At 31.7% G+C, this 138,144-nt stretch overlaps 8 protein-coding genes, 4 non-coding genes and 1 pseudogene across 21 annotated transcripts; 8 read left to right on the top strand and 5 right to left on the bottom strand.

Annotated features, from left to right (window-relative positions):
* The first annotated feature begins 42,304 nt into the window (after positions 1–42,304).
* On the top strand, positions 42,305–49,888 carry LOC8260241 (NADPH-dependent diflavin oxidoreductase 1). Of its 8 annotated transcripts, none has more exons than XR_001536090.2 (14): positions 42,305–42,515; positions 42,938–43,080; positions 43,622–43,699; positions 43,807–43,911; positions 44,955–45,046; positions 45,173–45,357; positions 45,597–45,694; positions 46,050–46,124; positions 46,205–46,315; positions 46,572–46,694; positions 47,744–47,863; positions 48,545–48,767; positions 48,843–49,433; positions 49,630–49,888. XR_001536090.2 is itself a non-coding variant. In XM_048369776.1 (13 exons), the coding sequence occupies exons 2-13, from the start codon at positions 42,940–42,942 to the stop codon at positions 49,373–49,375; spliced, it is 1,884 nt and encodes a 627-aa protein (XP_048225733.1). In that variant the 5' UTR covers positions 42,305–42,515; positions 42,938–42,939; the 3' UTR covers positions 49,376–49,888. The 8 variants fall into 8 exon arrangements, 6 of the variants coding, with proteins under 6 accessions (XP_048225733.1, XP_048225735.1, XP_048225737.1 ...); XR_001536089.2 differs by having other exon boundaries at positions 49,560–49,888; XM_048369776.1 differs by having other exon boundaries at positions 48,843–49,888.
* Positions 49,889–56,572: 6,684 nt separating this feature from the next.
* Positions 56,573–61,357, top strand: LOC125371372 (annotated as a pseudogene).
* Positions 61,358–66,148: 4,791 nt separating this feature from the next.
* On the top strand, positions 66,149–67,383 carry LOC8260240 (30S ribosomal protein 3, chloroplastic). The gene is made up of 2 exons (XM_002530937.3): positions 66,149–66,493; positions 66,725–67,383. Exons 1-2 carry the CDS (start codon positions 66,239–66,241, stop codon positions 67,004–67,006), a joined length of 537 nt encoding a protein of 178 aa, XP_002530983.3. The 5' UTR covers positions 66,149–66,238; the 3' UTR covers positions 67,007–67,383.
* A 1,471-nt stretch (positions 67,384–68,854) lies between these two features.
* Positions 68,855–72,341, bottom strand: LOC8260239 (scarecrow-like protein 9). Of its 2 annotated transcripts, none has more exons than XM_015726489.3 (3): positions 71,940–72,341; positions 69,292–71,609; positions 68,855–69,205 (listed from the first exon to the last, which is right to left on the bottom strand). In XM_015726489.3, exon 2 carries the CDS (start codon positions 71,595–71,597, stop codon positions 69,375–69,377), a length of 2,223 nt encoding a protein of 740 aa, XP_015581975.2. In that variant the 5' UTR covers positions 71,598–71,609; positions 71,940–72,341; the 3' UTR covers positions 68,855–69,205; positions 69,292–69,374. The 2 variants fall into 2 exon arrangements, with proteins under 2 accessions (XP_015581975.2, XP_015581974.2); XM_015726488.3 differs by having other exon boundaries at positions 69,292–71,618; positions 71,940–72,339.
* Positions 72,342–84,197: 11,856 nt separating this feature from the next.
* On the bottom strand, positions 84,198–87,556 carry LOC8260248 (transcription factor AS1). The gene is made up of 3 exons (XM_048370092.1): positions 87,340–87,556; positions 87,032–87,081; positions 84,198–85,533 (listed from the first exon to the last, which is right to left on the bottom strand). Exon 3 carries the CDS (start codon positions 85,481–85,483, stop codon positions 84,404–84,406), a length of 1,080 nt encoding a protein of 359 aa, XP_048226049.1. The 5' UTR covers positions 85,484–85,533; positions 87,032–87,081; positions 87,340–87,556; the 3' UTR covers positions 84,198–84,403.
* A 17,962-nt stretch (positions 87,557–105,518) lies between these two features.
* On the top strand, positions 105,519–109,100 carry LOC8261835 (receptor-like cytoplasmic kinase 176). Its single transcript, XM_048380123.1, has 6 exons — positions 105,519–106,014; positions 106,521–106,846; positions 107,257–107,392; positions 107,522–107,664; positions 107,774–107,897; positions 108,399–109,100. The coding sequence occupies exons 1-6, from the start codon at positions 105,963–105,965 to the stop codon at positions 108,794–108,796; spliced, it is 1,179 nt and encodes a 392-aa protein (XP_048236080.1). The 5' UTR covers positions 105,519–105,962; the 3' UTR covers positions 108,797–109,100.
* A 406-nt stretch (positions 109,101–109,506) lies between these two features.
* Positions 109,507–110,848, bottom strand: LOC8261836 (trafficking protein particle complex subunit 4). The gene is made up of 3 exons (XM_002534261.4): positions 110,606–110,848; positions 110,349–110,517; positions 109,507–110,065 (listed from the first exon to the last, which is right to left on the bottom strand). The coding sequence occupies exons 1-3, from the start codon at positions 110,663–110,665 to the stop codon at positions 109,869–109,871; spliced, it is 426 nt and encodes a 141-aa protein (XP_002534307.1). The 5' UTR covers positions 110,666–110,848; the 3' UTR covers positions 109,507–109,868.
* Positions 110,849–110,871: 23 nt separating this feature from the next.
* Positions 110,872–113,618, top strand: LOC8261831 (ABC transporter I family member 20). Of its 2 annotated transcripts, none has more exons than XM_048380124.1 (7): positions 110,872–111,177; positions 111,268–111,401; positions 111,661–111,780; positions 112,402–112,497; positions 112,678–112,830; positions 112,909–112,986; positions 113,123–113,618. In XM_048380124.1, the coding sequence occupies exons 1-7, from the start codon at positions 111,009–111,011 to the stop codon at positions 113,357–113,359; spliced, it is 987 nt and encodes a 328-aa protein (XP_048236081.1). In that variant the 5' UTR covers positions 110,872–111,008; the 3' UTR covers positions 113,360–113,618. The 2 variants fall into 2 exon arrangements, with proteins under 2 accessions (XP_048236081.1, XP_048236082.1); XM_048380125.1 differs by having other exon boundaries at positions 113,116–113,174.
* A 1,551-nt stretch (positions 113,619–115,169) lies between these two features.
* On the bottom strand, positions 115,170–119,121 carry LOC8261830. Its single transcript, XR_007217660.1, has 3 exons — positions 118,714–119,121; positions 116,854–118,531; positions 115,170–116,722 (listed from the first exon to the last, which is right to left on the bottom strand). It is a non-coding gene; the product is annotated as an uncharacterized LOC8261830 (transcript).
* A 441-nt stretch (positions 119,122–119,562) lies between these two features.
* Positions 119,563–119,634, top strand: TRNAK-UUU. The gene has a single exon. It is a non-coding gene; the product is annotated as a tRNA-Lys (tRNA).
* An 83-nt stretch (positions 119,635–119,717) lies between these two features.
* On the top strand, positions 119,718–119,789 carry TRNAK-UUU. The gene has a single exon. It is a non-coding gene; the product is annotated as a tRNA-Lys (tRNA).
* A 213-nt stretch (positions 119,790–120,002) lies between these two features.
* On the top strand, positions 120,003–120,074 carry TRNAK-UUU. Its single transcript has one exon. It is a non-coding gene; the product is annotated as a tRNA-Lys (tRNA).
* Positions 120,075–127,091: 7,017 nt separating this feature from the next.
* Positions 127,092–129,762, bottom strand: LOC8270136 (expansin-A6). The gene is made up of 3 exons (XM_048369952.1): positions 129,395–129,762; positions 128,572–128,890; positions 127,092–127,814 (listed from the first exon to the last, which is right to left on the bottom strand). Exons 1-3 carry the CDS (start codon positions 129,537–129,539, stop codon positions 127,505–127,507), a joined length of 774 nt encoding a protein of 257 aa, XP_048225909.1. The 5' UTR covers positions 129,540–129,762; the 3' UTR covers positions 127,092–127,504.
* Positions 129,763–138,144: the final 8,382 nt, after the last annotated feature.

Raw genomic sequence — 138,144 nt, 5'->3', positions numbered from 1 at the left:
CAGATTAAGTAGGCAGGCTGATCATACGTTACAATTTCAGCTGCTTGCAACATAAGGTTGCCAATGTCTTAGTTGATGAAGGCTTTAGCAAGCAATTAGGTAAAGAATTCCAATGGACTTTGAGACTCGCAAAAATAGTACTACTTTTAGGAATTTATTTCAGCAATCCTTCGTGATTCAACAAGCAGTAGTAGAAATTATTTTATTAATGCAGTAGAAAAGAAAAAGAAAAGTAGAAAACTGTATGTTATAATAAATAAATAGGGTAGCGGTTTAAGAATAGATAACTAAAAAAGTTAAGTTAAAATCTGAAAATTTTAAGATAAGAAAAAATTAAATAATTAATCAAATATGAAAAAATTGAAAAGCTAAGTCAAAATATGATCGTTTTAAAGTTAAAAAAAATAATTAATTAATCAAATATTAAAAAATTAAATTGGATTAGATCCAAGCCCGAAATAATATTAAAAAATTAAAAAGCTAAGTTAAAATATGAACGTTTTAAGCTTAAAAAAATTAAATAATTAATCAAATATTAAAAAATTGAGTTGGATTAAATCCAAGCCCATTTCGTGCGCAAGAAAAAGTTTACAGTTTTACAATTGAATTGAATTTTTAGCTCAATTCTTGTGGGTGCGAACACAGCACCCGACAAAACTTTTTACGAGTCAAAAAAAGAAAGTTTCTTTATAAACTAAAATAAATATCTTTCAGTTCAGAGATGTGGGATAAAAAGTCTTTTGAAATACAAGATATATATCCAATAATTCTTCACATATTTTAAAAATATTTAAAAAAAAAAATAATTTTCCTAGGTTAAACATGAGTGTGGAATGTTTCAAATCTAGTGTCTTTTGGACTATGAATCATACCTAAAAAGACAAGATATAACTTATAGAGTTATTGGTCAAGTAATTAACTTCTATGAACCAAAGACTTTTGTCGTAGCTTAATATCTTATCAATCACATTACACCCCCCATAATTTATATTGTTCTATGCAATCTTGCACTAAATAGGCCATGCATGTGCTTGGTAATTCATGAGAGCTTTAAAGATTTTACCATAATCTCATAGGAGCGGCCTCACTCCACGCTCATATATGTGATTTCATCAAGTATATTTTGCAATCAATATACAACCCATATGAAATACATTAAGAGTTTTTAGCTCATCCTCTCACTTATTGCAATTTAGCACTATTCACACCATAGAAAATGAAATTATTTTGCTAGCAGGATTAACAAGTGACTTGTTTTTATCCATATGAACTTTATTCATGAGATTTCCAATCGCAAAGGTTGGGTTTCTAGCACTGTTAATATCTCATGTTGGTTTAAGTACCCTTCAATATTTCATCAATCAAATTCACTTCTAACTTCACATAATCAATAGAAATAATTCTATCTTTCAGCAACTATTTAATCATATCATGTCTTAGGTGAATGTGTTTGTTCTTATTGTTAAAGGCTCTATTCTTTGCTAGAGCAATTGCTGCTTGGCAATCACAATGCTTAGACACAGAAGTTGTTGGTTTTAATCCCAATAGAATACTTGCTAAGAGGTTTCTTAACCATTCAGCCTCATTGCCAGTTAATTCTAAAGCAACAAACTCTGACTCCACAATAGATTTAGTAATAATAGTCTGTTTAGCTGACTTTCAGATAACCGCACCCTCACTTAGAATGAATACATAACTATTAGTGGATTTTATCTTATCTGAATCTGAGATCCAGTTAACATTATTATACCCTTCTAATATAGAAGAAAATCCACTATAAAGAATACCATAGTTCATAGTATCTCTCAAATACTTCATTAGTCTGACTAATGTAGCCTAGTGATCACGATTGAGATTGTGTATGTATTTGCTCAATCTACACACAACATAAGCAATGTCACGTCGAGAGAAATTCATTAAATGCAACAAACTGCATACTCAGATTGGGCAACATGGTCAACTATATTTTTCTTTAATTGAGTATTAGCATCATAAGGAGTACTCATTGGTGTGATATTAATATGTCCAAACTTTTTAAGAAGTTTCTCAACATAATGTTCTTGAGATAACATTATACTATCAATCTTCTTGATGATTTTAACATCAAAAGCAACACTTATTTCATCCATGTCTTTCGTATCAAATTTAGAAGTAAGAAAATCTTTAGTATTATGTATTATATCAAGGCTAGCATAATACCCGAAAGTTTTTTAATTATAATAATATTAATAATAATTAATAATAAATTTTTATTTAAATTAATATTACTTTATTTTTAATTAATTAAATTGGGATGATTTAAAATAGAATTTCAATGCTATATAAAAATAAGAGAGTTATTTTTCTATATCTAATTAGTTTGATTTTCAAGAAATTTATTTAAGTAAATTTTTTGGGTAATAAGTTATGTTTTTGGTCATTTAATTTTCTTCTCATATGAGTATATAAATTAAATTCTATATTTGAAAGTTATGAAAGAATTAGTAAATAATATTTTTATAAAAGAAATTATTGGAGAATAGCAAATTTTAATTAGCTAATGGTATTAGAAAATAGCTATTAATTGATTAGTTAAGTTAATTAAGGGTTAGGATTGAATTAACAATTAATTATGGAGTAAGGATTAAAAATATAATTGCTTTAAATTTGGGTATTAAATGAAAATTTATATGGTTGGTATTTTTATAATTAAATGTGTCGGTAAGGGTATTTTGGTAATTTTACTTTTAAAAGTAAGAGTAAATAAGTAATTCTATATTTTCAATAATCTTATTTTTGGCCTAAATTAAATAGTTAGGGGGCTTAATTGAGAAGCCAAAGTAAAGTCGGAAAATTAATCGAAAATTTTATAGGACGAGATTGTTAGTAATTAAAAAGTTAAGGGACTAAATGCTAAAGAAGAAAAGTTCAAGGATTAAATGCTGATAAGAAAAGAAAGTGAAAAGAAAGAAAAGAAAAGGAGAAAGAAGAGAATCGAGGAGAGAGAGAGAGAAGGCGGAAAGAGAAGGTGCAAGATCCGTGGGTGCCGTCGGGAGCTAGCCGATGAAGCGAAGGCGGGAGCGATGGCGGCAATGCAGATGCAGGGAAGAGAAAGGGGCAGCAGCTGCCACCGCCATTCTGGGCGTTTCCAGCATCCAATGGCGGCGAGGTTGGTCTCTTTTTGACTGGTGAGTTGAGAGCTTCCTTTTGGGAGTTGCGACGTCAGTTTTGGTGGCCGAAGTAAGGAGTTCCGGCAAGGTGAAGGCAGCCAGAATTTTAGGCTTTTCTGAGGAGTTCCGACGAGGGATGGCCGATCGGAGGGCATATCTGGACTCTCCTTAGCTCAAGCTTTCCAATGGCACCGGTTTCGTGGCGATCGGACTCCGTTTGAAAATCGACGACCGAGATCGTCCGTAAATTTTTCCAAATGATCGGGGTCGAATTAGAAGATCAAAAACTGAAATCATCATCAATGAGTTGTTTCGAGTCTATAGGCGTGTCCGGATCATCGATTGGACTCCGGCGGTTGGAGGCGAGTTGACCGAGTGATCAAGCATCTCGGTAATTTTCTAGGCCTATGGTTATTTATTAAATATTTTATTTTTTCTGATCAAACTGTTTCCATGGTTAGATAAATCCGTCAGTTCGGCTCGCTCAACACGAGGTATCGGAGCAGAGCTAGGAGGTCGTCAGAACTGTGAGTTAAAGTCATATATCTGCTTCACATATGTGTCATGCTAAAGTTCTATACTGCAATTTTGATTAAATGAATTAAGATTTTAGATATTTATTTAATTATTGTTTATATATGTATCTTTTCTACATTATGACTATTGTGAATGCATGTTGACTCGGGATGAGATGACAGTAGAACATATCACCTGATGGGTTACATCAGGACCGCGTGCGCACCGGTATGAATATGAAAGAGATAGTAAAAGGTAAATATAAAAAGAGAAATTTAAGACTTGTCTTGGTTGAATTTAATTCTCTGAGCTGAGTACAGTGAGTTGTCGGAGTAAAGGTCCATGGTCGAGCATTGCTCTCTAGGCGCTAGCTTTGTTAGAAATTTAAGTGACCAGACTGGACTTAAAGATCCTGGTCGAGCTTCGTTCTCTGGCACCATTTTTGTTGGAATAAGAGAGTCGAAAGGCTAAGACTATTTAGTAATGGGGATTAAGGTTCTACTAAGATACTCCGTCCTGTAGTATATAAAATTTATTTTACAGTAGCATGACATGACACGTATTTTTGCATGATTTAATATTTTATTTTAAATTAAATAAATATTTTATTGAAGTATTTGTATTTATTTTTGGGTATATGATTTTAACTCACTCTCGAGATTGACAATCTCAATTTTATTATTTTTCAGGTGTTGTTAGCTTTTCTGCAGTTCTTTTCTCTAGCATCATGATTCCTTCATCTTCGGGTTTAAAGTAACTGATTTTATTGGTATGTTTGATCTTTTAAAAATTCTAGAATTTCCGCAATAGAAATTTCAGATTTATAAATTTTATAACTTTATGTAAATTCAGGTCTTGTTTAATTATGCTGGAAAATAGAATTTAATATAGTATATGATGATTTAAGGTTAATTGTAGAAAAGTGTCAATAGACAGAGTCCGGATTATATTTTGTATGAGTCAGTGAATAGTCAGGCTTACTACGGGATTTGGTGGTTTTACGCCTACCCATTTTCTAGTGCCAGACACGGGCCCACAAATTGGGTCGTGACAACTAGTAACAAATATAAGCAGATTCACTATCAATAAGTTTGTATAAACACATTTATCTACTTCAATAGAAGAGAAACAATCGCATAAAAAAACTTGATCAAATTTCTCATGCCACTGCTTAGGAGCCTGTTTTAAACCATATAAAGATTTTAGCAATTTGTAAACTTTATTTTCTTATCCATAAATAACACGACCTTTATGTTGTACTATATAATTTTTTTTCTTCTAAATCACCATTTAAAATACCAGTTTTATCATCCATTGGATGAATAAAAAACTTATGGATTGAAGCCAAAACAATCAAGACCCGAATAGAAAAAATTCTAGTCATATGGGGGCAAATGTCAAAATAATTAATATTTTATTTTTGAGTAAAACCTTTTGCAACCATTCTTTTCTTATATATCTCAATAGATCTATCAGGATTTTATTTTCTTTTAAAAATTCATTTGGAGCCAATAAATTTACCACCAAATGGTAAATCAACCAAAATCCAAAGTGAAATAGAATTAGTTCCAGTTTTAATGGCTTCTTTCTAAAATAGAAAGTCAGAAGAAGAAATAGGATCAGAAAATGTCAAAGGTTCATTTTTAAGAAAATAAGTGTAAAAGTCATTTTCAAAAGAAGTTTATTTTCTTTGTCTCTTACTCCTTCTTAACTCTGCAGAAGAGTTTTTAAAAATATTTTCAGTAGGTGTATGCTAAACAATATTAGAATTTAAAGGAAAGATATGTTCAAAGAACTCAACATTTGTTTGTCTCAACAATAGTGTTAACATCAAGCACATTATTTTTCAAAATGAAAAATCTATATGCGCCACTATGATCAATATAACTAATAAACATGCAATTTGATATTTTAAAATCAACTTTTTTCTTAGGATCATGCAACATAACCTTGCAAGTAGATCTGCTCGGGCTTGACTTTATTTTGAACAAGTCCGAGCCCGCCCCAGCCCGAGAATTTTTTAATATCTCTCAGCCCAAGCCCGAGCCCGAATTTTTAAAAGCGACCAATTGTTAAACCACAATACGGATCGAGGCTCGGGAGGTCGGGCTTGAGTTTAGTTTTATTTAAATATATTATTAATAACAATAAAATTATAGACAAAAATAATAGGTAGTTAAGTGGTATGTAGTACTTAATTATAAGTTGAAGGTCACAAGTTCAAATGCTAGGTATGACATTTTTTTTCCTAATTAAACTAAACATCGGGCCGGGCCGGGCCAGGCTTGGGTTTTTATGGAAATCCCAAGCCCGGCCTGAAAAGTTCGGGCTTTTTATGAATTCGGGCTGAGCCGGGCTTATACACAAAAATTGTTATCCAAGCCCGGCCTGAAGAGTGCGGGCCTGGGCGGGTACCCAGGCCCATGAACAGGTCTACTTGCAAGACACCTCACACTTTTAGATATTTAAGGTTACTCAATGAACTAATTGTTGCTATGATCTGTTTCTTCTATGATCCAAAAGGGCTAACTCGGCTATCGAGGTCCAAAAGAGTAGAAAGACCCCCATGGCGAGGTGCCTCTTTGTGGTCTTAGCTTGAGGATACTCATCTGCCTTGAGTTTACAGCATGAGGATTATAGAATGAACAGCTCTCGGCTCCTCTTGGTATCAGAGCCTTGGTTGACAGAGAAGAGAAACCCTAAACACCATGACTACAGAAATTACTACCCACACTTCTACCCTACAACTTTCTCCTTCATGTAAGAAAACCATATCTAACAAGATAGACCATCTTGTAGAGATCTCCCATATACCAGAAAATGTTCAAATAGAAAACACCCTAGTACCTATTATGAACCCTTACAATATTTTCAAGAAACAAAACTTTGTCAGAAAAACCTTTAACCAGCTTATCCAAAAACAACCCCTTACAGTAAAAGAATATGTCCAATCTTCTTCCCTTTCTCAGTGTTCTCTTACAGCTACCACACAGGAGCAGTACGTTACTCTAGAAATCCAAACCTCTTTCATAGAACAGTGGAGAAAATAGGACTATACACACCTCCATCTTGGAGCAGTTAGACTAGTCCTATCCTATCATGGAAGGATGGGTCTCGTATGTTACTCGGACACAAGATACCTTAAGTATGAGCATACAGTGATCGGAACGATCGTCACAACACTCAACACAGGAAGTGTTGTCTTGACCTTCTTCCCTAATTTCAATCTATCCCTCAATGATCCTTATCTTTCCACTACACTAAAAGTTCAAATCCAGATAACAGGAGCGAATCAAGTCGATAACGCTCTTTCTGCAACCCTACACTATCAGATATCTATAGGCTACAGGATCATGCATTGAATCTGTAGATCCTAGGCTTTCAAGCCTCCTCTGATGCATTGTTCATTATGGCCGACTCTGGCCAGATTCCTACTATTGTCCAGGCTCCCAGGCAACTAGAAAAAGAAGATCTACAAAAGCTGATCCCAACAGAATGGGTCACTAACTATGAGAAGCTTCAGGCATCCCAAACTAAGCCTGTTCAAGCTACAGACCCTCTTTTTATCCAACAAAGAGACGGGACTGTTAAAACGATCTTCACAAAGACTGGAGAAACTTCTTCAGCTCCATCCATCTTTCAAGCATCCATGATACAACCAATATCAAGGCCAAGGGAAAAGATCCCTATTCATTCATTCCAGTCCTCTGGACACCAGATCTACACCGCCCAGGTCAAAGGACACTTCGTCTGGGATGTTGCCCCAGAGATGTGCCGCCCGGGATGCACTTTTGATGATGACTTAGACTATGCTGAACCTTGCTTTCGGCATCCAAAGAAGGATCCTCGAAAAATGTCACCGGACACTCCATGTTCAGAAATAAGATCGAAGCTGGATGACTGGGATCCAGATGATTCCCAGAAGCAACAGAAGAGCAAAACACGACTCCCAATGTATGATGAGGCGATCGAACTCCTTGCAAAAGAAGGAAAAACAGTCTTTGATATCTCTTTCGATGAGTTGAAGGTACTGTTGGCCCAACTCTGAGTCAAATTTGGGAAAGCCCCTTCTGCAACCTGCAGAAAAGAGATCCAGCCAGATCTACCAGTGGTACAACCATCGATTCAAGGGTGCTTAATGTTCCAGCCAGAGGATTTCCCTCCTTTAGGGAAAACGGAGAACAAGAGATCAGAAATTCTTCCTTCAAGGATTTCTCCCTCTGGATCTATAAAGCCCCTAACACCGCCAGAAGAGGTGCTAAACTGGCAAACCTCCAACTCTATTATCCAGAATTCCTATCTAAAGAAGATAGATGGAAAACTGGACCAGGCTCTACACCTGGCTCATAAACTGGATCGCAAGTTGGCTACTTTCTCTCAAGAAGTACTCCAGCTCCATTCATCGCTCACTGCAAAATATCAAGCTCTAGACAGAGAGCTTCGGATTCCTCAGCCAATTACTCCAGCCTTCATGCAAAAAGAGAAGGAGATCACACGGCTGAAAAAATAAATAGATCAGATTGAGCATGATCTTCGGAGAGACCAGTCTACCATAATTCCCTCCTTCACATCAGCAGCCTCTACATCATCTGCTATTGCTCCCTCATACTATTCTTCATTCCCCTTTTTTTCACAGCCAGAACAACAACAAGAAACCCTTTATCAGCCCTTTGGCACCTTCTCTCACCTTTATCCAAAAAACTCAGAAACCCAGCAAAAGAAAACCTCTCCTCCTCTAGCCTCTAAAGACAAACTTCCAGAACAATCCCTTATCAGTCATATGATTCTGAATCCTCCTCAAACACCTCAGAATTGGCAGACATCACTGAAATCCTAATGAATACTTCTGCTACTAATCCTAGTCCAGAAGTAGTGGAACCTGAGGATGAAGAGGCACAGTCATTCTTTGCTCCCACTGGAGCTCCAAACTCAAGGTCAAAACCGACTGCTGGCACGGGACCTTGGTTCACTTTTGATGACCTGCCTCCATCAAAATGGAAGGACAAGCTTTCCGAATTCTTGGCATGGATTGATCTCCAGATGACTCTTGAAGGGGCCACACTTAAAAAGGTCCTTGCCGAATTCGTCACAAGGTTCATGAGAAGCTTAAGAGATTGGTTTCAGTCTCAGCCTGAGTATACCAGGCTTCAATTTGTCGCACTGCCAACTCCATCAGCAGCAGTTACAATCCTCCATAACCAGTTTCTTGGGAGTTATGACCTTGTCATAAGACAGTAGAAATAAGAGTTCTTTGATAAAAAATGTTGTTCATTAAAAATGAAGGATCTGGAAAAGCACTATTCGGCTATGTCCAAACTCTACTACGTCATTGGAGGACATGATGGTGACGATACTCTAAAGTATACCTTCATCACCTCTCTGCCGGATGAAATACAACCTAAGGTCAACAATATGATCATGCAACAAAGAGACTACCACCTCTATTACACTTGGCGAATCGCGCTCACACTCTCTTCCATTAAGAGACTGTGTGATCAACAAGAGTTATTCAAAAGGTTATCTCAAAGGGACTTAATAGTCCAAAAGACTTGCAACAAGAACCACCTCAAGATTAAGTGCAAAGCCGCCAACTGCGTCTGTTCAAATCATAAGAAGAACTCTGGACATCATTTCCAGAAATACACGCGCAGCAACAAGGAGTTCAAAAAAAAGAACCCAAAGAGATTCAAATACTTCCGTAAGAAACGGAATCAAGGGTACAAGTCTGACAAATATTTTATCTGCAAAAGAAAGGGACACTATGCAAAAAATTATCCTAAGAATCCAGAAAAGTCAGCAAAGATGATTCAACAAGTCAGCATGTCTTTATCTCTTCCAGACTCTTTTGAAGCAGAAATAGAATCTCTCCTTTCAGAGCAAGAGGATCTTACCCCAGAAAGCTTATTTGGGTTAGAAATGGAGTTCTCAGACTCCACAGAGTCCTCACAAGAATCTTCTTCAGACTCAGACGATAGTAAGATACCAATCTTGATGATTGGTCTGTACGAAGAAAGTCAGGAGAATATTCTGAAAGATGTAATGCAATACCCTCTCTCTCCAACCCTACTGTCTTCTTTCTTTGCTTCTTCTCCGTCTCCTAAAACTTTTCAATTTACTACAAAACCCCCTCCAGTTTCATATGTTCCCATACAGATTCTACCTTCAAAATACTCAAAGCCTGTACCAGTAATAGCTTTCTTTGACACTGGAGCACAAAGAAGCATGATGAACCCAATGGTTCTCCCATCAGAGTATTGGAAGCCCCATGATCAGTTCTTTAGAGCAACTAAAGGTCAAACCTTCAAAACCACTCTGATCACAAGACAGAAGATCGGAATACAGTTTTTTCCTGATTGCGTTGTATGGACGCACATCATTGGTTCGGATCTTCCAAATAAGGATATCCTGATAGGGTTTGATGTTTATCATCAAGCTCAAAAGCTCCAAATTCTTCCAACTGGCATAAAGTTCAAGAGACAGTTTCGGCCATACACTGAAACTTCAAATCTGTTTTCTGTGACAAATATAATTCCACAATTCCTACCATACACAGAAAAATTCCTTCAATTCTGTCCAGAATCTCATTCACATTTTCAACACCCTCTTCCTCTGTGGAAAAATCTACAATTCTATATCAGCCTCCCCTTCAAACTTAATGAAGACATTAACCCTACTAAAGCCACACACATGGGAATGTCACCCACAGACCTAGCTCTGCCCGTCGAATGCTTGACATCACAAGAAGGCCTAATTGAACCCACTACTTCACAATGGGCTTGCCAAGCCTTTTATGTGGAAAAAAGGTCTGAAAGGATTCGGGGAAAAAAGAGGCTTGTCATAGACTACAAGCCCTTAAACCATTTCCTTCAAGACAACAAATTTCCTCTTCCTTGGATCTCAAATCTCAAAGTCCATATCCAAAAGGCCCAGTACTATTCCAAATTTGACCTAAAGGCGGGCTTTTGGCAACTCGGTATCCAAATTTACGGGAGAGATACAAGACTGCATTTTGTATCCCTAATGCCCAATACCGGATCGTTATGCCTTTGGGCTCAAGACGCCCCATCTCATTCCAAGACCATGATTAAGATTTTTGGGCCTATCCTTTACTCTTCTTTGATCTACATCGGCGACATCCTACTATTCTCGGAAAGAGAGGACCACCATCAAGCAGTTTCCTTGCCATCATCCAGAAATATGGCATTATGTTGTCAGAAAAGAAGAGCACTATTGGCCAACAAGAAATTGAATTTCTCGGTATGCATTTCAAGAATGGCCAGTACACATATGGTCCCCACCTGACGAAGGAACTTGATAATTTTTCAGAAGAAAATTTATCAGTGAAACAAATTCAACAGTTCCTTGGAATCCTAAACTATGTTCGAGAGGCCATTCCACACCTGTCTAGTTACACGTGCCACCTCTCAAAGATGCTCAAGAAGGACCCTCCTCCGTGGGGAGCAGAACAAACAACAGCTGTCAAAAAGTTAAAAGAGCTGGCCCACAATCCACCACCTCTCACAATCCTGTCCACAGAAGAACTTATTCTTCAAACTGATGCGTCTGATTATGCATGGGGGGCCATCCTCCTAGAAAAGCTCCACGACAAAGAACAATTATGTGGTTATGCATCGGGTCAGTTTTCCTCTTCAGAAAAACATTATCACACGACCTACAAGGAAATTTTGGCGGTCAAATACGGCATAAAAAAGTTTGAATTCTTCTTGATTAGACAGCACTTCATGGTTCGGATGGACAACTCCTCCTTCCCAAAGATTCTTGAATCTAACTAGAAGACCTTGCCTAAGCCCCAACTACTGCGATTAAAGTCATGGTTCAGCAGATATGATTTTAAGGTTGAGCATATAAAAGGGATAAGAAACCTAATCCCGAATTTCTTATCCAGACTTTCCAAACCTCAGAATCAGCCTATAGTCCTTCTCACCTCTACCATAAATCTTCCCATAATTTTTATGGCTTCTTCATCTTCTAGAACCAACCTGCAACCTCCTTCACCACCAGATCTTTCCAACAATCTCACAACCAAACAAGTCACTGGCTTTGCTCGAAACATGATGTTTCAATATCTGGCAACTTTCCAACAAACCCTCTCACTACCAATACAACCCAACTTCTTCTTCCCAGACTACCCTTGGTGTCTGATTTATCACTTATCCACTGCACATCCAAAGCTTGAAAGTGAGTTATGGTTCCTATGGTGCCTTTCTACAGTCTGCCATCATGCTATTGAAATGCCTATCATAAATCTCTTGCATTTCTTCAACAATGAAGCAAATTCGGGGTCATATCCATGGAGATACCTTACCTGGTTCAATACTCCATATCAATGGATAGGAGATCTCCTTAAACTTATTCATGAGCACCGGTTATTCTCAGACAATAATTCCAGAGCTTCGGAATACCATGCCATTTTCATATTGCACAGGCCTTATCTCCGACTGTTAGAAGACACATATGCAACTCAAAATATCTGTCACTATTGGAGAACACTTGATAGTCCTTTACATCTTGCTCCTCCAGCAATCACAGAAGAACTAAAGCGGGCCCTGCAATACAGGAATGAATTAAGGACAGCTAATGTCTCTGCACCATTAGTCTGCACCTTCAATGGACATTTGTCAACTGGACAATCCATTGAACATTTCTCATTTCCTAATCTTCCGACCCCACTGGATGATCCTAGCCTAACCAGTGCACAAAAAGAAGCTCTCATGCAAGATTCCCAGCCAATGGATGATGATCAATATGACGATATTTTCTAAATACGTCGTATACATGTCCTGGACAAACAATATGACAGTTTTCGGTGCATTATCTCCACAGAATAATTGAAGCTGTCGACCATTATTACCTTTTCCCCTTTGTATTATTAGTCTTTGGACAGTATAGTGCATTATTAAGTCGAGTGCATTATTAGGATCTTATCCTAATAATGCACTCCACTCACGACTCATAATTCACTCCACTAATATATTAATATAATAAATAAATAATTAAAATAACATACTAAAATAATAATAATAATAAATAATAAATAAATATTACATGAGAAAAATAGCTTGCACGATTTTTTTACAATCATTAAAATAAAAATATAAGCATGTCAAAATAATATCACAAAATTGTTACATAAATTGATAAGAAAAAAAAGCAACACTCAATAATTTTATTAAAATTACCGAGACTAATATCTTTTTATAATACCGAATATCATAATATATATAAAAGTACGGAAGGAGAAAAGATAATCATATTTATTAAAATAGTCTTATTAATTGTTTAATTAATTAAATTAATTAGATCATCTAATTAATTAATTTTATAATAAAAATATAAATAATTTAATAAGTACAATTCTAACTCTATTTGTTATAAAATGGAAGTATTTTTTAAATAATATTAAATAAAAAATTTAGTAACAATTAGAATATAAATATATAATCATATGGAAGTGCATATAAATTTATCAAATGTTATATAATATTAAGCATATTTTATAGGGATGTCAAAATTGGTCATGACACGCGAATACGATTCGCCAAATATAAAATATATATATATATATATATATATATATATAAGTTATGGTTGAGCCTTAGCAGGTTTAGATCGGTAAATGGGTTGACCCGTTTATGGCACAGCTTGAAACCAATCTTACAACAGTATCAACCCGATCCAATCCATTTACAACCCATAAATTTTAAAAGATAATAAACAAAATAACCATATATAAAAGTAAAAATAAATAAAAATAAAAGGCTAAAAAGTAAAAACAAATAAAAATAAAAGGGCTAAAAAGTAAAGTATAACAAATAAGACCTAATTAGTATAACAATCCTAATAAAATTTTCTGCTTTGCTTTTGTGCCATCCCTCTCACAAAAGAAAATTAAACCCTAACAAAATAATTCTTTTGTCCTCTTCTCTTGCTGCACCGCCTCCCTTCTCCCCGCTCATTATTATGAAGATTTATCCAAGTATGCCTTTCTTGAATTATTCTGGATGTCTAATTGTCGAAGTCCATTTTGTAATTGCCCACCTTCTCTTTTGTCCCAGTTTTGATATTTTTATGTATTTATATACTGGAACTATCCCAATTATGAAAAAAAATAATAAAAAAAACTGCCTCACATGGATTCTATTTATTCATATCATTTTCAAGAGTTTGGCTATGTTATGCTGTCAATTTGAAGCTCGGATTATTAGCAACTTGCTAGTTTCTGATTCAAATTATTATAGATTTATTCCATTAAATATTTGTTATTTCTTCATTATTTTTACTTTGCTTCCTTTCAAATATAGTTGCAAACAATGTGGTTTCCAAATTATTTGCTTATTATTTTACTTAATTTTTTAATTTCAATTAAATAAACTATGAGGTTTCATTGTTATGAGTTACATTTTTTTGTTTATGTACAATGGCCATCTTAATTTACTTTTTTTTTTTTTTGTTGCTTTTCATCATTAAGAAACTATGCAAATTGCAAATGTTGATGCCCCCAACTAAAACTTTGCAAGTGATTAATGATTATATATACCAACTACATGTAGCAAAATTTAATGACATTTTGAATCAATGCCATCTGACTTTTGTTGACTAAATAATTTTTCTGCCATAAGGTTAATAGGCTATGGCATTTAATTTTGGCCAAATTTCTGCAATATGCGTTTGCCTTTTACATTTGTATTTGAGGGAAAGAGAATTTTTATCATAATCAATTCATACTAGTATTTAATCAGAAAAATCACATTTATGAATGTTCTTTAAAAACTAAAAATTGTGGGTGAAGGCATTATATGTTTGTCCTTTATCTCAAGTGCTCTGCTATTTTAAAAATATCATTGTTGGCTGGTAAAACTAATGGGTTTATAGGTACTTATGTAAAAGATGATGCATACTAATTATAAATAAGTTTTCTATTATATATGTATTGCACTTACAGGTTTGCTATCATAAAGCTATTTTTTTCAAAGGCAGACCTAAGCTTTTATTTTCATATTTATTTTTGCTTTAATAAAAATAAAAATTAAGAGATGGAAACAAAGAAAGAATGCATTCTGGTTGCCATTAAAATTATACATCTCTATGTTTGATGAGTGAGCTGCAGATTTAAATTGATCATGTGCAGATTTTTTTTTTCTTTTCTTTACGTACATGTTAACTTTGTTCAGCTTCGCAAATGGATAGTACTGAAAATTACTCTATTGAGATTGATAGAGAAATCATTGACATAGAAGAAGAAAATGGGGTTAAGGAGTTAGAAGATATGGCTGCTGGAATGGAAGGAAAAAAGGTAAAAAAATTTAGAAAGTTGTCTTCAATTGTATGAAAGCATTTTGAGGTGGTGGAGGGAAAGAACAAAAAAAGAAGTGCAGGATGCAAGGCTTGTGGAAAAATATATATAGCGGACAAGTATGTGATAGGTAACATGAAACATCATATACTAGAAGGTCCTAGAAGAGATACTAGAGATATAAGTCGGGCTTTAATTTCTCAAGGTGATGGGTTTATTATGAATTATGTGGAATTTAATGCTGATGAGTTTAGAGAACTAATTGCTATTGTTGTTCTTACGTATGATTTGTCATTTTAATTTGTTGAGTGAGTGGACATCAGAAATTTGCTATATTATTTAAAGCTTGATTTGCATCTTATATCAAGGAATACTTATAGGGCAGATTGCATGAAGATATTTAATAGGGAAAAAGTTAGGATAAAATCAATCTTGGAGTCTACATTGGGAAGGATATGTTTAACTTCTAAAAAAGAGTTAATTGGAATTTTATGTTGATGAGCCAAAAATGGATTGAAAGATTAAATTAGATGTGTCATCGCTATAAAGAAAATCAATATAGGTATCCTCAAATTGCAACCATGGCTCGTGATTCTAGCCATTCATGTGACCATGGTAGTTTCTGAAAGTGCATTTATCAATAACGGAAGGGTTCTTTATCAGTATAGAAAAGCATTTAATCCTAATATTGTGGAAGCTTTAGTGTACAGCAGAGATTGATTATTTGGAGATCAAGGTATATTAATTTAAATTTAAGTTATGAAATCATTTTATAAGCTCTTTTTTTATTTTTGTTATTAGATGCAAAATTAGAGTTACAAGAACTTACAAAAGATATCATGGATGTTAGCGTAGAGTCATTAGATTTTGGAAAATATGTTGTTGTTTCATTTAATTCTGAAATTTAAAGTATTGTAAAATTTAACTGTTTTTACATTATGATTTAGTACTATATATAATGGATTTTAAAGATGCCCCTTGTAGTAGCTCAAAATTTTATTTATGATTTGATATTATATATACTGTCTCTATTGATTTGAAAGAATATAAATTTTTTTCATGTTAAATACATTAAATTTTATATCGTTCGTGTAACAGATTAAGCGGGTTGTGTCAAGTTTATAATCTATAGATGATCCATTTAAATAAAAGTGTTATGTGTGTTGTGTTCGTGTCACCCGCTAAAAATTCGTATTTTGTTAGGGTTGAAATAAATTGACACGATTACTAAATGAGTGGTATTCGTTTTGACCCTAATTGAGTCACCTGAATAGGTCAACCCGATATTCCCATCAACACATTTTGACATTCATAATATTTTATAATATAATATAAATATTATAATAGGTGAACCCGATATTCCCACCAACACATTTTGACATTCATAATATTTTATAATATAATATAAATATTATAATTGTAGTAATCTACATCGGATAGTAGACTATAAACACACAATTTATATTGTTATATAAAAATTAGTATAGTTAACAAACTCATTATGACAATAACTTTTATTTCAGGCTAGTTAATATAATATATAGGACTACATTTGTAAAAGATTCTTTTCCGATGCTACTCATTATGACACCTTTTATTTTACTTTTAATAATTCTTTTATTAATTTAATATAGACATTTATATGATTTTTAGTCTATTAAACTAAAAATACAATTCATTATCAACTAATATTAATAATCCAATACTAATCCTAAATTTAATTTAAATATAATTTAATACTATATAATTTATTTAATATTAATTTTTCAATTGAAATACATATTAAAAATTTATTATTGTGGTTGAAATAATCATTTTAAGGATTATTTCTATTTTTCTTTTATCATTTTTTATTTTTTATTTTACAATTTACATCAGTGATATTATTTTTTAAATTAAATAATATTTTTTTATTATATGAATAAGAATGACTTTAATTATTAACAATCAATATATCATTTATTATATGAGTAATGATTTAATATTTGTTGTATTTTTTACTACACAATAAATATTATGAGTTCAATTATTAAAATTTACATACAACGCACGTGGATAAAAAAACTTAATAAATGTTGTACCAATAATATATTATATATGTAATTAAATACTAAAGTACTTGCTAAATTGGTATGATTTAATTTATTAAAGTATTCACTTTTCGATAAAAAAATACTTTTATGTAAAACTAAAAAATAAAATTAACAATAATGAGACAAACACAATAAAAGGAATTTTGTCCTTAAAGAAATAATTTACGGACAATAAAATTCAAATACTTTTGATTTAACTTTTGATCCGATACGAAATTAATATTAAATTTGAAAATCCTATAGTTATAATTCTTTATAAACTAATAAAATATTTTAAAAGATAAACATTAGATTTCACACATATTAAGTGTAACACCCCCATTACATGCTAACCAATAGACATTAGCCAGAAAACATACAAGCGTCGTAGACTATATACTACATGTAGATAGGTCAATATGCAGATTGTTAAGAATCAAGACACAATGTTATTAACATATAAACATATGATTATACTTAAACATCATTTAACAAGTATTCAAAACATCTTCTTATGCCTTACAAGGCACACTTCTATATACATCACATAACTGCATACAAAATGCATCAGGAGGAGACTCCACAAAACTGGCCCAACTGACAGAATCGCTAAAAGCTAGACTTGGATACAACCAACGGATGCACTACTATTTACAAACCTGAAAAGAAAAATTTTGGAGAGGGGTGAGCCTCCAGAAATAAATAATCAACATAATCTATATCACATACACTTAATACAATTTCCACCCAATCACATAACTTACCATGATTCATAGTTTATGTATAAATTCATACCATTCTACTCAATTCAGTACAACCATCATAGAAGAAATATAATTCAACAATTATGGTTAGTTCTCACGGCTTGTGGATCCCTTTTAATGTGCTGCTCCGCCTCATCCTCACCTATCGCACACGTAAGCTGCTCCGCCTCATCCTCACATAATACACTTTTATAGCCTCTCTAGGCTTTAGCCTCCTAAGAAATGATGATTTTCAAAACCTTGAAGTTTCTGAAAATGTTCCTGAAAACTTTATCAATGTTTTAAAGGAAATTACTTCAAGAAAATATTTGATTCAAATAAAGCTTGTTTTTCCTGGTGATTTCCAGATAGAAACCATCGTGTTGTTTGATACAGGAGCAGACCTCAATTGTATCAACTGCGAACTGGTTCCTAAAAGGTTTCATCAAGAAACCAAAGAAAGGCTAACTTCAGCCAATTCTTCAAAGATTAAGATTGCTGGTAAAACTGAAGCCGCAATCCTTAATAATAACATTGCTTTAAAGAATGTTTTTATTCTTACAAAGGATCTTCAGCAAACTGTTATCTTAGGGACTCCGTTTATCAATTTGATAACTCCCTTTAAAGTGACAACTGCTGGAATCATTTTCAAAGCTAAAGATTCAAAGATTGTTTTTCCTTTTCTAGAAAAACCAAAAAAGAGAAATTTGAATCTTATCAAAGCACATTCCATTTACAATTTTGAAATCAATGCTTTGATCAAAGGTAAATAAACCCATCTTTCTCATCTTCAACAAGATGTGGGTTTGAAAAGAATTCTAGATCAACTGCAAAATGATTTTATTCAAAGAAAAATTTCTGATTTTCAAATGAAGATTGAGAATGAACTCTGTTCTGATCTTCCAAATGCTTTTTGGAATCGAAAGCAACATATGGTAGATTTGCCATATGAAAACGATTTTTCAGATAAGCAAATCCCTACTAAAGCCAGACCCATTCAGATGAATGAGTCTTTAGAAAGCCATTGCAGATTAGAGATTAAAGATCTTGAGTCTAAAGGTTTAATTTCAAAGTCTAGATCACCTTGGTCTTGTGCAGCTTTCTATGTCAATAAGAATAGCGAGATAGAAAGAGGAACTCCTAGGCTAGTGATCAACTACAAACCCTTGAACAAAGCTCTTAAGTGGATTAGGTATCCTATTCCAAATAAGAAAGATCTTTTACAAAAACTGCATTCTGCATTCATCTTTTCAAAGTTTGACATGAAATCAGGATTTTGGCAAATCCAGATTGATCCAAGAGATCGTTACAAAACGGCATTTACAAATTCCATTCGGTCAATATGAGTGGAATGTCATGCCTTTTGGATTAAAAAATGCCCCTTCTGAATTTCAGAAAATCATGAATGACATTTTTAATCCATTTTCAAAGTTCTGCATTGTCTACATAGATGATGTTTTAATCTTTTCAAATTCCATTGAACAGCATTTTAAACACCTAGAAACGTTTTTCTATGTTGTTAAGAAAAATAGTTTAGTGGTTTCAAAGTCTAAGATATCTCTTTTTCAAACGAGAATTAGATTTCTTGGTCATTACATCTCTCGGGGTACAATTACTCCAATTGAGAGATCCCTTGCATTCACTTCAAAGTTTCCAGATAAAATTTTGGAAAAAACCCAGCTTCAAAGATTTCTTGGTAGTTTAAATTATGTTATGGATTTTTATCCTAATTTAAACTGTCTTGCAAAGCCCCTGCATGATAGGCTAAGGAAAAACCCTCCTCCTTGGTCTGATCAGCATACAAAGATAGTCCAAAGCATTAAAAAACAAGTTTTAGAAATTCCTTGCCTGCATCTAGCTGATCCTTCTGCATTTAAGATTGTAGAAACAGATGCATCAGAGTTAGGATACGGTGGGATTCTAAAGCAAGTTCAAAATTCCAAGGAATGTATTGTCCAGTTTACTTCTGCTCACTGGAACGATACCCAAAAGAATTACTCTACTATCAAAAAGGAAATCCTTTCGATAGTTCTCTGTATTTCTAAATTTCAAAGCGATCTTTTAAATCAAAAATTTCTTTTAAGGATTGATTGCAAATCTGCAAAAGAAGTTTTACAAAAAGATGTCCAAAATATAGCTTCAAAACAGATTTTCGCCCGTTGGCAAGCTATCTTATCTGTTTTTTATTTTGAGATTGAATTTATTCGAGGAGAATCAAATTCTATTCCTGACTTTCTAACCAGAGAGTTCTTACAAAAATATGAGTGATACAAAATGCCAAGAAAGTCAAAATCCAAAGAAGAAAAGTCCACGGCCACTTCAAAGCCGGCCCAAATCCAAAGCCCAGTGAAGGAAGTTCTCCCTTCAACTTCAAAGCCCATCAGGACTTGGACTGAGATAATCCAAGAAGAAATTAATCAACCGGATCCAGTTCAACAATAAATGGATCCCTTCAAAGCCGATCAAGCCAAACAAATTCAGGAATGGCTTGCCCAGCAAGACCCTGAATTCATTCAAAGAGTAGAAGAATATAAAAGACAAATGGTTCAATCCCTGTCTGAACCATCTACAAAGCAAATTATTCCAAAGCTAGAAGCAACTCCAAAGTCGTCATCTTCCTCCACAAAGGGTAAAGGTATATTATCTATCCCTTTTCAAAATACCGAGATAGAGATTTTCCCTCCAAATCTATCTCAAAACTCAAATAGTTTTTCAAAGCCAAACTCTCACGAGATTGTTTTGACGCAATCAAAACATTTTAAATCAAATGAGTATTTGGAAAAACCTATTTTTCAAAATGTTTTAACCATTGAGGAAGGATTCTGCACAGAAAGCCCCTCAAAATTGGTTTCAAAGATTTTCCCTCCAGTTGGTTTTTAAACCTGGAATATTTCAAAGCCTCGGGCTTATTACCGCCAATCCTCGAGGTTACCGGTTCAGCCAAATTCAAGCATTTCAAAAAGACAAACCCCATAAAGACCCTGCATATTCAACATGCACAATCCAAATAATCCTTCACCCGTCTGATTGGGGTATGGATTTACACTCTCTTCGTTCCTTCCCTACTTCTCTAAAAAGAACCTACCCTTCAAATCTTAACACCTCTTTCCCTATTGGGATTACCAGCAAGCCTGGTTCAATACCTTTCTTATCCAAAACGAAGGAAGAAGCCACTCCTGGCTATTCTACTTCGACACCAATATCCAAACCTCCAAAATCCCTTACTGGTTTAAACAGTGGTGGAATTACTACGGTAATGCCCCTGAGACTCTTATTCCCGAAGTCTTACCCCTGTTCAACCTATTCAAAACAAATTACAAACCAAATTCCATGGAAAAGCGTTTTCCCCCGCTTCTCCTTTTCTGTTCAAATTTCTTTTTACCCTGGGTATGTGTATGGTACTTTCACTTCAATCTGCTTCCAGATGGTGAGATTACACTTATCCGTCGATTCAAAGTAAAATGGTGGGATAAATTCAACCACCAAGATAAACTGTCCCTAAAAGCCGTTCAAAACTTCTTGACCAAACATAGCTTCTTGCCTCCTCCTAAAGAACAAACAACGCTCGCATGTAAGTCTTTTCTCCTTCCAAAACTTGCAAGCCAAGAAGATTTCCTACAACTTATAAAACAGTTTGTCCGAGATGCTTCTAAAGGCAAATCCAAAGCCTCATCATCATCCTCTTCCAGCGCATTCGATTTGGATGATCCAGCGGGAGACGATTGTTATGGGATACTCAAAATCTCATAAATATTATCTCCTTCTTTAAAAGCCCATGGGTTAAAAACCAGAAATGGTAGCCCAAGGTTATTTGTGTTGGGCCAAAAAGCCCACACTAAAGCCCAGAAAAAGAAAAGAAAAAGAAAAGTAAAAAGAAAAAGAAAAGAAAAAAGAAAAAGAAAAGAAAAGAAAAGAAAAAGACAAAAGACAAAAGAAAAAAGAAAAGTCAAAAGATTCCTTCAAAGCATGGCCGACAACTTTCTCAAAAGACGGTTGGCATTATCAAAAGACTCCAAAGCATGTGAAGCATCTCCACAAGACTCCAAAGACAAGTGGAATCATTTCTTCTCCACTAAGCAAAGCATCCAAAGCCCGTGACAAGTATCCAAAGCTCCAAGACCTCTATATATAGAGGAGTCCTCCTTCTTCATCCCTCAGAATTTAGAATTCAGTAGAAGATAGAAGAGAGAAAGAAAGAAAGCTCTTCCTGAGTCTAATTCTCACAGAAGAAATTAGAGTGAAAAGAGTGAGAGAGAGAGAGAGAAATCTTGTAACTCCTCTTGTAAGTCTATATTCTTCTTGTTTCAAAGTTTTACAAAGTTGTATGTTTGTTTAAAGCTTTCAAAGTTGTTTATATGTTTATGTTCAAAGCTTGTTATTATCAATAAAGCATTCAAAGTTTATCTTCTTTATTTATCTTCTTCTTCTTTCCCCATCATCAAGCGTATGCTCTGTGCTTGCCTCGTAAGAGGATCCTGCACATCAGAAACTTGCTGATTGTTTCTGTTCAAATTTATTTTCAGATCTATAAGTTTATAGGCTGGAAAACAGATTCTGCAAGAGCATTTAAAGCTCCTACAGGCTGCTTAAAGCGTGAATCTGGTTACAACGCCACGAACTTAGATCTAAATCTTCACTGCTTAATATTTCCTTATATTTCCTAGATCTCGTTTCTAATTTGGTTTCAGAGCCTATTGGGTTCCGGGATTAGAAGCATATCTACATTACAAAGATTTTACATTCATTTTAGACTGCATCAGGTTTCCTATAGGCAAGTTCGCTCATTTTACGAGAGTAAGTCCCCGGGCGAAAGTCGAGAGTCGTGGTCCGTGCTTGTCTAGAAAGTTATTTTGGTTTAGGTTAAAATGAATTTAGAACCTTTCTTCTGTAGATCTTCTTCTTTCTCAAATTCTTCTGCCTTTGAATCATCAAGGTACAAAGGTCTAGTAAATAGTGAAGAAATCACTATTGAAGATTTTTCAAAGCATATTGACGATTGGGAAATACCCAAAGTCCAAAAGAAACAAATTTATGAATTTTCAAAGTTCCCTCTCTTCAAGACTGATTTTACAATCAAGATCAAGAAAGAGATATCCAAATTTCAAAACCTTTTGAAGAGATTTATCTCTTAAATCCAAAGACCCTCCAAAAGCATATGGAAAAGGATTATAAGTATATCCACATAGGTCTAGTCTAGGTAGGTATTAAGCCCCTTACCAGAGAAGGTCTAGATACTTCCATATTAGCCCTTAGGGATGCTAGGTTTACAAATTTCTATGATTCCTTGTTAGGTACCGCTGAGTCGAGCCTCAATAAAGGACCTATTTCTTTCAATTGTTTTCCAAATATCACGATTTCTTTAAACGATAAAAATGTTTTAAAGAGCATCGTTCTTCAAATCAAAACTCACAATTACAAAATGCTTGAAGGATCTATTCCGATAGCATTAATTTTCAAAATTCATTACAAAGCTATGATTTCTGCCTTTGGTTCCAAACACAAGCTACACTCACCAAAAGGAGAAACCCTGTTCCTTCAAACAGATCTATCCAAATCAAATACAACCATTCCAAAGACCATTCAATGGAAAGACATTACACTTCCAGAAGAATGGATCCTTGAAGGTGCAACCCAACCTACTTCTCCAAAGCAAACAGAACCAAACACAAACCTTAAACACATAGCCCAATATCCGGGATGGAAAGGTAAAGATCACATTCAATGTGAAAGTCAACTTCCTCTAGATTTTCTGATGATGGTTATTCAACCTCGACCATAAATATTGGAAGGGTATCCAAAATTCCTTCTGTTATCTATGCTCCTTACAAAGAACCAATTCCATCTCAAACTCAACCCAGATTTTCAACATCTGATATTCCAAAAACACTCCAGAATGTTGATTACCAAAGCAACATCCCTAGACCAGTCTACACTGATCCAAAGAATGATGACGAAGATATAGAGATAACCTCTACCCCATCTTCACCATCACCATCAGCCATTACCCAAAACCTTGAAGCAGAGATCAACATGATTTCAAAAGAGTTTGAAATTGATAAAAAACTCTTGCATGAAGATTTCTATTCAAAGAAAAACCATCTTAAGAAACTTTGGTTTTTTAAGAATTTTTTAAAAGAAAAAGATAGTATTCAAGAAAAATACTATCAGTTTTGTATTCAAAACAAAGCCCAAATCAAATTTTTTGATTAGTTTCAAATTTACTGCAAAGAAAATGGTATCCTTTATCCCTTTAAGGATAAGTCCATTAGTCCTGTCACAGTAAGGAACAAAGCCCCTGAATGGAAGGTAGGAGAAAACCTAACTCGAGCATCCTCCCCTTAGGAAGATAACCATTCCTTATGGAGAGAGTGAGATAGAGGCTACACCTTACAAATTGGTAGGCGAAGACCTAGATAGGAATGTCAAGAACATTGTTCAGCAGAACAATTTCTCAAACACCTGTCTAAACACTATAGGAAAGCAACTGGTTAGAATAGAAAACCAGATTCAAAAGCCCCATGTAGTGGTGACATCTCCAATCCCCAGTACTGATCAACCAAAAGAGTCGAACCAATCAGAGAAGCTTAAAAACCTAGTTTTTAAGCCTTATCAGCTTACAAAGCCAAGCCAAGACCATTTCCAAAAGCAAACTGAGTTTGCCAAAGCGATGAGAAATAAGTAGATTAACAACCTCCGAGTCGTCCAAAAATCTAGTGCCAGATACTCCTCAAAGCAGTAGGAATATCAGTGCAATAGGACAAGCCCAAAGCGATGAATCAGATGATTCAGGGCTTGAAAGCCCCATTCCAAAACCCTTCAACATCAACAGATTGGGAATCCAAGCCCCTAGATTAACCTGGAATACTCCTAGGAGTACTGCTCCAGATCTAGGAATTGAGAATAGGAACAACATCCTAACCCGGTCTAGATTCAATGCCTCCTCCGTCTATGAATGGAATATAGATGGAATGTCCGAGTACAACATCCTTGGTCTCTTGCAATGATGACCATGGCAGCCAATACCTACAAAACCCAAAGTGGTACCTCCGACAGAGCCATTCGAGCTCGATTGGATTTTCCGGCCGCTAAAAGGATGGTGGGATTATCATCTCACTCAAGCGCAAAGAACTCCAAATCCTAGAGCTATCCAAACAACAGTGAAGGAACTCCAATCCTAGATGAAATAGGAAATCCAATTGAGGATGCGGTTTCAACCCTAATCCTCACTATTTCCCTACATTTCATAGGAGACCCTTCTCTCAAAGACAAAAATGCCGAGCTCCTTAGCAACCTCACTTAGCAATTTCCAAAGTTACAAAGACACTTTCCTAACCAGAGTCATGCTTAGGGAAGATTCTAGCCAACCTTTCCGGAAAGAAAAGTTCTTAGCTTTACCTAAGATTTTAGGTGAAAGAGTTAGGAATACCATAAGAGAAGCCCATAGCGGTCAAATCCCTTATGATTTCTACACTTATGGTGAGTTAGTTAGTCTAACCCGGAAAGAAGGTTTAAAGATTTGTCATGACCTTAAGCTTCAAAGACAAAATTTCAAATGGGAGATGAAAAAGACTAGGCAGGAACTAGGTAGTTTCAGAACCAGTTTGAGTACAACCCAATAGAGCCCGTGTCTAGTTGCAAAGGGAAATGCAAAGTTGATTCTTATTCAAAGTCTTTCAAAAAGAAACGATTTTCCAAATATAGAAAGCCTTCTAAAAGCAAGGAGAATTTCTATAAAAAGCCATCTTCTTCCAAATTTCATCGCGTTGAAACCAGATTCACACTTTAAGCAGCCTGTAGGAGCTTTAAATGCTCTTGCAGAATCTGTTTTCCAGCCTATAAACTTATAGATCTGAAAATAAATTTGAACAGAAACAATCAGCAAGTTTCTGATGTGCAGGATCCTCTTACGAGGCAAGCACAGAGCATACGCTTGATGATGGGGAAAGAAGAAGAAGATAAATAAAGAAGATAAACTTTGAATGCTTTATTGATAATAACAAGCTTTGAACATAAACATATAAACAACTTTGAAAGCTTTAAACAAACATACAACTTTGTAAAACTTTGAAACAAGAAGAATATAGACTTATAAGAGGAGTTACAAGATTTCTCTCTCTCTCACTCACTCTTTTCACTCTAATTTCTTCTGTGATTATCTCAGTCCAAGTCCTGATGGGCTTTGAAGTTGAAGGGAGAACTTCCTTCACTGGGCTTTGGATTTGGGGCTTTGAAGTGGCTTCGTGGACTTTTCTTCTTTGGATTTTGACTTTCTTGGCATTTTGTATCACTCCTGTTTTTGTAAGAACTCTCTGGTTAGAAAGTCAGGAATAGAATTTGATTCTCCTCGAATAAATTCAATCTCAAAATCAAAAACAGATAAGATAGCTTGCCAACGGGCGAAAATCTGTTTTGAAGCTATATTTTGGACATCTTTTTGTAAAACTTCTTTTGCAGATTTGCAATCAATCCTTAAAAGAAATTTTTGATTTAAAAGATCGCTTTGAAATTTAGAAATACAGAGAACTATCGAAAGGATTTCCTTTTTGATAGTAGAGTAATTCTTTTGGGTATCGTTCCAGTGAGTAGAAGTAAACTGGACAATACATTCCTTGGAATTTTGAACTTGCTTTAGAATCCCACCGTATCCTAACTCTGATGCATCTGTTTCTACAATCTTAAATGCAGAAGGATCTAGATGCAAGGAATTTCTAAAACTTATTTTTTAATGCTTTGGACTATCTTTGTATACTTGATCGGACCGAAGGAGGAGGGTTTTTCCTTAGCCTATCATGCAGGGCTTTGCAAGACAGTTTAAATTAGGATAAAAATCCATAACATAATTTAAACTACCAAGAAATCTTCGTCGGGTTTTTCCAAAATTTTATCCGGAAACTTTGGAAGTGAATGCAAGGGATCTCTCAATTGGAGTAATTGTACCCCGAGAGATGTAATGACCAAGAAATCTAATTCTCGTTTGAAAAAGAGATATCTTAGACTTTGAAACCACTAAACCATTTTTCTTAACAACATAGAAAAACGTTTCTAGGTGTTTAAAATGCTGTTCAATGGAATTTGAAAAGATTAAAACATCATCTATGTAGACAATGCGAACTTTGAAAATGGATTAAAAATGTCATTCATGATTTTCCGAAATTCGGAAGGGCATTTTTAATCCAAAAGGCATGACATTCCACTCATATTGACCGAATGGAATTTGTAAATGCCGTTTTGTAACGATCTCTTGGATCAATCTGGATTTGCCAAAATCCTGATTTCATGTCAAACTTTGAAAAGATGAATGCAGAATGCAGTTTTTGTAAAAGATCTTTCTTATTTGGAATAGGATACCTAATCCACTTAAGAGCTTTGTTTAAGGGTTTGTAGTTGATCACTAGCCTAGGAGTTCCTCTTTCTATCTCGCTATTCTTATTGACATAGAAAGCTGCACAAGACCAAGGTGATCTAGACTTTGAAATTAAACCTTTAGACTCAAGATCTTTAATCTCTAATCTGCAATGGCTTTCTAAAGACTCATTCATCTGAATGGGTCTGGCTTTAGTAGGGATTTGCTTATCTGAAAAATCGTTTTCATATGGCAAATCTACCATATGTTGCTTTCGATTCCAAAAAGCATTTGGAAGATCAGAACAGAGTTCATTCTCAATCTTCATTTGAAAATCAGAAATTTTCCTTTAAATAAAATCATTTTGCAGTTGATCTAGAATTCTCTTCAAACCCACATCTTGTTGAAGATGAGAAAGATGGGTTTGTTTACCTTTGATCAAAGCATTGATTTCAAAATTGTAAATGGAATGTGCTTTGATAAGATTCAAATTTCTCTTTTTTGGTTTTTCTAGAAAAGGAAAAACAATCTTTGAATCTTTAGCTTTGAAAATGATTCCAGCAGTTGTCACTTTAAAGGGAGTTATCAAATTGATCAACGGAGTCCCTAAGATAACAGTTTGCTGAAGATCCTTTGTAAGAATAAAAACATTCTTTAAAGCAATGTTATTATTAAGGATCATGTCAGTTTTACCAAGAATCTTAATCTTTGAAGAATTGGCTGAAGTTAGCCTTTCTTTGGTTTCTTGATGAAACCTTTTAGGAACCAGTTCGCAGTTGATACAATTGAGGTCTGCTCCTGTATCAAACAACGAGATGGTTTCTATCTGGAAATCACCAGGAAAAACAAGCTTTATTTGAATCAAGCTTTAGATCTAAGTTCGTGGAGAAGAAATGATGATGAGGGGAATCCACCATTCACATGCACATATGCACTTAACATCACAATTCAATCATTTTACTTATATCATATTCAAGCAATAACAATTGTTCCACTCAACACCAATCATTTCCAGCTCATTCATTCAAACACAACACAATATTAAGCAAACACAACCATTCGTAGAACATTTGATTAAATATATGGATATAGCAAATATTAACTATTTACTTACTCAAAATACACTTATTCCTTCAGCATATAAGAACCTCCTTTCTCCACAACTTCCTTTCCACGCCTTTGAGTACCTATTAACACATTCATCAATTCACATTTCATGCATATTCCAAATATTCATGTAAATGCTAGTTCTAATGCATTACAGGATCATCCCTTTTGTAATTCATAGGTCTAACTCTTCCTCTAAGACTCTCAATTACTATTTTAATATCATATAAACATTTTACATCTAGTTATATACCAATTTAACTCAAATTAACATCAAATAAATTGCATAAAACTAATATCCAACATCTCTGTTTTCTAGACAGAATTTAGTACCAAAGTATATTTATTGCTGGGCAAAATTGGCTCAATACAAAAATCTCGTATTAAATAGACATATAGGCTTATGCGTCTAGTTTCATCTCCAAGAAGAATTACTCAATTCCGACTTCTATAGATTTAATTATTCTCAAATTACTGAGCAAGGGTCATACAGCTAGTTGTACCCAAGCAGCAATCTGTTTGCACAATTTAAGTAACCAAAACGGTAAAAATAGCAAAATCACAAACTACAAAGTTATAGAGAACTCTTCAAAATTTCCATAGACACCAATTAAGCTTAATTTGGACTTATATAACCCATGTTATGCCCAAAATACAGAACATCAAGGTTGCTGGAATTTTGACAGTTTTCTATCTTGACATACTTAAACTTAATCAAGCTTAATCTCTATGCAATCATTCAATACTCTACTAATTTATGATAATCAGACTTTTAATTAATCAATAAAAGTATCAATTGAAGTTTTTCCAATTTGTAATCAAGAACCCTAATGACAAATTAATAATACTCAAGTAACAACTCACCAATTTCAGCTTTTGGGTTGCTAATATGCTTAAATCCTTTAGCTTTAGCTTGGCTCCTTCAATAGTTGGTAAAATCCTATCTTAATCTTAAGTTTTTGTAGGTATTCCACTCCTCTCTCTTATTCTAAATTTTGAGTTTTTGGCCATGTACGAATTTTAGAGAAATGAAGAGGTAAAATGAGTTTGCTCATAGTTCCAATTTCCAAGATTCATCTCTCAATGCCACCACTTACTTAACTAGTTTTATCATCCTAAATTAATTCTTACTACCCATATATAGGTACTAACTTTTAATTGTATCTTTTAAGTCCAATCTATTTACCCAACCTTCAGCTATTGGTTCAATTAAGTCTTAAGGCTTAATACACATAACCCAAATACTTAATCAACTTATCTAAATTAATAATCTAATATCATGCTTCTTATTCTCTACTTATAATTAATATATATCTGTTCCCATAAAATAAAAATATTATTAATATACCATTATATGCCCAATAATTAAATGTAAATGCACATAACATGTATGATGAGAAAATGCAGGCGTTACAACTCTCCCTTCCTTAAGAAATTTCGTCCCCGAAATTTTAACAACTCACCAACATTACAATAGAATAGATGCGGATACTTATGTCTCATATGCTCTTCCACTTCCCAAGTTGCTTCTCTTGGTGAATGATGACTCCAGTTAATTTTGACCATAGGAATATCTTTATTTCTCAATTTCTTAACCCTTCGATCAAGAATTTCTATCGGTTCTTCCACATATGTCAACTTTTCTGTGATTTCTATCTCTGGCTCTAGAATGATATGACTAGGATATGATCTATATCGCTTCAACATAGAAACGTGAAAAACATTATGAATAGAAGATAACTCTGTAGGTAATGCTAACCTATAAGCCAATGGTCCAACTCTTTCAATAATTTCATAAGGTCCTACATACCTCGGACTCAATTTCCCTTGTTTACCAAACCTTAATATTCCTTTCCACGGTGATACCCGCAAGAAAACTTTATCACCCACAATATATTCCATTTCCCTTCGATGCAAATCAGCATAACTCTTTTGTCTGTCCTGTGCTACTTTTAAATTCTTTTTAACTATCTCTATTTTATCCACTATTTCTTGTACCAATTCTGGACCTTCAAGCTGTCTTAAACCTTCAACATCCCAGCATACTGGACTTCTACATTTCCTCCCATACAAAGCTTCATATGGAGCTATACCGATACTAGAATGAAAACTGTTGTTATACGCAAATTTCATCTGTGGTATGTAATCATCCTAGTTACCCTTGAACTCAAGTGTGCAAGCCCTCATCATATCTTCTAATGTCTGAATAGTTCTTTCTGATTGCCCATCTGTTTGAGGATGAAAAGCTGTACTAAAATGAAGCTTAGTACCATATGCTTTCTGCAAACTCCCCCAGAAACGAGAAGTAAATCTGGGATCCCTATCTGATACAATAGATATAGGCACACCATGCAATCTAACAATCTCAAAAATATACAATTCAGCAAGTTTATCAAGTGAATCTGTTTGCTTCACAGGTAAGAAATGAGCACATTTAGTAAGTCGATCAACAATTACCCAAATAGCATCATGCTTGTTAAATGTACGCAGCAATCCCATAACAAAATCCATAGTAATCTTATCCCACTTCCACACAGGTATAGATAAAGAATGAAATTTACCTGCAGGTGCCTGGTGCTCTCCTTTCACTTGCTGACATGTCAAACACTTACTCACAAATTCTGCCACATCCTTCTTTATTGTCGGCCACCAATAATAAGGCTTCAAATTTTTGTACATTTTGGTACTTCCAGGATGCATTGCATAAGGTGCATAGTGCGTTTCATGCATGATTTCCTTTCTCAGATCCCCTACATCAGGTACACATACACGATTTCTATTTAATAACACACCATCATCTTTCAACACAAATTGTGTATTCTTTCCTTCTTGTACTCTACCCTTCATCCTTTGCAAATAAGAATCTTCACACTGTGCATCTTTAATTTTATCTCCAATCAAAGGCTTTACTTGTAATGTGGCTAATAGATTATCGTTATAAACATAAAACTTCACATCCATAGCTCTAAGTGCAACTAAATATTCCACATTGTAACAAATCATACTTGAAAAATTTTCCACTGACTTCCTACTTAAAGCATCACCAACAACATTTGCTTTTCCAGGATGATAATCAATAGTGCAATCATAATCCTTCAGAAGCTCAATCCATCTTCGTTGTCTCAGATTCAACTCTTTTTGCGTAAGGATATATTTCAAACTCTTATGATCAGTAAATATCTGAAATGTCTCCCCATATAAATAATGTTGCCATATCTTCAATGCATGTACAATAGCTGCTAATTCAAGATCATGCATAGGATAATTCAGCTCATGAGGTCGCAATTGTCTTAAAGCAAAAGCTATAACCTTCCCATGCTGCATTAAGACACATCCAAGTCCTTGCCTAGAAGCATCAGACCACTAAATGTAACACCCCCAGCAGGCATAGATACATATATATCATAACCTAATGCCTCTATATTAGCATGAACATGCGATGCAAAATCATGTGATATGAATGAACATGTGGATCCAAGATCAATAAGAACATGTGCATCAGAATCATGAATAGAAAGTATACCAGTAACAATTTCAGGTGCTGCAAATGCTTCATTTCTAGTAGTAGCAAATACTCTAGCTTGTGCTTGTAGTTGACCAATCTTTTCTGATGGTGTTGCTGAAATAGGTAAACCTCCTCTGCCACCTCTTCCTCTACCTCTGCCTGAACCAACTGGAATATTTTCACCAACACTACTCTAACCCATTGTATAAGATTCTCCAGCATTATTTCTTCTCATAGGAAAATCTCTAGAATAATGTCCTGGCCTACTACAAGTGAAACATACTACTGGTCTAGGTCCCCAACATGCACCAGTATGTCTCATGTTGCACGTAGGACAAACAGGAGCAAACCCTCTACTGGCCGAAACTTATCCTCTCTCAAGTCTAGATGAATTGTATCCACCTCTGCTATAAGGTACTGTGGAGGATCTACTAGACTAACCACCAAACCCTCGTCCACGATAACTACTCCTCTGTGAATTAGAGCCTCTGAACGAAGAAATACTAGTTTGTCTTGGAGGATTACTATAAGTACCAATGATCTTCTTCTTTTTAGCTTCCATAGTATTCCTTTCAAATGATGTTTCTTCAGCTCTCAAAGCAGCTTCAATTGAGGCATTGTAATTCTGAGGTTTCACTGTCATTTTCTCACGAATGTCAAGCCTCAAAAACCCATCTCAAATTTCTTCCTTTTCAGTTCTTCAGTGGTTATTTCTTCTGGTACATACTTAGATAATCTCACAAATTGAACTTCATATTCTGCAACTGACATATCATTCTGCTTCAACTGAAGAAATTCAAGCTTCTTTCTGTCTCTATAAATTTCTGGAGTATACTTCTGAGCAAATTCTCTCAAGAAATCATTCCAAGTCAAAGTCATTGGTCGATCTCTGCTTCTTAAAACTGTTTCCCACCAATCAAGTGCATCTTTTTCTATTAAAGACACTGCATATAGAAGCCTTTGTTCTGATGTGCAATTAAATCTGTCCAACACTCTTTCCGTATTTCGTAACCATTCCTCAGCCTTAGCAGGATCAGTAGTACCCTGAAAAATATTAGCACCTTGTTTCCTAACCCTTTCATAATTTTTGTCTATCACAGCCTCTTGTTGTTGAGTCTGACGCGCCGGTGCTTGTTATCGAGCTACCCGTTGCATTAGAAAATCTATAAACTGTTCCATAACATTTTGTACATTCGATTGTGCAGCATTTTCAGAATGTAGCTCATGCTCATCATGTTGATCATGTTCAAATGCATTTTCATGACCATGCACAGACTCTAATGACTTATCTGGGCTAGTTGCGTGTTCTCCTTGTCTCTCCATCTATATATATGAAATGCAAATACTCAGTCAAGTTCAAAGAACATATGTCATATGCTTAATGATGTGCAACATGAATCTACTCCCAATGAATCTAATCCCTGCTTTGATACCACTAAATGTAACACCCCCATTACATGCTAACCAATAGACATTAGCCAGAAAATATACAAGCGTCGTAGACTATATACTACATGTAGATAGGTCAATATGGAGATTGTTAAGAATCAAGACACAAAGTTATTAACATATAAACATATGATTATACTTAAATATCATTTAACAAGTATTCAAAACATCTTCTTATGCCTTACAAGGCACACTTTTATATACATCGTGTCACGACCCCACCCGTGGGCCCGTGACCGGCACTAGGAAATGGGTAGGCTTAAGGCCACCGAAACCCATAGTAAGCCTGACACTCACTGATTTAAACAAATCTCATCTCAAATTAATATTATTAAAACCACAAATTATCTTAATAGTTACACTTTACAAAATTACTTCGGTCTACCAGAAAAACTAGGTGAGACCTGAAACTCAGAAAATTTACAACTGATACATCTACTATTACTACTGCGGAGAATCTAAAATTTACCAATTTACATACCAAATCAAATACATCACCCGATGATGAAGGAGTTTGCCATCAATAAGAGTCGCGGAGAACCTAATCACGAATCAAAATAAATGGAGATCCCTTTGAGAGTGAGTTAAAATCAAATAATCTAGGGACTATTGCTTCTTCTCGGAAAATATAGATTATTCAAATCAGTATATCAAACCATACTATAATCATACCCTACTATTTCCTTCACATAAAATATTAATGATTCGAATCAAAATATCAACCATGCACGTAAATACAATCCATATTATAATCATACCACAATAAATTAATAAATGAATAAATAAAAATATATTTTTACTTTTACGGGACGAGTGGCTCAAGAGAACCCTAAACCCCAAAATCTAGTAGCCATTCGGCTCTCTTAATCCAATAAGATCGGGCGCCCCGAGAGCAATGCTCGACCAGGGACCTTACCTCCACCGTCACTTAAGTATCCAAATAAGAAATCTAGTAGCCATTCGGCTCTCTTAATCCAATAAGACCGGGCGCCCGAGAGCAATGCTCGACCAGGACCTTACCTCGGTCGATCACTTGAATTCCAAATAAGCCACGAGAGAAATGCTTGACCAGGGGACCTTACCTCCTAATTTACTCAAATCAGCCCAGAGAGCCATGCTCACTGTGGCAAACCCATAAATATCTTATTACATGTCCATGATCATTACCGGCAAGAGCGGTCCCGATGTAAACCATCAAAGGCATGTTCTACAAGCCACATTTCCCAAATCGCAATCACCACATTTAATAAATATTATTGTCTGTTAAAGTCATTCAACTATATCAAAATAACGATTAACAATTTTAAAGTAAGACATCATGCAACTCATGTGGAAAACTGATAATATTTGATATTATTATAACATTACTAATAATAATATTTATATTACCTTCAATAATCCAGTGAAGTTATTTATGTTGCGATACTAATAACCATATTATGCATAAACTTTCAAAATAACATATTAAATTCAAACTTAGCAATAGTGCAACGATTAAGTGACTTTAACTCACAGGTTTGGCGACCTCCTAGCTCTGCTCCGGTGCCTCGGTAGGAGCGAGCCGAACAAACGGACAATCTAGTCACGGAAAATAATTTATCAAAATGATGAAACAATCGATCATTAATCCTAGGTCTAGACTCCTAGGACTGACTGTCTAAGAATCTCGACTCGGGAGAATTCTACCGAAAATCCGGCAGAACCTCCCTTACAACACGAACATTACCCCCCGTAAAAATGGGTCCAGGACCTGCCAGAAGAACACTCCAAATACTTAACGATTTAAACAACGGGAGTCGGGTCCCCAAACTTCACTATCTCCCGACTCCGCCACACAGCACAAAACACAAGGCAGTAACCGGACAATTATTTTTGACTCACAAATAACATCAAATACTCAATATAATCCAATAGACACAATTAAACCAAGAAATTCCAAAATTAACGGGCCAAAGAAAATTACCGAGACGCTCGATCGCCGGGTCCGATCGACGATCCGAACACACCATCGGACTCAACGACGCTACCGATGACGATCCCCGCTTTCGATTTTTCGATCCGACACCGATCATCCGGGAGATTTGCGAATGATCTCGACCGTCGATTCGCAAACGAAGCCCGATCGCCACGTAAACCGGTGCCATCGCGAAGTTTGAGCCGAGAAAAGTCAATACGTCCTCCGATCGTCCATCCTCCGGCCGGATTTCACGGAAAAACCCAAAACGCCGGCCACCATTTTCTCTCCACCGGATCTTAGTCTCCGGCCACCACAAAGGAGCATGCCGAGCCGCCGCCCAAAACAAAGCCGAAGCCGAGAGGAGTCGATCGGCACAAGATCGGCCACCGACGCCGGAACGCCTGACGGCGGCAAGGAAGCTTCGCCATCTTCCTCCTCAGAGCCGCCTGCTGCCCGTCACTGGCGGCCGCCACGACGCCTGCAGCCGACCACCCCGGACAGATGGCCCCGACGCCAGCCTCCTTCCTCCGCTGCCTCTCTCTCCCCGACATCTCTTCCTCCCTTCTTCTTCCCCGACTTCCATTCCTTTCAATATCGACATTAGGCCCCCAAACTTTTCCTTATTGCAATTTGGTCCCTCAACTTCCTTAATTACTTACAATTTCATCCCGCAGAATTCCAATTTGACCCCCAAACTTCTTTTTAGCCTTTCAATTAAGCCCCTAACTATTTAATTTGGGCCAAAACCGAATTATTAAAAATACACAATTACAAAAATACCCCTGACCGACATATTTATTTATAAAAATACCAAGCTCACAAATTTCCATTAAAACCCCATAAAAATAACATTATACTTTCAATCCTTATTCCCAAAATAAATTTCTAATTTAGTCCTAACACACAATTAAATTAAATAATCAAATTCCAACTTAAAATTTAATACTACTAATCAATTATAATACCAATTTTTCCAAAATTTTTTTATTAAAACATCCTTTATAATTTCTTCCAAAATTTTTCAATATATAATTTTACTTATATAAATATGCATTTGAAAAAAAATTTGAATAACCAAAATATAATCATTTCTCAAATAATTTACTTAATTACTCCTTAAAAATCAAACTAATTGGATATGGAAAATAACTCATTTATTTATCTAACATGAACATTCAAAATTTGTATTTAAATCATTCCAATTAAACCGAATAAAAATAAAGCTAAAATTAACTTAAATAAAAACTCACTATTAAATATAAAAAAAAATTCCGGGTGTTACACATCACATAACTGCATAGAAAATGCATCAGGAGGAGACTCCACAAAACTGGCCCAACCTGACAGAACTGCTAAAAGCTAGACTTCGGATACAACCAACGGATGCACTACTATTTACAAACCTGAAAAGAAAAATTTTAGAGAGGGGTGAGCCTCCAGCTCAGTAAATAAATAATCAGCATAATCTATATCATATACACTTAATACAATTTCCACCCAATCACATAATTTACCATGATTCATAGTTTAGGTATAAATTCATATCATTCTACTCAATTCAGTACAACCATCATAGAAGAAATACAATTGAACAATTATGGTTAGTTCTTACGGCTTGTGGATCCCCTTTAATGTGCTGCTCCGCCTCATCCTCATCTATCGCACACGTAAGCTGCTCCGCCTCATCCTCACATAATACACTTTTATAGCCTCTCTAGGCTTTAGTCTCCCAAGGCTTTATATATATATATATATTTTTTCACAGGGGAATCCACCATTCACATGCACATATGCACTTAACATCACAATTCAATCATTTCACTTATATCATATTCAAGCAATAACAATTGTTCCACTCAACACCAATCATTTTCATCTCATTCATTCAAACACAACACAATATAATATTAAGCAAACACAACCATTCGTAGAACATTTGATTAAATATATGGATAAAGCAAATATTAACTATTTACTTACTCAAAATACACTTATTCCTTTAGCATATAAGAACCTCCTTTCTCCACAACTTCCTTTCCAGGCCTTTGAGTACCTATTAACACATTCATCAATTCACATTTCATGCATATTCCAAATATTCATGTAAATGCTAGTTCTAATGCATTACAAGATCATTCACTTTGTAATTCATGGGTCTAACTCTTCCTCTAAGACTCTCAATTACTATTTTAATATCATATAAACATTTTCCATCTAGTTATATACCAATTTAACTCAAATTAACATCAAATAAATTGCATAAAACTAATCTCGAACATCTCTATTGTTTAGACAGAATTTAGTACCAAAGTATATTTATTGCTGGGCAAAATTGGCTCAATAAAAAAATCTCGTATTAAATAGACATATACGCTTATGCGTCTAGTTTCATCTCCAAGAAGAATTACTCAATTCTGACTTCTATAGATTTAATTATTCTCAAATTACTGAGCAAGGGTCATACAGCTAGTTGTACCCGAGCAGCAATTTGTTTGCTCAATTTAAGCAACCAAAACGGCAAAAATAGTAAAATCACAAAACTACAAAGTTATAGAGGACTCTTCAAAATTTCTATAGATACCAATTAAGCTAATTTGGACTTATATAACCTATGTTATGCCCAAAATACAGAACATAAAGGTTGCTGGAATTTTGACAGTTTTCTATCTTGACATACTTAAACTTAATCAAGCTTAATCTCTATGCAATCATTCAATACTCTACTAATTCATGATAATCAGACCTTTAATTAATCAATGAAAGCATCAATTGAAGTTTTTCCAATTTGTAATCAAGAACCCTAATGACAAATTAATAATACTCAAGTAACAACTCACCAATTTCAGTTTTTGGGTTGCTAATATGCTTAAATCCTTTAGCTTTAGCTTGGCTCCTTCAATAGTTGATAAAATCCTATCTTAATCTTAAGTTTTTGTAGGTATTCCACTCCTCTTTCTTGTTCCAAACTTTGAGTTTTTGGCCTTGTACGAATTTTAGAGAAATGAAGAGGTAAAATGAGCTTGCTCATGATTCCAATTTCCAAGATTCATCTCTCAATGCCACCACCTACTTAACTAGTTTTATCATCCTAAATTAATTCTTACTAGCCATATATAGGTACTAACTTTTAATTGTATCTTTTAAGTCCAATCTATTTACCCAACCTTCAGCTATTGGTTCAATTAAGTCTTAAGGCTTAATACACATAACCCAAATACTTAATCAACTTATCTAAATTAATAATCTAATATCATGCTTCTTATTCTCTACTTATAATTAATATATATCTGTTCCCATAAAATAAAAATGTTATTAATATACCATCATATGCCAATGATTAAATGTAAATGCACATAACATGTATGATGAGAAAATGCAGGCGTTACATTAAGCAGTAAGTATCATTTCAATTCTAAAAATTATGACAAATTTATTTATTATTAGTTTCAAAAAGAATATTTTTATAATAATAAATAGATTTTTCTATTTATAGAAGTAATATAAAATTTAAATAAGTGGATTATATCTTGAATAAATTCACTATTTAATATTAAAAGTGCTTATAATTCTGAATTCAATAATTTTTATTTTAATTAAATCTAATGATTTAGTTAGTGGTTTACAGATATAATATATGGACAAACTATTCAGAAAGAAAGTGAAATTTAGATGAATATTGTAGTCTAAAGACTACACTAAACTTTTTATACTTTTAAATTTTAATGATAATTATAGTTTATTTTATCACCAATAAAAAATAAGAAATTTTTAGTTACTAAATTATTATTATTATTATTATTATTATTATTATTATTATTATTATATACATATATATATGAAATTACAAGGATGAACAAATAAATTTAGTAAAAAATCCTTGCATTTTATTTTATTATGATTGATTAAGTCATAATTTATTAATTAAATCAATTGATAATTAATATTTATAATTATTTATTATTTAATAATTTATATTAGTTAAACTATTTATCGGATAAAAGAACTTTTAAATTGAAATTTTAATTCATTAAAAATCTTATTAAATTAACTAAAAAGGAGAATAATAAAAACTAAAATTTGATAAAATATAGTAATTTTTCTCTAAGAAACTACATAAAAAAAACTCTATCTAATATATTTTTTATGCCAATTTTAATTTATATTAAAACAAAATTTATAATTAATAAATAGTTATAGGTATTATAGATATCTATAATATTAATTCCTATTTTTAATTATCTTATTTTTTTAATAAGTAATAACGATTCTAAATATTAAATTTACGTGCAACACATAGAAAAACCACTAGTATAATTAAATATTAAAATATTTACTAATTAATTATGAATTAATTTATTAAAGTATGTTACTTTTAGATGAAAATATTTTATACAAAATTAAAAAGAAAATTAACAGACAAGACACAATAAAAGAGAATTTTATTTTTTAAAGGAATATTTTACGGACAATAAAATTCAAGTACTTTTAATTTAGCTTTCGCTAGGATACAAAATTAATATTAAATTAGATAATCCTATAATAATAATAATATCATATAAAGTAATAAAATAAATCTTAAGAAATAAACATTAGACGACACATATATTAAGCAGTAAATTATTGGTTGAGTACATACATTGCCTGTTGAACTTTTTAAAAATAGTCACTTTACCACTTGAACTTTTATTTGGTCCATATAGTCATCTAGACTACTTCTTTTGAACTATAGAAATCTTATTTTGCTGTTATTAGAAATGCGTGTAAGATAAACGCGGTGACATAGAATTGACTTGTACATGTGTTAAAAAATATCACCAAATACATACATGGCCTTTTGAACTTTCTAAGAATAGTCATTTGGCCACTTGAACTTTTGTCTCGTCCATATAACCACATAAATTAGTTATTTTAGAATCCTAATCCCTATGCCTCTTTGTTCCATCAGCTTTGGTTAACATATATTCAAATGTGGGCGATTATGTAGTGCAAAGGTCATGTTTAATAAAATTCCTTAAAGAAATATTGTAATTTGGAGAGTATATATATTCAAATTGACAACAAAATTTTATAATTATTATAAAAGAAGTAGAAATTTATTGAAGATGAAAAGTAAAGTTTAAATTTGGAGATCTAGGATTCTAAAAAGTATTGTTTTACTTTCCTAGCTTATTTTTCAGTATTTCTTTTAATATATGTATGAGTCAACTCTATGTCAGAGTGCTTGTCTTATAAACGTTCCTAAAAATAACAAAATAAGATTAATGTAGTTCAAGTAGCTATAAGAATCAAATAAAAATTCAAATGGCCAAATGACTGTTCTTAGAAAATTTAAGGGGCCACATATGCATCGGCTCTGAATATTTATATTATACTAACTTACTTCCACTTGCCTTTATTTATATAGATACATGCGCATATATAAGCCAACAAAATATGATTTATGTGATTCAAAAGAATTAATTTAGATAGTTATAAGGACCAAATAAAAATTCAAGTGGCCAAATGACTATTTTAAAAAAATTGAAAGGACCATTTATGCATTCATTTAAATATTTTTTGAACTCTAAGAACTATGACAAACTTATTTATTATTAACTTTAATAAAGAGAAAATATTTTTATTAATAATAAATAGATTCTTATATTTACATAAATATTATGAAAATTAAATAAATAAATTATAGTTTGAAGATAATTTTACCTTTTAAGATTGAAAGTACTTATAATTCTTAATTTGATAAGTTGTTATTTTAATAAAAATTATAATTATAATTCATTTATTTAATAATGTCGTCAGCAATGCATAATATCTAAAATAATAAATTATTAACTCATTATTAAATTTTAGTAATAATTTCAAAATAATTTATTTGATTTAGATATAAAAGCTCTGTAAATTTTTTATAATATTTTGCAGATATATTTATATTTTAAAAATTCTTGAAAAGTAAATTATGAAATTTTCATTTAATTATATTTATCATAAACAATGACAATGGCTTAAATATATTTTAGATATCTTAACCTAAATATGATATTAAAATCAAAAAATTTAATTTTATAATCTTTAAAATAAGAAAAATAAGAAAATTCATAACAAAAATGCTTGCTAAATATAATCATAATATATTACATAGTTATTTAATTATATGAATATGCTTTTACAATAGACGAGAATCTTGATATATTTTTACAATATATTAAATTTATTTATTAAAGGCTATACAAATAATCAATATAAATATCATAAGCCAATAAATAAATTTATTTAAATATGAATTTATTATAATAAATGATTTTTGCTATTATTTTAATATCAAAAATATTTGTCACGATAAATTTATTAAAATATAATATTTTATTTTTTAAATTACCATGAGTCAAAAAATTAATGTTTACGTAATAGAAATGAGTAAAAAAAATTAATATATATAAAAACACGAATAAAGGAGAAAATTTTTGAACTGGCTACCCTTGCTAATCTTTTCTTAACCCTTGCTAATCTTTTCTTAATTCTATACTATTCTAATCGTAATAGAATTAATTAGTAATTAATCTTCTAATTCTAAAAAAAATTAATTAGTTATTAATCTCCTAGTCCTAATATAATTAATCTAATTCAGTTTTAATCCTATAATAACTTCATATAAATTCTTAATTTTATAAAAGAATTGATGAATTTCAATATATTACACTATATATATACCTATGATAAAGTCTAAATAATTTAATATAAATTTTTATAAAAATTGAAGATAGAAAGTCATAAAAAATAAAACTTTCTATTTTATTTTTTGACCTTAAATACATTTATAATCCTATAAGAAATTATTAATAAATTATAATATTATAATATATATATATATATATATATATATATATATATAATATTTATATATATTCTGAAATTCAAACAATTCAATATAATTTTTATATAAATTGAATATAGAAAATGATACTTTCACTTTTATTTTAGAGACACATTAACTCATACATTTTTATTATTATAATATTTTATCACTATAATTAATTATTACTTAATATTATTATAATTAATTTATTAAATAATTTTTATAATAATAATTTGCTTGGGCATGAATTCTAGATACTTATAGCGGCTTTCTTGTAATATTTATACAATAGTATGGTCGTTTTAGTCAGATCAAGAATCTTCTCTCTAGTACGTGTTGACTCACGGTCATCGACCGAGAACCGGTTTGCTGGGCAGTCATCATCTTCGTCACTGGGTTCAAACGGGTTTGCTCGTTGTGTTCATCGTCTTCCTATACTCTCAAGACTTCACTCACGGTCATCTCAAGAAGTTCTCCATAGACTGAGAAGTTCTCGAGTCTGAAGAATTGGTAATACCTCTGTAAACCCGTCTGTAGGTTTATTTTAATGGTTCAATTCAACCCGGTATGGTTTTGGTTATTGGGTTCTATGCATTGATTTGTCAGTTTCTTTTTTGTTGGAAGATAAAAATAAAATTCTGATTTCGAAATTGTTCTTCTATGAGTTAATCTTATATATTGTGATTGTGCTGATATGTGAGTTTGAAGGGGAGAGAGAGAAAGGAGATGTTAGGTGTCACCTTAATTTTTCAATCGAAATTTTATTTCAAATTGGTGAATAAGTGGATTCATACAGGGAATTTCTGTTTGTTATTTGTCAAATTTTTTTTCCCCTTCATTTTTTGTTTGTTATGTCCTGTGTAAATTTCTCTTTCCTCTAATTTTTAATCTTATATATGGAATTAATGTTTTTATCATCTGGTGTTTAATAGTAATGGAGGAAAAACCTAAAATGCTGGTGATACTATACGCAACTGAAACTGGTAACGCAATGGACGCAGCAGAGCGTATTAGCCGTGAAGCTGATCGCAGAGGCTGCCTTGTCACGCTTTGTTCTATGGACCAGTTTGATGCTGTAAGTTCTTTTTCTAAATTAGTTTTGCAGTTTCTTTGATTTTTTTTTTAAATATAAGTAGAAATGTGATATTTCCGTTAATTTTAACAGATGATGTAAGTTAAGTGAAATGTAAATCTTCTCTTTTATTTAAAAAGAAAATTATTTATTTTCTTATTGTATTTGGAAAGTCTAAAAATTCAAGAATTTGGTTCAACTGAATTCTATTTAAAAGTACAAGGCATTTTGAAATAAATAAATTCTTGCACATGAATTATTCCAAACAAGACCTAGACAAACAATCAAATTTTACGTTTGTTTTTGTTAGTTGAATGCTCTAATTTTACTAGATATAGTTTTTTTTTTTTTAATTTTCATTTATTTTAAATTTCTCTTGTTGCACTAAAAAGGAAAAATTGGAGGAAAGTGAAAGCAATTGCCTGTTGTAATTAGTTTTGTTTATAACAATACAGTCATCAATTATGATTAGCATTAAACTAAACTTTTTCATTGCTCCTTGAAATCAATGCTTACTAGTGTGTTAATTTTTGTAATGTCTCAGAGTTCTTTACCTCATGAAGGTACTATAATTTTTGTTGTTTCTACTACAGGCCAGGGAGATACACCAAACTCTATGAAGGTATCGATCATATAGTTTTTATTTATCTGTTTGTCTTAAGAAGAGGGTAAAAGGTCTCATTTTTAGTCTGTATCAATTATTTCTGCATTTCCCTTCTATATATGTAGGGCTTTTGGAGGTTTCTTCTGCAGAAAAATCTTACTAAGCAATGGCTGGAAGGAGTTCATTATGCTGTTTTTGGATTGGGTGATTCAGGTTACCAGAAATATAATGTAATGTAATCTCTTGGTTTCTTTTGTTGTAGGGGAACAATGGTATTTCTATTACTTCTGTTGAATAGTGTCATTTACTTCTTTACTGCTACTATTTTATTGGTCGTGCATGCGAATTGGAGAGTTTAGCTTTGAACTTAGTTGTTTCTTATGAATGTTTTACATATACTCTTGGGCACTTTCGGGATTCTTGCATGTTTTTAGCTTCTTTTGAGTATGCAACAGATAGTAATATTTGAATAATGTAGGTCTAAGTATATGAAACATGAGTAATGAAAAAGTATTCATCTTGGACTTTTCCTAGCTGTGTCATGCTAATGGAACATTCACAATAAACAATATTGATCTTCTAGAATGCTTTATTGACATAACTCTTAAAATTTGAAACAATCATATTTTGAATGCATCTTGTGGTCAACGATGGGCTATTTTATTGGAAGATTAAGATAACATATCAGGGAACATATTCCAAATAGCATTTGGATTATGAATCTTTTTTTGAAGGTTCTTCTGTTGCAAACTAGTTGATTAATCTTTTCATAATGATGTATTGTTCATGTGTGAAAAATGCTGCCCAATTTCTAAGGTGACATTAATTTTACCATTATCTTTATGTGCATTTCTTTTACATGCAACTTTTGCTCTTTTATTTTAACTGTGTATCATTTAATTTCATTGTTTCTAAAACTCATGGAAATATGTGAAACCAATTAGGAATTGCACTATAAAGTTTTTGTGTGAATGCATTTCCTTTGAAACTTCCCCAGTCTAAAAGATAAGAAGTTTGGTTCACTTCTATGTTCGTATGATCTTTTACCATCTAGCTCTGTTTGATTTTTATATTTTTCCAATTCAGAGCATTGTTGATAACCCATTATTTAAATTTTTGAAGTGCGTTTGCTAAAAATATTGTATTTTGTGGAATCATTTGACTGTAGCATGATATGATATTTTATCCAATAGCGCATATTCAAACCATGTAATTTTCATGTCCATTTTTGTAAATTTAAATGGGATTTGTTTTCATGCTGAGATGGCTGCAGTTTGTGGCTAAGAGGCTTGACAGAAGACTTTCAGATCTTGGGGCAACAGTTATTGTTGAAAGAGGTTTAGGAGATGACCAGCACCCTTCAGGGTACAATCACAATGAAATTCAATAATCTTTCCTTTATATAAAAAGAATTGGTTTTAGCTGAAAAAAAGTATGGCACTGAGTCTGATGCAAAATTTTGTACCCCAAAACATTGTTTTCTATTTCCAGGTATGAAGGTGCATTGGATCCTTGGATGTCATCCTTGTGGCATGCGTTGTATCTTATTAATCCTAAATTTCTCCCAAATGGCCCAGATTATGTGACCCCAGAATCAATGTTGATTGATCAACCGAAAGTCGCAATAAGATATCACAGAACTGACAATATTGACTTACAATTATCTACTGATGCAGGTAAATCACAACTGTTTAGAGTGCACTTTCTTATTGGGCTTTCCTGAAGTTTACATAGTTATTTTAATATCTTGACTTCCTCAATAGGTTTTATTATCATTGCATTTTGTTGTCCAATACATTCTTTTGCGAGAAAGAGAAGTGTATCCAAAATCACATGCTTTTTCTCTTCTTTAGTTCTGTGACAAGATTCTTGGTGATTATAAAATTCATCTTCAATTTGGTTGTGTCTGTCTCAGATTCAGAAAATATTCTTATGCAAATTGAGAGAGCTCGCTCTATGTCACCTGGAAAATCTGCCCATGACAAGAATAAGCCTGCCTGCTTTCTTAAAATGGTAATCATACATGCTTGTGTATCCCAGAGGGTGTCACATCTAAATAGCCATGATTCCAACTTTTATTGAATTTACAGTCCAGTAAAGTATAATAATTTCTCTTGAGTGCATTTATATGATTTTTATGTAAGTGCTGTTTTATTCTTTCAACTGGATTTGGAAACTGTATGTAGGTGCTTTTTCAGGGCTTCGTTGTAATATTCTCTTTCTAACTATCAAATTGTACTTGCTCAACTGTATCCTATTTTCTTTAGCTAGGTGCTTCCTCAAGAATTTTTTTTTTCTTTTCTATTTATAACTGGAAAATTATACTTACTTTCCTCTATCCTTGTTTCATTTGAATTTGTCCACGTAGGTCAAGAATCAATCATTGACTAAAGTAGGTTGTGGAAAAGATGTGCGCCATTTTGAATTTGAATCTGTTTCAACTGTAAGTCATTCTCGTTACATTCTAGTTATGTTGATCTAAATTTGCGTTTCTCTTCTTAGCATGTTCCACTTTCTATGTAGGCAATCGAATATGAAGTTGGTGATGTCCTTGACGTTCTCCCTGGTCAAAATCCTGCTGCAGTGGATGCTTTTATTCAGCATTGTAATTTGGACCCTGGATCACTCATCACTGTATGTCTTCCTGTATTGATTAATTGTGGATTGATCCTACCTTGCCATGCACATATTCTAGTGCCGGCAACTGGGTAGAGGTTTCCTTCTTTTTATTGCTTAAGGATTTTCACTGATTGTTGCAGCATATTTCATTATTGATTAGAGCATTATTTTGTCACATCTTCCTTTAGTGCATGTAATCTAAATCTGCATGATAAACTGCTTTGCGTTTAATCTTTGTCCTTCCAGTTATGAGCAATGTGTCTTGTTTCAGGTGCATCCTAGAGTGACAGAGTGTTCTCAAAGCAATACCCCGACTGTCCCTATCAAGCTTAAAAATTTTGTGGAATTGACAATGGATATTGCATCAGCTTCTCCTAGACGCTATTTCTTTGAGGCAAGGATCCTGTATGTCTTATATTCTTCTATCAAACTCTTTTAAGAGCAAAGTACCAAGGGCACCTTATTTAATGTTCTCGTTCTCTCATTTTCTCTGTTTCTCTGTCGCTGCATTATATTGATTCTGCTTAACAAGTTTGGAGTTGAGTTGTTGCAAAGACATATTTTGAATACGGTAAAAAGTATGAAAGAGAAACAGTGTTAGTAAATCCATAACTGAGCCACTTATCATTGATTATACCTTATTTGGCATATCAGCTGTACATGAAAAGTTTAAATCGTTGTTTGCTTGATAGGCAATAATTTCCCTAATTGATCTGCCTGGTTGTACTTCAGAACCATAAAGTTTCTGGTCACCTATTAGATTTCTAGCACTTTTTCATGATCATGAGAAAATACATTCTTTGCCAGCAAGATTGACCTTTTATATGTCTAAGAATGAGATGCTTGTCATTGATGTTCGATCTTTGGATATGTTCTAAAATTGTTCTAGCTTAACTAGCAATTCAAGCTCTGCCAAGAAAGAGTTTATTCTAATTTATTCAAATAACTCAGGTCTTTATTTTTCTTGATGGAGGATTTTGGGGAGCCAAATTTTTTAGCTTGCTCAGTTTTGGAATTGCTTTATACTTATAGGTCTATGCCATCTTGTGCTAGGCATTGTACTCACTGCTGTCAACTAGCACCTACAATTTTATTCCAGCATACTATTAGGCCTTTGGCCTGGCTGTCATGCCTCCTTCAAGGATCCCACCAGCAAATGGAGATTTAATCTCCATTCGTTGTGTCCCTCCTCCAGGGGAGTGATGTTTTCCCTCTCCTCTTACATAACTCCTAACGTGCACTAACAATATCTCTGGCAATAAAAAATAAATTAAAAAAAAAATTCATGCAAGCATTGGTCTCACAGAAATTAGACTCATGATTAATATATTAAGTCTTGCATCATATCCTGCTAGCTGGGTTTTGATGCTGGTACTTATGCTGTATGCTTGCTTGCTGGACTTTGTCTTCCGAATTGATAAAATCATTTTTTGATTTTTTCAGGTTATGAGCTTTTATGCAACAGCTCAACATGAAAAAGAGAGACTTCAATATTTTTCTTCACCTGATGGAAGAGATGATCTATACCAATACAATCAGAAGGAACGTAGAACTGTTCTGGAGGTGAGTTCTAGTAAACATATAATTGCTGCATTTTATCACTTTGTTCATTGTGCATCACTTGATAAGCATATTTCTTTTGAGGTTCAATTCCTTACAAATGTCAACAGTCAACGCACATTTTGTTTATTTTACTGTAATGAAGCCTGTAGTAGTGCAGACATAGAATTGTTTTGGGGGAGGCAGAAATGCAAAAGGGCATTGATGAAATGAGTAAGGTTCAATTTTGTTGTTATATTTTGAAAATCTTAATTTAATTGCTGTCAGAGGAGGGTGTAGGCATTTGTCCTTTTGCATAGTTAAAACATGATTGTTCTATGTTACATTACAAGGTTATTTATCATGACTCCTTTTGCTAAGTACTCTTATGAAAGGATTACCAACTTGTACCAATTGATATGCAAGTACATGTTGGTTTGTTTCTTGTGATCAATTATAGCTTCCAGCAGAATCTTGCAGTAGTAGCCTAGTAGGAGACTTGGCCTTACGCATTGATCTATTTAGTCCCTTCGAAACTACTTGTCCTCCTTGGGATGATGTAGAAGAAACTTTGTTTTTTATCTACTTTGAATTTTGTTGTTAGGGTCATTGGACAATGGCAAAATTATTAAATCTGTTGAATCTTCTACTTGTCAATGGAAATGTACTTATTATTCTCAATTGATTTGTGTTATTGAAATACAGGTATTAGAGGATTTCCCTTCTGTGCAAATGCCTTTTGAGTGGCTGGTACAGTTGGTTCCTCCATTGAAAACAAGGGCTTTTTCCATTTCTTCTTCCCCTTCAGCTCATCCCAATCAAGTGCACTTGACAGTGAATGTAGTGTCTTGGACAACACCTTTTAAGAGGAAGCGGACTGGTCTCTGCTCCATGTGGCTTGCCAAACTTGATCCACAACAAAGTACTGGTTGGCAATAGTGCAATTGAACTTCAGTTCCTTATTTTAAAAAGAGTAAATGTATTTATCACCTGAAGTTTGCAGGTATCTATATTCCAGCGTGGTTTCAAAAAGGTTCCCTTCCTCCACCACCTCCATCACTTCCCCTTATTCTTGTTGGACCTGGGACAGGATGTGCTCCTTTTCGTGGATTTCTAGAGGAAAGGACCATACAAGACATGTCTGGTGGAGCTGCTGCTCCCATTATGTTCTTCTTTGGTTGCCGAAATGAGGAGAATGACTTCCTTTATAGGGATTTGTGGTTGTCTCATGCACGAGATGGTGGCCTGCTTTCAGAAGAAAGGGGTGGAGGTTTTTATGTTGCCTTTTCAAGAGACCAACCACAAAAGGTTTATGTGCAACACAAAATTCGCAAGCATAGCCAGAGGATTTGGGATTTGGTGTTACGGGGGGCTTCTATCTATGTTGCAGGATCTTCAACCAAAATGCCTTCAGATGTAATGTCAGCCTTTGAGGACATTATATCCAAAGAGGCTGGGGTTTCAAGGGAAACTGCTCTGACACTTCTAAGGAGGCTGGAAAAGGATGGTAGATACCATGTGGAAGCATGGTCTTGACCGTTGCTTAGTTCTTTAGATAGCAGATCAATTCCATACGGGGGAAAGCATAATGAAGGTAATGTAACTTTAAATTGGTTCAAGCAATTGATACAACATTTAATTTAGTCTGATTACAGTGGAACATTTGTACCAATGGTGGGAGTATAGTAGGGTAGGAAACTGAAATATCTGAACTTTATAGTGCCTTCAAACCTGCATGTTTCAACTTCCAGCAACAGACAGACTCAGTCGTGTCCCTTGTGCTTTGATAGAAATGCCATATGGGCTGCACTGCGAGATCGAATTATTGATTATTTTCTTGGAGAACGTCGTGTTCATGGAATTGAAATTGCAGCAATCTCAAATGAATATTCCAGTCAGCATATTATCAGAATTGTAACCAATGACAAAATTCTTCAGTTATATACACTTGGTGAGATTCAAAATTTGCAGAAATTGGATATGGATATGGATATTGTAATATTTGGAATTTTTTTTTAATAAATGATAATATTAATAATAATTAATAAATGAATTTTTATTTAAATTAATTTAATTTTATTTTTATTTGGTTTAAATTAGAATGATTTAAATGAAAATTTTAATGTTAGATAAATAAAGGAGTTATTTTTATATTTAATTAATTTGATTTTTAAGAAATTAATTAAGTAAATTTTTTTAGAAATAAATTATATTTTTGGTTATTTAATTTTTTTTTCAAATGAATATTTATAAATTAAATTTTATACTTAAGAGTTATGGAAGAATCAGTAAAGAATATTTTATAAAAGAATTGTTGAAAAAAAGAGCATTTTAAATTAGCTAATGGTGTTAAATTTTAATTGAAATTTTTTAGCAAATGATTAATTAAATTAATTGTACTAGGAGTATCTAATTTATTTTGGAATAAGAATAAAAGTATAATTTTATTAATATGGAATTTTAATGAAAATTTATATGTTTGGTATTTTTGTAATTAAATATGTCTGTAAGGGTCTTTTGATAATTTTACAGTTAAAAGCAAGGGTAAATAAGTAATTTTTTTTTCAATAATTCTAATTTGGCTCAAATTAAATAGTTGGGGTTTAATTGAAAAGCTAAAGAAAAGTTGGAGGGTCAATCAGAAATCTTGTAGGATGAAATTGTTATTAATTAAAGAAGTTGAGGGACTAAATGGTAAGGAAAAAAAGTCTAGGGACTAATTGCCGATAAGGAAAGAAAGAAAAGAAAGAAAGGAAGAGGAGGGCATCAGGGTCGCGGAAGAGAGAAAGAGAGGAGGAAGGAGAGGGCGTCTACAGGTCGATCACGGGGCGACAAGCTTTGGCGAAAAGAGCGCCAGCCAAGCCTCAAGCCATGCTGCCGATACCAATGGCGGCAAGGTCGATCTTGTTTTGACCGATGAGTTGAGGGCTTCCTTTTGGGAGTGGCGGCATCGACTTTGGTGGCCAAAGGAGGGAGCCCCGTTTTCTGGCTTTCCGGTGAGCTCCGGCGAGGAGTGGATGATCGGAGGGTATATCCGGAATCTCCTCAGCTCAAGCTTTCCAATGGCATCAGTTTTGTGGCGATCGGACTCCATTTGAAAATTGACGGCCGAGATCGTCCGTAAATCTCTCTGGATGATCGGGGGTCGGATCGGGGATCGTCATCAGTGCGTCGTTTCGAGTCGGTTGGTGCGTTCGGATCGTCGATAAGACTCCGACGGCTGGAGGCGCGTCGACTGAGCGATCAAGCGTATCAATAATCCATCAGTTCTGCTTGCTCCACCTGAGGCATCGGAGTAGAACTAGGAGGTCGTCAAAGCTGTGAGTTAAAGTCATGTCTGTTTACATGTGTTATACTGAGATTTTACGAGATAATTCTGATTACATGAATTAATATTTTAATTAGTTATTTTAATCATTATTTATATAAGTTTCATTTTCTGCATTATGATTTTATTGTTTCTTGTTGACTCGGGATGAGACGGCTGTAGAACATGCTATTTGATGAGTGCACCGGTAATGAATCCGAGACTGATAGCAAAGAGGTAAAATAGTAAATTTAAAAAGGTAAATTTAGGACTTGCCATGGTCGAGCATTGCTCTCTGGAGTTAGTAGAGTGTGTTTGCCGGAGTAAAAATCTCTGGTCGAGCATTGCTCTTTGGGCGTCGGCTTATTTGGAAACCTAAGTAACCAACTAGATTTAAGGACCCTAGTCGAGCTTCGCTCTCTGGGCACCAGTCTTATTGGAGTAAGAGAGCCGAAAGGCTAAGAGAGTTAGTGATAATTAAGTGACTGAATTGAATTTAAGAATCCTGGTCGAGCTTCGCTCTCTGGGCGCCAGTTCTGTTAGAATGAGAGAGTCGAGATGTTAGTGTTGAGATTATAATTTTACTGAAGTACTCCGTCCCGTAGTATGTGAAAGTTATTTTTATTTAAGCATGGCATGACATGTCACGACCCCACTCGAGGGCCCGTGACCGGCACTAGGGAATGGGTAGGCGTAAGGCCACTGAATCCCGTAGTAAGCCTGACACTCACTAACTCAAACCAACCTCAACTCAAATTTTACGATTATTAATACCACAATTTACAGTAACATTAAATTTTACACAATTAAATCGGTCTGCCAGAAGAACTAGGCGAGACCCGAAACTCAGAAAATTTACAACTGATACATATACTATTACTACTGCAGAGAATCTAAGATTTTTACAGTTTGACATACCAAATCAAACACCACCCGATGATGAAGAAGTCGGGTTACTGAGTAAGAGTCGCGGGAAGACTAAACGATCACGAATCGAAAAATAGAAATGGGACCGGTACCTCAAGAGTGAGCTAAAATCATATATCTAAAACAGTTCCAAACATCTCAATATCACATTCATTTAATTTTAAAATAAATAATAAATCACACAAACCATACGTGTCATGTTAAAACATATGTATCATGCCATGCTTGAACACAAATTATTCCACACGCAACGGGACAGAGTACTTCAGTAAAACCCTAATCCCAAATCAACATCTCGATCAATTTCAAAACTTACGTCTCGACTAAGCTCACCTCTAATATTTCAACTCTCTTATTCCAATAGGACTGGCGCCCAGAGAGCAAAACTCGATCAGGGACCTTACCTCCAGCCTAGTCACTTATATCTCAACTCTCTCATTCCAACAGGACTGGTGCCCAGAGAGCAAAGCTCGATCAGGGACCTTACCTCCAGCCTAGTCACTTGAATTCTAAATAAGCCGACGCCTAGAGAGCGTTGCTCGATCAGGGACCTTAACTCCGGCAATCATCTGAACTCAGCCCAGAGAGCAATGCTCGATCAGGGCAAACAAATCCATAATAGCCTTATTACCTATCTCTAATCATTACCGGTGCGCACACGGTCCTGATGTAACCCATCAGGTGGCCTGTTCTACTAAAGCCTCATCCCGAGTCATCATGCAATATTAAAATTGATGATAAAGGGAGAACATATTTAAATAGTAATTAAAAAGCATCATGCATATAATAGTAATTAAATGAATAATTGGAATTGCAAATGAACAGTAGCAAATCAAATTTTATGTATGACACGTACATAAGTGATATATGACTTTAACTCACTGGTTTGACGACCTCCTAACTCTGCTCTGGTGCCTCGGTTGGAGCGAGCCGGACAAACAGACTATCTAGTCACGAAAAACAATTTATCAAAACGCGGAAACAATCGATCATTAATCCTAGGTCTAGACTCCTAGGACTAACTGTCTAAGAATCCTGATTCGGAAGAATGCTACCGAAAATCCGGCAGAACCTCCCCTACAACATGGATATTTACCCCCCGTAAAAACGGGTCTAAGACCTGCCAGAAAAACACTTCAAATACTTAACAATTCAAACAACGGGAGTCGGGTCCCCAAACTTCACTATTTTCCTGACTCCGCTACACAGCACAAAACACGAGGCAGGCAACTGACAAATAATTATTTTTCACTCACAAATATCATCAAATACTCAATATAAACCATTAGACACACAATTAAACCAAGAATTCTAAAATTACGGCCGGAGAAAATTACGAGATTGATCTCGGGCTCTGGACACCACTCGGAGTCCGATCGTCGATCCGAACTCACCATCGGACTCGAAACAACGCGCTGACGACGATCCCCGCTTTCAATTTTTCGATCTGACACCCGATCATCCGGAGAGATTTGCGAATGATCTCGGCCGTCGATTCACAAACAAAGCCCGATCGCCACGAAACCGGTGCCAATGCGAAGCATGAGCTGAGAAGAGTCCTTTGATAAGCTCTGATCAGCCTAGCCTCTTCGGAGATGGCCAAAAGCTTAAAACCAAGCTCGCCGACGAAACTTCCTTCACGCAACTTTCTTTTCCGGCAATCCCACAACGCGATTAAGGCCGGAAAAGAAGGCTTGCACCTCACTAGTCATTTTGAGACCGGAATCGCTCGAAATGGTCGCCAGAAACTCCTTCTACAACGGTGAGAAGCTGCGATCGCCCCTCGCTGATTAAATGCCACGCCGCCCCATCGCCACCGCTACCATCGTAGCCACGGCCGTGCACTGCACCCGCCGAGCCCCGAATGGGGCGCCTCCCCCTCGCCATGGAAGCCGACGTCCCCAAGCTTCCTCCCTGATTCCTTTCTCTTCCTCTTCTTTTCCTTCTCGATTTTTCTTTCCTTCCAATATCAACATTAGGCCCCTGAACTTTTTCTTATTATATTTTGGTCCCTCAACTTTCTTAATTACTTAAAATTTCATCCAGCAAAATTCTAATTCAACTCCTAAACTTTCATTTAGCCTTTCAATTAAGCCCCTAACTATTCAATTTGGGCCAAATTAGAATTATTAAAAATATATAATTACAAAGATACCCCTGATCCACATATTTATTTACAAAAATACCAAACTCACAAATTTTCATTAAAACCCCATAAAAATAAAATTATACTTTTAATCCTTATCCAAAAATAATTTTCCAATTAAGTCCTACACATAATTAAATTAAATAACCAATTTGCTAGATATTTTCCAACTTAAAATTAAATACCACTGGTTAATTAAAATACCAATTTCTCCAAAATTCTTTTATAAAAACATCCTTTACAATTTCTTCCAAAATTTTCCAATATATAATTTTACTTATATAAATATTCATTTGGAGAAAATTTGAATAACCAAAATAATCATTTCTCAAATAATTTACTTAATTAATTCTTAAAATTTCAAACTAATTAGGTATAGAAAAATAACTCATTCAATTGACTAATATTAAAATTTCCATTAAATCATTTCAAATTAAACCAAATAAAAATGAAGCTAAAATTAACTTAAATAAAAACTCATTATTAAATATATAAAAATTCCGGGTATTACATGACACGTTTATTTTTACATGACTTATTATTTATTTCAAATTAAATAAATGTGTTATGTAAGTGTTGTAAATTCTTTTCGATATATAATTTTAACTCACTTTCGAGACTAACAGTCCCAATTTTACTGTTTTTCAAATCTGTGATTGTTAGTCTTCCCGCGACTCTTATCTAGCAACCCGACTCCTTCATCATCGGGTGATATAATTGATTTGGTATGTTTGACTTGTAAAATCTTAGATTCTCCGCAGTAGAAATAATAGATTTATCAGTTGTAATTTCATGTAGTTTCGGATCTTGCCTAATTCTACTGATTGCCTAATTCTACTGACAGACCGAATTAAATATGTAGAATTTAATGGTTAAGATAAATTGTGATATCAGTAATATTAGATGAGATTTAATTAAGTTACTGAGTGTCAATACTTACTACGGGATTCGGTGGTCTTACGTGATGTGAATCCAAGTTCAAAGCTTAAAGAGATCCAAGATCCATTAATAGTACAAGAAGGCCCAACCACAAGGTCCAAATCTAAGAAGCTTCAACAAGCCATATTGGGTTTAATTAGGGACATTTGGAAAGCCCAAGAACTTCAACCCGATAAGGCATCCATGGAGGCCCAAGGAATAATATTTAACTTGTTTTTGTGTTAATAACAATTAGGGTTACATGTAGCAACCATACAAGTTAATGTGGTAATTAATACCAAGTAATGGCTATCAATGTGGGTAGTGGTTATTAAGAGCCACCATATACAAGTTAATGGGGTAATTAATACCAAGTAATGGCTATTAGTGTGGATAGTAATTACTAAGGCCATTTAAGAGTAAAAGTAATCCTATGTGTGTGAGTCTATTTTAGTAGTGTGTGCATGGACTTGTACTCTATATAAACAAGTCATTTTCTTTCTTTTGGAGCATGATTGAATTTGATATATGAAATTTTGTTTGAGTTTTATTGTGAGGAATTTTGTCTTTAATTTCTTGCTTGAACTTTGTGACTTATCAAGCTTTATTCTAGCTTGTGGTGTCAAAATCTAAATCTTTGTTTTCTTGTTATTTATCAAACTTTCTTGTTTGTGGCATAAGAGGAAATTCAAAGTCTATCTTAGTATCTTTATCCTTGTTGGTAAAGGGGTTAAGTAGCATCCATCTTCTTACTTCAATCTTTGAACGATCCGAATTTGTGGATTAAATTGGTAATTTCTAGTTTTCTTCTAATTCAACTTATCATAGTATTTTTTGCTATTGGGGAGTTAATTGATGAAACCTACAATTCCCATCATAAGTGGTATCAGAGCATTGGCTCGAGATTGAGGTTTGCGTATCCAATACTATCTTTTAATTCTTAATATCTTGTGTTCATCTTATATTTTGCACCTTTTACCATCTATTGTTCTTGTTATTATTATTTTTTTTATCTTTATTCTTCTTATCTCAAGATTTTGTTTGCATATATCAAAAAAAAATCGTCCTAAAAGAAAAAAATTGTTATCTTTGATATTCTTGTGTTAGATCTCAGATTACATAAAAAAAAAATTTGACTCTTCATATTCCATTGAGATCTATCTTTATAATTCTATATCTTTGTGTTCTTTGATGATCTATCTTTGTTTTTCATTTCTATTAGCCTATTTGCTACAATTTGTTCATTTCTTTAAGCCTACCTTATTATTTTCTTGTTAGCCTACCTTATTTTTTTTTATTATTGATTACTACATTCTTGAAATTTTATTTGATTGAGAAACTTAGTTCATCTAAGAAATCAAAAGCCAAATTTGAGAGGTAAAAGGCAAGAGTGTGAGATCATTAGAAAAAAAAAAAGCCAAAATTGAGTGTAAACACGAGTGGTATACATCAATTTTGAGTGAAACACGTGAGGGAGTGTTGTGAGATTGTTTCTTTCTATTTTTTCTTTTGTTAAAATTTTAGGTTTTACAATCATGTCAAAAGACACAAGTTCTTCTTCTACAAATGATCATGTGATTCAAGTTATGCAACAACAATTCGAAAGAATGTTTAATATGATGGTGGGAGTCAATGAAAAATTGGAGAGGCATGATGGCATCCTTAACCAATTATAAGGAGAGCCTAGACGAATGAGACATCCACCAATTGACCAAGAGGAATATGAAGGAGAGGATGTTTTGGATGATGATCAAGTCACCTTGGTGGGACAACAAATCAATCCTAGGAGACAAGCTAGGAGAGGACATCCAAATGATGATGTTGATCGCAACCTTGGAAGCATCAAAATGAAGATTCCTTCATTCCAAGGAAGAAATGATCCAGATGTGTACCTTGAATGGGAGCGGAAAGTGGAACTCATCTTCGAATGTCATAATTATTCGGAGGAGAAAAAGGTAAAACTTGCTGCTGTTGAGTTTAGTGATTATGCAATTATTTGGTGGGATCAATATTGCAAGAAAAGACGTAGAAATAGAGAGGCCCGTGGAGTCTTGGAGAGAAATGAAGCAAATCATGAGAAAGAGGTTTGTTCTAAGCCACTACTATAGAGAGCTTCATCAAAGGTTACAAACTCTAAATCAAGGATTCATGAGTGTGGAAGAGTATCACAAAGAAATGGAGAAGGCTATGATTAGAGCAAATGTGGTAGGAGATTGTGAAGCTATCATGGCAAGGTTCTTGAGAGGGCTAAACAAAAACATTGTTGATGTTGTTGATTTGCAACATTATGTGGAGATTGAAGATATGGTGAATTTGGCCATGAAAGTGGAAAGGCAATTGAAAAGAAAGAGGTATGATTCTAAACCAAATATGGGTTCTTCTTCTTCTTGGAAAAATTCTTAGGGGAAAAAGGATGATAAACCTTTTACTAAGTCAAAAGTGGAAGAAACTAAACCTAAAATTGACTTGGGTAATAAGGGAAAGGGTGAGAATCAACCAACCCAAACTAGGGGAATCAAATATTCTAAGTGTTTGGGTCATGGGCACATTGCTAGGGAATGTCCAAATAAGAAAGCTATAATTCTAAGGAATGGTGATATTGAGTCGGAGAGTGAAGGGGATAGTGATGATGATATGCCTTCTTTAGAAGATTGTAGTGATGTTGAATGTGCTAAGGGAGATAATCTTGTTGTTCAAAGAACATTGAGTTTGCAAAATAAACATGATGTCCATAGGGAGCAAAGGGAAATTTTTTTTCATACTCATTGTTTGATTTCTAACAAGTTGTGCAACATGATTGTGGATAGTGGAAGTTGTACCAATGTAGCAAGCACTCTGCTAGTGGAGAAATTGAAGTTGCCTACTACCAAGCACCCAAGACCATACAAGTTGCAATGGCTTAATGAAAGTGGAGTTGTAAAGGTAAATAAGCAAGTTTTAATTTCTTTTCAAATTGGTAGATATAAGGATGAGGTGTTGTGTGATGTGTTGCCAATGTTGGCCGGACATATGTTGTTGGGGAGACCTTGGCAATATGATAGAAGGGCTAGTCATGATGGATTCAAGAATATGTATACTTTGACTATGGATGGAAAAAGGTTTAACCTTGGACCATTAACTCCAAAATAGATTTTTGAAGACCAAATGCGCATCAAGCAACAATATGAAGAAATGGGTTCTTCATTGCGAAATTCTTTGGGAAGGGAAACCTTTGAGAGTAAAGAAAAAGGTGAGATGAGTGAACCTAAAAATTCCAATTCTCTTGACCAAAATGGGAAACACATGGTGAGAGAAAACAAAGAAGGTTCAAATGAAAGAAAAATGAGTGTTTATGCAAAAATGAGTGATGTGAAGGAAGCTATGCTTTTGAGACAACACATGCTTGTACTTATGTACAAGGAGATTTTGCATATTTCTAACGAAATAACCAATTGTTTGCCTAGTGTTGTTGTTGATCTTTTGCAGGTTTATGAAGATTTATTTCCGGAAGAAATTTCAAATGGTTTGCCACCTAAAAGAGGCATTGAGCACCAAATTGATTTCATACCTGGAGCAAGCATTCCAAATAGACCAGCATATAGATTTAATCCGGAAGAGACCAAGGAAATCGAAAAGCAAGTGAGTGAGCTTATGGAGAAGGGTTATGTTCATGAAAGCATGAGTCCATGTGCCGTACCCGTCTTGTTAGTGCCTAAGAAAGATGGAACTTAGAGAATGTGTGTTGATTGTCGTGCCATCAACAAAATCACGGTGAAGTATAGACATCCCATTCCTAGGCTAGATGACATGTTGGATGAATTGCATGGTTCATATTTGTTTTCAAAAATTGATTTGAAATCTGGTTATCATCAAATTAGAATGAGAGAAGGTGATGAATGGAAAACAGGTTTTAAAACTAAACATGGTTTATATGAGTGGTTAGTAATGCCTTTTGGTTTAACTAATGCACCAAGCACTTTCATGAGATTGATGAATCATGTTTTAAGAGCATTCATAGGCAAATTTGTTGTTGTCTATTTTGATGATATCTTGGTTTATAGCAAAAATTTAGATGAGCATGTACAACATTTGACTTGTGTTTTTGATGTGCTTAGAGAAGAGAAGTTGTATGCTAATCTAAAGAAATGTTGTTTTTGCACTAATGAAATTACTTTTCTTGGATATATTGTCAATGACAAGGGTATTCATGTTGATCAAGAAAAGGTAAAAGTAATTAGAGAATGGCCAACACCTACAAGTGTAAGTGATGTAAGAAGCTTTCATGGTTTAGCTAGCTTTTATAGAAGGTTCATTAAGAATTTTTCTACCATAGCTGCACCTTTAACTGAATGCATAAAAAAGAATGTTGGTTTTAAGTGGGGAATTGAACAAGATGAGGCTTTTAACTTGCTAAAAGACAAATTAAGTTCTGCACCCTTGTTATCTTTGCCAAATTTTACTAAACCTTTTGAGATTGAGTGTGATGCAAGTGGCATAGGTATTGGAGGAGTTTTGATGCAAGAAGGCAAGCCCATAGCATTCTTTAGCGAAAAGCTAAGTGGAGCAAGTCTAAACTACCCTACATATGACAAGGAGTTCTATGCACTAGTGAGGGTTCTAAAGACATGGCAGCATTACCTTGGCTACAAAGAATTCATAATTTACACTGACCATGAGTCCTTGAAGTATCTCAAAGGACAAGGAAAGCTCAACAAGAGACATGCAAAATGGGTGGAATTCATTGAATCCTTTCCGTACATCATTAAGTACAAGCAAGGGAAAGAAAATGTGGTGGCCGATGCATTATCAAGAAGGTATGCCTTGATCTCTAAACTTGATGCAAAATTATTAGGATTTGAATACATAAAAGATCTTTATTCTAATGATCCTGATTTTGCTAATGTTTATGGGGTATGTGAGAAAGGGGGTTTTGATAAGTTCTATAAGTTTGATGGTTTTCTTTTTCGGGAAAACAAATTGTGTGTGCCACAAAGTTCTTTGAGAGAGTTACTTGTGAGAGAGGCACATGGTGGAGGTTTAATGGCACATTTTGGGATTAAAAAAACTTTAGATATATTGGGTGACCATCTTTTAGCCACACATGAAAATGGATGTTGAGAGAATTTGTGAGAAATGCATTACTTGCAAACAAGCCAAATCCAAAGCAATGCCTCATGGTTTGTATACACCTCTTCCCATACCAAATGAACCTTGGGTAGATATTTCTATGGACTTTGTTTTAGGATTACCTAGGTCCAAGGGAGGGAGAGATTTTATTTTTGTTGTTATGGACAGGTTTGGCAAAATGGCACATTTCATTCCATGTCACAAGGCGGATGATGCAACCCATATTGTCAATCTATTCTTCAAGGAGATTGTAAGGCTACATGGAGTGCCAAAGACCATTGTGAGTGATAGGGATGTTAAATTCCTAAGCCACTTTTGGAAGACTCTTTGTGGAAAGATGGGGACAAAGCTTTTGTATTCTACAACTTGTCATCCGCAAACGGATTGATAAACAGAGGTGGTCAATAGGACACTTGCAACACTTTTGAGGGCTATCATCCAAAGAAATCTGAAGAATTGGGAAGAATGTTTGCCACATGTGGAATTTTCTTACAATAGGAGTGTGCATGGTTCAACAAATTGCTCACCCTTTGAAGTTGTGTATGGATTCAATCCATTGACTCCATTAGATTTGCTACCATTGCCGTTGGACAAAGCTAATTTAGAGGGGAAACAAAAAGCTGAATTCATCAAGACTTTGCATGAAAAGGTGCGTGCAAACATTGAGAAGAAGACACTCTAATATGAAAAGCAACACAACAAGGGGAGGAAGCAAGTCATTTTTGAGCCTGGAGATTGGGTGTGGGTGCACTTGAGGAAGGAAAGATTTCCTAACCAAAGGAAATCAAAGCTTATGCCAAGAGGAGATGGTCCTTTTAGAGTGCTTCAACGCATCAACAACAATGCCTACAAGCTAGAACTTCCAAGTGAGTATGGCAATGTTAGTGCTACTTTCAATGTTAGTGACTTGTCTTTGTTTGATGTAGGTGATGAAGATGATGGAGCTGATTTGTGGACAAATCCTTTTGAAGAAAGGGGGAATGATGTGAATCCAAGTTCAAAGTTTAAAGAGATCCAAGATCCATTAATAGTACAAGAAGGCCCAACCACAAGGTCCAAATCCAAGAAGTTTCAACAAGCCATATTGGGTTTAATTAAGGACATTTGGAAAGCCCAAAAACTTCAACCCAATAAGGCATCCATGGAGGCTCAAGGAATAATATTTAACTTGTTTTTGTGTTAATAACAATTAGGGTTACATGTAGCAACCATACAAGTTAATGTTGTAATTAATACCAAGTAATGGCTATCAATGTGGGTAGTGGTTATTAAGAGCCACCATATACAAGTTAATGGGGTAATTAATACCAAGTAATGGCTATTAGTGTGGATAGTGGTTACTAAGGTCATTTAAAAGTAAAAGTAATCCTATGTGTGTGAGTCTATTTTAGTAGTGTGTGCATGGATTTGTACTCTATATAAACAAATCATTTTCTTTCTTTTGGAGCATGATTGAATTTGATATATGAAATTTTGTTTGAGTTTTATTGTGAGGAATTTTGTCTTTAATTTCTTGCTTGAACTTTGTGACTTATCAAGCTTTATTCTAGCTTGTGGTGTCAAAATCTAAATCTTTATTTTCTTGTTATTTATCAAACTTTCTTGTTTGTGGCATAAGAGGAAATTCAAAGTCTATCTTAGTATCTTTATCCTTGTTGGTAAAGGGGTTAAGTAGCATCCATCTTCTTACTTCAATCTTTGAACGATCCGAATTTGTTGATTAAATTGGTAATTTCTAGTTTTCTTCTAATTCAACTTATCATAGTATTTTTTGCTATTGGTGAGTTAATTGATGAAACCTACAATTCCCATCATAAGTTTACCTATTCCTTAGTGCCGGTCACGAGCTCACCAGTCGAGTCGTGACAAATATAAATTTTCATTTTTTTATCACTTTGGAATTCTCTGGATGCAACCACATCTTGGTAGAAAATATTGAACGACGGGAGAACTTCTATATTGATTCCTTCCTCGTTGCCGCATCATGTGAACATGAAATGTTTGATTGATTTCTTGAAAACAATTTGGAAACTATGTATGCTTTTACATTTTTCATCCTATGGTATGACTATATTTCTACCCAAACATCCATCTTTTGGCCTCTGCACTTTTATTGTCTTTCGTTTTTTTTTTTTTTAATATTTTTATTTGTACACATTTGAATTATTCTATTTTTAACTTTTTCAATATTGTCTTTATATTTTCATTTAGAGTAGCATCCTCTTATATTCATGTTGAAATCTATCTTATTTTATAATTTTCATTAAATTCAATCAAATGGTTGAGATCTTATCATTAAAAAACTAATTTAAATTTTATATTGTGGGTGATTATTTATTGAATAATAAAGCTAAAAAAAGGCAAAAAATGCCAGTTCTTTACTAATATGACCTATTAAATTTAAATTTAATAGTTAAGATTTTACTAATATAACCTATTGTATTATCTAAAATATGAAAAGATTTTAATTCTTTATTTTTGTTAATATTAGGTCCTTTCTCTTGTGAAAGAATAAATACTATGAGAAAATATCTTACTTAATTCCTATATTTTTTTTTAAATTTACAGTTAAATTTTATATTTTATATTTTACTACTTACGTCTTTAATTATTTTGAACCTCTTTACTAAAATGAACTGAAAAAAATAAATTTAAAAATTGAGTTAATATTTTAAAAGGTTGACTCATTATCAACTTTATTTAAAATATATAGAAATATTAAATTTATAAATCACCAATTAAATTATTAATTATAAAAAATATACATACAAATATTAAATTAAATATATTTATTTATCCTTTCTTGTCAAATTAAGATATCATTTATTCTTAATAGATTATAATTAATATATATATATATATATATATTATAATAAAATATAAAAGCACAATGACTAAAACACCTTTAGAATCAATCAGTAATTATTAATTTTATTCTAATTCTATATATAATTAATTTAATCTTTTAATCTTAATATAATTAATTATTGATCTAGTTTAATTCTAATCCTATCATAATTTATATACATTTCTAGTTCTATAAGAATTGATGAATTATTAATATTATACTATGTATATACATACCTATAATGAAGTTTAACTAAGTCAATATAGATTTTCCTAAAAATTAAAGACCATAAGTTAAAAAAAAGATATAATACTTTTAATTTTATTTAATTGATATATTAATTCATTGTTTATTATTATTATAATACTTCATTAATAGAATTATTACAAGTGAATAACTCCATATGGTCAATATATTTTTATATATTAAACTAATTATCCATCAAAATGTATATATATATATATATATGAGATTGAGTTTTATTATTATATTTATTATAAATTTAAGGCGTATATAAGATAAATGAAAATGTTATATGATATTATTTATATCTTTTTATGTTTATTTACTATTTAATATTTTTGTTATTATTTTCTTTTTTATCATAAAAATTTAAAATCCTTTTCTTCTTATATTTAATAAATATTCTATTATATACTAATTTATTAAATATTGTTATATTATTTTTATAATAATAACGTGTACGTTTAATGCGTGTGATGAACAATACTCTTATATATATATAATAAATATATTTATTTTTAATAAATATTTTAGTTGATCATTATATTTATGTATTTTATTAATAGATTTATGATTTAAATAATTCTATAAATATTATTAATTAAAATAATTATTAAATTAAATTACAATATTTTCTTATTTGCTATTAATCAAATAATAATTAATAGATTTCAAGGAGTTAATATTGCTAATAAAATTAAAACGACTTATTGTCATAAAAGTACATGGGCAAATGTTTATAAAACGTTTAATAAAGAAAAGTCAAAAGATCATTTATAAAATGCGTAATATAATATCAATAAAAATAAAAATGCAATAGAAAATTGTCAAAAATAATAAAAGTGAAGGGTTAAAGATGCAATTATCCTATTTCTATTAACTTATTTATTAGGTAACAATGCATCTTTAAGCCTTTGAACTGTATAATTTTTATTAAGCTCCTTAAGTTTTATTTTGTTTTATTTATAAAAAGAAACTAAAATATAAGGACTCTTTTTTAATTTCTTAGATTAAATAATAATTGTTTTTATATTTCTTATAGTAAATATACATAAATATCAATAATTTATTTTATACTATGATATGAATCAAGGCTGCCATGAGATTCCATTGCAAAGGCATGCACCAAAAGGTCCAAAATGGAAATGCAACTCATGCATGAAAACAAGAGTCCAACCTTATTGATGCAATAAATACAAGAATTACAAATGATTCTTTAAGCTTTCAAGGAGATCTGATGACAAGATCCAAGTCCAAAAGGATGCAAGAAGCTTTGTTGGATTTAATTAAAGACATTTGGAGTGTTCGAACACAACAAGGCTCAACCCAAGATTTAGGATTGCAAAAAGGATCCAAAATCATCAATTTAGTGCAATAAGTTTGGGCTGAATTCATAGGTCCAATAAGATTCATTTGAAGCCTTTTTATTTTCATTTTTATCAGGTTTTTCTTAAGTTATGGTGTGATTAGTTGTCTTTTAGAGTTACAAAATGGATGCACATAATTAGTCATAATTTGGAGTTACAAAAAGGATGCATATAATTAGTTGTTATTTGGGAGTTACAAAATGAGTGACATCAATGTAAAAACAGCCATTTTTAATAAGTTTTAAGGGGAATTAAAGGGAGAAACGTGGGGAAGCTCAAAAAACATCCATTTAGGTTTCTTTGTCTTGTCTTGGCTATAAATATCAAAGCCAAATGCATTTGTAAATATAGAATTTTGAATGATAATCTTTGTTTGCTCTTTGTGAGTGTTTTTGCTTAAGTTCTTGCATAAACTTTGAACTTATCAAACTATTTTTAGTTTGTGGTGTTCTCTAACCAAAATCTTGTGTTTGATTCATAACTTATCAAATCATACTTGGTTTGTAGCGTTTGGAGTTGAATTCAAGTGCTAATTTCATTGTTGGAACTAGTTTTTTTCCTAACTTCACTTGAGGAGATCCTTGGGTTTTGGAATCATTTTGATTGGAGGGTGTTTTCTTGCATTCCATATGTATCGTAACTCATTAGTTATTGGGGTGTATGGTTGCTAAAATGATGATTTCCTATCATACTATAAAAGTATAAGTACTTTTTTAAAATATGGAATTTCATAATAATATATAAACAATTTAAAATTAAAAGTGGAGACCTATTTGGTCAATTTAGTTTATATTATTTTAGACTCCTAAAAATTTAACATCAAACGGTATCAAATAGAAAATAATTGTATTGAACCGGTTGATTTCATTTGGTCTTTCAATTTCAATTCGATTTTGCTAATTAACTTAATCAATAATTTATTTTATAAATGTAAAACAACAAAAATCCCATACTTATTTTAGAATAAAGTTTAATTTCGCTACAGAGTTTTATGAGCAGTTTCAATTTGACTCTTTTCTTTAAATTTTTTGAATAAATTAATATATCTTTATATATTTAGTTCAAATAAATTTTATTTTAAATAAAAACAGAAAAATGATAGTCATTTTCTCTTAATAAATAAAAATAATTTTAAGAAATTGATAATTTTTAAAGATTATGTTTACTTTTAATAAAATTATTTTATCATTTAATTTAATTTTAAAATTAATATTTTTAATTTTTTTACTGTATCTATTCTCTTTTTTAAAGAGGAGTTCGCTCTTTTATTTTGTCAAAAAACTCATCTAAAATAATCTAGATGAGCTCCATATGTAAAATTTAAAGTAAAATATTCATAAATTTGAAAATAACTGAATTGAGCTGAAAAACAGACACTTTTTTTTTTCTTTTGAAATTTCCTTGTACGTATATTAAAAAAAGGGTAATATCAGCCAATATCAGCCTTCGGTTTCTAAAATCTCCTTCCTCTTCCCCTCTTCATCTCTCTCTCTCTCTCTCTCTCTCTCGGGAACACAAACATACTCAAAAATAGAAAATGTCAGCATCAATGGCAATACAACCCAAAATCAAATCTTCTCTGAAACCTGTAAATCTCACTTCACAAACCCTTTTTCTAAAACCTCTTAAAATTAGTACCCCTTTCATTTCTTTCCAACCCAAATCCTCCTATTTGAGCATACACTCTCCCGCTACTACTCTCAAAACAATTCAAGACTTACCAAAACTAAAACTTTCAGCTTCAGCTGCTGACTCTATTCTCTCTCAAGAAGTGTCACCCACTCATAAAGAGGTTTCTATCTTCGTATCTCTATGAAAGTCTGAATTTTCTTTGTCAAAGTTTGTTTCTTTTCTTCTTATTCTTTTTAAGAATTTGATTTTAGCAAGTGGGTACCCGTTTTTACTTACTGTTTATTGATTAATTAACACAGTTGAGTCTCTTGGGTTTACTTAAATTGTCTATGTTTAGAAGTTCATCTTTTTAGTCAAAGAATCTAACTTTCTTTTTTTGGGGGTTCTTTAGAAGCTTGGAGTGGTGGTGAAGCCAATGGAGAAACCGAGAATAGTGTTGAAGCTGACTTGGATGGAAAAAGCAATTGGAGTTGGATTAGACCAAGTGATACCAGGTTTTGGCACAATCCCTCTGAGTCCTTACTACTTTTGGCCTAAGGAAGATGCCTGGCAACACCTTAAGGTGTTGCTTGAAAGCAAACCATGGATATCCCAGAAGCAAATGCATATTCTTCTCAATCAGGCTACTGATATCATTAACCTCTGGCAAGATAGTGGTTGCAATTCTTTGTAAGTTACATATAGGAAAGGAGTTTTGGGAAGTTAGCGTATATTGAAAAGGTTAGGACATAGGTCTGCTTTGTGATTTTGGAGTTGTTTTGACCGCTTGCAACCTCTTTTTATTGAGATTAAATGAAAAATCTGATTTATCCATTTGATGATTGCGTCTTGTGTTGTGTAGTTCGAGTTCATTTTTGAAGAACTCTTCTTGATGATTGATATGTTTATCCTGGTGCTGAAACTTTAGCTTACAAAGTTTTAGGGGTATAACCTATTTGAGTGGCACTTACCAAAAAAAAGAAGAAAAAAAGCCTATTTTGAGTGGGATATGATAGGTGTTTACACTTCTTTTCCTATCAATAATATACAATGTAGTCTGTCGTTGCATCATTTCTAATATGTTTTGTTTGGAAAATGAAGTATTTGAATACCATAAACAGACGAAATTGGGACTAGTGGTCTCATCGGAATTCAGTAATCACTATTAACTGTTGAGAATAGCAGTTGTATGACTGAAACATGCCATCTGTGGTAAGACAAAGGTACCCTTGTTAGCCGGATAGCCAATGCTCCACTATAATGCGTCTAGGTTATTAGGACGATATGAAAAGAAAAAAAAAAGAAAGAAAGATGGCTCCATGCCTTATCTGATTTCCACAGTCACAGGAGTAAATGATGTTCTAAATCAAATTTTGGGATCCGAGAACTTCGCAACCTGCTTCGATCTTCTGCTCTGAATTTGATAGATAATAGGCCTTTTAGGTTGGTAGCAGCCAGGCTAAAGTCTTTTTCAGGGAAGGCCTTCTGGAGTCTGAAATCTAGCTCTGGCCCTTGGCCAAGTTGATCTCTGTAAATTGTCAAGATACTCAAAATAGCAAGCCATTGTTCTTTCTAGTGAAGGATTAGCCAACTGTATGTATACTGCTCCAATTCCTTGCTTATTGAAACGGAGGAAAGGGAAAAATAGAAAGGTGCAACTCTAATCTGTGATTAAGATCTATGATCTTATGAGCTGGTAAGATGCAAGTTTTACTTTGCAATCCTTGTGCAAACTTGGTACATATTGCAAATTGCTTCATGATCTAGATATTATTTATCCATTTATATACTAAGTAAATGCCTGCTGAACGATAACATTTGTTGCTTAAGTTTTAAAGCTTTTTAACCTGACATCTCTAAACATAATTTGTATCTCTTATGAAGTAGCTAAATTTTGCAAATTTTAATGGACAATATTTGGATTCTATCAAAGTAACAGTCCTATCACTCGTCTTTTAACTGTAGGAAGTACACTAGCAACAGGCAATTACGAAAATATTATTAAATGTTTTGTCTACGGAGATAAAGTTAAATGCCTTTTCAAAGTGAAATTCTATGACAAAAACTAATTGATAACAATAGAAATTGAACCCATAATATGCCATAAAAACAAAAGAAAGGGCACACTATAGCTATACATTACAGTCTAAGAGAAACAATTTCAGTCACCAATCCCATCCAAAGGTAAGGTCCGCATCAGTGCTTTCCATTATTAATATATCACAATAATGAGGTTTCAGTTCAGGAACCATTATGACCAAGAGAATAGTGTGTTCGCGCCAAAAGCAGCACATATTTCAAGTAGGCTCGGCTCTCTACTACAGATGCAACATAACCCATTGCTCGAAATCTTGTTTTATCTCTTTTCTAAGTTCAATGCAGAGATATCTTATTCTAACAACATAGATACATATTATACAACATATGAGTTTTGCTATAACTAGAAAGCACAAGCAAGCACTCATCAAGAAGATAGTTAATAGGAGTTCCAGTTTAATAGCGTTTAGGCCTGACTGAGCAAGAAATGGAGTAACAATTAACAAGTCAGAGAAGAAGTAAAATTAACTATAAATTCTGTTAAACTGTTTTTTCTTCTCCACTTTAAATTGTCAAGATGATTATGTACAACACTTAACCTTGCCTCGCTACCTATAACATTCTGCAAGCTTCATCAAAATTTCTCAAATCTTCGACTGCCTATATTTCTCAGTTCAAAAAATAAAGAAAATGCCAGACTTCTCATCAGACAGAATAATGGAATTCCAAATGGCTACTGCTAATACCTCAGTGATTTCAAGAAGTGAATTGGTTAACCTTCCTTTTGCTCTAGCAATTGTACTCTTTGCAGTCCTTCATATATCAGTTGACCATCGTCATCATCTACTAAATTTGCCTGTCCGGTAGAATATATAACACATTAGTAGGATGTACAACAATTATAGAGGGAAACAGAAATATAAAATTTTGTAACACCAATACCTCAGATTCTAAATTGTCTAGGTCAAACCACCTTAGGGGATAGAGGAAAACCATAAGTGCCGATAAGCATTCTTTCAAGCTTCCTACATAGGTTTCCAGGCAGAGAGTGCATAAATTATTCTCCCCTTCCACCCTTGCAACAGCCATCGGCCATCCTCATTGATTAGGAAATTTTTATGGTAAAGCTTCCTTACTTTTTCAATTGCTTGCTTCACAATCTCTCGATCAAAAGACAGCTGTACAAATCCAGCCCTTAAGGCACGGACCTGCCACTGCTTGTATGTTTCTGGCCTCTCCACTCTTTCCCAGCCTTCACAGGCTACAACATTCAATGCCTCCCTGCCGATGATTTCTTTCTCAATCAGCATCCTTTCCATATCCTCACGGGGCACAATGGAGTCTAGCATATCAAATAATGAAGAGAAGTGAAATAGAGCCTCTCGGAACCGTGTAATAAAGAACGGGGCACTATAGGCCCCATTAATTATTCCAAGGATAAAAATATTAGGATTAATCTTCTTTACTAATCTAAGAACAATATCTTTTGGACTATCTACTACTACTGTTTCATCTAGTAAGTTCTTAGCCCGATAAAAGCAGGTAACAACAATGATTTCTTCCCTGTCAATCTTAAGTTCCTCAAATTTTATGGTTTCCCATTTCTTTGCTATGGCATTGTACTCAAATGGAACATTGAACTTCTTAGCATAAGTTGCTAAGCGACGCCCAGTTTCCTCAACCCGTTCGGCTGGACGAAAGCCAGGTTGCGGAAAATCTATTCCAGTAATCCGAACCTTTGGCGGTTTCGGTCTCCATGAAAGACGCTGAATAAGGGTAGGCCATTGGAAACCATAAAGGATACCAAAATCTATAATATGAATACTTGCTGAATTTGCTGAAAGCTCCATTATTGTCTTGTTAGAGAGAAAATTAGTGAGCTTCCTGAAAGGGCATGCAGCAAGATAAAGATGGTAAGCTTTTAAGACATTGGCAGCAGATGTTCTCTTGCTAACCAGGCCTTTGTAAATCTGGCTACCAGTACCTGCCAAGCGTGCATCAAGACCATTAGCAAAGCAATGAGCCAATCTCTGATTCCCATCACCAAAAGGAGAGGAATGCTGCCTAATCTGCTTTAGCATTTCATATGCACTCCTACGGTCATCAGCTGCCACAGCTTGTGCACAACTGATCAGAAGGGTTCTCAAATCCACCACTTCTTTTTTCCCATTATGTTTCTTACCTCTACCTTTTCCACCTTTGCATCCCTTTGATTGCCCATTGTGCTCGCTTTTTATTGCCGCATTCTTCAGTGACTCACAAAGATCTGAGAAATCTTTTTTACCCTCCCCAGCACTATAAAGCAACATCTTATCAACCGCATGTTCTTCCATGTCAGATTCAACATAAATAGCCGGTTGCTTGCTACTCCTTGCATCTTCTATATCTCCATTCTCCCTGTATGGATTCTTCCTTCCCCTTCGCCCTCCAGGTGAGTACTCTCCTTCATCATTTCTCTCCTCCTTGATTGTAAACCTACTACTGCTCGACTTTGGTTCCTTAAATAAAAACCTGTTGACCTCAATGTTACGAAACAAGTCATCACCATTGGGGAGAAACTTACTAGCCTCCTCAACCCCCTTGATAAACTGGGAGATGGATTGGCTCTCATTATTCCAATGAGGGACTGGGAAAGTACTGTTTGGAGAGTGCACGAGTCCATCTGTACTTTTGATTTCACTATTGGAAGAGCCATAAGATGATGGGGATATATTAATACCAATGACTTGTGGTGGAAAGGAATTGTAATGACACAGATTTTGAATAGACGAGTTATCATCTAAATAGGTACTCGTACTACTATTACTGGAGAAACTATCATACGGGTTCTCAACCTTTTGACAGATAGAAACCCGTTTGGGTTCCGGTGAAGGAGGGTATTTCTTGCCTAGAACTTCATAGAAAGATTTCTCAGCAGCTTGAAGATCTAAGGAGTCTTGAAGCATACAAGTCTTATCCTCTATATCTTCTTCCATAAGCATTTGACTTATATATCTCAACACTGTATCTGAAAAATCACAATCTTCTGGGGAATCTTCTTCGTGATTCCCATTTGAATTTGGGTTTACACTACTTGATTTTGAATTGGTAGGATGATAAGGAAACTCGATAAAGTTACGATTTTTAGAGGAATTTTCAAACCTGTGTACAGGTACAACGAGACTCTGATTTGAAAGAACAGAAACAGGTTGATTTCCCAATTGTGTTCCATTCGTTGTACTTGCAAAACCCCTTAAGCTGGGATCCATAATCACCTACTTCTGAAACAACTACAATTAAGACAGTGAAAAGAACAAAATCCATAAATGCAAAGTTACCAGTAAATTGAACTTCTCAAATTAACAACTAGCATCTCTTGATTTCTAAAATGACAAAGCAAATTCACCAACAAATACATTCCGTTCATTAAAAAAACAAAAGAAAGGAACAGTAGATTCACTGGTTAATTCTAATCTACATTTAAAAAGAAATGTAGAAAGCTTGACAAAACAGCCAGCGAATCAAATTTGAAGAAAACCCCAGTGATCACTAACAGCATTAAAGGTCAACAAGAATTAGTCATAGCTAAAAAAGGAAAGATAAAAACATACCTTCAGAAACCGCAGCTTAGACAGAAGCCATATGTAGATAGATAAAGAAGTGCAGAGAGAGTGCAGGACGAAGTGAAGAAGACTGGAGACTGATTAGTTAGAATAGAAAGAAGAAGAAGAAGAGAAAAAGTGAAAGAGAGAGAAATCATGAGAGCCCGTGGATCGGTCAGTTCGCAAGATGTCAACATCATCGGGAATCGACGGTGAAGCGAAGGGTTGGTCTGTTTTTGTTTTTTTATTAATAAAGAGGTCGTGGAATTTTCTTTTTAGGCAAGGCGTGTAAGAAGTCGACACATGTCCGCCTAAAAAAGGAGTCATTGTCCGATGTGGCATTTCCGCTTAATTTACATACGAGGAGAACCAAACCAACTAACTGTCTCACTCAGATGGAATCTCTTTTTCTCAACTTTTTTTATTTTGCGTTGAAATGCTAAATTTACCCTTTGAGCAGCAGAGCAAATAGATTTCAGATGTGGCCGTTTGGGGTGTCCATCCGCCCAACTGAAATAGAAAACTATCCAAACTGAACTGAATATTTTCAATTTGATTCAGTTGGGTAAATCAGTATGTAGATTAACTTTTTACTTTATATCATAATATTGATGTTACTTTGTTAGAAGATTTTGTTTTCAACATCATTTAGCAACCAGCTGATATTTACAGGCATAAAAATTAAATCAGACCAAATTATTCTAACTTTTCTAAAATTAAAATTAAAAACCCAACTGAATTTGTGGTTTTTTTTTCCTGGTTAAAAGCGAACAGTGGACGCCCGAAGTGGCAGCCCACATTCCACATGGGGTCTCTGTTTGGCATCTTTCTAAAAGCATAAAGAGACGCTAAAGCTCAATATTTCTTATTTCTTTATTTTTCAAAGTTTTCTCTGCCGTCGAGTCTCTGAGATTCTCTCGCGTGTGAGCTACCATCCATGTCTGTAGGCCGGTCCAAAATCACATCAAAAATATTGGTTAATAATTACACTTTAAGCGGATAATAGATAGTTACTATTAGTGAATTAATATTTATTAGTTCTTAATTAGTATCTAATTGATTATTATATTTGATAAGATTATTGATAGTTGTTCATGTGATTAATGATTTAAGATAGACATCAAACATTGTTGATCGAGAAATAAAAAATGTTAGACTAAAAAAATTGAAAATAAGAGGCTTTTTTGTTTTACGGTTGATATATTATTGTTTGTTATTTTTGAAAAATAAAAGATATGCTATTTTATTGTTTCTTTTGAACCAACTATTTTATTGTTGATGGGCTCGACATTTAAGAATTCAATGTCTCAAATATTGCAGTCAATTACTTTTTAATATATAATAATATCGATCATTTTATAATTATTATACTTAATGAATTAAAAATTATTAAATATTAATAAATCAATAAATATTAAATTCAATTATTTAAAAGGAACCAAGTAAGTTCCTTAAAAATCTATTAATTAGTAAAGTTATTAATTTATTATATATCAAATTCAAGAGGCTATTATAGTAATTATTTTTGTAGTTATATAATAGAAAAATATTTCTCTATTAATTTTGTAATTATTTTAATTTTACAAATTGATAATACAAAAGATAATCCAATCATTCATCAAGTCAATAATCTAGTAGTGATAACACATTTCTTTTTTTTCATATGACTCAAGGTATTTTTTATATATATATATAAATAGATTATTTCTTTTTTAGAAAATAAGATATTTATTTTTCTTATTTAGATTTTTTAAATTTCCTTTCTTACATTGTTTTTTATTTAAACTTTCCATTTTTTTCTATTGTTCTTTTCCTAGCAAATATTAACTATCTTTTTTCTCTTAATTCCTATTCTCCTATTTCCAAAGAAAGAAAAAATAATGCCTTTAATTTTCATATTTTAGTTATTTACTTTTCTATTCTTATTATTTATCTTATTTTATTTACAAGCAACTATCATATTCTTATATTCCATCTTTTCATTATTTTTGTGTTTGTTGTGGATTCTTTTATCAACCGGTAAATTTATCTTTATTATGTTTTACTTATTATGTGTTATATTAGTTAAATTGAAACTAGTTGTCTTTCTCTTTTTATAAAAGATGAAATTTTCTTTATAGATGTTTTCTCTTTATTAGATGCATCTCTCCATTTGTAAAGTCATTTTTATATAATTTTTTGTATATTTTTTAAAAGTTTATTATCATATATTCTAACATGACAATCTTTTTATTCTTCAATGTCATTTCTTTTGATTTGGTGTGTTTCTTTTAATTTTTATCCCTCTTTTTAATCTTATTGATTTAATTAAATCTTCATCGGTTCATCCATATTAATTCTATCATTCACTTTTAATCATGCAAGTTTTAAGTTTTTATATTTTATTTAGAAAAGAAATAATATTGAAACGGAGATTACAAGTTATTGAAATTTTTGATAATCCATAGAATACTAATTTCTGTAGCTAATAATTTATCATATATAATTATCTAATATTTTAACATTTTATTATAATTTATTAGTTATTTTTCTATTTTTAAGATAATTTTCTTTATTTAGATATATTATTCTAATAGATTATTTCTTTTTCTCTTAGATTCTCTCTTTCTTCTTTTAAAATGAGGTATTTAAGAGATTTATTTATTTCATTTAAACTTTTTATCTTCCTTTTTCATACTGCAATTTGTCAATCAGAGGTTGAAGAGAAACATCTATTTAGTTTTTAGGAATAGTTGGCCCAGGAATAATTACAGATAAGAACATGTACGCCCCTTTCATACATATCCATGGAGAAAAATTATTCGGAGTAACTATAACTGGCTAAGAAGAATATTGTTGTCATGACTGCCCGAAAGGTTAAAAACCATCAGTACAGAGTCCAAATCTCACATTGCGACTCTTAGAGGCGAAGGAAGGATGTGTGCGACTGAAATGCTTCCATGCTTTAGAATCATATGTATGACACATTGTACCATCCTCTTGTTGATGCTTATTGTGCCATCACATATTTGCGGTTGTTGCTTTTGAAGCATACAGGTATTGCAGCCTTAGACTCAGAGAGAAGTAATACATAACCTTGTTCGACACATTTTTATCGTGCCTCCTCGATTCCTTTTTCTTCTTAAATCGAAGCTCGTTGCAGAACTTACTTATCAAGTCACTATCACTACCCTAGTATATCATACATCTATTCTTGCAACAATCAATCTTTTCAACCAGAAGACCAAGGCCTTGAACTAATTTCTTTGTTCTATAAAAGTTCTCAACCATCTTATTATCCTCTGGTAACACCTCTTGCAAAAACTAGGTGAAATCATCAAAATATCTCTCTAAGAAGTGGTGCTCTGACGTTATATGCAATAATCGTGCCATCGCTGACATCTAGGAATGTTTTTCACACCCATCCCATAATTTTCCATTGACTGCATTAAGCATATTAAAGAATTTCTGAGCATTCAGATTAGGTGCTTCCTCAATATTCTCTCTATAATTAAACTTAGGCCCATCTACATCAATAATCATTTGCTAGTATGCATTCGCAAGTTTTGTATCCACCTCTACACCTGCAAGGGGTTCAGAATGCTCGAAGTCCGTACTCCTATACGATTCTCCATGTCAATCCCAAACATAGTAATCCGAAATAAATCCCTTTCTGAACAGATGCACTCTAACCTCTTCCAATTTTTAGTACTTTCAATTGTGACATTTCTTACAAGGACATCTAATCTCAGTAACATCCCTCATACTTGACTGGTTATAAGCATAAGAAATAAAGGATTGAACTCTAGCCACAAAATCTCGGTTAATCATGCCATCGATATTGAGCTTAGTATCCATTCAAATTTCAAAGCCTTTTGAAGAGATTTATCTCTTAAATCCAAAGACCCTCCAAAAGCATATGGAAAAGGATTATAAGTATATTCATATAGGCCTTGTCCAGGTAGGAATAAAGCTCCTTACCAGAGAAGATTTAGATACTTCCATATTAGCAGTCCTTAGGGATGCTAGGTTTACAAATTTCTATGATTCCTTGTTAGGTACTGTTGAGTCGAGTCTCAATAAAGGACCTATTTCTTTCAATTGTTTTCCAAATATCACGATTTCTTTAAACGACAAAAATGTTTTAAAGAGCATCGTTCTTCAAATAAAGACACATAATTACAAAATGCTTGAAGGATCTATTCCGATAGCATTAATTTTCGAAATTCATTACAAAGCTATGATTTCTGCATTTGGTTCCAAACACAAACTTCACTCACCAAAAGGAGAAACACTGTTCCTACAAACAGATCTATCCAAATCCAACGCAACAATTCCAAAAACCATTCAATGGAAAGACATTACACTTCCAGAAGAATGGATCCTTGAAGGTGCAACCCAACCTACATCTCCAAAGCAAACAGAACCAAACATAAACCTTAAACACATAGCCCAATACCCAGATGGGAAGGTAAAGATAGGTGTAACCATTGAGTTCTATGGTGGCGAACTAAATGGAGTCAGTTATAGTGATCCTCTCACATTCAACAGAAAATCAACCTCCTCTAGATTTTCTGATAATGGTTCTTCAACCTCGACCATAGATATTGGAAGGGTATCCAAAATACCTTCTATTATCTATGCTCCTTACAAAGAACCAATTCCATCTCAAACTCAACCCAGATTTTCAACATCTGATGTTCCAAATACACTTCAGAATGTTGATTACCAAAACAATATCCCTAGACCAGTTTACACTGATCCAAAGAAAGATGACGAAGATATAGAGATAACCTCTACCCCATCTTCACCATCACCATCAGCCATAACCCAAAACCTTGAAGCAGAGATCAACATGATTTCAAAAGAGTTTGAAATTGACAAAAAACTCTTGCATGAAGATTTCTATTAACAGAAAAACCATCTTAAAAAATTTTGGTTTTTTAAGAACTTTTTTAAAAAAAAAAGGATAGTATACAAGAAAGATACTATCAATTATGCATTCAAAACAAAGCCCAAATCAAATTTTTTGATTGGTTTCAAATTTACTGCAAAGAAAATGGTATCCTTTATCCCTTTAAAGATAAGACCATTAGTCCTGTCACAGTAAGGAACAAAGCCCACAGTGGAAGGTAGGGAAAACCTAAGCATCGTTGGAACATCCTCCCCTTAGGAAGGTAACCATTCCTTATGGAGAGAGTGAGATAGAGGCTACACCTTACAAATTGGTAGGCGAAGACCTAGATAGGAATGTCAAGAATATTGTTCAGCAGAACAATTTCTCAAATACCTGTCTAAACACTATAGGAAAGCAACTGGTTAGGATAGAAAATCAGATTCAAAAGCCTCCTGTAGTTGTAACCTCTCCAATCCCCAATACTGGTCAACCAAAAGAGTCGAATCGGTCGGGAAAAGCTTAAAACCCAGTTTTTAAGTCATATCGGCTACAAAGCCAAGCCAAGACCATTTCCAAAAGCAAACTGAGTTTGCCAAAGCAGTCAGAGAGCAGCTTAGTCTATTAGTAACCTCTGAGTCATCCAAAAACCTAGTACTAGATACTCCTCAAAGTAGTAGGAATATCAGTGCTATAGGACAAGCCCAAAGCGATGAGTCTAACGATTCGGAGCTTGAAAGCCCTATTCAAAAACCCTTCAATATCAACAGTTGGGAATCCAATCCCCTAGATTGACACTGGAATACTCCTAGAGTCTTGCCCGAGATCTAGGAATTGAGAATAGGAACAACATCCTAACCCGGTCTAGATTCAATGCCTCCTCCGTCTACATGAATGGAATATAGATGGAATGTCCGAGTACAATATCCTTGGTCTCTTGCAATAGGATGACCATGGCGGCCAATGCCTATAAAACCCAAAGTGGTACCTCCGATAGAGCCATTCTTTGAGCTCCCGTGGATTTTCGGCCGGCTTAAAGGATGGTGGGATTATCATCTCACTCAAGCACGAACTCAAATCCTAGGTGCTATCCAAACCACAGTGAAGGAACTCCCATTTTAGATGAAATAGGAAATCCGATTGAGGATGCAGTATCAACTCTAATCCTCACTATTTCCCTTCATTTCATAGGAGACCCTTCTCTGCTCAAAGACAAAAATGCCGAGCTCCTTAGCAACCTTACCTGTAAGAAGCTTAGCAACTTCCAAAGTTACAAAGACACTTTCCTAACCAAAGTCATGCTTAGGGAAGATTCTAGCCAACCTTTCTGGAAAGAAAAATTCTTAGCCGGTTTACCTAAGATTTTAGGTGAAAGAGTTAGGAATACCATAAGAGAAGCCCATAACGGTCAGATCCCTTATGATTTTTATACTTATGGTGAGTTAGCTAGTCTAATCTAGAAAGAAGGTTTAAAAATTTGTCATGACCTTAAACTTCAAAGACAGCTCAAATGGGAGATGAAAAAACACAGACATTACCCCCATAAAAATGGGTCTAGGATCTGCCAGAAAAACACTTCAAATATTCAACAATTCAAACAACGAGAGTCAGGTCCCCAAACTTCACTATTTGCCCGACTCCGCCACACAATACAAAACACGAGGCAGGCAAACTGACAGATAATTATTTTTGACTCACAAATATTAAATACAGGCAAACTGACAGATAATTATTTTTGACTCACAAATATTAAATACTCAACACAAAACAATAAGCACAATTTTAAATCAAAGGATTTCCAAGATCAACGGGCCAGAGAAAATTACCGAGACGCTGGATCGCTCGGTCGACTCACAACGACGAGGACGATCCAAACACACCATCGGACTCACAACGAAGCGCTGATGATGATCCCCGCTTCTGATTTTCCGATCTGACACCCGATCATTCGGAGATATTTGCGGACGATCTCGGCCGTCGATTTGCAAACGGAGCCCGATCGCCACGAAACCGGTGCCATTGCGAAGCTTGAGCTGAGGAGAGTCGGGATACGTCCTCCGATCGTCCATCCTCCACCGGAGCTCGCCGGAAAATCCGGAAAACACGGTTGCCACCACTTCGCCGGAACTCCCTCCTCCGGCCACAAAAACAGACGCCGCCACCGCCAAAAGAAAGCCTTTAAGTCACCGGTCATTTTGAGACCAAAACGCCGCGAAGGACGTCGGAAGCTGCCGCCTTCTTCCCGCTTCCGCCCACGCCGCTTCCATGGCCACCGACGCCTTTGGCCGGGCCGCCGGACGATGCAACACTGGCTCCTCCTTCATCACGCGAGCCCCTCTCTCTCTCCGCTTCTTTCCGATTTTCTTTCCCTTCAATATCGACATTAGGCCTCCGAACTTTTCATTATTACAATTTGGTCCCTTAACTTTCTTAATTACTTACAATTTCATTCTGTAGAATTCCAATTTAACCCCCAAACTTCTTTTTAGCCTTTCAATTTAGCCCCTAACTATTCACTTTGGGCCAAATTAGAATTATTGAAAATATATAATTACAAAAATACCCCTGACCGATATATTTATTTACAAAAATACCAAACTCACAAATTTCCATTAAAACCCCATAAAAATAAAATTATACTTTCAATCCTTATTCCAAAATAAATTTTCAATTTAGTCCTAACACAAAATTAATTTAAATAATAAATTTCCAACTTAAAATTTAATACCACTAATCAATTAAAATACCAATTTTTCCAAAATTCTTTTATAAAAACATCCCTTACAATTTCTACCATAATTTTCCAATATATAATTTTATTTATATATATTAAATATACATTGAAAAAAAAATTAGATTAACTAAAAATATAATTTACCCTTACTTGATTAATATCTTAAAATTTCAAACTAATTGGGTATAGAAAAATAACTCATTCAATTGACTAATATTAAAATTTCTATTAAATCATTTCAAATTAAACCAAATAAAAATTAAATTAAATTAATTTAAATAAAAACTCATTTATTAAATATATAAAAATTCCGGGTATTACAAATATCACAAAAAATATAAACAAATAAATAAATCAAAATAATTTAATTTCTATTTTCAAATATACCCAAAGCAAAAGAATATCACTAGAAAAATAAATAAAATTTATTAACGTCAATTGTACCCAAGCAACAAAATATCACAAAAAATAAAATAAATTAATTAATTAAAAAGATAAATATACATAAAGTAAAATAATATACCCAAAGCAAAAAGGGAAAGAAAAAGCTCACCAGCGGGAATTTATGAAAATGGTGCATATTAATTTTAGCAAAGAATTTTCTGTTTTTGCAAAGACTTTTAGCAAAAAAAATGCAGATCTAAAAACTAAGTGGAAAATGAAAAAAAAAAAAAAAAAAAAAAAAAAAAAAAAAGGAAAAGAGCACCTGTGGCGAGCGGCGGCGTTGAGGAGGACATATCCACAAGAGCACCTGGTGGCGAGAGGCGGCAGCTAGGCAAAAAAGAGTACCTGGTGGCAAGAGGCGGCAGTGGGAGAGATCATCGGGTTGGAGTGCAGTATCCACAACTTTCAATTTGGGACTAAATGTCCACACCTAGGGACATATTCTCCCTAGTGCTAAAACCAAAAATGATACAATTTTATATGCTAAAGAAAATTAATTTTTTTACTAACAATTACTGACGGTTTTTCAGATTTCGTCGCTAAATGTGCAGTATAATTACTGCACAATTACCGGCGATATGAAAACTGTCGCTTATTTAGCGAAGAAATCTGAAACCGTCGGTAATTGTTAGTAAATTATCTGAAGAAGAGTTACCGACGCCCTTATTTTTGTCAGTATTATTGTTATTTTGGTACCAACGCATGGCGCCTTATTAGCGATGATTTTGGAGTCGTCCATAATGTTCCATTACTAAACCGTAATAATTCTATTGGTACGTTTAAAAAAATTTACAAAAAAAAAAGTCGGTGAGCCATCAGTAAATTATTCATTGTATCAACGATTTAATTTTTATCGGTAGATTTAGTCGGTAAATTATTATTTTTTTATAATGAGATATATGTACCACAATATAATGATATTAAATATACACGAAATAGATATTACAACTACAAGAATCAAACATTATAATGACATTTTAGAAAAAAGTAACAAACATCATATAACGATATTAAATATACATTAAACGCATGCATAATGAATATTAAAAATAAAATTGATGAATATTATAATAATATTATATGAACATTAAACATGCATGTAATATATATTATAACTACAAGTGCTAAATATTATAATGCATTACATTAACATTAAATGTACACATATATAAACGTTATAATTACAAATGATGAAGATAAAATCATAATAAAATATATTAACTAATAATGAATAAAACAATATATATATATATAAGCTTTAAAAAAATATAATAATTAGTTATTACACTATATTATATATATATTAAATATGTATTCTATTATTTATATAATTTATGTTAGAAATTAAAAAAAATTAGAAAAATTTAGCTCTAAAATATTATTATAAAACTAATTTGTAAATAAAAAAAATATATAGTCTATTAATAAAATATTTAATTAAATTCTGCAGAGAATGCGAGTATTAAAGGAGTTATCATATAATAGACATTTAAAAGTTTTTACTATATTTATTAAAACTTTATCCCACTAATAATGCTAACAGTGCTGAAAACAATGAATGGACTGCATATGTGGAAGAAATATTAGTGCCACGTGATCTGATGTCATTGGTTAAAGCATTTCTCTCCATCAACGATGTTAGGTATCATGCACCACATGCTCTCAAGTTTTAATTAATTTTTCATTGGAAGTCCTCCAATTGGCCTTCCACTATACATCCCTACTTTATTCGTCACTCTACCCATGATCAACCACAACACTAAAATGCAAGATATTCCACTTCTTGCATCCTTAAAGTAATAAACCCCAAATGCATAATTATTTATTTCTTAAACTTTAGCTATTTAGGCGGTTTATCATAGTAGCTTTCAATATAATTTAATGAATATTTAAATTTTTATTTTTTAAAATATTTTAACACTTTTAATACGTACTTTTATTTAACACATTTTTATATATAATAAAATTCTTTTATAGTCATACTTTTCGGACTAAATGAAATTTATAACTATGAGGAAGTTATAATTTAATGGAAGTTTGAATACTAAATTTTTTTTTTAGACTTAATAATTAATCTTATTGGTAAAATGATATAAACCAGAAATAAAATACGTAAATATCTTGTTATATTATACAAATAAGATTGATGAAGTAAAATAATACTAAGTAACACAATATATATTTTTTATAGTTATATATATATAAATATTACTATATATAGGAATATTTTCTTAAGGTAAAACTTAAAATTTATAACTTATTATAATATAGAATTTATTTATATTTATAACGAGCCTAAATTAGGACGGTAATTTTTTTATTAATATATAGAGGTAATTCCTATATAAAATATTACTCTAGAGAAATTTCACTGTATATTGCATAAAAGTGTTTAAATATAAAAAAAGTACAAGATTTAATCATGTGGTTTAATCTCTTAACAATAAAGGGCCTTGTCTTTTCTAATGACACTTTAGTATCATGAGATTAAATCGTTAATAATTTGTATTTAAATTTACTAACACCGTTAATTTAATAATTATAGCTCATCTATTCAGTGTGAATTGCTTATGATTTGACAACCATTCCATTCGTTACCAACTTATCTTTCATCCAAAACTATTCATATGTTAATTTTTATAAAATTTAGAGAGAAAAATAGAAACGAAAGAAAATAGTCTCACAATTCAATTTTTCTTTAATTCAAGTTAATTCCATCAAGTTTTAAATGATCTAACAAGACTAAAAAATTCTTTATTTTGCCATTCATCAGCAAGAAGAATCTTACATTAATCAGACTTTGTTTGAAATTGAATAGCCTAAATTATTAACTGTTAATGAATTTGGACACAAATTACTAATGGTATAATTGTCAGAGTTTAAAATATCACAAGATAAATTATAAGATCTTTTATGTCAAAAGATCAAAACACAATGTCAAAATTTGTATTTTCTTTGTTGAGTATTATCCAAAAATAAAATGTAGGTATATCTTAAATTAAATTAAAAGTAAGATGTTTAGATATTAAAAAATAAAATTAAAATATTTATAAAATTTAATCGAAAAATAAAATATTAAATTGAAAAAATAATATAAGTTGAGTGGGACAAATATACATTTACCAAAAAATATTGAAAAGACTAATTATACTAGATAGAAGTACTTGGCATTTGCATATACATAATAAACCCATAACTTTCATCATTACATCTCTGAATATGTGAGCTTGTCATAGTTTTTTAATTTCGCATGATCCTTTGCCAAGTTTCCAGTTCTTAACTCCCTAATTTTTATCAACTTTCCTGTCATAACATTTGACTTCACTGAAAAAGATGCAGTAAATCATTAAAATGGAGGATGAAGGGCAGAACAGGCTTTTACTAGAAAATGTAAACCATCCAAGAACTTTGCTTGAGTTACAAGAAGTCAACACCTGCTGTAACATTTCATTTCCAATGACATAATATGCGAAATTCCTTTTAATTATCTTCCTGCATCTTAAAGCTCATTGCCACGGCTCCTCCTAAGTCAGGGAAATGAACTTTAACTATTAACTTTTTAACTTGTTTTATGTTATATTACACTGCAAAATAAGCACTTAACAACTGGACCATTAATCAAATGGTAGCAATCTTCTACTTAAGGACATGATTCCATTGTATAAACTAAAGAGTATTTCATCAATTTTTAAAATGACCAATATAAATAATATTGCATGATTTTGTTTTCCATTTCTCTCAAATACTTAAATTTCTCACCTCTCTATCAATTTTACTTCAATCAATTGAAGTATAGCTTGAAATTATAGTTCTAACCTATTCTTTAGAAAATATGAGTAGCATCATAACAATTCCCCTAGTCTTTACCGGCTTCCAAATAAAGAGGCCTCAATACATTCATAAAATATCTAGTTGTGACAAGTCCTGTGCAAAAATGCACCACTTGCAGGCCATGGATGCTATCCATGCGTCACAACTAAACTATATTCTAAATCTAAACTAGTTGTGATCGCAATTCCAGCAATAAATAACGTCTAAAACAATTTCTTCCCACTAAGAGCTAGTCCAGCTTGTGATCTACGAAGTAAAGTCATTGTGTCCTTAATGGGTTTCATATCGTCTACCGACGAAGTTCAAGCAGTTACATGTACCTACAAACCATCAACCTCACAATCTCTTATCTTTCAATCAGAGGCAAAAAAGTTTCAAGCAATAGTTGGACAGAAAATTATGACATTTTTCTAAAAGAGAATGCACAAGATAGAATGTCAAGCTAATCATACCTTACAGTCACCTAGTCCAAGCAATAAGCAGACATTAAATATGTAAACATCCATAAACATAATTTTCCTAGATGCTGCACCCTTTATGAAACCGGCATGCCAGCCACAAACCTAATGCATCCAGAGAGAACAAATCTTCTTATCGGCCATTAGGCTCTGCAAGCCTAGGCCTGCGCATCATCTGTTCAAGAAACTTGGAAAGACGCAAATGCTTTGCTGCCCATTGCTCAGTCAATTTCTGCTCCTTGACTTCAGCATCTCTCCTCAATTCAGCTAATTGTTCCCTGTATTCTGCTTCTATCATATCAAGAGAAGCCTTCTGTTCTTCCCTAAGAGTCTTGATCTTCGACTCTATTTCTTCCATTTTCTCCCTCCTTCGGCATGACTTCTCCGACTCCAGCTGCAGTTCTACTCTTCTTAGCCTCCAGGCAGCTTCCTTCTTATGCGCAGACCAAGCCCGATATCCTTCTTCCAACTCTCTGCAACAATCCACCAACTCAGATACTACCAAGTTCTCACCACAAGCAGGGAGTGATCCATGAGGTGGTAAACTGCTTAAAACAAGAGGAGTGTTGTCGGATCCTCTCTCAGGCTGCAACCAAGGGATTGGAGGTGGTGCTGCTACTGTCGAAGATGAGAGGCTTAGGGTTACAGATGGAGAGGATGGCCTGACAGCGGACATGCTGCTGGAAGTAGAAAGCCACGGGGGAAGCAAAGTTGGTGCTGGTGCCGGTGTAGGTGGATCTGTATGAAGAAAGCCCCCATTGGAAGTGGCCATGACGAATGCTGGAGTAGGGCGCTCTTTCACTAGCTTCTCTGCAAAAGTCTCTAGAATTCTGTCGTACTTGCCCTCCTCAATTGGTTCTACTGTCTTGTTCTTTTCCTTCTGCTCTCTCTGCTGCTTATCTTTGAACACTTCCCACCACTTACCAAGTCTCTTTGCAGTGCGGCCTGGAACTTCAGCAGCAATTTTCTTCCATTTATTACCGTGTTTGGCCTGAAGTCGAATAACAAGACGCTGCTCTTCTTCAGTAAGGGATCCTTTCTTAATACCGGGTTTGAGGTAGTTCTTCCACCTTTCTAAGCAGGATTTGGCATCCCTGTTTAGAGGTGTGTTCATGCGCTGCGACACAAGGTTCCACTCCCTCGGACCATATTGTTTAACATATGCACGTAACAAAGCGTCCTCTTCAGCTCTCCAACGCTGCCTCTCCTTCATTTCCAGGTGCAAGTGCCACTGTCCATTGCCTTAAACTCTTCATAATGTATCTGAAATTGTTCATGTCACAACTTCAGTCAGCTTTAACTGAGAAATAATTAAATTATTCACTCTAATAATTTAAAAATCCCACAAATAACGAATGGGAGCAGGATTAGCAAAAGATGGACATACAAAGAGCGGAATGCACAGGAAAGGTGGTCACTGCAGCACATGTTTAAATAGTGACACTCAAATACATCAACTGTAAATTGCTAAAAGTGCCAAGCACCCCACGAGTACCCACCTAAATACCTAAGAAAGACATTCATACATGGCTGTTTTAACCTAGAAATTTTATTATCGCAAATTTTAATAAAGTCTGTGAAATCATTGAAAACATTGCAGAAAATAACTAATCAAGAACATAATTTATCCACTTCTACCTCTGGTACAAACACAAAATAGCCTAGTTGGATTTATCTTATTAGAACAGGAAAGAAAAAAAAAAAAAAAAAGCAGACTAAGCAACTCATGGATACTGATGTTTGGATTTTCCAACATATACAGAAAAATATGACAATTGAAATATATGTCAATGATGAAGTTCACAAATAATCAATACTACAAACTTATACATCAATGGAGATAGTGACAGAAAATTAAACTGTGATATTAAGTCTATTTCAGTAAATATCTTTAATTGCATAGACTATGCTGCCAAATCCCAGTGGAATAATAGACATTACTGAGACTTTAACAACTTAAAAATGCAGTGAAATAACATAGATATGGTCAATGCTTCAAAAATTAATACAAAACTAGCAATGCATTGGATTAGCATAATGTATGGCCAATGCTTCAATATCCAAGCAATGTATTGGATCCAGTTATAAAAGACTAGCAGGCACCTAAAAGCAATGAGCAGTAAAGGGGTTTTTTTTCAAAAAAAAAAAAAAGATTATTAGGGAAAGGAATTGCTTTTGGTGATATTACAGCCCCAGTGAATGAAGTTAAGGTCAAATTTGATATCATCGAGGGAAGAATAAAATAGGGTAATAGAGAATAACTGTCATTGTTAGATCTAAACTAGAATTATTAAATAAAAAATCAGTACAATTTTTTAATAAAAATTATAGCCAACAGATAACCAAAAAAATTATATTTTTATATAGAATTGACCAAAAAATGCCAAAATTTTAACCAGAACAGATTCAAATGGTCAATTATCCATAAAATATTCGCAAGATTACGATAGAAGCGCATTCTAAAACAGGATTTATCCTTTACAATGACACCAAATACAATCCACCAATTGTCTTTGATGAAAGCACAGCAATAACTATCATTATCAGATTCCCAAAAAAAGCACAATAAACAAGTACAAAAAGCGAACCAGAAAAAGAAAAATTAGAAGTTGAAGTAGAATCTCCTTAGTTGCTTTAGAGCTGACCTTTATAATATATTTTCTTTTCCCCTAACTTTCTCACCAACCAAACATTCTAACAGCAACAGACAACAGCTAGTTTAAACATGAATAAACAAAAAACAAAGGAAAGAAATGCTTACAATTATTTTCATAAAGTAATATAAACGGAGTTTCTTCGTCGACGCATTTCCTGCCCAAAGACTGAACTAATGAAACCAACTCAAAAAAAAAATTTTAAAAATCCTGGCTAGAGAGAAATAAAATAACCAAAAATAATAATAATAAGAAGCTGAACTAGAAAGACTTGACTGGAGAGCAAGTTATTTAAGCAAAATAAAGAAAGATCTGACAGGGACCCAAAAAAAGAGGGCACGCGAAAGGGTAGACAAAAAAAGAAGATGAAAGAAGTAAAAGTATTGAATATTTCAATCCTATGGAATGTGATTACGTCAGCTCCTTCAGTACCACCACCATCACCACCACCACCACCACCACTGTAACTACAAGTCTTATCTATCAACAACAGCAACAACACCAAACAGTTTTAGTTTGTATAAACAGTGTGAAGGAGATAGATAAAAGTAACGTAAGAGAGTAACAAGCAAAGGCGGAGGAGAGAGGGAGGATAAAAAGGCCTTGTCTTTTTTTTTTTTCTGGAAATGCGTAGGGTAGCGTAGGCTCGACCTCAGCGCTTAAAATGCGCCACCTTCAGTAAAAAAAAAATTTTATTGTTTGGCTGCTCTAACTGATGTAAAAAAAGAAAAAGAAAACTCTCTCTCTTGACGTCTCTCACTAGTTCCGGTTCGTAACAATAATGCGATTTTGTTATTTACAAACACATGCCTGTCATGCAGATAGAAAATAACAGCTAAATCATAGCCATTAAAACCTCTGACTTCTTCTTTTTCCTTTTTCTTTTATAACTAACAAGGTCAATGTTTGATCATCTGCGCTGGTGATGAAATGGGGGACGCCACACACACACACACCTGGAGAGTCTGGGTATGGAATTGAGCCGATTTCTAACATTATTGGGATGCGTGACTGTAATAGCACACGTGTCAGCTCCACTCACTCGATAATTATACATGCAAGGGATACTTACTATGAAGTCCTTAATATATATCTTGATAGCCATTTTCATCCCTATTGTCTTGAAATTTAAAAAAATAAATCTATAACGTTAATAAATAAAAGACAAAAAAATACACATTTATTATTTATAATGAACCACTAGATAGAAGCAAAATCATCATCTTTTATTAGATTAAATGTATGGATTAGATTAACTAAATTATTATGAGAAAAAAGATTCAAACCACTATAATTTAAGTGTGGATTACAAGAAAGGCCAGATTCTATTATAATTGGAACAAAGAGAAAAAGAGAGACAAATTTTAGGCTAAAAGAGGAATGGTAAAGTACAAGAGGGGTCTGTTAGAAAAAGAAGAGATGATTTGACATATCAACCCCCTAATGGGCTGACGCCAATTCTGAAAAAGCCGAAACCTTTGCACTATTGGGGCAAAAAAAAAATGGAGAGCAAAGAAAATAAAGACGAAAAACACCTAAGATTTTCGTAGGTTTATTTTCTCATTGTTGTCAATTACTCCGCTGAGATTTTTAATTTTTCAAAGAATTTTAAACCTTAATACACCTCATAAATTCTGGACTGCTTATTCCCAGTACTTTTATCATTTTAGAATTTAGTTACCTTATTTTTAAATTTATTAATTTTATTAATTGTTTTTAAATCCTTTAAAATATTGAATAATATTGAGATTTAATTAAAGGTATTTCTACAGTCTACAGAAGATTATATTTCGAAGAAAATATTTTATTGTTATTATTTTAAATATTAAAAGACTTTATTTATATATTATTTGAAAATTAAAAGTTTTAAATAGAATATTTTTAGACGGTTATTTTTATAAATTAAATTAATTTATAGTTCTTATTTTGCATTGTTTAATTATAATTTCAACTTTAGTTATCTAATATGCTGACGATGAATTAATATTATACTATGATTGAAATATTTTGAATAGTTTATTTTATTTATAAAAATATATATAAAAAAGTGAAAAAATAATAAAGTTGAAGGAGGTATTTTAATATATAGAATATATCGATAAATTAATATAGATTTTTATGAAAACTATAACTAATTCTATTTAAATTTAAATATTTAAAATTTTAAATTAATTTTTACTTCATCTAAAGCATAAAAATTTTATATTTATAAATAAATTTTATAATTTTATATAATTTCAATTAATGAAATATTTAGTTGAAATCCAATGAAAAAATTAATTTATTTGAAAAAAATGTAAGAAAGAATAAAATTAAAATAATAAAATTTTAAAAAAATACTTTGATATTATAAAATATATTAATTTTTAATATAAAATTTATTTAAAATCTATTTTATCAGATTTTAGTTTAACTATAATTATTTCTATACAAATTTAATTATATAAAATTCTAAATTAATTTTTATTTTATCTAAAATATATAAACTTTAAATTTATAAATGAGCACATAATTTTTATATATTTCAAGAAGACAAAACTTAGACATAACACCACAATAAAATGACTTAGCCGTAACTAAAATTATAATAAAACTAGAAAGCGTCAATAGAAGGGAAAAAGAAAAAGAAAAAAGAAAAGGATTCTAGTGGAGCTATTTTATTTTTGCATTTCTAGTATTGTACGGAGTGGTTGGCTATAATTAGTACTGCAGTCAGTTGTGTTTCTTGAATCTTTTTGTAGTTAATAATATCTTCTCTTTTTTGGATTCTACAAACTTGGTATTATTTATTATTTATTGTTATTGTTATTGTCATTATTAATTAAATATTTGTGGTAAGGAAATTGGAGAAGGGGGAAATTATATACTTGTAAATGTTAAGAGAAATAATATAAAAACAATTATACAGAAGGAGAAAAAGCCTACAAATATTATGGGGCCCAGCTGGAGAGGTTAAAACTCAAAATCAAAGGTTCTTTCTTTTATTTTATTGTAATTTTAATTTTTGGTGATTTTTACAGCCTATTTAGTTGAGCCAAGGAAACACATCCTCTATTTTAGTTGGATAAGGATTAGATTCCATTACCTCATGTTGGGAATGAGAGATAAAATAAAAAGTTGAAAATGGTGAATTAAAATATAATTTTTCCTCTTTAAGAAAAAGAAGTATTTATTTATTTGTGTTGTATAATTATTTTAATTATTTTAGTTAAATAATAATATAAATATAATATAATTATTTTAATTATAAATAATAATATAAATATAATATATCGATAAATGTAAAAAATTAATATTTTGTATTATTTATAATATTTTAAGAAATAATATAAATTATATATTTTTCTTAATTTTTAATATTTTAATATTTTATTAATTCTAAAAAAATTATTAGTGTAATAATATAAATATTATTCTTAAAAATTAATTTGTAACTTTTTAGAATTAAAAATTGTTATATAGTTAGAAAATAAATTAATTATTTAGGATAGTTATTAAAATATGGTTTCAAATCTTATTCTGTAAGATTATAATTATAATTTAATTAAAAAAATGACTTTTAGCCAATACTATATCAAAGATATAATAAAATATTATTTTTATAATTATAATTAATTTAATTAAAAAATATAATTTATTAACTAATAAATTAATAAAATAAATTATAAGATTATAAAATTTAAATATCACAAGTGAAAATATAATTACACTATCGATAAAATTTTATATTTCAAAATTATATAATATATATATATATATATAGATAAAAGGAAAAATTAAAAATATATATTTTTTCACTAATCCTTTTAATCTCATTTTGAGAGATAAATGAGAAAAGAAAACAACTTATAATCACTTTTTTTATCCTTTCAAGAAAATAATAAATTAAAAGACAACATATAATTTTAATTTTAAAAATTCTCAATTATTATCTCAAATGGAAAGGGAAAACTTTCACCTCATTTCCTCTTCTTTAATCTTTTCGTTCTTACATTTTCTCTTTCCATTTTTTACTTTTTCGCCAAATAAAGGATTAGAAACATATGTCCACGAACATCTTATATAGACTTTATTTATTAAATTTTTTATTATAAATAATTATCTTATGAAGTAAAAGTTCAATAAGTATACTATTTTCTAAATTTTAAATTAAATTATACTCTCAATTATATTTATGAATAATCTATTTATATTTTCATTTTTAATTTTTTTAAATATTAGTGTTTTATTTTTTCATTGTAAATTCGGATTTTGATAGTCTGGCAGAAAAAGAGCCTTATTCTATAGGGATGCCACTGTGCTACAACTAACAGCCTCTATAGAAAGGCAGAAAAAAGAAAAGAGTAAGAAAGGAAAAAGGAAAGCTGGAGGGAAAGAGTTTAGTTGTTGTTAGTGACCAATTAGTTAAGGCAAATGGAGGAATTGGCGCCTTCCCTGTGCAGTGTCCCAGCCTGCAAATTTTTCCTTGTTGCACGAAAAAAGGCTCAACAAGTCTTTAAAATTCACTAGAAAGCAAAGGAGGATTCTAGAATTATCTAAAAGCATGTAAAATATGTAAATAAGTATGAAGTTGTATAGAACATTCTAAATACTTAATCTTAGCCATTAGATCAAATGTATCCTCACCGTCCATTAAGGAGCTAGAGGTCTATATATAACTTAGAGATTTCATTTGTAATCATCAAGTAGATCAAACATAATTAAGTGAAAAAGTAAGAAAGCTCTCTTTACAAAAGCTCTTCAAGTTATCTTTAGTTCTCTTTTGTTCTTCTTGTCATCCTAGCTAGTATTTTGCCTAGTATTCTGTCTAGCATTCCAGGAGTAAGGCTGACTAGTTTACTTGTCTGCGTGGAGAAAGTAGCTAGGACCGCACGATTCGTTGGTAGAAAGACTAATCCCTTGACAGCAGGCAGGGACGGAAGTTGTTGAAACATTATCAACCCAAACGATTACCTTGTTAAACAAACACTTGATCACTGTTCAGAATTATTATATTTTGATAATATATAATTTTTTAATATGTATATTTACATATGAAATTTAAAATTATGTATAATTTTATAATTTTATTATTAGTATTTTAATTAATAAATTATATTTCTAACTAAAGAAATATTCTAATTTTAAAATATAACATATTCATTATATTTTAATATTATATTAATTAATAAATTATTTTTAATTATATAAAAATTTTATATTATTTTAAGAAAATAATAAATTAATTATATTTTAATACTAAATTAACTAATAAAATAATTCTCTAATTAAATAATAATTTTATTTTTAAAAGATCACATTTTAAATTATATTTTACTATTATATTTATTAATAAATCAAACTTTTAATTAATCTTATAATTTTTAATTCTAAAATATAGAAATATTAATTATAGATGAAATAATTTATATAATACTTAAATTTAGTTATAAATATTTCTAAAATAATTTTATAATTTTATATCAATAAATATATAAAATATTAAAAGATTGAAGAAAATATTTAAAAATATTTAATTTATTTTTATTTTTTAAAATATCATAAAATAAATATATTTCTAAAAGAATAAATTAGTTATTAAAAATAAGAAAAATTACAAAAAAATCACACTTGATTCGACTTTTTTAACTATGTAATACATAACTCACTTTATTAACAAAATATACTATTAAACACATATTTTACTAACACGGTGCTGCACTTTCCGTCAATATGGTCCCTTGCAAGGGCTGTTCATGAATTGAGATTGTTTAGATTTTATATAAATTCAATCAAACCCAATTACAATATATAATATCAAAATCAATTATCAGATCAATTCAACCCACATTCATAAAAGTAAGATGAGTTAGGCAATTATTGAATTGAATTGGTTTTTAATTTAAATGATTTTATTAAATTTTATTGACACTAATTTTTTTATTTATATTTTTATTCTCTAAATAAAAATTATACATATATATCAAATTTATAAATCTATTTATATGATATATATATATATATATAATTTTCTATTTTAGTTTTAAAATGTCCTGATAAAATATTACAATGGATTAATACTATCCATAATTAATATAAACTGAGAAACACTTTTCATTCTACTTTACAAACTAAAACGTACTCATGACACAACTTTTTTTAAAGCTGCCACATTAACAAACTAACATTTTTACAATTAAATAGTTAATATACTAAACTATGTACATCGATTTGTCAATAAAAATAATGTATTTAAAGTTAAAAATGGTCAAATTACAAGTATGTTTTCTTTTCACTTTTCCTTTAAAAATATATATATATAAAAAAAAAATCTATTAGACATAAATAAAATTATTCATTCATCACTTGGGAAATGCTTATAGCATAACTCTAAAGAAGAAGTAAACTATAAAATTTCAACTTATAAAATAAGATTGTAAGTTCGAACATCATCGAAGCAGATCTTGTAGCTATAATTTACAGGTTGGAGAAACATCTTAAACTTTCTTTTTTGTGGTTCTATCAATTTGTTGAAGGATCATCACTTAAGGGGTTGAAACAAACATGTTCTTTAATATTTAGCCAGTAATCTCAAAAGCTACATAACTCTTGAACCCAAGTTAATCGTAGATCTCAGAAAAATAAAACTATTTACTTGTAGAGATCTTCTTCTCTTACAAATTAAACTTAACAGCATCCAGAAAAAGTTCAAGCTTAAAATTCATGATCTAAGGTTCTCAACACAACCAACAACACTGGAGAAGAAAACTTTCAAATATAGTCAAAAGAAGGAAGACAAAACTAAAAATTTGAAAAATATTAAAAGAAAAAAGGAGGGGCTGCCGGCGGTGTTAAGTAAGATGTTATTTGCTATACATATGATTCTTTAAATAAAGAATATTCTTCAATGACTCTTCATATTGGTTGAAATTGTTATTATTAAAAGTCATTTCATAAAACAAGATTTGAATATTATATTTATTCTTTAAATATAAATAAAAAAATTGATTTGATTTTTCAATTGATAAATTATAAATATATTTTATTAATTGATATTTTTTATATTTTTTACATTAGCAAAAATTAGAAAAATAAAATAAACATTAGAAACACTAATGCTTCTAGAAAGAAAATAGAATAAAGAAGAAAAGTTTAAAAGATTTTGTTTGACATGAATAGAATATGCTATTCTTTATATTCAAATATTAATTAAAATAATTTTTATTATATAAATGATACTCTTTAGAAAATAAAATATCTCGATTAATTTCAAAAATAAAATTTTAAAAAGTTAAGATAAAAAAATAGGACTAGTGGTCATAAAAAGCCAAATTTTATGATATTTTACTATTTTGACCAAAGCTTTTAATTATTATTAATTTAGCCATGAATTTTTAAATTGAGAGCTATTTTGGCCAATTCTCAGTGTTGGTCAAAATTGAAAGAGGTGGATGATGATATGTAATCTATATGTATAATTTTAAACATAGTTATCTTGGTCTCATTTCCAATTCATTGATCATCTAACCCACTATAGTTACTCTAGTTAAGCTAATTATCTCTTTCACTTTAACCGATTTAACTCACTTTACTTTACCCACTTTATCTTTCAAATGCAGGTCCTATGCATACAATGGATGGTTTGCTGCTCTCAAAGCTTAACTCATCCTGGTTTACTGCTTTCAAATGTTGTTTGGAAAGATACTACATCATTAATCAAGTTTGTTGACGGAAAAGTGAGATATAATGGATCGGATCTTATTGACAGAGGAATAATAGGCGGCACAACAATTTAAAATGATGTCGTTGATGAGAGATTTGCCGAATTTTTATTTCTGTAAGAAGTATTTTTGTAAAGCTCACTCTTTAGAACCGTTCTCATCGTCTTATTCTATTTTTAATAACATTTCTTTTATGGTCGTCATACCACACATAGAGAATTCTAGTTTAGAGATTTTTTTATAGGGAAAAAGATAAATGTGGGACTTCAGCTTCAATTCCTGCAATTACACGATCTAAAAATTTGAATAATTTTCTCGAATGAACATATCTATGTTGATAAATTTTAAAAACAAGGAGGAAAGCAAGAAAGGAACATGTGCATTAGCGATAAAACATATATGTGTTTTTCTATGGAATGGAAAATGAGTTAAGTGGGTAAAGTAAGGTTAAAGTGAAAGATATAGTTAGCTTAACTAAGATGGGTTAGATGGTCAATAACATTACAATGAGACCAGGTTGACTGCGTTTAAAATTATATATATAAATTACATATGTCATCATCCATCTGTTTCATTTTTTACCAACATTGAAAATTGATCAAAATAGCTTTCAATTCAAAATATTAAATTTTTTTGCCAAAATAGTAATATCATAAAAGCATGGCTTTTTATGGCCAATAGGCCAAAAGAGTATTAATTTTTTTAACTTATTTATAAATTAAAAGTTAACTATTTTTTTGAGAAGGAATAAATATGTATTATCCAATTCTTTGAAAATAATCTTTAATGGATTCGTCCGATGCTTGGAATACTTGACGCTTGTTTTCTGTCAATCACCAAAAAAAAGAATCCGAAGGGCAGAGGGACATTGTATCCCAATGGGCTCTCCAATAGACCTGTTCATGGCCAGGCCTAGGCGGGATCTGGCCGGACCTAACTGGGCCTGACTTGCTTTTGGACAAACTCGAGTCCACCTAGGCTGGAGAATTTTTTGATATCTCTGAACCCAAGCTCGAGTCCGAAATTTTTTAAAAAGTCCGGCTCGACCTGACCAATTATTAAATCTGTCCCAAATTGTAGTTATATTTAGATTTAGGGTTTTGTTTTGATTAATATATTATTAATAACAATAAAACTATAAACAGAAACAATAGGTAGCTAAGTGGTATTAGCACTTAATTATAAGTTGAAGGTTACACATTTGAGTGCTAGGTATGACATTTTTCTTTTACTAACTAAACTAGACATCGGGTCCGGGTGGATACCCAGCCCATGAACAGGTCTACTATCCAACGATGAAGTTAGTGATTTGAGATAAATTGGACAGAATAATAATGATATGAACAGTAAAATCTAAATTATGCATATGATGAAAGGGTATTAATATTTAACTGTTGGAGAATGATGATTAAGAGAGAGATATTTTTTTTGAAGAATTTTATGGGAAACTATTTTTTTTCTAAAGGAATTATTTTTACGATTTTTATTAAATTTTTTATGATTTTCTTAAAAAAAATTATATAATTTTTTATTTTTTAAAATTTGTAAGAACAAATTAATATTATACATAAAAGATACCAGAATGATATCATTTAACTTAAATTATTATGAAACTAACTAAATGAGATAAATATTTTTATTTTTATTTGGTATCTTTATATATGGTATTTACAAATTCTTTCATAGCAGTATATTTTGACGATATAAAGATATATGTTTTAAAAAATATACTATAATGTACTAAATATATGCTAAAATGCATATAAAAATACATAAAAGTATCCTTTTAAAATTTTTAGATACTTATTAATTTTGATGACGACAATTTTATTCACTAAGAAAAGTTTTTCTCTCTTTTTACATAATTTAATAATTTTCTATAATTTGAATTTTTTAATTTTTTTATATTCATAACATCTAAGTAAAATTAAATAAATATGATTATCTCATAAAATTAAATAAACTAAATATTTTAATAATATAAATCGAATCAAATTAAACTATTATGTTATAACATGATTTAATATTAAATTATTTTATTTATTTTTAACATATTTTTATTGATTTAATATTTGTAATTCTAGAGGTAACCAAGAGGGGGATGAATTGATTGAAAAGAAAAGAAAAATCTTTAAATCAGAAAATGAAAATTAACCACAACTCATAATACCAAAAATTTATAGTGGTTCGGCCAACTCCTGTCCACATCCACTCCTCAAGAATTCTCTTGAGATTTTAGGAAACTTTGGCCGTGAGCTCTTCTATGATTTTTTTAAAAATCTGGAATGTCTTCAAAATTTATAAGCGTGAACATTTCTTCACGATTGGGAAGATCTCCTTCACGGGTTGGGAACTCTCCCTGTGAACCCTTTGTTTTTGAGTAAGAAATCATTTTTCACAGGCATGAATATTTCTATACTATGCGATGAATTCTCATTTTCACGTCTGAGAGGAAGAAATTCTTAATTGTATGTAACCATCGAAATAGGATTAATAATCCTCAAAGGTCAACAGTATTTTATATATTTTAAGTATATAATTCAATAATATTTTTCTTGTATATAATTCAGTAATATTTTCCTTATTTTACATATAAAAAATATTTTATATTGAATTCTTACTTAAAATTGAACTATACGAAAATAATCTTATTGAAATATATTTAAGATAAAATGCAACAAGGGATGAAAGGTATAAATATATATATATATATATATTATAATTAAAAAATAGTTTTTAATTAATAATATAATTATTCAATTATAAGAGTAGAAAACCTTAAAAAAACTAATCAAAAGTTAAATTAAAAGGAATAATTTAGAGAAAAGAGGACTATAAATTACTTCAAATTTGTAAGTAAGGTCTTGTATATTGTAATACAATATTTAAAAAGGAAGTTATTTAATGTGAAAGTTACAAATAAGAATCCAAAGAGTATAGGAATATGAAATAATGAAATATTTTAATTAAAATGTTAGAAGTTGTAACATAATACTTTTTAAAATAGTAAAAAAATGTTAAAATAGATTAATTCTCTAAAAGTTAAAAGAAAATAATTTAGAAATTACATGACATCCCATATATGATAGAAAAATAATATTAAAATATTTCTCTCATATATATATATATATATATATATATATATATATATATATATATATATATATATATATATATATATATAAATAGACATAGATTTATTAAATTGCATAAAATATCCTTAGAAGTTATTTTTTAATAAATATATTAAAAACACTTTATTTATTAATATAAAAATTAATTTTATTAACAAAATCTTTTTACTTAAAACTAAACTTTGTCAAAATAATTTCAATAAAATATATGTAAGATAGAATAAAAGAGAGACGAATTGTATAAATAAGTACAAATGTGATGATTAACTTTCTAATTAATAAGATAATTATTATATTATAAAAATAAAAATATTAAAAAAATTAACTAAGAGTTGAAATTAAAAACAAAATTAAAAAATTAAAATTTATGTTGCAATACAATATTTAAAAAATTATTTAAAGTGAAAGTTATAAAAAAGAATTCAAAAAGGTGGAGAAGTGAAAAATTATATCTTATAATTAAAGTGTTTAAATTGTAACATAATGCTTTACATAAAATAGTAAAAAAATATTAAAATAATTAATTTATTAAAAATTAAGAAAAATAGCTTAAGATTCATATAATATTATCATGTGAAAATTATGAAAAAGAAATTAAAAAAATGGCGAAAAGTGAAATAATTATATATCATAATTAAGATATTAAAATTATAATATAATATTTTATATAAAATAGTAAAAAAATTAAAATGATTAATTTTTTTAAAATTAAAAAAATAGCTAATATTCATATAGCCATGTAAGAGAGAGAAAATAATATTAAAATATTACTTATATATATGTTATTATTTTTAGAGTGTTTCAAACTCATTGTAGATTAAGAATTTTGGATGATTGTGAAATTGAGCGCTGATGCTAGGTCCAGATGTTCCGGCTCAATCCCTGTCTTTCCATACAAATACCTCTCCTAAAACCCCAATCTCTTATTTTGGTCAAAGATTAATAGTTTGACCTTTCTTGTGGCTATCCAATCACATAAATTACATATATTGTCAATTTTTGCATCCTAATCATATACAAAACTTATCTCTCATAGTACAAAAAGTTCATAGTTTTTAATGCTTTATAAAATGATAAAGATATTATGAAATCATGCGGAGCATTTATGTGTACTAAAATTCACATCAAACACAAATTATTGGAAGAGTTAAATCCAATCTTACATACAGGGGCAACCAATATTTTAAACAAATCAAACAGATCTACTGTTTAAAAACCAAAATTAATTTATTTTTATTCGATTTTAAGTAAAATCATTTAGTTTAACCAATCTAATCCAATTATATTCTACTAAAAAATTTACTATTTTTCAAATAGAATTTATTATTGATTAATTCAATTTATTCTATAATTCAATTCAGTTTATATTTATAAATTAAATTTTATAAAATTTTGAATTATGGGATGCATGCCAGCTGAAACTCCCATGGAGCCAAATTTGAAACTTCAACCAGCTAGTGCAGACAAAGTAAGAGACAGAGAAAAGTTTCAAAGACTAGTTGGAAGACTTATTTATTTATCACACACTCGGCCTGACATAGCATTTCCAGTAAGTATTGTTAGTCAGTTCATGCATTCACCAGGCCCAGAGCGCTTTGAAGCAGTTCATAGAATCCTAAGGTACCTAAAGGGAACACCTGGCAAAGGTATTTTCTTTAAGGCACGAGGACATCTTCAAGTTGAAGATTATACCGATGCGGATTGGGCTGGATGAATAACAGATAGAAGATCGACTTCCGAATATTTTACGTATGTGGGAGGTAATTTGGTGACTTAGAGAAGTAAGAAACAGAATGTTGTGGCAAGGAGCAATGCAGAACCAGAGTTTCGAGCTATTGCTCAAGGTATTTGTGAAGTGATATGGATTAGAAGAATATTACAAGAGTTGAAGGTTTCAGAAGTACTTCCTATGAAATTGTATTGTGACAATAAAGCGGCTATTTCAATTGCTCACAATCCAGTTCTTCATGACCGAACGAAACATATTGAAGTAGATAAGCACTTCATTAAAGAAAAAATAGAAGGAGGTGTAGTCTGCATGACCTATGTGCCAACTAGAGACCAAGTGGCAGATCTGCTTACAAAGAGTCTTCCTAAAAAACAGTTTGATTTGTTAGTAAGCAAGCTGGTGATGAAAGATATCTTCAAACCAGCTTGAGGGGGAGTGTGGGAAAATCTGTATTTTTGGGAAGTAGAATATTGAGTAATAAAACCATATAAATTAGGAGAGATTAATAGAGAGAAATTCTATATAACTGTGTATTAGCTGTAGTGGTGCTAATTTGGTGTAAAATCTTATTCCTAGGATTAAGGATATAATTGTGTATAGTTTCCAAATATAGGCTGAAACCTATTGTATATATTCATTTTGATCAATGAAATAATTATTCCCCTCATTCATCATTTTCAAGTTTTAGATATAAATATAAATTTATACAAAAATATGAAAATTGAATTTTTAATATATTAAAAAATATTAAATTTTTAATGGAAATAAGTAAATAATTATGAATTATTTTATAAATTAAAATTTCTATTATTTGAGAATTATAAATTTTATAATACAATTTTAGAAATAATTTTTTTAAACTTTTTTACTTGTACTTTAATTATATTTGAAAATTAAAGTAAAATATATGAAATAGTCATTAATAAATTGATTATAGTAATAAAATAGTCTAGTGCCCATTTTTTTGGCAGAAGTCGATTTATACGAATAAAAATATAGCTAAATATATAAATGGGTCTTTAAATTTATCTCGTTTTTGCTATTGCTCCAACGATCTTAACTTTAATTAGACTTCTTAATTTTCCGGTTTATTAGTTTTGAACCCTTCAATCACAGATGCTATACACATATATTTTACACATAAAAAATGTGCAAGTTTGAATAAAATAATAATATATTTAAAATATAAAATAACAACTAAATACATAAATGACCTTCTGAACTTGTCTCATTTTTTGAATTGGCCTCCCGAACTCAACTTTGATTCAATTGGACCTCTCAACTTTATTCATTGTTATTTTTAAATTCTTCAATCACAGACATTAATTGCGTGAATTTTATGCCATCTAAAAAATGTGTAAATTTAAATAAAATAATAATATATTTAAGATATAAAATAAGTAAATAAAATAAAAAAGTAAAACAATGAGTTTTAGTTCTCAAACAAAACTTGTACTTTTTTTATATCTGTTAAATATTTCATTGCTATGGTTACTAGGGTTGACATAGCCTGTGAGAATAATAAAAAAAAGAACTTAATGACAAAAAAGTTGAAAGATTATAACAGTTTATTTTAGTCATTTAAAAAATATATTTTTTTATTTTATTTAATAAATTAATAAAATAATTTTACTGTACAATAAACAATATATTAGAATTAATGGAACACACTTTTTACAAGAGGTTAATCAAAAGCGCTTTACTTCTGTCTGTGAAGGATTGAAATATTACAACTTATGAAGTTCATATACGCAATTGAATTAAAGTTGAGTTTAAGGGGCCAATTACAAAAGTAAGACAAGTTCAATAATTTAATTATATATTTTTCTTATTATAAGTAATGTCGTTAGTGAGAAAATTAATTTTTTTATTACTGTCGTTAGTGTAGCGATTAAAAGTAACAACCCGTAAAGTTGAGAAGTCCAATTGAGTCAAAATTGAGTTCAGAATGCCAATTGTAAAAAACGGAACAAGTTCAAGGATTCATTTATGTATTTAGCCATAAAGTATTTATATGAATTAGACATTAATATGGATGAAGTGATTTATTAATTATAAGTTATTTAGATAGATATATAAATCTTTACATTAAAATATGAAATTAGAGTTTTTTTTTAATGAAATTGAATAAAAAATATACAAAAGTTAGATTAAAATATACTAAAAAATGTACTATAATTCTTATGAAAGAGGGTAAGGAAAATACTTCGAAGTTATTAAATAAATGAGAGAAAAATTATAAAGACTTTTTACAAAAATTAGATTAAATTTATAATTTTAAGAAGTAAATTAAAATTTTTAGAATAATTCTTAAGATGATAGGGTAAGGAAAATAATTTAAAGTAATTAAATAGTTAAGCATAAAATTATAAGACTTTTAATACTAATTAATATATATCTTTCTAGAATAGTTAATGCACTTCTTTAATACTCATACAATTTTTATATTTTAATAATTTTTTTCTCGTATCTTAAACTCACCAAAATTTAAATAAATAATTTAAAATTCATAGAAAAATTCTTGTGAAGTGAGAGAAAGCAAGTTACAACCTTGCTTTCATATACATACTAAAATAAACACTCGCCCTACAAGCGGTTTAATAATGATATTATTAAATTAAAAAATAAGTAATAAATAATTTTACATTAAAAGATATGGTAAAGATATTAAATGATTATATAATTAAGTTTTAATTTTTAAATAAAAATGAATATTTTATAATAAGTATTTATGATATTTTTATTGAACAAAATATATATTTATTAAGCTTATTTCACATATAATATACCTTATAAGTAATTTATAAAAACTAATTTGTACATACCATAAATAACTGGAAAATATAATACAAAATCATATTTCAATTATAATTAAAATTATTATTATAGCATAATTTCAAAATAGGAAATAAAATTCAATATGTATATATTAATAGCACAATTTCAAGCTATCAAATTAAATTTAATATATATTTTTCAACACATTTAGTTGTAAAATATCAACTTAAAAAAAATATTTAGTACGTTTATAAATTTGTTTATTTTGTCAAAAACTGAAAGTTCAAATAAAATTGAATAACTTAAGGATTTATTTATAATTTAAAAATAAAAAAGAACAATTAAATTTCAGTGTAAACATTTTTTATTGGTTAATAATTCTTTTAATCAAAATAAAATTATATGTGAAGGTAATTCATTATAAAAAATAAAAAATAATTAATTTATTAGTTATATATGATTTGATAAAGAGTTCAATTAATTATAAAATTATCAACTATAGTCATTCAAAATGTGAATAAGAAATGAATTTATGAAACTAAACACTTGCATACCAAATAAAAGAGAAAAGAACCCAAGTAAAAGAATTTAGTTTCTGTTTTGTTAACTACTATTTAGTTTATTAATCTAATCAATTAATTAATGATTATTAATCGAAATATGTGTTATATTATAAGAATAAATGGATGTTGAAATATTAAATTATACTTAATTAGTTAAAACACTTGATTAATTAGTTTGTTGTCATATTAATTTAAAAAATTTGAATCTGTTCCTATAACCTAAAGTGCTAGGGCCATAATCTTTTCTTTAGATAAAAAATTATTTATATGAAGAAAAAATTGTAATCCTAATAATTTATAATATGAAAAATAGCATTGACTTTTACAATAATAAAGATAAAAGTAATATTGCTAATGGAGATCTAAATGTCTTTTGCTAGTTATTATTATAATCATTCAATGATTATTAATATTAATTAAAATAAATTTAATTAGTTAATAATAATTATATTACTTAAAATTTTGAGTTACACAACACTTAATTGGTTAAAAAACACATTAATTAGTTTATCATTCCACTAATTTGCAGAGAGTAAATGATAAAAGAAAATACATAATTAGAGAACTAAATGAACCAATATTCAATATAACTTGAATCCTTTGATTTTTAATTAGATAATTTTATGTTTAGATCGTAATAAATAATTTAAAATAAAATTAAAAATTAAAATAGAACTATCAAATGCATATTTTTCTTTTTTAACAACCAAGTCTTCAAAATATAAAATATATAAGCAATTGATTTAACATGAGAAATTAGTTTCTATATTTATTTCTTTAAACATTCGAGTGAAACTAACTGATGAAAATAGTATCTGAAACCGTATCATCTTAGATAAAAATTTTATAATCTCTAAGACGAGTCACTAAATTTTCAATTAATCTATTCAATTAAAATCTTGTAATTCTTTTAAAATGATTATAACGATCAATGAACAATTGAAACTTGAAACTCATATACATAACAAGTATGTTATGTAAGCAAGCATAAATAAATAAGCATATAAAGTAATTCGACTAAAAGTAATAATAAAAGAAAGAGCATACATCTATAATATATTAATTGACTTAATATGAAAATTATAATAAAAATATTATTTCACCTACAAATATTTTATTTGACTTAATATCAAACATACAATTAAAATATTATTTCACTCTAAAAAGAAGCAAATGCTCATGCTTTGCACGAGACAAAAGGTAATTTCATTTTCATATACTAAATTATAATTAAGTTATTTAAAATTTTAATTATCAATAGACAATTTATATTTTAAATTACTTTAAATTATTTTTCTCATCTTATCATCATAAGAATTATTGTAAGATTTTTAATCTATTTATTAGAATTATAAACTTAATCTAATTTTTATAAAAAAAATTCTATAAGCAAGTTGAAAATCTAGATTTCATTAAAGTAATTTACCAGTTAAGTGTAAAATTATAAAACTTTTAATACTAATTAGTATATATCTTTCTTGATAGTTAATGCACCTCTTTAATATTCATAAAATTAGTAGTTTTTAGTAGTTTTCTTTCTCATATAAATTCTTAAGCTCACTATAATTTAAACAAATAACTTAAGAACTAAAAAAAATTATGAAGAAAGAGAAAGCAAGTTGATTATAGTCGGTTTATTTTAATTGTATTAAAATTATTAATTTACTATAACTAAAAGTGAATAATTTCATAGCCTGTATATGATTTGTGAAAATAAATTTATACATATTATAGGCGACTTGATAATATAAAAGTCACATCCTATAATGATAAAAATACTATTATAGTACAATTTTAAAACATCAAATGAAAATAATATGCTACATATATAAATTTTTTAAATTTTTTCTAACTGTTAATTTATTAATCTAAATATAATTAATATATATAATTATTAACTAAAATAATTTTAATTAGTTAAGCATTATTTGAATACTTTGATGAATAAGTAGTTTGGAATTTATACACATATCGACTAATAAAATATAAATAAAAAAAAGTACATGTAAAATAACAAGATTTGATTAAAAATAAAAATAAAAATTATAATATTTTATTTGAATTGATTAAAAATATAATATTATTTATTTTAAAGATAAAAAGAATTTTAAATGAAGAATCATACAAAATTAGTAACGTATTTCTTTTTTTATAATTGTTAGAGAATTTAATAATAAATGAATTGAAATATATTATTAAATGATGGTTAACAAAGAGTTATATAATAGTTAATAAAGAATTATCTAATTTATTTATTTAAATTTTGTTAATAATAAGTTAGATTCATTAAAATGAAATTTTTTTTACAACGAACGAGAAAGTAAATTAAAAATTTTACTTTCATATATATATATATATATATATAGAGAGAGAGAGAGAGAGAGAGAGAGAGAGAGAGAGAGAGAGATAGATGAATAACAAGTGATAAAATATTGTAATTTTTTAATAAGAAATACAAAATTGTGTTGTTATATTGTCCACGTTAATTATGAGTTTGTGCACGTAAGAAGTTGCAGCATCCTCGTAATTTCGTCCCATTATTTTTTATTTTCTTACAAACTGATAAAATAAATTTAAAAAAAAAAAGAAAAGGAATTATGGGTAATGTCCAGGTGTTGGTTGATGTTTGTTTGATTGCTTGTCAGAAATGAAGAAAAAAAGATTAAAAGAGCAAAAACAAAAAGAAAAGAAAAAAGAAAAGAGAAAAAGGAAAGCTGAGTCAACCGTCTATGGTTGGCGAAGAGTCCAAAAAGGCCACCAAAAAAGAAGGGTCTTTGCTCATTCCTTGGCTTCTCTCTTCATTTTCTTTCAATCTTCGTCTCTCATTTCCCAAAAAAGCAAACAAGAAAAGAACCCAGTATATTATTGGATCGTCCCATCTCAAGACATCCATATTCTTTCTTTCTTTCTTTTTTTGTTTCTGTCTCTGCAACTATTAACTGATAAGTTTTGCTCGAAGTTATAATTTTTGCTCCCCATTTTTAAGCAAGGAAAGAGGAACTTTTTCTTGAGACACAAAGATCTGTGCTTTTTCTTTGCTTGATTTTGAGCAAGCTTGGTTCTATTCTTTACTTCTTTTATTTTTTTTTTCTTTTTGGAATTGCTAAAGTGAAGAGTTGAGGTGTCTGTTTTGGATGGGACTTTGCTGGAGCAATCGAATCAAGGCTTATACTCCTTCTAATACAGGTACCCCTTTTTTCTTTTTCTTTCTGGCTTTTTCTTTTTGGGGTGGTGGGTGGTGGGTGGGGAGGGTTGGTGAAAAATGGGTATGTATGTGTTTGTGCTGTTCTTGATTGATATTGTGCTCATTCATTTACTTGGATTTTCAAGAATGGTTCAATTATTTTTTGCTTTGTTAGCGTTCTTGTATTTCCCTTGGAATTGAGCACGATTGGTTTCATTAGCACATTTTAGGTTGTTGGCAGGAATTGCGAATTTTTAGCTATGTTAGTTTTGGTAGTTATGAATTTCAATTTGTAAAGCTTTTTGCTTTATCAGTATTTTTAACAATTTGTTAGTTTTCTAATTGACCAAAATTTTTTAGCTTTAGAATTTGCCTTTGTTTGTGAGATGTAGAGTTCTGCTATTAAGAATAATCTTTAAAGAAATGTATAACAGTTGCTCTTGGGTGTTAGAATATAAGTTGTGTTATTGCAATAAAATTTTAGTTCCTTTACTTATTTGTTGTGTAGGACTGAATTCAAAAAATGTCAGCAAAGATGAGAAGAGTTTGAGTAGTTCAAGTAGCAAATTCTCGTCGTCTTCTATACCCCAGACTCCTAGGAGTGAGGGTGAGATCTTGCAGTCATCGAATTTAAAGAACTTTAGCTTTGCTGAGCTGAGGAATGCCACTAGGAACTTCCGACCAGATAGTGTACTGGGAGAAGGGGGTTTTGGTTCAGTTTTCAAAGGTTGGATCGATGAGCAGTCACTTACAGCTACCAAGCCTGGTTCTGGCGTGGTGATTGCCGTGAAGAGACTTAATCAAGAAGGATTTCAGGGCCACAGGGAATGGCTGGTGAGCAATACAATTTCAACTCCTTAATTGTCTCTGCAAGTTCTTAATGACCAGTTTTGGCTTTTGTATTCATTTTAAGGTCCTTTCCCCTTTTGGCTTTAGTTCATACCTTTTTTGTGGATATAGAAATTTTTTTTTTTAATTTTAAACCTCTTCCCCAATTATAGGATACTTCTCAAGACAAGGATATTTCTGAAATCCAGTTCTTTTTGTAGTTGTAACCATTTTTCTTACAGTGGTTAAACTGGTACATGTAATCCATCCCATAAAAATGGCCATTATACATTTTGTACTGCTTGTTAAGTATCAGTGATTGAGGAGATTTTTTAGATGCCTTTTCATGACCTGGAGTGTTTGAAAAATTGTTATGAGCTCAAAGTTAACTTTTCATTGTTCCTTTGGACATACAGGCAGAGATCAACTATCTTGGGCAATTGCAGCATCCTAATCTTGTTAAGTTGATAGGTTACTGCTTTGAGGATGACCATCGGCTTCTGGTTTATGAATTTATGCCTCGTGGCAGCATGGAGAATCATTTATTTAGGAGTGAGTTTATCATATTGTGTATTAACGGCTAGTTTTGGTTTCTTGCTTATAGAAAGATTAGTACAATCCCACATTCGGTGCATCTAATTTATATTTTTTAACTGAAGTATTAAAACAATCTTTGGACAGGAGGATCTCACTTCCAGCCTCTTTCTTGGAACATTCGCATGAAAGTTGCTCTAGGTGCAGCAAAGGGGCTTGCATTTCTTCATGATGATGACGCAAAAGTCATTTATCGGGACTTCAAGACTTCTAATATTCTGCTTGATTCAGTATGTAACTTAGTTTGTTCATTTTTTCTTTTTTTTTTAATTGACATCTGAATTATGTGAATCAATGATTGATTAAATTCATCTGCTCCTTGATGCTCCCTGTTTGTAGAAATACAATGCGAAGCTTTCTGATTTTGGCTTGGCCAGGGATGGACCAACCGGTGATAAAAGTCATGTCTCTACTAGGGTCATGGGAACTTATGGATATGCCGCACCAGAGTATTTAGCCACAGGTACTATTTCTGTACTCAGCTTCTCATATAGAACACTTCGACCAATATGAGCCTGTTTAGCATGCTTCATTTTTCTGATTAACTGTACTTTGGATCATGTTGCAATTTCATATTTGGCCATCAGAAGTGTTGTAAAGATCCCTAATCCTTGTGACACTGTGTGCATGTGGGGGCATGTGCATGTTCAAGCAAGCGAGGGTGAGAGAGTGAGTGAAAGGTTCCATTAATAGAGATAATTGTGAATGAGAACTGCCAAACTTTAAGGACTTTCATTGAAATCTATGCAAAAAGAAGGCAATTCAAACATTATGTTTTCTGTTAATAATCCTCCCCATGCCATGGAATATTTGAAATGTTTAACATATTGAAATGCAACCCATGGGAGTTGTACTTCTAGATTACATAATCATCGTGATAACTAATATATGTTCAATTTGCTCTGGTAATTAATGTTGTTTTTCATTTTGTTCTTATAATTAATTGTGTTTTGATATTGAAAAGGTCATTTGACTGCGAAGAGCGATGTATACAGCTTTGGAGTTGTACTTCTAGAAATGTTATCTGGCCGACGAGCTATAGACAAGAATCGGCCAACTGGGCAACACAATCTAGTGGAGTGGGCAAAACCTTACCTTACAAACAAACGCAGAGTTCTCCATGTTCTGGATACGCGTATTGAAGGCCAATACTCTCTTAGTCGAGCTCAGAAGGTGGCCAGCCTTACAGTTCAATGCTTAGATGTAGAACCAAAATTCAGGCCAAGCATGGATGAAGTGGTCCAGGCATTAGAGCAGCTTCAAGAATCTAACAAAAAAGAGAGCAATACAAGGGCTCATGGGGACACCAATGATAGACGAACCTCTTATCCCCGGCCATCTCGATCCCCACTTTTTGCATAGGCAGGAGTAAGATTTTTTAACATGAATATAATGGAGTCCTGGAATGGGGATGTGGAAGCATTTTAGGAGTTTGCGCGTGATATGTGCTACAAAATCATGTGTTTATTTGTGTACAGTTTTTGGTTTGCAGTTTCCATGTTGTATTTAAGCCTTCGTTTTGGATGTTTTTTCTGGTTGCTGTCAGAATGACAGCACATATTTTTATCTGGATGTTGCTGCAATATTCTGTAATTGTAAACAGCCACAGAAATGCCAAGGGTTTTCACGCGAGTGTATAATTGAGTATATTTTCTCTCTTTCTTTATTCTTTTTCTTTTCTTGTAGAATTGATGTAATAATGCAAGCAGAGATTGGATGTACGGCTCCCCTCCTTTGCCGCATGAAGTGTTACCGTGCTATTACTTTCTTTCAATATTTGGAAACTGAAAGTTCTTTTGATGCTTCAGTTAATAATTTTTATTTTCCTAGGAAGTTGCATTTATTTTTTAAAACTCATTTCAATATCTTACATTTAACCTTTTCCAATGATCATCTGTGGCTTTCGGATTTTATTGTGTACACAATGTCCTTCCAAGCAGAGACTGGTGAAGCCAGGCTCTCAAGTATAAAATTGTTTTTCCTGATAGGACCAAATGGTTGATAGTTCAGCAATGCTGCAACTTAATTTGAGCTAACTGACACAGTCAAATGTTCAAGTGAGCAATGAAACATTCGGCAATGACATTCGTATTATTGCACAAACTAAAGTCGATAAAAAGCTGTCCAACTGCATTTTTTTTCCTCTTCGTTGACCTAAGGCACTCATGGATATCCCAACCCTAAAACTCAAAGATGGTAACCAGAGACTCAGCAGGAACCAAGCTGAAACAAACGTATTCCAGCGTTTCCAGATCAATCATGACAGCAAAGATAAACCCAGTAGAAGCACACAGCCATTAACAATCACAGGCCTGCTATACCAGTAAATATAACAAAACAATGTTCCACAAGACGAAAGATCCCTCAGAAAATTCCCAGATGAAACTAAAAAAAAAAAATAGAGAAAATAAGAAGAAGAAAAACAGCATGTCGTTCATCGACCCAACAAAGCAACACGATCCTTCTGTATGATCTGTGTAACGTTGATGTCAAAGAGTTCACATCGTATAGGCATCTCCATTTCGTAGAAGGGGTTCTTTAAAACATAATCTGTATACAGTTCATAAATGACTTTCAACAGAGCCTCCATGTGAGGCGTTCCAGGTTCACAAACCACGAAGAACTTTGTCCCTGAAGCGGGCATAAAAGGGAAACAGAAATTAGAAAAATGTATCAGGAAAGACTAAGAACAAATTGATTTCGTTTTGCTGACAGTGGTATTAAATCCATTTAATGTTTTATCTCCCTTTCAAAATTACGACCGATATTTTACTACAGTTAAGCACTAAAATTTCAAGACAGACTCTAGGTACCCTTACATTTGGTCAATTTGTTAGACGCCTCCACATACCATATCAAACCCTAATTCAATTAAACTCATTTTTCATCATGTGGAATCGAGAGCAATAAGTACCGGTAAGAGACTGGAAACAATGGAGGTCAAAAGTATCAGCTTGAAGGAGTTCAATCCCAGAACAACCAACAACCGGTGATAGCTGCTGAGAAATGGCATGCATCGAATGCCATAAACTAGCTACTCTTAAGCTGTCATTTGTATCCATCCTTCCACCAGATCCGTAATCCTGATTTCCAAAATTCCACAATTTTAAACAAAAGAGATCGATGATTTTGATTTTTTTTAAAAAGTTTGATTCAGAAAGTGAGGCATACCTTGTAGAAAATCAAACCACCTGATTTGTTGATTATGTAAAGACTGTAAATTGCTGCCATCGGAAAATCCCAAACGACGAGATCAATTTGAACGCCAAAACCTAACCAGATCGATGCACAACGTACCTACCCTCCCGCTTCTTTCTTTCACTGGGGAGAAGAAATAATCCTCTGCACTCGAATTCACCTTCACCCTGTGTACTGTAGGATATATGTCTCTCATAGTTGACGGCAACCATTATGCCACGTGTTGCAACATTTGCTTAATGCGGTCTTTGAACTTGCCACGTAGGAGCATTCACTTTTTTTATTATAGTTAAATTGAAGCAGGTGTGTAGGTGAGGAAGCAATACAAATTCAAAGCTTCTCTGCTTTTCTCTGTTGAAAAAGAAAAAAAAAAGAGATGGCAGTTGTGGAGTGTAAACAGGCAACAATAGAGACCAAAGGTCTGAAATTCACGTATCCAGGAATCGACGGACATCCGCCGCCTGGGTCGAAGCCTTTGATTGATGATTTCAATCTCACTCTCAACTCAGGTGACCGATGCCTTCTTGTTGGATCCAATGGCGCTGGTTAGTATATTAATACTCCTGTTTTCAAATTTAATTTAATTGGAGTTTCCGTCTGTTCCTTTTTTAATTGAGAAAAATGTGTTTTAATAGGAAAAACTACAATATTGAAAATATTGGGAGGGAAGCACATGGTGGAGCCTCATATGGTTCGTGTGTTAGAAAGGTCTGCTTTTCATGACACTGTTTTGACCTCTTCTGGTGATCTCTGCTATCTTGGAGGAGAGGTTCGTGTTTCTTACATCCTTCTAGTTACGTTTCCATGTCGTGTCTGGGGGCACATTGAATTTTTGCATGTTAAAGAATTGACTCATAAGGGTTGTGAGCAATTTAACTTGTTGTTCTGGAACTAAGTTTCTTGTTAATTATCTAATATTTGGAGTTTGCGTGCTTGATTCTGAGAATTTTGTTCTTTTTTTCTTTTTGTTATATAACTTCAAAATTTCAATCGCTTAAATATATCTAAATCCAGTTGTTCTTCTGTAGTGGAGACGAGAAGTTGCTTTTGCTGGGTTTGAGGTTCCCATACAAATGGATGTTTCTGCTGAAAAAATGATATTTGGTGTAGCAGGAGTTGATCCTCAAAGAAGAGATGAACTCATCAAGGTAACACTTCAATTCAAACTACTCAAATATCATAAAAAATACTGTGTTGCCTCAATATGGTAGTTACAAATTGACTTGACAAACCAACCCAGCTATATCTTCATCTTTAGGCTTTTGATATTTCATTTATACTATCGTTCCTGAACCATCCATATAGCCTGCACTGAGAATTAGAAATTTAGAACAGCTTCTTGTCATAGATTGTACGATTACTTTTTTCTACAGCACAGTCTATTTTCTGGCCTATGTTAGATTTATTGTTTTATGTTTTATTTATGGTTAATTTTATTCCACAAGTCTTAGTTGTCAGTTAATTTCTATTGAGATTAAAATGAAACCAGAACAATCTAATCTCTCAAGTAATATAACTAGAAAGGGAGAAAAGAATCATTGCTATGCATTCTGCATGGTTTCTTCCTTATGTCATTTCTGAGGATGAAAAAGGCACTGTTTTATTAACCAAACAATTCTATCAATGCTACTTTTTAAGATTATGAAAAGAAGTCACTTGGCTATTTCCTTGGCTGTCTTTATTCACATGATTGTCAAGATTCTTATGCTGTTTTCATTTTGATGCCGATTTGTCTATGACAATGCAATTTGCTTTCTTTGGTGGGATAGGTATTAGATGTTGATCTGTCATGGAGGATGCACAAGGTTTCTGATGGTCAGAGAAGGCGAGTACAAATTTGCATGGGTCTGCTAAAGCCATTCAAGGTGAACCATCTTCTTCGTCATATGTCATTGAACCTTTATAAGTTTTTCCTTTGCCATGGATGTAAATATACCTGCTCGTTTTCTTTGCTAAGCTACTGAGGTTATTTTATGCTTTTTTCTTCTTATTTTCCCATGCACTTAAAGTCGGTTATGTCTCATCTACCTCCTTTGTTTATGTAGGTGCTTCTACTTGATGAGATAACAGTTGACCTTGATGTGCTAGCAAGGGCTGACCTTCTGAAGTTCCTAAGGAAAGAATGTGAAGAAAGGGGTGCCACGATCATTTATGCAACACATATATTTGATGGTTTAGAGGAGTGGCCTTCACATATTGTACATCTCATTCTCCTTTTAGTTGCTCTCAGTACAATATATAATGTTTGGCCTTCTCAATCATTTCTTGTTGTCCAGGTGTACGTGGCTCATGGAAAGTTGCAATTAGCAATGCCAATGGCAGAAGTCAAGGAGATCAGTAACTTGTCACTTATGGTAAGTTGTCATGTCCGATTCTTGAATTTGGAATTTCAGGTTGTCGATAATTGGTGATATCACAGAATCAGAGTATATGCTTCTAGACACTTGTGCTCTTGTAATGGCTAATGCCTTAATGACATGGAGCCTGCAGAGAACAGTGGAGAGCTGGCTGAGGAAAGAAAGAGATGAAGAGAGGAAGAGAAGAAAAGAAAGAAAGGCCAGCGGTCTTCCAGAATTCGAGAAACAAATGGATGGAAGTCGAGTCACTGGTGATCCAGCTCGTGTAGCTGTTCGTGCTCTGAACAATGGTTGGGCAGCAGGCAGACTTAATTCCACTGTTGCGGGTGAAGAGAATTTCTTCCTAAGCTCAAATAGAGTTTTGAGATAATTCTGATGGAATAACTGGTTCAAAGATACCATTCTTGTACACGTTTTACGCACACTTGCACTTGCATATCCTTGAAGTATAACTGGCAAATTAGTTCACTAGTCTTTATAAGGCAAATAATGGAAAATGCATTTGAATAGAATATCCTGTATCATTGCATTCATTTAGTGAAACTCAGTACGCAAAATATCTATGATTTCTTTTATGTGTGAACTGCAACTATTTATGAAGATTAATAAAGTTACAAGCATTATTTTTATCTTCTGGTAATCTACTTTCTCTTGTGGAACGGGATGACACATAATGAATGATTGTCGCAAGATTGGGCTCTTAGTGCTTATTATTTTTACTAGGATTTATTTTAGTAAATACAGGCATGCACACAAAAAAAAGTTAATCATAATTCAAAAGGTCCATGGTTAAGGTAATAAGTTGAGATTTCCCTTAAACCTCAATATAATTGGTTCATTATAGAATGGTAAAGAAAAAAAGAGATTCTCGCTTCTACTCGCAAGGATATTCTTGTTCATCAAACATCAGTAAATTTTGCCCATCAATGGCCTTCATTATCGAAGTTATTCTTCAAATGGTCACTTTGCCACCTCAACTTTAGAAAGAATCATATGAACGCCTATATTTATTTATTAGTTTATTCGTTGGTATTACATGTTGATATAGAGTAGTAAAACGAATTGTAGCTAAAAATGAACTGCCACGTGGGAAAAAGATAATAATTAAAATTGGGAGTTTAAGAAGGCTATTGCACAAATAAGCCCCTCAACTTTAGTCCCAAATGCACATATCACCCTAAACTTCACTTTTCCTTATACAAGCCTCATTCTTTTTGCGTATGATCAATCTGGCCAAAAATTAACAGTGTTAATTTTGTTCTACATGTGTTCACTTAGTCCTATTAATTGAAAGGTTAAGCTGACATGTAAAGGAGTGGGACCCAAAAACTGAATTTTATTGAAAAAAAATGAGTTGTTGTGGATGTGAAGATGAAAAAAAAAAGAGAAATAAAATCTTCAAATCAAAAGAAGAAATCCTAAAATGAGAATAGAACAGAAATTGAAAAAGTAAGATATACTTTCGAAATAGTAAAAAGAATAAAAGTTAGAAGGAAATAATTGTGTCTTCAGCATTAGCAGTATCTTCATCATCTTTGAGGCATGGAAGTGTTGAGCTAACATACCAAGGTCGAGCAAGATACTGTGGACGTGGTGGAATTTGCTCCAAGATGGACTTTCTGGACTAAGAATAATCTTAGGAGGCGATTCCATGGTTGTCCAAATTATAAGGTCACGAATTGTGGTTTTTTGAGTAGTATGATGTTGAGATGAGTACTAGAGCACATGATTTGATCATTGAGTTAATGAGAGAGAATAAATTTTTTGCTGAAAATAACAAAATGCATGTGGATGATTACAATAACATTATAGCTGCAAAGATTTCTAAGTTTAAGGCTGAGTTGGAAATATTGAAGGTGCAGAAGGTGACTGAGGGCAAGGATGACAACTATTTGAAGAAGATTATTTTGTGTATGTTTTTGTTCTTAGTTGTTATGGTCATTGGCAGTTTGGGGTGATTTTGTTATGCAAATATGTAAGTTAAAATAGGTTGTGTTTGTATTTTGGAAGAAATAATGTATGTTGTTTATAATGGGATGATTTATAATAGATATTTTAACCCTATTCGTGAATATGTAGTATGCAGTTTATATGAAATGACAATTTGCAGTTTAAATATATCTAAAGCAGTATAATTATATGCATGAAAGTTAAATGGCACTCTAGATGAAAAATGTAAATAAGATAATTATCCCATTTCCATTTATAGCAAAATGATAGTTACAGTTTCTAGTTAACATCATCCAAAATCTTGAAAAACTAGCAACCTGCATTGTAAATAACATAACTTACATCTTCAATAGTAACTCATGTGTGTCCATTAACGTAAACACCATAACCACTAAATTTTACTTTTTTTTCTGAGAAGTAAGATACTGTTGGGTATTAATTCTTTTGCTACCTTAGGTGCTTGCATAGATTACTTCACTTCCACCCAAGTTTGTAACTCCTCTACCCCTCTTAATAGAAGTTCTACCTCTTGCAACAGAATTGGTACTGCCTCTACTAATTGCAATAGAATTGGACCACCTCTACCTCTTGCCACAGAATTGTCACAATCTCTACCCTTTTAAATATAACTTTCACAAAATCTGTCCATATTCTATTAGAACAAATAATACAGTCTTAGAAATGTATAACATAACTAAGTAACTAGCACTAAATCCATTACCTGGCTTGATGTTTTAGTAGTTGCAAGGCCTATACTTGTGACTCCAGTAGTTACCATAGATTCCTTAAAAATAATTACGATTGAAATCACTAATCGTTTAAATATTTAACATTTTATAAAGAATTAAAAAACTCAATATAAAAAGCATTACTTGAGTAGAAATCTTGGAAGGACACCCCTTTTTGTTATGACCTTGTTGTTTATATATTGTGCAAGTCATCTTTGCTCATCTTCTTAAAAACTTTCCAACTATTTTAGATTCATCTCGTAATTTTCTTCGATTTCTTTTAGGCCTACCCGTCATACTCTTCAGGCTCAATGATAGGGTATTCATTTTTCTTCCACAATATAATTCCAGGAACATACTGAATGAAATAGGAAAGATTTTTAAATTTGTTTCTTTATGGTACCACTTACAAAGTTTTCAAGATTCAACTTCCTATGATTCATAGAACGAATAGCATGTGGGCAAGATATCTTTTTCAACTGCCAAAATAGACAAGTACAAGTTTACTTCCTTAAGTCCACCGTATGACCATAATCCCCATATTTCACCTCATATCCAACATCACCATTTGTAGAATTTGGTATTTCATTGCTTCTTCCTTATTTTTTTTCTAAAGTAACCATTGTTATTGGAGTAATGTTACATATCCAAGTATTTACAAAACCTCCCATTACTATCACTCTTGTTATTATTTTAGTCCTAATCTCTTTTAGCATAGTAATGATTGACTTATACCTAGCTTGCAATATCCATGCATTTCAAGTCTCACACATGTTATTTTCAACTGCATCACTTTTAGTTTCAAACTCAAAATACACTCTAACCTAATTTTTTTTATTATAACACAAAGCATCCTTAACAATGCCCCTTTCCTACTTGCTTAATTCATTCAAATTATCTTTAAATTGTCTTTCAAAACTTACCTTTGCACATGCCTAAAATTTTTTCCTTCTTTCCTTACCTCTCCAATTTTTTGCCCAATTGCTACATATGCCCCTAGAACACATTCAATGCTCCACAAGCGGTAGCTTTTGTTGAATGGCAGGAATCAAACCCTTAAGTAATTAAGACATTTAATTAGTTGTTAGTAAAGTGAAGTAAATTTCAAAATACTTAAGGCAAAAATTTAACTAGGAAAAATAATAAAAATAATTAAATGCATGAATATTGAATTAAAGCAACTGACCTTCTACATAATAGTCATAAGCATTATCCCTTCCTCTTCACCAAGTTGTAGATCTTTCTTCAATACCATGTCTATATGACCTTGCATTCCACCTTCACAATTGCTCATGTGAGAGGGTACATTTAGTCATTTGCATCTCTGCCACAGCATAAAGGATCTTATCCTTGACAGATAGATGCCTTTAAGAAAGCATCCATCTAAGCCAATGACTTTTCTATAACCTTGAAGCAACCCATATTTCATAATTGCTAAGCAAATATAAAACTTGTCAAACAACACCTTTCCTGGCTCACTAGTTGAATCAGTGCACACAAAGCATGTACTCCTAGGATTAGACTCATTAATTTCATTGGCATACCACTGTAATTTACGGTATTCCATTCTATAGTCTCCCATAAATTGATTCATCACCTTTAATTTTGTCTTCCTACAAATAGTTCTTTCCAACAAACACCTTTAACTGCTCTCTACAAAGAGCTTGGATTTCTCATAACTTTATACTAGATTGATAAATAATTTTATCTTTGAAATAATTAGCTACAAACTTAGATGTATACAATTTGTTGTTGTTTTTCATATAGCATTTATAAATCGGAATGATATATCTTTACCATAAAAAAATTATCATTGTTTCCTTTAATGCTCTCAAATAATAGCCAATTGCAGCCTGTTCCTTGCATTTCACCCTTATTCTATATGATTCATTTGGCCTCAGCCTTAGTTACACCCTTTTAACAACTACATACTTAGCAATAGCCTCTCTAAACTGATTTGCACTCTCAAATACCATTCCAATTTCCCGTAATGGTATTTCATAACTTGGATGCTGCTAGCTTCTTGCTTTCTATTCTATGAGGCAATTCATCATCCTCATCCTCATTACAACTCTCAACACTATTTTAATTTGAACTGTAAAAAAACTTCTCATCATCTCCTATTATTCCATCATAACATCTTCTACTTCTATTTAAGTCATTTTAACTTAAATCAACACCAGCCACACCTTTCTCAATAGTTTATATAGGTTGAATTTGACTTATTTTGGGCCTCCTCCTATAAAATATTAGCTCTTCCCTTGCAGCTATGACTTCTTCATTCGCATCACTGTATCCATTTCTGTTTGCTTCATTATTCTCATCCTCCTCAAGTGCTTCACCCTCTGTGTTTATGTCTTCTTCAAAGCTTGCATTATCTTCTTCATTCTCAATTCCAACCAGATCTACATTCTCACCCTGAAATTCACATTCTACATCTAGTCTTTTTTTCATTCTTTCTCGAGTGTGCCTCTACACCCTTAAAAACAGCCTCACTTTCTTCTCTATTTATATTCCCATATAAGTTTGCCCTAGGTACAGGCCCGTCAATATCAAATAGGGGGTCGACTTGTGCAATATACATATTTACTACCTCCACATCACTAAACCTTAATGTCAGATCAACAATAAACTTATCACTCATACAAGGCATAAAGCTGTTACTATTTTCAGCCTTGTAATAAACTGGTTGCTCAATTATATAAACAAAATCTTCTTTAACATAACCCATCAATTCTGGAATTGATAGCCTGTCAGTGTCCATATCATCAAATTCCTTCACTTTCCCATTCACATATGTATTATCAACCAAATACCCCCCATAATGCCAATGCAGTGTCACTAATTTGTTAGCCATTTTAACCCTGGGTAAAAAAATACCACAAATTCAATCACATCATATAATTTAATCACAAAATATTAAAAAAAAAAGATTTTATCACATGTGGATCTGACAGTTTAAAGCAAGAACTCTAACCTTTAACCCTAACTTTAGTAACTAATAATAAAAATACCAATAAATAATAAACAATAAAGGCAAAATTACCTGCCTTTCTCGTTCAATTCTTTCTTAACCAAGATGCTTCAAAAAAGGAGAAACCACTTTTTCATTAACTCTTCATTTGCTCTTTATCTCAATATCGCTATTCATACAGAAATCTTTAGGCTTTTTAGGTTTTTCTTGATTTAAATAATAATGACATTTTCTCTTTAAGGTTTAGGTTATATATCCTTAATCCATTGTAGAAAATGAATAAGGTGGTGGTCTGTAGTGTGTGGTTTACAGAGATTGCAAGAAAACTCATTATTTTGGACAAATTCAAGCTTCACCTTCAATTGAATCTTCAAGGATTCAATTATTGTGTATAGTTATTGTGTAACTGTACCTTTTTTGCCGCATAAGGAGTATTAAGTGGCCCTTCTATACATGTGGCCATCTGTATATCACACGCGCTTTATCTATTAGCCAACATTGTAGAAAATTGTTTATGAATAAGCCAATAAGGCAAGTAGAGACGTTCAAATAGTTATTTCTGAAGTTGAGGGGGTAAAGTGACCATTTGTGGCAAGTACAGGAAGCTGAATATGCATTAAGCCCAAATTTTATCAAGTCATCCTAAGACCATAAATGTTTTCCTTATAATTAAACCATATCTGTAATTCAGTAGTTGTGCATTGATATTCTAAGATATATCTAGGATAAGTTTGGAATTGCATCTCTATACTAGCTTTTCTCATCAAAATAAAATATTCTTTTCAAAAAAATATATATATTACTTCTTTTCAAAAGAAGATTTAATATTAACAGCTATAAAATTATGCAAGTAAAAGTATCAAATGGATGAATAATATATTTTAAGAATCATCAGGAATCTAGATAATTATCCAAACAGTTGCCGTCTTAGCTCAGAGGTAGAGCGCGTGGCTTTTAACCACGTGGTCGTGGGTTCGATCCCCACAGACGGCGATCCGTGATTTTCTAATATGTTTTTTTTTTTTAACTCTTTTAATTGTTAATTATTTTTCTTAAATTGCCCTGTTAAGCAATCTGCCGTCTTAGCTCAGTGGTAGAGCGCGTGGCTTTTAACCACGTGGTCGTGGGTTCGATCCCCACAGACGGCGATCTGTGATTTCCTAATACGTTGTTTTTGAACTATTTTATACGATTTATTTTTTCTAGTTTACCCTGTTAAAAGGTGCCGTGGTAGAGCGCGTGGCTTTTAACCACGTGGTCGTGGGTTCGATCCCCACAGACGGCGATCTGTGATTTCCTAATATGTTGTTTTTGAACTATTTTATACGATTTATTTTTTCTAGTTTACCCTGTTAAAAGGTGCCGTCTTAGCTCAGAGGTAGAGCGCGTGGCTTTTAACCACGTGGTCGTGGGTTCGATCCCCACAGACGGCGATTCATGTCTTCTGAATGTGTTATTTTTGGACTTTTTAGTGGAATGATATAGCAAAAGTGAAAAGTTATTAGTCCAAACACTGTTCAACGATATGCAGATCCGAAACACTCTCGACTGTACAAGTTTAATTCAACACATTTTGTCACTATATCCACATCCGCTTTTCTCTTATTGAAGCATCCAGAGGTAATAGGTTTGTAGGGATGAGTAATCAGTCCGTTTGGCTGAAAATTAAATTAGTTTTGAAAATTTAAAAATAAATTGAATTACTTAAACCATACAATAACCTAACCGAATAAATAGAATTAATCTAAGATCACTTTAATATTAAATTTTATATTAAAAATAAAAGTATAAAAATCGGTTATTTTGATTAAACCGATTCTTTTATATAAAATCGAACCAAACAGATATAATTTTAATTTCTAAGAAATTTAAATCGAATAAACTTAATAATTTATCTCTCATAATTCCTTAGCCGCATTGAGAGATCAAATCTTATATAGCTACTATATATTTTTAGCAGTAAAAAGAACTTATAGGAATGCTAATATTTTGAAAAAATATTAACCGAACTGAATCGATTCAGTTCTGTTTTTATCTTTTCAAAATATTAGCATTCCTATAAGTTCTTTTTACTGCTAAAAATATATAGTAGCTATATAAGATTTCATCTCTCAATGCGGCTAAGGAATTATTGAGAGATAAATTGTTAAGGTAACCATTTAAAGTGTGTTAATTATGAAAGTTTCTTAAACTACTTTTATTAAATTAAAGTTGAAAACTACTCTCAGATTTTTATAAAATATAACTTAATAAAACGCTTACAAAATAAGAATATGCTAAAATTAGTTTATAAAATTAAAATTAAAATCAAAGTGTGATGCACAGTAATACTAGCACAAGTGATGATAACATTGTAAACAACTCTATTAGTTTTATTATGTTTTTTATTAACAGTTCCATTACACTACTGTTTATTTCTTTTTCTAAAAAAAAAAATCTCATTATTAAATATTTTATTTATAATTAATTCAAATTCTTTGAAACAAACCTCAATTTTTCTTTTTCTTTTTTCTTTAAACAAAGTTCTCATAATGAACTTTTTTTGTAAATTTCACTAAAATCAATAGTACAATGGCACAAGAATTCGACTTTCCTTTAATTTCCAACAAAGAGCATTTAAGATGGCTTGTAGAAATTCTTTTTTCCTTACAGAAAATTACATTAGCATTGAGTTGGATTTTGCTGCTGTGTTACAAAGTGCCCGAGAAAAATGCATACATATTAGCATTAAGTTGGACCTTCTTGAGCAATACAATTAAGAATATGAAGGAATCTTTTTAATTTTTATTCCCCCTTTTAGGCATTCTGAGGTGTTGGTTCGAACATAGAGACTGGCCTGGCCAAATCAACGGCCCCTTCCAATCCTAACATTTGCATTCCCAATTTGATTATATAACAGCTCATAGTAGACCTTATGTTCCATTCTTTCATTTAGGTGTCATTTTTCTTAGAACCAACATTGTTTGGAGGACCTCAAATTCATCCAACAAATATTTCACATGGCTCAAATCCATGACAATTAACTCCAACCGAAATTGTCAGTAGAGGAGATGTGCAACCATTGTAAAACTATGCTTAATCAGAGTTTGGCGACACAAAATAGGGAAAAGATGCATATCGCCCTTAACATTTAGGCTGACGAGCAAATTGATCCTTAATCTATTTTCTAAAAAAAAAACTTAAAAAGTCATATATTTTAATCATTTTGGTACCTCATTAACAGAAACAAATAAACTGTTCGTTACTTAAACTAACATAGAGCAAACTTTCTTTTGACTTTTATTAGAAGTGGGATTCATTTTGAATAAAATTCTAATTTTAATTCTCTATTTTTATTAATAAAATTATTTTCTTTTGTCAAAAATTAATTAAAGTATGTCTTCATCTTCAATATTAACACCATTTCCATCTTACCATTGATCAACCATCCCTACATCAAACTCTCTATCATCAACTATCAACAAATCAATTAAAGAGAAAACTCATGAGAAACAAAGAAGAATAACCAGTCTCTATATTGTATTGTAATAAATTAGTATCATTTAATTTTTCATGGAGCACCCATTGTCAGCCAAAGAAGACCCAGAAGAACTTTCAATTTCAAAACAAACCCACTTTCAGTTTCTCATCTACTTCATTATAGCCATGGCCAATCAAAGGAGAATCCAGAGAGGATTCAAGTGCATTACAAAAAGGTAATGCATGCTTTACTGTTGGCATTGTTTCTCATTCTAATGCAACGGAGAATTTTGAAGTTGAAAGGAAAACTGGGAATCACTTCATGAACTGCACTATATCAAACATAGCATAAAATAGTGTTGATCCTGCTATATCAAATTCTAAGTCACGGAGTTGGAGATATTGGTAATTTAGCAACTGTTAGAGGAATTGATGCAGTAATATTTGTTTGGCATATAATTTTGTTTCTTCTTTTATGTTATTTTTGGGTCTTTTTTCTTCTCTTTAAAAATTTAGATGGAAAGGATGCTCACAAATTCCATTTAAATCTTGAATCTATTTATTTGTATTCCTTGTTTTGTTGTGCTTATGATAAACGGTAAGCATTCAAACTTTGTATTCATTGTTTAGTTTTTTTTATTCACTTATTTTTTAAGTTCTAAAAATTTCTTTATCCCAAGTTGTTTATTTAGTTATACAGATGTTTCGGTGCTATAGTGTTTTAGTTGGCGAGTAATGATAATCTTTGATAGAAAAAATAATAAATAAATTATGTGAATCAGTATTTGAATTTAGGAATGGATTTTTGCATAAATGCATATATTAGTTTGTGTATTTGAACCGCATACATTTACTTTGGTCTCACTTATAATAAAAGTTAAAAAGAATTAACATCTTAGTTTTAAGTAAAGTTTATTCCTTTTCATTAATGAGTTGCCAAAATAACCATAAAAAGTTACTCTTTAAGTTATTTGTTATAACCATAAAAAGTTTCTTTCTAAGTTATTTGCTCCAAGAAAATAGATTAAGGGTGAATCCCCTCCTCAGCCTAAACATTAGGAGTGGAAATACACCTTTCCCAATAAAATATGTATGAGCCTTAAATAGGTACTCTGATTAATGGTAGTTAAATGCTCAACAACATAAACATTAAAATTATAAAGGAGATGAAGGTGCTCTGATTAATGTTAGTCAAATGCTCATGCCTCGTATAGATACTCCCAGTTAATTTTGTTCTCCTAAATATTGACCAACTAATGGACTTAACAAGTGGTTATGAGGTCTATAGGTTTGTTTATATTATACAAGAGTATCATCAAGTCCCAAAGTATAAAGGAGATAGAAGAGAATACCTCTTTCATTATCGATGTCGGAATTTTCTATCACACGGTAATGTTGTTTGATCTGAAAAATGTTAGAGCTACTTACTAGAGACTAGGCAACAATATGTCTTAAGTTCAAACTGGTAAAACCATAGAAATTTGTATAGATGACATTATCATCAAATCTGATGGATTAGAACATCATGCAAAAAATTCTAGAGCATTATCACATTTAATTGAACTTAATGTACTTTAAGAGTTAAGGTAAGAAAATTCCTTGAGTTCATGATTTTCCAAAGGGGAATAGAGGCAAATCCTGAGATAATCAAAGCAATTATAGAGAGGAGACTATCGAGCAATATTAATGAGGTCCAGAAACCAAATGGCAAGATAATGGTGTTTGGATATTTTATATCTTATTAATGCTAAGAGAAACCTACTATTATTCAAAATATAATGTCAAAGACTTCTAATGAATAGAAGAATGTCAACAAGTTTTGAGGAATTGAAATAGTTTCTAAGCTCTTCACCATTACTTAGCAAGCTAAAACTGGAGAGATTTTGTATTTGACTTGTCCACACAACTGAGACAATTGTATTAGTTCTCATAAGAGAAGAGAATGGAGAACAAAAACACATATATTATGCTAGCAAGGTATTGTAAGGGGCAGAAACAAGATACTCAAGAATTGAAAAGCTAGCACTAGCAATCATAATGACTATCATTAAAATGTAGTAATATTTTCAAGCATAAATAGGGACTAATAAGCCATTAAGAAAAGTATTATAGAGACCTAGGATGTTAGAAAGATTGATACATTAGTCAGTCCAAGCATGAGCATTTGATATTCGTTATGAGCCTCAAACAGTGCTGAGAGCTCAATTATTGGCTAGTTTCATACCAATAATAAACATGCCTAAGTTTGATAAGAAGGTAGACAAGAGCTTAATCAAATGGACTTTACATATAAATGGATCCTCTAATTTTGAAGGATTAAAACCAAGAATATTATTGGAAGGACCAAATCATATCCAATTAAGATGCTCGATTAAAAAAAAAATAAGCCTCAAATAATGTATCCAAGTATGAAGCACATTGAGAATTGCCTTAACTATTTGAGCTTAGCATCTTAGCAATATAAGTGACTTTGAATTGGTCTTAAACTAAATAATAAGAATTGTTATGACTAAGGATCCCGACTTGATAAAATACATAGACCGCAAAGTCTATATTGAAGAGAATAGAATAAAATGGAGGCCAATGGAACATCAATCAAGTTCTGAAGATGAAATTAAAGAATTTGATATCCTACTTAAAATAGCCTTACAAGATGTGCATATGATAAGAAGAGGTATTGGTAGTTGAAGAGTATGAGTCATGGATGAAAGAAATCATTTAGTACCTTGAAGAAAGAACATTATCAAAACATAAAAACCTAAGGACCAAGATGGTTAAGATTTGAACTATGTATTCTTTTTAGAAATGTATATTATACCCAAAAAAAAGAGGTATCACATCCTTAGTCTAGGTTTGTGATAAAAAATGAAAAGGAGAATATATGCTCAAGGAGAAACATGAAAAAATGTGTGGAGGTCATAAGGCAACAACCACAATTGTAAGAAAAAAAATTACGGTGATTTTTTAGCTTATCATGTATAAAGATGCAAAGAATAGACTTGCACCAAGTGCTAAGAACATCATAATGTCATATATCTTTTAGATGCACTGCAATGTCTAATTACTCGCCATAATCTTTTGATGCTTGAGGGATGCGTAAGTACTTTAAGACCTTTTTTGCTTACAGCCCGGTAGTAAAAGTCGCTTTTAGTAGTAATTGATTACTTCACCAAATGAGTGGAAGCTAAGATAGTAGCCACTATCATAGAAAGAAAAAAAACAATAATTTTTTTTTGAGAGAAGTAATGTACATATATAATATTTCACAAGATATTTAACAGTTTTCTACTAATGGAAGGAATGTAGGAACTTAAGTTAATTAATAGACTATTATTGATAGTTGAACATCCTTTGAGCTACAGTGTAATGTCTAATTACTTGCCCATAGTCCTTTGTTGCTCGGGGGATGGTAGGTACTCCAGGACCTTTTACGCCTACAATCAGATAAAAAAGTCTCTTTTAGTAGTAATTGATCACTTCACCAAATTGGTGGAAGTTGAGATAGTAGCCACTATTATATAAAAAAAAATAATAATAAATTTCTTATCGGAAGAAGTAACGTGCATATATGGCATTTCACATAATATTCAGTACTCTACTAAGGTAAGAAATTTTAAGAATTTAAATTAATCAATAAACCATTATTAACAATTGACCATCTTTTGATAAGTTATCAAGTGAAAAATATATTCTGATTATATAATATTAAATAGATTATAGACCTCGGACAATTAGATTGATCAAACTATAGAGAGAGGGAGAGACATACTGTCTACAATAACTTTCTTTTCTATGCAATCGTTTGGGGAAGCAAATTGCAAGGAACTGGTCCCACCATACTATTTTTACCTCGCCGAAAGTTTTTTCCTTTTCTTTTTTGGTTTTTGACATGATAAGATGAAGATAAGGTATAAATGCCATTCTTTGTTCGCTAACTACACATGGGTTGGCTTCTTTTTGGGCTTAAACAGGTATCTTAACAGAACCAATCACCGGCCTACTATTGTTTTCCTCTTAAGATAAAAAGTGCCTCATACAAAGCTGTGGATGCCAAAAGTCCAGTTAAATGGACAAACTGGCAACACCAATAGGGTTAATAAATCCTTCTTTTTTCTTTTGCTTTTTAAAGGTGAGGCAGATGTGTTTTGTTAGTACAGAGTTGGGCTAGCAGACCATTTTTCCAGTAAATTTCCTTTGTAGGTATGGGAAAATAATTTTGAAAGTAATAACCCATTTCCTTATTTATGCTGCCCATTAAGTTTTTAGTATAAAAACAAGAGGACAAATAATAGCATAGGACAAAGCACTCTTTGAATGCTTTATGGGGTGAAGTTACATAAACAAAGAGAATCATAGATGCATAAGATGAAGTATATTTTAGGCAAAACTAAAGCTTGATAGAGTGCTGGCTGATTAAAAGCATGGGAGCACATAGCATAGAGATGGTGATATGGGCACCCGGAATTGATTCATTAACAAAAGAAAAGTTTGAGAGGGGCAAGCAACTGAGAAGGGTATGAAACAGAACAGAACAGATACCAAGAAAAAGGAAAATTAAATAGACAACAAACAACTAATAAGTGACGGTAGTAAGAATAGCACATGGAAGTTCTGAGCATCCACCGACAAGTAGGAGGGTCTACTTGCATTAATCTTTGCCAACTTTAGTAGTGTTGTTGGAATTAATACCCTCCCCCACCCCAACTCAGCACTCAGCGGATCAACTCTCTACCCAACGGCCTAAAGGAAAGAAAAAGAAAGATGAAAAAAGAAAAAGGCCAACTATGATTCCGCATGCCAGCCGTTCGATGAAATGCCCCAACTGAAAATTAAAAGCCTTCACACTAATATTTGATGCAGCGTTGCATAAACGATGAAATACCTCATCATAATTTTGGTTCCAATTCCAATAGAACCTCATATAAGGCAATGGGTTACGTTCACATATGCATTGTATTAGCTAAAAGTAACATTCAGAAAAAGAATGGAACTGAAAACTAAAACATAAAATATTCATTAATAAGAGCTGCGGGCTACATTGTCCTTCTGTTGCAGCCGCTTCAGCGTCTTTAACTTTTACCCTTTTAACCATTTGCCGGTGACATCTTAAACTTTCACCGGCAAACTTACAACAAAACGACCCACAAATTCGAAAGTATACATATTAAAGAAAAGAAAGAAAGAAGAAAAAAAAAGGGCTACCCACATACTGAGCACTGACTTTAAGTCACTTCCACTGACCCTACCAAAAACACCCACCACCACCATATGTCTATATTTTTGTTGAACTCCCAACGGGCAACTTCAAATTTTCCCGAGAAAATAAAGGAAAACTGAAGGCGGGAAACACTGCAATAATAAATTCTTATATATTATATAATTATAGAAAAAATGGAAAGGAAAATCAGACGCGGAAATTCTTTCCCGTGAAGGTCTGACCAAACTGCCAATTAGCTGGAGCAATGTTCCATGAAGTTGAAGTGCGCCTATCACTGCCCGTGACCCTAAATGAAAGAGACTGGCCCACAAGTACTGCATTTGATTGCCAATTTTGCCCCCAGTTTCTGCTCATGCTCATCCATCCTGTCTTTGTGCCCTTGATGCTCACCTTCTGGATATCTCCTGCACCCGCAACGTTGGTGATCAATACCAAGTTGAAGTAACGGAATCCGTTTATTGTAAACCTTATCCCGCCTTGCTTCCTGCACGGCACCCTGCAAAAGCCAATTAAATAAAATAATTAAATTAGGAATCGCCGTAACGGAACTTGGGTATGTAATTGTAAAGTTCCAAAAGAAATATAGATATATCATCACTTTTCATATTGAGTTAGTGAGTGTCCCAACAGACACGCGTGGGACTGCGTGTGACTTTTTTGTCCCTCACTTTTTCCTGATTTTCCGGGAATAAAGTAATTTCTCGCGAAATTACCACTTTGTGCTCCATTTTTCTTCGACAAGAGTCCATGACCAAGGTTATTGATGTCATTTCAGGTTGCACTTGAGTTGCTAGGGCGAAAGAGAGGAAGTGGGATTTAGTTGGTTTTCAAAAAGTGAGACGTCAGGGGGACAGGACAAGCAGTCACCCATTATTCATATTCTATTCTTTTGAGGTCACGTTTGTTTCCCGAGAAAACTACATAGTAAACTAAATAAATGCTCCTATTAACAGGGAAAAATATGACTTACTAATTAATAAATCCAGTAATCTTAACTGGACCAGTGCTGTCTTAGATATGGTTATTTTATTTTCATTTCTTTTTCTATTACAAGATTGCGCTGCATCGTATGGTTACTTATGTGTAGATTTTACCCTAATAAAAGATAAAATTATCATTAAAATTCATTCTTCAAAATGGGACATTAAAGTTTCAGAGACTTTTCCTACAATTTTGAAACGTTTGAATGATATAAATCTGCCTAGAAATAGCAAAAGCAAAAACAGAGAGATGTTAGGAGAGAAAACACTCACCGGCGATATGAGACGGGAACTATACCAGCACGGTACTCTGCGATCTTGAGGAACATGGGCATGGCGAGATCGAAATGGGGACGAGGTGGGTTGCACCAGCCACCATTGTCGCTGGGCTGAGCGAAGTTTGGAGGACAGAAGTTGGTTGCTGTCACGAAGATCGACGGGCTGCCACCATGGCACCATCTGGGGTCGTTTGCGCATTTTATCTCAAAGCAAGCGCCACAGCTCAGGCCGTTGTTGAAGAGTGCTGTGCTTAGTGCTGCAGTGTTCACTCCATAACCTTGGCTATACAGATTCCCGTACCCACAAGCGCCACCTGCAAACAATGGGATTTAGCATTTGTGGGTTTGAAGGTGAGGAATTAACAAGATTGAAAAGTTAAAGTTAAACATTGGGTTAATAGTTAGTAATATAGGCCCCCAACAAGGACTCATTCCTGGTATTTTGGACATGAAGGCAGAGGAATGGAGTTTTTTATCTTCTTTTCTAAAAGTGAGTTTTCACATTTTTAGCCTCAAATCAGTTAAAACAAAGGAAAATTATGACTTCACAACTACAACAGTAAAATGTAGGCTACCAATATATTTATGAAAGAAAAAAGAAAAAGAAACAAAGCAAGGAAGAGAGAAAAATCTGTGATTTGAGGTAATAATTTTGTTAGCAAAATGTAGGAAATTCATGGGTTCATGAAAAATAAAGCAGATATATGTAAAAGATTCTGAGTACAAAACGAGTAGCAGAGACCAGAAACAGAGAACTGGTAGCTGCAAAACGAGATTTAAATTTTTTTTATTATTTTTAAAGAGTTGAAGAAACGTACCCATGGTGCCAGAGGCGTCACTACCACCGTAGAAAGTAGCATGGGCACTCTCCCAAGACCCACCAGTGTAAACACCTGGAATTCTTGCATTAGCCACCACAAAAAGCGATACCAGAGCAATGCACACCAAATTGCAACGACCCATTGTCAGTGTCTGTCTCTGTGCGTATGTTAGAGAGAGAGAGAGAGAGTAGAGTGTGTGTTTGGGGTTGAATGGGTGCGAATGGTGAGAGCGGGAAGATGGTTTTAGGGGGTATTTATGGAGCGGCGAGGCAGTGGAATCAAGATGGTGAACCTGGACTGGACTCTCCCAATTCTTTTATTTTTAATTTTTAACTGTGTAATTAATGCTATCTGCTCTTCTTCTTCTTTTTCTTTCTTAAGTTTAACTCTTAACCTCTTCCTTTCATTTTGTGCTAATTTTGTAGTTGAGTTTCTTTTTCTTAAATTTTAAGTAAATTATAAATATTATATTATATAAAAATATAATGATGGTGAGTGTTTGAGACGAGGGAATAACACCGGATAGGAGGAAGATTGCATGTGGCCTACACACATGGGCATGCACTTACATTACATTACATGCTAATTTTTTGTATTCCTAAGCCCATTGCAACTTGAAGTCCAATTTTAATATATATTACTACTTATTACTTTCTCTTTTAACCACAACCAAAAAAAAAAAAAAAAACAACTTGGGAATTAGAGAACCTTTATAAGCATATTTATCATTAATTTATTGTTGACACATCCTTAACCATCATCATCATCATAACATCATGCCATTACCAACCATAACCGAAACAGTTAATAATACCCCCATCCCCACTTTATACGAATATCAACATGGAGCAGTATTACTTTAATGGAGGCTTCCTACATAGGTATAGAGTTCTTCTTGTTTTCTTTGCTTCCTTTTCATTATTTTTATAATAAAGTAAAATAACAACATTTGCATGAATTAATTTATTTAGTTATTCATTTTTATTTCAATTTTTTTTTAAAAGAGACTATTTTATTTTCTACTCTCCGCTTAATTGATATAATATCTTATAAAAGCATAATGAAGGAAGGATGCCACTTTACTTATGTTTGAAGTTTGAAGTTTGAAGTTTGAAGGAGCGGAATGGCTGGTACTGATCCTTAATTCTAAATTCTAATTAATAACCACAACGAAGAATTTCAAAATTACCATTTATTATTATTATTATTATTATTATCAGAAAAACAGGGTAAAACATGAAATTTTTATTTATTATTAATTATAAAAGTGGAGAGAAAGAAAACGATAAATAAGACGCGTGAAAAGTGGGGACCATAGTACGTACGTAAAAAGCAGGCCCAATGGATGGCCCTGTAACCGTAAGTGGGTCCCCTCCGCTCGCTCAGATTCAGATACTCCTTCCGTTTTATTTATGTTCTATTTTTATTTTTAATTATTTTAAGAAAACAAATTCAAATGATTTTGATATATTTTATTAGACACAGCCGAAAATGCTTACTGATCCCTGCGCTAGAATCCTTAGCCGCAGGCAGCCACCGCCACCACCAATCCCAACTGCTTGCTCCCCCATTTCTATGTTACTCATTTATTTCCCCTATATTATCACCTCTCTTTATCCATATTCATAATTTATATATATATTCCTTCATTTTCTCTTATTCCAAAAACATAATTTTACACATATCACTTTTATGATGGCAATTTTTTCATCCTCCACTTCTCTACGCCGTTCAATAAGATTATTTTCTTATTAATCAACTTTTATTCTATTAGAAAAAATAAAATTATAATTATACTTTTGGAATCAAATTAATGACCCGTTTGATTTAAAATTGAAATTGAAAATATAAATAAAAATGTGAATTTGAAAAATGAAAATAAAGATGATTATCTTTTATATATTATTTAGTTTAGCATATATTAAACATCAAATTTTATTTAATTTTTATACTAATAATAATAATTAATTATAACAACAAATAATAATATCTAATAACATATATATAAAAGTACATAAATAACTAATTATTATTTTATATGTTTAATTATTTTTAATTAGTTTGACTTGAATTTTTTATTATTTTCTAAAAAGAAATGAAAAATGAACAATTCTCATCGATTAAAAGATCTTATTCTATTTTTAGAGTGATTTTTTTAAGAATTAAACACAAACATTTGGAATTACTCATCACATTTTATTTCTTATCATATTACTTCACCAAACCAAGCAATTTCTAATTTTATTATTATAAGAAAATTATAACTCACTAGAGGTGTGGTTTTAAAAATCTTATTTGTCTTAATTATCTTATAGCAAATAGTGCACTGTGTTATTTTAATTTAATGTAATCAACTAACAAAGCATTGCCAAAACCAAATATATATGTTAAGAAAGAAATTGACATAGTTTAAAAATATATATATATATATTACATTGAGAAAAGAGATAGATATCATTTCAAAATAATTTGACTTCAAGTAAAAAGAAGTGCATGCTAGGGAGTCATACGTACCTACAAATTCGCAAAACCCTAAATATAAATCATTATATCAAACTATTTTACCTAAATATTTTATTTGATTTTAAATCTTTAATGTATCGTAGCATATATTCTTGAAATATACATCTAATTATTATTATATAAAAGTAGACAGATCTAAAAATATTATAACTTTCTATAATATGGGATATATTTTTATTTATAATTTATCTGAATTGATAATCAAAATTTATTATTGACTATATAAAAATTATTCCTATCCAGAATATAACTATAAAAGATTTTATAGTATAAAGTATATAAAGTTAGTTCCGTGGCTGAAGTGTGTTTTTATTACGGACCGTTTTCTATAATACGACCAATATAAAATAATAAAAAAATCAGATAAAAAATCGAAAGATATATTTTTTTTCACTTCACATTTTACCGGATATATTAGCAATATCAAAATAGATCCATGTGTCATTATCTTATTGAATATTATTTTATCTACTAAATGCTAATAGGAAATTTAATAGTGTTATCAGTAAATTTTGAATAAATTTTTTCAAAAAAATCTAAGTGAGAAGAAAAAAAATATTTAATTGACTTTCTAAATAATTTTTTATTTTCACCTAAAATAAATAAACTAACTAACATTTACCCTAAACTGGTTAGTAAATAAAGAAAAGCTAATTTCCTCTTTAAATTAAAAGTTAATACTTAAATGTAATTGTCTTTAGTTTAACTTTAAATTGAAAAATGTAGGAAATAACTTTAAATTGCAAAATGCAGGAAAAGTTTAGAAAAAATTTCCAAGAATTTTCGACTGTATAAAATTGTAGGAAGAAAATAAATTTAAATTGCAAAGAAAAAGAAAATTCATAGTTGAGAAAAGAAAGGATGCCACATTAATACCATAAGGTCCAAATCGATTAACTTCCTTCTTTAGTTTCCTAAACTTTGTAAGCAAATTTTTATTACATCATATACTACTTAAAATTACAATAAATATAATTTTCATTTGTATATAAACACTTTAATGTTTAATTAGTTTAATATATGAAAAAAATATTATTTACTTTAAGTAATTCAATTGCAATAATATTATTAATGGAGTACTATAATAACAATGATATTTGAATTAATATATTAATAAAATAAAGTTAAAAGTATCTTTTTTTTTTAAAATTTTTTGTTCTCTTATTTTAATTTTTTGTGAAAATATCTATTAGTTAGTGCAATATAGTAATTCATCAATTTCATATATGATTATGAATGTATATGAAAGTTTAGAATCGAATTAGATTCATTATTAATTAGTTTTATTATGATTAAAAATATATTAAATTAAATTATTACATATAGATTAAGATAATAAAATAAAATAAATTACTGATTAATTGCAACAGTATTTTAGTCAACTTAAAATTCTACATTCTATATATATATATATATATATATATATATAACTCTCTTAGATTTGAACTTTTTTCTTTAGGGCATGAAAACATAAAGAGTGAAACTTTGATAATATGGCATAATGCGTATTTAAACACATGAGTTTTGATTGTTTATTCGTTCCAACACTTTAAGTTTTAAATTAACTTAATAAATATCTAAATTTTATTTTTCTAACCTCTTAAATGTCCTTACTTTTTTAGTTAACCTAATAATTATTTAAACTATATTTTTTACAACATTTAAACTTATAAGTAGTATATATGAAAGTATTGAATGGAACCACATGTCAATAAGTGTTTAAATATCATAAGGAAAAAATTAAAATGTTTATTCGGCTCTATCGAACCTAAAGTGTTAAAATGACCAAATGGACTGTCAATGTGTCTAAATTTATATTTAAAAATATCGTATATATAAATTAATGGCAATGCATATTTAGATACCTTAATTTAATCATTTGGACACTATAATACTTTAAATATTTTTTAATACGTGACTTTATCTAATATGTCCATTTGTATTGGGTGTAGGTGTTTTAATATTATTAAAACAATAGAATTTAGGTATTTATTAAATTATATTAAAAATTAAAAATATTTAAAAGATTATCAAAGTAAAATTTAAATATTTATTAAATGAAATTAAAAACTAAAGTATTTAAGTGATTAAATAGTTAAAATTTAGGTGGATAAATGTGCTTCTGACTAAATTAATTTGATAAACTAATGTATGCAAACACCATAATAAGACGGTTGGTTTTGATTAATGACTTTCTAAATTTGCAACCATTGACTATGATTTTAATGAAAAAGTATACTAATTCTTCACAAAATTCAATTACTTCTTATTCCATATTTGGAGAAGCAAACATTAAATATGACTATAGTTCTAGTCGACTATGTTCTAAAAATTGGACTGGAGAGCAAATCGGTTAAAATGTTATTTACTGGTTTGATCTGTTCAATCGATCAGACTGCTAGTTAAACCAGTTTAATAAAAATTGATTATATTTTATTCATATAATCATTTAATAATATTATTATAAATATAAGTAGTTTTAAAATATTTAAATTTGTTTGAATTAAATTGTATTAAAAATTAACAAATTAGAGAAAAAAGATTTTTAAATTTATTATTTTAATTCGACACTAAAATTAATTTATACTAAAATTAAAATTTTATTTTAATTTAATAATAAAATAAATTTTAGACGAGTTTAATACTTGATAATAAATTTAAAAATTAAATTATAATATTTAATTATCAATTTAGTCATTCGACTAACACATAAAGAGTAGTAATCAGTTTTATTAAAATTCAAAGGACTTTTAATGTAAGAAAAAATATAAAAACCGACTTATATATTAGACCAAACTACATAAATAAATAATATTTAATCTTAAAATAATTAATATATAATTAAATTTTCTCGATACAGAAATCAAATAAAAAAAATTAATTCTTTGTAAATAAAGATTCGATAGTATTAATTCGTAACTAAGTAATATGAGTTTTGTTTCCCCAAGACGGCATATGAATTTCGTAAGCCACTCATGTGGCATTTGCTTTTAGCCAAAATAATACTGAAGAGTAGAGAATGAACGGATGAAACCAACATGTACATGTACATGTACAATACGTTGCGCTCAGTTCCTTTCTCATTTCTTCCCGCATTCTTTTTTATCTCTTTTTTTTTTTATTAATAAATAAATTGAATTTAAAAATAAAAAATATTACTGAAACAGACACTTATTTCAAAATAAAGTAAAATAAAAAATGAACTAACTATAACTTAATAAAAATATAGAATAAAATAACTTAATAAAAATATATGAAAAGAGTATAATTAAAAATATATATCATAACGAGTATATTATTTTTAGAATAACAATTAGTAAATACCATTTAAGATTTGCGCAGCTATAAAATGACTAAATCTATGATAAAAATGAATTATTATGTTCATGTTTAACCCTTCTTCTTTTTGTTAAAAGAAAGTTTATTTATCGGTAAATGAACGTTTTCACATTGTTACCAAATACCAGCTGGAACAAAGAAAAATAGAATGCAAGAAATAAGAACAAATAACCTGATTTCGTGGGTTCTGACAGTATTTTCAAGCAATTTCGCATCACAAATCCAAACCCTGAGTAACCATTGGCCAAATATAGAAAAAGGACACATCACCCAAACAGAAAACTCTCACTTTATTTTATTTTTAATTATATTTATCTTTTTTATATTATATGGAATAGAACCGAAATCAATTAGAATATTTTGTTTTTATTAGTAGATCCTGTTGCAGTTGAACTCGAAAACTTGGAGCAGTGTAAAATGAAATGAATATGATTTAAAAAAAAAAAAAAAGGTTTTTCAAGGCTAGCTACTCAATAATAATAATAATAATAAAAATAAAAGCCATTTTATAATAATATTTCAGTTCACATATTGGAAGAAGGGGGGGCACCGTTAGCGTCACATCGAAGGCACGAGCACATGGGCTCTTGCAGTGAAGCGAGTCAAAAATAAGAAAATAAGAAAAGGGAGAATTTGCGATGATTGAAAGCTCAAAACACACCAAAAAAAGAAGCAGCAAATTGCCATGTGAATCGAATTATTGTTTTGGACTCACAAAATGCCTTTCTTTCTTTCTTCTTCCAAACTCCTCTATTAGTATCCTCCAATGAATCCATGTGCTTCCGCACCACTTATTGCTTCTAATTCCATTTCCCCTTTTCTTTATATATTTATAATTCTTTTTATTTTAATACTATACACACTGCATATCTTCAACTCAACTTCTCTTTCTCTTTTTTTTTTTTTTAAAAAAAAAAAAAAAAAAACTTTTGTGGGTCATTATGATTTTGTTGTATTTTCTTGTGTAGGATCATTTGATGGATCTATTTCACACCAATGCAATAGAAAGCATTATTAATGTACTCAAACAAATTCATGCAATTGGAAAATGCTACTTGTGCTTTCATTTCTCTTTCTTTCAACCTCATAATTTTAACATTCACTAAAATTATCAGTCCAATTTACTGATAATAATATAAATTCTGGTGACTGATATCAAAATATTATTACTTATGTACATAATTTTTTTCTTTTTCTAACTTTATAATTTATATATATATTATTAATTTTTAAAATTTAAATTTTTTTGACCTATATTTTTATAATAACTAATGTGTTTTGAAAATAATGAATAAATATATTTCAAAGAATATATTAAACTTATACTAATAATATATCAAAATACATTAAATATTGCATGAAGATTAAAAATAAAAAAATAATTTAAGAATATCAAAAAATATAATATTTGTGTTTATAGCAATTATTTGGATTGTATGGCAATGAAAAAATGAATAAAAATGATGGATAAAAATAATGATATCATAACTTTATTAAGAAAAAACTTAAAATTAAATAAATTTTTGTAGCCGATTTCTAGAATATATGAAACTGATCCTTTTTTTTTTTTTAATCAAGAAAAGTAGCTTCCATTAGTTGGTTGATGTGAGAATCTAAAGTGTAAATAGGAACACGCACCTAAGCCATATAACAGATTAACAGCTAATCTAGCATGCCTGGCCAAAGAATAGTTGCTGATCTAAGAATAAACGAGGGGAGAAGTTAGTCCTAACCACAAACTAGAATCAAAACTAATCTGTAATAAATTAGTTTCAATTTTGAACCCACCTGGGTTCCATTCTTCCAAAACCCGAACCAAATTTAGATCAGAACTACTTATTCAGTTTCAATTCGATATCAATAATGATAAGAATAAATAAAAAATTAATTGGAACTATTTTCTTTTTAATTTTTCTCAAATTCAGAACAAGTGCGGATTATGGGCCTGGTCGAACCAACCTTCGGACCGGGTCAGTTAGGCTGAAGTTGCTAACTTGCTAGCCACTGCAAAGCTTTAATTGTGTATGAACACGTCACGCACACTAGAGAAGCTTAAGGAATTAAAAATGTAGACCCCCCACCGACCAACCAGATCTAAAGAATCGAACACGTAAGCAAAGTGTAGTTCAACAACACAGCAGCAACCAATGTACTGCCTCAGCAGCCCATGCACCTCTCCACACGTGAACGTGCTCTCCACACATGAATATGATCCCCCCGGCCGCAGCCCCTCTCTCTTCTTCAATTCCAAATCCAAATACATTCTTTTTTGGACTTTATAAGTGATGATTTTTTTATCCAATTTCTCTGGTAAATTGGGTTTTGAATAAAACATTGTTTGTAAAATGAGCAAAAAGAAAAAATAAATAAAAATGAAAGAAAATTATATGCCTGTTTAATAATGAAAGGAAAAAAAAAAAACAAACATTTTCTTCTTGGAGAAGTCATTTAATTCTAAGCATTTATGAATAACATTATAAATTTATAATGTAATAAACAGGTTATGAGAAAAAAATATATATATTATATTAAAAATCATGAGACAAACCAAACCTAATTAATCATTATTTAACATTATTAATGTTCCTTAATTTACTTTTACATTCTATTCTTCAAATAAGAAGATATAGATACTAGATAGTTCTACTATCACTACCAAATATACCACTTAATTACTAAAGTTAATTGGTCCAACAGCTTGTTATTTGAATAGTATTGTAGAATAATAATCACTAAATTAGTCAAATAAAAAATTACTTATATCATAAGTTATTATATCTATTATTACTTTTGAATTATTTATAACATATCATATTTACATATCGACCAATAAATAAAAAATCTAAAAAGAAACATCTACATGAAAAATATTTCATTATACCAAT

The sequence above is a fragment of the Ricinus communis genome, chromosome 10 (genome assembly GCF_019578655.1).
Source record: "Ricinus communis isolate WT05 ecotype wild-type chromosome 10, ASM1957865v1, whole genome shotgun sequence".
Lineage (NCBI taxonomy): Eukaryota > Viridiplantae > Streptophyta > Magnoliopsida > Malpighiales > Euphorbiaceae > Ricinus > Ricinus communis.
The sequence above is the reverse complement of the archived record's forward strand: the minus strand, read 5'-3'. Positions and strand labels throughout refer to the sequence as shown.

What these genes read in the sequence shown, in the direction of transcription:
- LOC8260241 (XM_048369776.1), top strand. Translation starts at nt 42,940, where the DNA reads ATGGAGGAAAAACCTAAAATGCTGGTGATACTATACGCAACTGAAACT. An exon ending in ACAATTATCTACTGATGCAG is followed by an intron (nt 45,358 to 45,596) that starts GTAAATCACAAC and finishes TGTCTGTCTCAG; the next exon opens with ATTCAGAAAATATTCTTATG. An exon ending in CTGCCTGCTTTCTTAAAATG is followed by an intron (nt 45,695 to 46,049) that starts GTAATCATACAT and finishes TTGTCCACGTAG; the next exon opens with GTCAAGAATCAATCATTGAC.
- LOC8260240 (XM_002530937.3), top strand. Translation starts at nt 66,239, where the DNA reads ATGTCAGCATCAATGGCAATACAACCCAAAATCAAATCTTCTCTGAAA. An exon ending in TGTCACCCACTCATAAAGAG is followed by an intron (nt 66,494 to 66,724) that starts GTTTCTATCTTC and finishes GGGGTTCTTTAG; the next exon opens with AAGCTTGGAGTGGTGGTGAA.
- LOC8260239 (XM_015726489.3), bottom strand. Translation starts at nt 71,597, where the DNA reads ATGGATCCCAGCTTAAGGGGTTTTGCAAGTACAACGAATGGAACACAA.
- LOC8260248 (XM_048370092.1), bottom strand. Translation starts at nt 85,483, where the DNA reads ATGAAGGAGAGGCAGCGTTGGAGAGCTGAAGAGGACGCTTTGTTACGT.
- LOC8261835 (XM_048380123.1), top strand. Translation starts at nt 105,963, where the DNA reads ATGGGACTTTGCTGGAGCAATCGAATCAAGGCTTATACTCCTTCTAAT. An exon ending in AGGGCCACAGGGAATGGCTG is followed by an intron (nt 106,847 to 107,256) that starts GTGAGCAATACA and finishes TTGGACATACAG; the next exon opens with GCAGAGATCAACTATCTTGG. An exon ending in ACCAGAGTATTTAGCCACAG is followed by an intron (nt 107,898 to 108,398) that starts GTACTATTTCTG and finishes GATATTGAAAAG; the next exon opens with GTCATTTGACTGCGAAGAGC.
- LOC8261836 (XM_002534261.4), bottom strand. Translation starts at nt 110,665, where the DNA reads ATGGCAGCAATTTACAGTCTTTACATAATCAACAAATCAGGTGGTTTG. An exon ending in GTGGTTTGATTTTCTACAAG is followed by an intron (nt 110,518 to 110,605) that starts GTATGCCTCACT and finishes TTTGGAAATCAG; the next exon opens with GATTACGGATCTGGTGGAAG. An exon ending in TTGTTTCCAGTCTCTTACCG is followed by an intron (nt 110,066 to 110,348) that starts GTACTTATTGCT and finishes TGCCCGCTTCAG; the next exon opens with GGACAAAGTTCTTCGTGGTT.
- LOC8261831 (XM_048380124.1), top strand. Translation starts at nt 111,009, where the DNA reads ATGGCAGTTGTGGAGTGTAAACAGGCAACAATAGAGACCAAAGGTCTG. An exon ending in TGTTGGATCCAATGGCGCTG is followed by an intron (nt 111,178 to 111,267) that starts GTTAGTATATTA and finishes GTGTTTTAATAG; the next exon opens with GAAAAACTACAATATTGAAA. An exon ending in AGGAGTGGCCTTCACATATT is followed by an intron (nt 112,831 to 112,908) that starts GTACATCTCATT and finishes CTTGTTGTCCAG; the next exon opens with GTGTACGTGGCTCATGGAAA.
- LOC8270136 (XM_048369952.1), bottom strand. Translation starts at nt 129,539, where the DNA reads ATGGGTCGTTGCAATTTGGTGTGCATTGCTCTGGTATCGCTTTTTGTG. An exon ending in TGACGCCTCTGGCACCATGG is followed by an intron (nt 128,891 to 129,394) that starts GTACGTTTCTTC and finishes CATTGTTTGCAG; the next exon opens with GTGGCGCTTGTGGGTACGGG. An exon ending in GTTCCCGTCTCATATCGCCG is followed by an intron (nt 127,815 to 128,571) that starts GTGAGTGTTTTC and finishes TGGCTTTTGCAG; the next exon opens with GGTGCCGTGCAGGAAGCAAG.